Source organism: Oreochromis niloticus, linkage group LG3 (genome assembly GCF_001858045.2).
Source record: "Oreochromis niloticus isolate F11D_XX linkage group LG3, O_niloticus_UMD_NMBU, whole genome shotgun sequence".
Classification (NCBI taxonomy): Eukaryota; Metazoa; Chordata; class Actinopteri; order Cichliformes; family Cichlidae; genus Oreochromis; species Oreochromis niloticus.
Genome location: NC_031967.2, coordinates 68,751,593 through 68,895,771, shown reverse-complemented (window position 1 = coordinate 68,895,771; position 144,179 = coordinate 68,751,593). Strand labels below are relative to the sequence as shown.

The 144,179-nt window shown below is 40.3% G+C and overlaps 7 protein-coding genes, 3 long non-coding RNA genes and 1 pseudogene across 19 annotated transcripts; 7 read left to right on the top strand and 4 right to left on the bottom strand.

Annotated features, from left to right (window-relative positions):
- The first annotated feature begins 6,900 nt into the window (after positions 1–6,900).
- Positions 6,901–9,471, top strand: LOC102075514 (uncharacterized). The gene is made up of 3 exons (XM_025905309.1): positions 6,901–7,146; positions 7,235–7,311; positions 8,600–9,471. The coding sequence occupies exons 1-3, from the start codon at positions 7,021–7,023 to the stop codon at positions 9,366–9,368; spliced, it is 972 nt and encodes a 323-aa protein (XP_025761094.1). The 5' UTR covers positions 6,901–7,020; the 3' UTR covers positions 9,369–9,471.
- A 1,009-nt stretch (positions 9,472–10,480) lies between these two features.
- On the bottom strand, positions 10,481–14,965 carry LOC112846009 (uncharacterized). The gene is made up of 4 exons (XM_025905208.1): positions 14,896–14,965; positions 11,446–11,944; positions 10,994–11,129; positions 10,481–10,708 (listed from the first exon to the last, which is right to left on the bottom strand). The coding sequence occupies exons 1-4, from the start codon at positions 14,963–14,965 to the stop codon at positions 10,481–10,483; spliced, it is 933 nt and encodes a 310-aa protein (XP_025760993.1).
- A 252-nt stretch (positions 14,966–15,217) lies between these two features.
- On the bottom strand, positions 15,218–18,973 carry LOC109201246 (uncharacterized). Its single transcript, XR_002061268.2, has 2 exons — positions 18,881–18,973; positions 15,218–15,347 (listed from the first exon to the last, which is right to left on the bottom strand). It is a non-coding gene; the product is annotated as an uncharacterized LOC109201246 (long non-coding RNA).
- On the top strand, positions 15,998–16,731 carry LOC102075592 (uncharacterized). Its single transcript, XR_003218907.1, has 3 exons — positions 15,998–16,131; positions 16,206–16,291; positions 16,366–16,731. It is a non-coding gene; the product is annotated as an uncharacterized LOC102075592 (long non-coding RNA).
- Positions 18,974–49,751: 30,778 nt separating the features above from the next.
- Positions 49,752–66,023, top strand: LOC102075660 (coxsackievirus and adenovirus receptor). 8 transcript variants are annotated; one of them, XR_003218851.1, is made up of 6 exons: positions 49,752–52,829; positions 57,661–57,770; positions 59,206–59,425; positions 63,892–64,236; positions 64,354–64,404; positions 64,532–66,023. XR_003218851.1 is itself a non-coding variant. In XM_013266570.3 (5 exons), exons 2-5 carry the CDS (start codon positions 59,362–59,364, stop codon positions 64,696–64,698), a joined length of 651 nt encoding a protein of 216 aa, XP_013122024.1. In that variant the 5' UTR covers positions 57,874–59,054; positions 59,206–59,361; the 3' UTR covers positions 64,699–66,023. The 8 variants fall into 8 exon arrangements, 1 of the variants encoding a protein (XP_013122024.1); XR_003218849.1 differs by having other exon boundaries at positions 59,299–59,425; positions 64,354–66,023; XR_003218848.1 differs by having other exon boundaries at positions 59,209–59,425; positions 64,354–66,023.
- Positions 66,024–73,494: 7,471 nt separating this feature from the next.
- Positions 73,495–74,046, top strand: LOC109201244 (uncharacterized). The gene is made up of 4 exons (XR_002061265.2): positions 73,495–73,531; positions 73,616–73,675; positions 73,758–73,889; positions 73,972–74,046. It is a non-coding gene; the product is annotated as an uncharacterized LOC109201244 (long non-coding RNA).
- Positions 73,993–75,720, bottom strand: LOC112846056 (putative nuclease HARBI1; annotated as a pseudogene).
- Positions 75,721–77,660: 1,940 nt separating this feature from the next.
- On the top strand, positions 77,661–136,637 carry LOC109201241 (signal-regulatory protein beta-2). The gene is made up of 4 exons (XM_025905344.1): positions 77,661–77,879; positions 130,668–131,000; positions 135,698–136,030; positions 136,269–136,637. Exons 1-4 carry the CDS (start codon positions 77,747–77,749, stop codon positions 136,409–136,411), a joined length of 942 nt encoding a protein of 313 aa, XP_025761129.1. The 5' UTR covers positions 77,661–77,746; the 3' UTR covers positions 136,412–136,637.
- LOC102075741 (matrix remodeling-associated protein 8) lies at positions 91,379–98,760 on the bottom strand. Its single transcript, XM_019356856.2, has 5 exons — positions 98,500–98,760; positions 96,625–96,963; positions 93,621–93,956; positions 92,621–92,980; positions 91,379–92,382 (listed from the first exon to the last, which is right to left on the bottom strand). Exons 1-5 carry the CDS (start codon positions 98,567–98,569, stop codon positions 92,276–92,278), a joined length of 1,212 nt encoding a protein of 403 aa, XP_019212401.1. The 5' UTR covers positions 98,570–98,760; the 3' UTR covers positions 91,379–92,275.
- Positions 102,228–107,218, top strand: LOC109201242 (programmed cell death 1 ligand 1). Of its 3 annotated transcripts, XM_019356854.2 has the most exons (4): positions 102,228–102,435; positions 104,929–105,270; positions 105,350–105,409; positions 106,740–107,218. In XM_019356854.2, exons 1-4 carry the CDS (start codon positions 102,363–102,365, stop codon positions 106,784–106,786), a joined length of 522 nt encoding a protein of 173 aa, XP_019212399.1. In that variant the 5' UTR covers positions 102,228–102,362; the 3' UTR covers positions 106,787–107,218. The 3 variants fall into 3 exon arrangements, 2 of the variants coding, with proteins under 2 accessions (XP_019212399.1, XP_019212398.1); XR_002061264.2 differs by having other exon boundaries at positions 102,230–102,451; positions 105,350–107,212; XM_019356853.2 differs by having other exon boundaries at positions 102,230–102,435; positions 105,350–107,212.
- LOC102075924 (selection and upkeep of intraepithelial T-cells protein 7) lies at positions 109,336–113,955 on the top strand. Its single transcript, XM_005464095.4, has 3 exons — positions 109,336–109,829; positions 111,723–112,058; positions 112,297–113,955. The coding sequence occupies exons 1-3, from the start codon at positions 109,757–109,759 to the stop codon at positions 112,464–112,466; spliced, it is 579 nt and encodes a 192-aa protein (XP_005464152.1). The 5' UTR covers positions 109,336–109,756; the 3' UTR covers positions 112,467–113,955.
- Positions 136,638–144,179: the final 7,542 nt, after the last annotated feature.

Here is a 144,179-nt window from a genome sequence, read left to right as displayed (position 1 = left end):
GCTGAAGGAGAGAGAAGGAGAAAGAGGTCTGCCGCAGCGGAGCCGGGCCGACAGCTGAGCGAACGGGGCCGAGTGGCAGCGGAGCTGAGCCGACAGCGCGCTGGGTCACGTGGTTAAGCTTGCGTCTCGCTCTCAAGCACCCAAACACACACACAGACATCCCATAAGGCAACCAGAGTCCAGTGGTGCAGCTTGTTTAAGCTACAAATAAGTAACACGTTTATACAAGTTAAATGTGGAGAGTAGATTTCCTTAGCTCATCTTAAAGGGACTCTGTCAAGCAATGGAAGGGCAAGTGTGGTGGTTTTGGAGTAAAAGTTTAAGTTCATGTTATTAGTTGTTTATGCTAAGTAACTGCAATTAAGGTATGTTTAAGTTGATTATAAGGGTTTTGCTTATTTTTAAGACTGCATTAGATATTTAAAGGTCACATTATAGTATTTTGTTTGACATTGAAGGTTATTTTCTGTTTAACTACAAGTGAAGAACAATTTATTATTTTGGTTTAAGTGATGGTGACATATATTTAAGCTGACTCTTTAAAGTAAAGCAATTTAAGTTCCTAGGTGCTTCATAAGGTGACCATTCACGTATTTAAGTGGACCTAGGTGACTTGAGTGTATTATAACACCGCTGACTGTCTGTGACATGGAGCAAGAAGGCTGTGACACTGAAGCTGTGGAGCAGCAAGAAGCTTTTGAAGAGCAAGAAAGTTTGCAAGAACCATGCACAAGTAAAGCTCCTAAAGAAGGAAGTTTGAGGAAAAGTCAAAGAGTTAAGAAGTTCACTGAAAGGGGCCAAGCACTACATGATGAAAAGGTGAACAAGCTTCAAGCTTGCTTTAAAGTCAGTTATGAAAGGTGGAAAGTTGTTGCAAAACAAGGCAAAAAGGCACTTGAAGAACCTGTTAGTGCAAAACTTAAAGAGCTTATTGACCGAGTTGAATATGCCTCGGCAGAAGTGAAACAAGTTTATGATGAACTGCGCAATTATGAAACTCCTGATGCAGACACTCTCCGCAGAGTGGACACCTGTGACGCGGTTTCTCAGAAGATCATAAGGCTAACTCAAGAAAAATTAGCAGCAGAAGAAGACGAAGAACTCTCTGAGAGATTAGTTCACTGGAGTGATATAGGATCAGCATTCAATTCTGCAACCTCTCAAAGATCCAAGAGTTCAAATAGCTGGCAATCAAGATGCTCAAGTAAGTTGTCTGTAAAGAGGCAAGAAGCAGCTGCAGAGCTTGCGGCTACTGAAGCAACTCTGAAGATTATGGAGGAAATGGAAAGTGAAAGAAAGGCACTTGAAATCCTTGAAGCAGAGAATGCTGAGAAACAGAAGGCCTTAGAGCAAAAGCGAAGAGAGCTTGAAAGGCTAGAAACAGTAAAGAAAATGAATGCTGCTAAAGCACGTCTGAAAGTGTACAATGAAGAAGGAAACTCAGATGAAGAAATATCAGACCTTCTGCACGAAAGGAGTAAACGGAGAAATGCCACATCCAAACCGATGAGTCAGTTTGCACATTCGCAACTTAATGCAAATGCAGAGCCGTTTGATATGCCACAAGCCACCTCAAGGTCACAACCAAGAGAAAGCAAACATGAAGATAGTACCACAACATTGGCCCAAGCTCTAGCTGAAGCCATTCACATAAGTCGCCTACCAGTACCAGAACCTACAGTCTTCAACGGTGATCCTCTCAAGTACAAGGATTGGAAATTGTCGTTTCAAATGCTGATAGACAGAAAGAACATCCCAGTGAATGAAAAGATTTACTATCTTCACAAGTATGTTGGAGGACCGGCGAGAAAGGCTGTTGAGAGTTATTTTCTGTTGGGAACAGAGCGTGCTTATTACTCAGCATGGAATATTTTGGAGGAAAGATACAGAAGTTCATTTGTGAGATAAGTTGACATCATGGCCAAGGATTGGTAACAAGGATAGCGTTGAACTTCGAGAATTTTCAGATTTTCTCAGAGGATGTGAAGCAGCCATGCTTCAGGTTAAAGGTCTTGAAGTTTTGAACGACTGCAATGAGAATCAGAGAATGCTAAGCAAGCTACCTGATTGGTTGTCAGCAAGATGGAATCGAAAGGTCATTGACATTGAAGAGCAAGATGGTTCTTTCCCAACATTTAGCCACTTTGTTGACTTCATTGCGAGAGAGGCCAAGATTGCGTGCAATCCAGTAACATCGCGTCATGCACTCAAAGCAGGTGACTCAGAGAAAACGAAATCATCCAAGACAAAAAGTGTTGGAGTAAAGGTGCTAGTGAGTGCTGCACAAGAGACGTCCAACACAAAAAAATGTGTGTTTTGTGAAAACTCAAATCATAGCATTCACACATGTAGGAAGTTTATGGACAAGGTCTTGAGTGAAAGAGTCAAGTTTGTGCAAACCAAGGGACTGTGCTTTGGATGTCTAGGCTTTGGACATCAATCAAAGAAATGTGAGAAGAGAAAGATGTGTGACACATGTAAAGGGAAACACCCGACATGTTTGCATGAAGAACGAGACAAATCCTCAAGGAAAAGGAAAGATAAGGAAAGTGACAAGGAACCACAAATTAAAGAGATGGAAGACAATAAAGAGAGTAGAGAAACCAAACCCAAGGAAGCACCAAGTGAAGCAATATCAAACCGTGTGATTCAAAGTGACAGAAGTAATCTCACATCTACAATCATTCCAGTTTGGTTATCCACAACAAGCAATCCTGAACATGAGATTCTTCTCTATGCTCTTCTTGACAGCCAAAGTGACACGACATTCGTCTTGAAAGAAAAGGCAGATGCTCTGGATGCAGAGAAGAAATGTGTGCAGTTAAAGCTCTCGACAATGTCTTCTAAACATACTTTAGTACCAAGTCAAAGGTTGTCTGGATTACAGGTCAGAGGTTTCTATTCTTCAAGGAGAATTCCTCTTCCTGTGACATGCACAAGAGAGTTTATTCCTGCGAATTTGAGTCATATTCCCACACAAAGGACAGCAAGAGCGTGGCCACACTTAGAGCACCTGGCTGAAGAAATTGCTCCACTGATTGAATGTGAAGTAGGCCTGCTCATTGGTTACAATTGCTCACAAGTGTTGGTACCCAGAGAAGTTGTGACAGGAAAAGATGATGAACCTTTTGCCCAAAGAACAGACCTTGGCTGGACAATAGTTGGAGGAACTAATCCATGTGTTGACTATGGGGATGCCATAGGATGTAGCCACAAAATCATTGTCAAGGAAGTGACACCCAATCAGTCAGCTGAACAGTTGGTCAAAGAAGTGCAATACATCTGTCGCACACAAGTCAAAGAGGTGGTCACATCCGCAGATGTAATTAAAGTGCTCGAGTTCGACTTCAATGAAAGAAAGGTGGAAGACTCACACTTCTCACAAGAAGATTTAAGGTTCATCTCCATAATGGAAGATGGAGTGAGGATGAAAGCAGATGGACACTGTGAGTTACCTTTGCCATTTAAGGAAGACAGACCAAGTCTGGCAAACAACCGGAGCTAGGCAGAACACAGACTCAAATATTTGAAGAGAAGATTTGAGAAGGACAACCAATACCACAAAGACTACACAGAGTTCATGAGAGAGACTATAGAGCGTGGTGATGCAGAAAGAGTCCCCTCTGTAGACCTGGACAAAAGCCCTGCCTGGTACATTCCACACCATGGAGTGTATCATCCACAAAAGCCTGGCAAAATAAGAGTGGTGTTTGATTGTTCAGCGAAGTACGAAGGAGCGTCCTTGAACGACTACTTGCTTACAGGGCCAGAGTAAACCAACTCTCTGGTGGGGATCCTGTGTCGATTTCGGAAAGGTCCAGTTGCAGTGATGTGCGACATTGAGCGCATGTTTCATCAATTCAGAGTCAGAGAAGAAGATCAAGATTACTTTCGCTTCTTGTGGTGGGACAATGGAGACTTCAACTCTACTCCATCTGTCTATCGCATGCGCGTACACCTGTTTGGAGCTGCTTCTTCCCCTGCCTGTGTGAACTTTGGTCTCAAGTATATTGCTGCACAAGGTCAAGGCAAGTTCAGTGAAGCTACCATAAGGTTCATTGAGCGAAATTTTTATGTGGACGATGGTCTTATCAGTTTCCACTCAGAGGAAGAGGCAATTCGTTTGGTGAAGGAAGCAAAGGAACTTTGCAGCACAGGAGGCTTGCGACTTCACAAGTTCGTTTCAAACAGTAAGCAAGTGCTTAATTCGCTGCCAGAAGAAGATTGTGCAGAAACAGTAAGAAAAGACTTGTCACTGGGCGAGCAACAAATTGAAAGAGCCCTAGGTGTCAAATGGTGCATCGACTCGGATCATTTCCAGTTTCGAGTAGTTGTGAACGAGCAGCCACTTTCCAGAAGAGGAGTGTTGTCCACGGTAGCCTCTATTTACGATCCACTTGGCTTTGTGGCACCTTTTGTTCTACTTGGGAAGCAGATACTACAGCAGATGTGTCGTGAGAAAGCAGATTGGGACGAACCACTCACAAGCGATCTGAAGTCACGGTGGGAGTCCTGGTTGTTGGATCTAAAAAATCTAGCAGATGTCAAGATTGACAGATGTTACGTGCCAAGAGATTTTCAACCAGTTCAGAAGTACGAGCTTCACCATTTCTCAGACGCAAGTGTTTCAGGGTATGGTGTTTGTACGTACCTGAGAGCTGTCAGTGAAGCAGGACAAGTCCACTGCTCTCTTGTCTTTTCTAAGTCCAGAGTAACACCCACGAAGGTTACTACGGTGCCAAGATTGGAGCTGTCTGCAGCAGTTGTAGCAGTGCGGATTAGTGACATGCTCAAAGCAGAGTTGGAGCTAGAAGATGACCAAGCATCAAGAAACGCCTGGAAGTTGGCCAAAGTTGTTGCCATACACCCGAGTGAAGATGGATGTATACGCAAAGTACAACTGTTAATGAGTGACTCATTGATAGATGACCATGGAAAGACACTGAGTAAACCAGTTCTACTTGACAGACCTATACACAAGACTGTGACACTATTAGAAGCAGATTAGTTTACATTTCATAAGTTCATGGGTGAAAATCACAAGTGATTTGGTGGGAGTGTAGCTGCCGTCAAAAGCAACTCTCGCATTTAAATTCATTTTATTGGATTTAATGTTGAAACAATTAGTAGTTGAAATATTAAGAAGTAATAAATAAATAGTAATTCGTGTTTTGTTCATTAGATTTATATGTTTAAATGTGTATTTGTGCTAACTGTGCAATTAGATAGGAACCTTTTCTATAGTTCCGTCTGTTGTTGCTAAGAGGGCATTTTTCTTAGTTGGCACACTCAGCAAGCTAATTAAGAGACGAGCCACGAGGTTTGCACGTCTACAGAAAGTTGTAAAAGAGTGCTTTTTTGGACTACCCCACGATGTGAGGATTAAAGTTTTATTCCCTTTGAGTGAGGCCAATGAGGTAAATGTTTTCTTTTGTTTATTATCATTGTATGTAAATACGCTAGTATTGCGTGATATTCTAGTGCAATTACCGCAGTGTGAAGTGTGATATGTATTTTATTGATCGTTTTGTTGGAATGTTTCGTTTTATATAATGCTTAAGGGCTTTATTAAGAATATTCATTTAAGTTTGTATTTCCTTTTAGTTCTGAAGGCATTGTATCGGCTGTGGTTGGACATCATTACATGTTAAGGCATGTCGAGGAATCCTCCTGTCCGAAATAAATGTCAGTTTAAAAGCAAAGAACAAGTTGAGCTTTATTAAGACTCGAGGGGAGTAACACTCGCTGTCTGCTATGGAGCTGGCGTTTGAGTTTTGGACGAAATGCATTCTGGGATATTTAGCTGTACCAAGTCCACACGAGTCACCACCGATGCATGCTCGATAAAATGGGCGGAGCGACAACACATCCGGGACTTTTTCGCGTTCTCGGCTTGATGCGTACTTCGAATGGACTACTTGCACAATCACTTCCGCGTTCTATGTAGTCCTGCCCCAGTGCTTCCGGTATGGTTAAACCATGGCGACGTTCTACACTCGCTGCCTACAAGAGCTCCCAAACTTGAACATCACTGATGTTCATCAGATTTGCAGAGTGACGACTACCCCAGCCAGCAAATTGGATAAAGGATTTAAGTTATATGCTGCATCATATATAAACAACTACGAAGGTAAGAAAACGTAAATTAACCGACAAAGAAACGTTAGCTAACGTCAAATGGACACACTACGTTACTCCGCTATGTCCTTCATTTGATGTCAATTCACTACATTACATGTTTTCTTAAACGGTGTTTTATGTCGTCCGAAACTATAGTTGAGGTTTTCTTAACTAATGTCACTTTTGTTGTTAGACACTGTTATAATAGCGTTAGGTAGTTGGCTAACTAAGAAGGTAGTTAACTACCTAATGCTACTCTTGCTAAGTGTAAAGTATAAATGTTTAAGACGTGCTGACATGAGTAATACAGAAATAATGCTAATGGTACTTGTATCTTTATTCAGTGTCCAATAAAGACAGGTTGTCAGGGGAGGTCGGTGTGAGAGCCCTGTGCTACAGGTCAAGGAGGAAGAGTGAGGCACCACACAGACTAAGTGTAGGCAGGAAGCTGTGTAAAGTTGTTAATCCCCGTTCAGTGGGGTTCAGTTCATTTAAGCATTAGTTAAGTTCATTCCTAAAGGCCCATCAACTTGAATGTTTTCCTTGTCTCTCTGCTTTATCACTCCTAATTTGACTAGTCAGATAGTTTAATCAACGTGTGTTTGGGTGATCAGAAACATTTGACACCAAGTTAATACTGCAAATATACACAATCTAAGTTATTACAGTTATCAAGGATGGATAAGTTGTTTTAATAGGGAGAGAAGAAACATTGAGCATTCAGGAGGGTAAGCCTGTAGGGGTCAGTAACCATAACACTGAACTATGTTCCTGTTCGGCTCTTCCATGAAGATGATGTTACATTTTTTAATTTTCGTTCTTTCTTCCTAGTTTAAGCTTCTGGATTCATCGCCAGTGACACTGACACATAGCCAATGCTCCTGTGTGGCAGGCGCTGTTATGTGCAATCACACAGTGGCACTGCTCTTCCAAACAGCACACTACTCACAACTCAGCGTTCCGGTTGTCCCCCCTGTGCATAGCTGCACGGAATCTGAACAGCAATGGCACAAGCCACGGACAGTGGTAATTTAAATGAGGTTAAAGTTTTTGAATTAGTCAATGTGTACATATGAACAGCAACACCATCCATAGTAAATGTGTCTTCTGTTAGGGTGTGAAGCCAGGACCCATCAACTCCATGATCTTCACTAAGCCGGTACCAAATAGGATGGCCCAGACTGGAGTACGGTAATTAGTAGGGGTGCAACGATACTCGTATCGATATTGAACCGTTCGATACAGTGCTTTCGGTTCGGTCCGCATGTGTATCGAACAATACAACATTTTTAATTTATTTTATCAACTTTTCTTCTGACGACGCTGTCTGTGTTGAGAGCTCAGTGGATCTGCGTTCGACTACTCCGCCTAGGCTGCACTGTCGAGCGCAGATCCACTGAGCGCAGCGCAAGCTAGCAAGACAGAAGTTAAGCTCATTGCAACATGGCAAATTGAACCTCCCCCGCCCGCATTCAGATCTGGCTTTTGGAACTATTTTGGTCTTCATGTGAAGTATGACCCTGAAGGTAAGCGCGTCATGGACAAAAGTAAAACAGTATGTCGGATGTGCCACGCAATGCTCAATTACATGGGTGGGAACTAGTGCGTTAGCGCAGTTTGCTCGTTAATGTGTTGACTGCGTCCAGCCCCAAGCACGGGTCGATCCGCGGTAGCTCGTTAACGGAGATTTGCCGTGTTGTGGTGTTAACGTCATTTCAGATTAATGCTGACAGCACTAGTGGGAACACAATGAATATGACTGCACATTTACGCTGACATCATCCTATTGCAAAGACAAGTGGAAGCAGACAAAAACAACAAGCACGCATGCTACAAACTTTACCCGAGTCATTTAGACAGCCGTTAGCACATGATTCTCCTTATGGGGACCTGATATGTTTAATATGCTGCTGAGAATATAGCCCAGAAGAAGCGTATAGTATAGCTTTTATTTTGGAAAGAGCCATTTCTCTGTAATAAACTCTCTTTTCCAAAGATGAGGGATTTCTCCATCAGATTTATTTTTTTATTACTTTGTTGTTTCAGCAACATTACATTTAAAAACTGTACTTTTGAGTTAAAATATATATTTATAATTTTAATAAATGACAAATTAAAGAAGCATGAACATTTTTTTGTATCGAAAAAATATCGAACCGTGTCACCAAAGTATCGAACCGAACCGAACCGTGAATTTTGTGTATTGTTGCACCCCTAGTAATTAGATTTGTAAAATTTGGTTTCCTGTGTTACAAATGCATGTTGCTATTTGTTCATACATACATGTGTCAGAATAGGTATTAATTTACATACAACATTACACTTTCTGAAGACGGCTAACTCAGTCATGTACATATACCTGTACATCCCAGTCTCTAACTTATGCACTACTGTTTTACACCTTTTAGTTTTTAGTTTAGCTGTTGTTCAGTATAATAACCTTCTTCCTTACATTATTGTCATTGCTGTTTTCCTTTAGGAGTGGCTTCTACAGAGGCATGGTGGGTCCATTACCAGATCCCTGCTTGTTCAGAATAACGGAGGCATATGCAAAATTTAATATTGAGGACAGGCCACTTGTGACCACAATGAACATGAGACCTGACAAGCCCCTTGTGGAAAGTGCTTTTGGGCTGGTGCAGGAGGGCAGTGTTCTGTCATATCAGCAGCCGGTTTTGACAACCCGGTACATCACACTACACCGTGATGCACCACCAACACCGCACTTGCCTCTGGAGGGGTATGAGATCTTGCCATCAGATTGTGTGTTTGTGTGCTCAGAAGAAGAGCTTCTGCATCTGAAAAGCTTGTCTGTAACTCTGGAAATGGCTCACAAAATAGAGGAAGCTACACGTGAGCAAAGCTCTTCATCTGAGTGGCATCAGCTCCGCAGGCCCAGAGTGACTGCCTCTAGGTTTCAGGAGGTGTGTCATGTCAGAGGCCAGAGCTCGGCAGAGTCACTAGCAGAGCGTATATTGAAGGGAACAAGGCAGACAGCAGACATGAGGAGAGGAACTGAGATGGAGCCTGCAATAGCAGCAGAGTATAGTAGGCTAATGAATGTTAACTACTCACCCTGTGGTCTGGTCATTCACCCCATTGCCCCCTGGCTTGCTGCATCTCCTGATGGTGTTGTTTTTGACTCCAATGAGTACCCCCAGTTTGGCCTCGTCGAATTCAATGTCCCAATGTACAAAACTTTATTGACTGCAAATATGTGCAAATGGAATGTGGTACCCCTAAACTAAAAAAGAGCCACGCATATTATTGGCAAGTGCAAGGACAACTGCTCCTCAGTGGGATGCAGTGGTGTGACTTTGTTGTGTGGGCACAAGAGGACTACCTAGTGCAACGAATATACATGGATACAGATGTGCACAATGCAATCAGAGAAAAGGCTGTCTACTTCTTTTTTTACATATATATGCCAAGATACCTGTGTTTGGAAAAATGAACAGTGAAAACATAGCAAAAAGGAAAACAGATTCTTCAGGCTGGCTGGAACAAAATAATGTTTTATTCGCAAAGTATTTCATGAATTTTTTTGTTGTTACATGTTACTTTTATGTGAAATCAATAAACTGTTATTTAAGCAATGGCATCAATTTCATTTTTCAAAAACACACATTAAAACATTGAATTTGTGCAGAACTTATTTACATGGTAAGTATTAAACTAAATCCATGCCTAGCATACTGACATACATTTAGACAGTAACACAACTGAATGAAGAAAATGACAAATGGTATTTGGATGTTACAAAAGCACAATGTCACTTATGATTTTAAAACGATTTAGTGATTTACTTTATAATTTTGATAAACAATTTTGTTGAATACGAATAGTAATATAGTAGTATAATTAAACAGTATTATTAACATTCAACATTTGCAATGAATTAGAATAATCAATAACTGGAACTCAACTATCAGCACTCAAGTAACAGTTCTGTAATCAAGTTTTGTCAAGGAAGAAATGCAACTGTAGTGGCCTCAGCTGCAGGTCATTTTCCAGAAGTTACTGGTACTGGTGTCTTGGGACAAGTCCATCTTGTCTCACTTAACCCATTTTTTAACTAATGCTGTGTTCTGGTAATTTGACAGCATACATGCTACTGCAAACAGTTGGTTGATATTGTAAACATGTGACATGGTAATGATGCTATCAAAAAGTTTGTTCTGTTTTATCCTCCTAATGACTCGCTCCACATGTACCCTGAGTCTGGCTATGGCCTGCGTCTCCTTAACCTGGTATGCTGGCATCTGCTTCTGCTTAGATAGAAAAGGTGGGCGGTACACTTTGCATTTACAACAATCGGTGATTAGGAAGCCCTTATCTACCATCACTGCCATGTCTTCAGTCAACTTCTCAGCAATGCCTGATTGCTTGAACTTTGCACTTCTTCACGTGTAAGCCAGATGCATTGAGACCCCAGTGCAGTGGCAAGAAAATTTGTCCATGTTGCAATAATGCGGCTCACTGTGGACTGGTGTATGTTAAATCGGTGTGCCAGGTCCCTCTCCTTCAAACCAACTGACAGGAAAACCAGGAAAAGAAAGAACTCGTCAATTGGCTGTAGCAGCTGCCTCTGGAAGGTGAAAACAAAAGGGAAAATGTTACTCCTTAAGCTATGAACTAGTAAAATTATGCTTTTCTTGGCTAAATGTTTTGTAATGGTTATGCATACCATACTGTACCATGGGGTAAACAATGAGGTGCTGTAGTACACAGGTGCATGTATGTAAAGGATGCTGAGTCCTTTAGCATATATACACCTGTGTATGTATGCTATTGTACATTATGTAATGTAATTTTACATAAATACATTAACATTACACCTTTAGTTCTAACTACCAACAAACCCATAACCTACCGTTGATGTGCGTGCAGGTGTCAACACTTCTTCGTTCCTATTGGCAGCTGACTTGGCTCTTGACACCCGGATCATTTTATAGATGCAAGGCTCAATCAAAAACCAAAATGCCATCAAATGATCATAGCTTGGAAATCTATTTACGAGAGAGACAAACATTGTGTCAATCATTAATTCACATTACACACTGACATAAAAATAATGTAAACTGCGACAAATATGCTAATCGTATGCTGTATAACATAGTCTGATTAACAGTCTATTTGGTGTTGTATTTTACCTGTAGCATTAGGATATCGTTTAAATACTAAAGCATCTACATGAAACATACATTCAGCAGAGAAAGTAAATATCAATTTTGTTTTCATTAAGATTGGAAACACTTTCGAAATTTAACTGACGTCGACCTTGGTATATTTTAAACAGTTAGCTTGAATAGAACTTAGGTGTACCTGGTATAGAATCGGATGTCAGTGTCGGAGCCAGCAAAACGCTGTAACCCAAATTCTCGCTGGACACGTAACTCCTGCATTTCCTTCCTCAGAGTCTCCACGTCTTTGGACAGGTCTTCTGCAGCTGATGCAGATATGTCTAATGCAGACGGCTCAGGGACTGAGCAGTAGTCATGATCTCTTGTAAGACTGTGCTCTTCTTGATCGTCAACAGGAACTAGTTCAGGGCGACGCTCCGTTCTCTCCCAAACACTACGCCACGGTGGTTCAACTTTATAGCCATTCCACTCAAAAAGTGTTGGTACAGCACCTTTAATAAGCCGCCTTCGACCCTCAAGGGTTGTTGCCTCTATGAGTTGATCACTGGCAAAGTGTCTGCTGCAGACCCTGGTGTGAGAGGTAATCGCGAAATGATCCCGGCGTATGTTTACCAGCCATTGTCTTCTCAAGTCGGAATGGGTCGGAAAGCCATGAAAACTTAGTGTGCCGTTAAATTTGGCTGAAGCCGAACAAAGTGGGACACAGCAATGCTCAGAGTATTTCTTCTCCTGTTTTTGAAAATGTTCTGTTTTAAATACTTTCCTTTTTATACTCATTCTGAAGTGACATTAGCATAGCTACCGATAGATAAACAAACATACCGGAAACGCCCAAGCAGTACTATTTGGAAACGGAAATACGTCACATGCCTTAGTGCAAGTAGTCCATTGGAACAGTACTTGGTCTCCGACTGATGTCGTATCACGAGTACACGAGAACGCAAGTACGCACAAGTACGCATATTGAGAAACGGCAACGATTCGACGCTTCGACGCATACCACTACATATCACTACATATTAGCAGCATTTAACCTTATTAGCAGCGTGTAGTTAGATAGGAGTCATGTTTCTTTTTAGCTGAAAAAAAGAACTGCACTGGGGCGTGCAGCTCTGATCACAGCTGACCCTTCTCAACCTGTACACAGTCTGTTTGACCTGCTCCCCTCAGGCAGGAGTCTCCGGTCCATTCACAGCAGAACCTCTCGCCACAAGAACAGTTTCTTCCCCTCTACTGTTGGACTCATGAACAATAACCATATGACTGTTCCCACCACTAACACATGACCCTACACTGTGTTCACTGCATCATTCCATGTTTGGCACTGATCACCACCTGCACCCATGTATATATCTATCTACTTAGCACTTTTAATTCTTTAATTCTTATTTTTACGTCTATTTAAGCGTTATATGACAGTATGTTTGCACTAAGTACCGTAGCAATTTCCTAATGTTGTAAACCTGCTCAACATTTGGCAATAAAACCCCTTCTGATTCTGATTCTGATTCTGAAAAACCTTACACCCAGGTAACCTGCAGTGTTGAAAACATGTTTTCCAATGATGTTTGCTACCCTAGCATCCGTCCTACACTGTAGTAAATTCAGCGGCATTTGACCGTCCTGTTGCTCCCACTGAAATGTATACAGCCTATTTAAAATCTAAAACTTAAAATTGTCCGTAGCCTGCTGTTGTTACCACTGTCCTGTTTGAAATGGATACTAACTAGCTAACTGACTGAATGCCCATTAACCTTAAAACTCCGGTTGTGTGTTTGTGTACAGAGAGACAGCCAGGTTCATATAAGATCAGATCAAATGATCCATCAATTAAAAATAATGTTGGATCAGTGTTTCAATATTTTATATCTTTTATTAGATGTTCATGTGGTTTGGTTATTTGTCTTTTGGTTGAAAGTACACTGAGAGAGGACTTTTCGTTAGTGATCTTAATAATTTATTTTTCATATTAATGTAATTTTTTCATCTAATTGAATACAATATATTTGTGTATGATTGTCAGGCCAAAGAGGGAGAGAGGAAAGAGGGAACATGAGGAGAAAGTACAAGGTCAGGAAGAACCAGGTAAGGAAACAGACAGGGAACAGTGACAGGCAAAACAGAAACTGTTAAACTGACAAAGATTTTACTCATACAGTCTGGAAGTTGTGTCCTCCCTATATTAAAGCTGCTATACAGAGTCTGCAAAACAAACTGGGTTGAAACATGTTTGACCCTCTTTAACAACATTCCAACATAACATTATCATTGATTGGGGAGATTAAAATTAATTATATATTTTTATGTGGTTCAGCCACAACTCTATTAAAACCTCAGCCAGTAATAGGTAGGTCAACTTTTGGACTGTCCAGTTGTCTGTATGACTGCCGCAGTACGTGCACCACATTTGCACACTATCAGAAAGTGCCAAACAGAGCCCTGGTGGAGTGAGGAGCTGTAAAGAGAAGCAGCGTGCTCTGTTTATATTCTAATACTGTTTTAAGCTAGCTTGTTTCAAAGATTCTGTACTGCAGCTTCAAACGTTTTCTAAAAGCACACATACACTTCTCCAAAAGTTGATTCTGTTCATATGGACGTAGCGTTTTGTGGGAGAAATGTTTCATCACTCATCCAAGTGACTTCTTCAGTCTCAGCTGACTTATAAACAGTACATTTGCATAATGACTGAAACCAGCCCACTGAAGGAACAATGGGCTGGGAGGTCAGTTCCTTAATCATAATCACACATACACTTATCAGTGTTTCTCAAACTTTTTACAGTGTGTACCACCTGAGAAAAATGTCAAGCTCTCCCAAGTACCACTATGAAAGCATGAAACTCATAAATCTTACAACACAAAATTAGTATCTGCAGTAAAGATTTTTTCATACATTGTACACATTCTACCACAGGCAAAGTTGCCTCCATTTTTATAGTTTTTTATGAATATTTTGTAATAATTTATTCTGTTTTGGGAGTGTTTTTTATGTATCTGTATTATATTATACATACTCATTAAAAGTGAATCTCTGTCCAAAACATGCACTCAGTTTACTTCTTACTCACTATGAGCATCATTTAAATAACCTTTATTAGATTTGATGGTTTTGTTACAGACTTCTCAAAAAAGTGTTTTGCTTTTCTTTCACAAATGTGGGGGTTGTGTTAAAATGTACAAAACGGTGATGTCATGTTTTGTGACGAGGACCTAGGCAGAGAGAGACTTGATGAATTTAAGAATCTTATGATTTAATAAAGAAATTTGGAGACTTGCACAGAGATGGTAAAATTATGATGACTGATAATGGTGATGAATACAACAGACGACGAGGACAGGGAGGAACAGGGGTTTAAATGCCTCAAGGAGACAGTCAGAGGGAACTCGGGACATTTAAGGATGCAGGGACTGACAGAGACAGGGAAGAAGTCTCATCGTGATAAGTAAAGTTTATCTTGCCTGGCTGGGCAGCTCTCTGGGTGTTCAGCACCCCCAAAGCTCTGATCCTAGAATCGCCCCTGGTTCCAAGTACGTTGTGTTGCTAAGGCAGCCAAACAAACTATGTCGCTCTCAGTGATGCTATATGGCCACAGTCCAGAAGAATGTGTAGCCAGTGGCATCACAAGCATAACCATTGGTCTCATTCTTTATGTGAGCGGTTGTGTTCTTAAACTGCCACCAGTAGTTTGTTGAAAACCCCATGCGGGTACTAGGTGTGGTTTGCTCTGTCCCAGTGCGCTCATCCCACTCTGGGTCCACAGGCACAAGAAGGCGCACAGCACATTCCCAGCCATTCTGATGAGTACCTGTGGCTCAGTTGGTTTCTTCACCGGATTGAGACGAGGGGCCCTGGAGGCTTCCCCCCCCTTTGTACCTGGTCTTCCTGCCACTTACCCCGAGCTGGCCTGGATGTGTGTCACCTTCTTGCAGTGCGCTTGATGTATCCAAGTAATCCTTCCAGCAATCTTCACTGCTGTGGTCGTCGTCAGCAGCATCCGATATGGACCTTCCCACCGTGGACTGGACCAGCACTTCCTCTCCATGGCCTTGTCAACATCCAATCTCCAGACTTCAGACTCTGCTCCTGTGGAGAAACAGAATCATCTGGCAGATCATTTGTTCTCAAGACTTCTTTATTTTTAAACATTTTAACCATCTAATCTGCTAATGTGCTCTCTCTTCTGCTTTTCTATCATCACTGCAGAAGACTAGAACTCTAAATACTCTAACATATATAATCTCAACGAGTCAGACCATTCTCTGTTGGAGTAATCCTCATGTACATTCATATACATCTTAACTAATTCTATACAGTTTAACCATGTCCTGCGTCTCTTCCGAAGTCTTAACTTTACTGTTCCATTAGTTCTCTCTATCAACCCTGCACTTTGTGGGTGATATAAACAATGATGTTTTTAGTGTTATCCCTAGATGTTGTGCCATTAATCCAATTACTTCATTTACAAAAAGTGAACCATTATCGCTAAACAATACTCTGGACTGTCTGCTGTCTGCTGGACAGCTCTATAGTCCATGTGAATAACTTGAAATGGGTGACTGGGTCTGGGGAATTTCCCTCTCTTATGTCTCAAATTACTCCGAGAATTATGCTTGTGTAGCCGGATGGGCTACTCGCCTTTCTTTTCTCTCTCTCGCTCGCGCGTTCTACTGCTCTCGCTCTCTCCTGCGCTCGCTCTCACTGCAAAACGGGAACCCACCTGCATATTGATTGCAGGCTGGCATCAGGTATAAAGCTAAGCCGGTGCTTCTCTGAACTATTCCTCCCATGCATTCAGCGCAAAGCAGCAGTAAATGCTGGCACTCTGCGACGGACTGATTGGCAAGAGTAGATCATATGACAGCCACAGGTATGCTCTCGCTTATCCTCAGATTCCCTCAGAGTACCTGAATTTGTGTTAATAGTTTTTGCGGCCTGTTGTAGCGCGGCAGTTTGTTTTATTCCGGCGTTGCGGAGAGAGGTGCTCGTGTGATCCCCACCAGTGAGAGTATAGCGCCTCCGGTCCTGGGGTAAGCCATTAAAACCACTTTTATTAGCGTTCACAGCTATAAGAGGCTAAGGTTGCATTTATCTGTTGTTTTAGGGTTTGATTGCTGCATTCACCTCTCCGTGGCAAATCGCCCCAACCTAAATCGGAAGAGTGAAACTCCTTCCCAGCCGCTGTTGTGAGGGCTCCTCCTCAGTGGAGCCTGCTGTCTTGTCTTGTCTGGTTTTGAATTGTTTTATCTTGTCTTATTTGGTTTTATTAAGTAGGCCTACCATTTCCTGGTTCGCCTGGTTTTATTTTATTTTATTTCTGAACTGTGGCGTGTGGCCACGCTTCTGTGATCGGGCTGAAGCAATCCTTTGCCCGAGTGTCATGCCGGGAATTTTAAATTGCCTCCGTTGCTGGTCTTAGCCTGTGGGGAGCCAGACCAGCTGGCGATTGAGGCTGGGACGACTACTACCAGTACGACCCGTGGGGCATAAGCCTTCCAGTGTGTGTGTGTGTGTGTGTGTGTGTGTGTGTGTGTGTGTGTGTGTGGTTTCTTTTATTAAAGTGTGTTTTAGTTTTTTATTATCTGTAGCGAGCCAGACGCTCAGTGTTCCTTTTATTCTGTTAACATATTTCTGTGTTTTATTTCAGTGGACGAAGGACGTGCCAGTGGCCCTGGGACCTCAGGTGGTGGGTCGTTTCCACACTTTCTTTTGTACAGCACCGGGTGGGCTGCAGTGATTTTCGTTTTGTGTGATTTTCTTTTGGGTCCACGGCTGCTGGTAAGTCCAAGTTCCATGATTGTTTTATTTTTCACTTTAGGACACTGTCAACAATGACGCTACATCTTGGTTTCTAAATATTTTATTTATTTTTATTATAAATAAAACTGTTTTAATATTGGAGCTAACCTGCCTCAGTGTGCATCCTTGAATCTGTGAGGCCTCTTTTTATTCCTTTTTTTATCTATCTTTCTTAAACATATTTCCTGGGGGTGAAATTCCCCTAGGTGGCGTTGTCATTTTATTATTTCTTTTATTACCCCGCCAACCACTTGGTCACACTTGCAACGTATCATACATGACCTGCAAAAAAGTTTTTTTTAAGGGTATTTAATCTTAAAGTATAAACTACTCATTATCTCCCTCCTGTTGCGACATTGCAAAGCCCATGGCGCAAAATAGCAGCAGTCTTATACAAATTCTAAGGCAGTAATGGTTTATCACACAGATAACAAACACCATCCTGCAAGCTCGCTCCTTCCGTAAGTCACGACTGTTTTCCTGCAGTAGGTCAGTGGGCCTGCATGTCTACCAGTGCATCCCACATAATAGCCAACGTCTGCTGGCGTTGCATTGCTAAAACGTTAACAACATGTTCTCCTAAAGTTGCCTCTTTCGTGATCTTATCTGCAAAAGCATTCCCTAATGCAACCGGATCTTTCCCTCACATGTGTGCTGCACATTTACAAATGGCAATTCTACTGGGTAAAAACTCTGCCTCCAGCAGATTTTGCAAGAATTTGGCGTGTTCTACAGGTTTCCCTGTAGAGGCTGTCACACCTCGTCTCACCCACTGTACTACAAAGAAATGTAATGTAGCAAATGCATACTGGCTATCAGTGTATATTGTCACATCTTGTTTCTCTGCAGCTTTACACGCTTCCGTTAAAGCTAGCATCTCTGCTGCTCAAGCAAATATGAAACAGGCTAGTTGTCCTGCACAAATAACCTTCTCACTATCTACTACAGTAAAACCTGTTTTGAGTCTGTCCCTCTACCGTTGTAAAACTCAAACCATCAACAAACCAAACTGTAGTGGCGGCACTCCGTCTCTATTTCACTCTTCTGTCCCACCTTTAGGAGTCAGTCCGGCAACATGCATTTGAAACGCGAGCAAGTCCATTTTCTTTTCTTGCAAAAAGGATGTTTATTGAAACTTTGAATTTACATGGCAAGACTCGGTCAAAAAACTGTGTTGCTTCCAGCTTATCCGACTCCCCAACTACGTAATTACAGTGTGCCGGAAGCCCAAAATACTAAAAAGCGCATTAGAATGTCGCACTTCTATATTTTTATACCTTTAACAAACAGTATTTTGAAATTAACTAGAAAATATATTCTTAACAACAAACATGTATATTTCTCCTTTAATCGTTTTACCATTAGCAATAAAATTAACCTTTAATTGGCTCTTACACAAACCTTTCCCTCACCAAGTGGCACATCTATTAGTCATCCCTCGGCTTACACTCCTTCTCTACGTGCTGTTTACACTCATGAGAAGTGCCTTCTTCTTTCGTTGGCAAAAGGTTTGACGGATTCAGAATTGTGCACCACTCATGGTTATGTATGGTTGTGAAAGTAACAGTAACATTCAAGACAAGTGTCTTGTAGGTGACAGAAATGTAATTTTAGTCTGCAGTAGACGACATCTACCTCATGTGGAACTAACAATGTCAAAACGTGAAAAACTATATCCTGAAACATTGTACAGCTTAAGCTGCTGCACATACTGATCTCACGCATGGAGGTAAAGCACAAGCATCTAGAGCTAATCTGTTAGGATAGGAAGTTACTGGCTTCACTTGTGGAAAAAGTGCTGTTAGTTATTTCACAGTCACCTGGCATTTGTGCTGTTCACAGAACCACAAGTCCATCGCTGGACCTCCTCTGCTCTGTCACTTTTTGGAGCCTGGCACGCTCCCTCAGGTTCTCAGCGAAGGAGTTCAAGTATCTCGGGGTCTTGTTCGCGAGTGATGGGAGAAGGGAGCCAGAGATCGACAGACAGATTGGTGCTGCGGCTGCAGTGATGCGGACGCTGCACCAGTCCGTCGTGGTGAAGAGGGGGCTGACTGTAACAGTGAAGCTCTCAAATTACCGGTCAATCTACATCCCTACCCCCACCTATGCCTACGAGCTGTGGGCAGTGACCGAAAGAACGAGATCACAAATACAAGCGGCAGAAATGTGCTTCCTCCGAAGGGTGGCTGGCCTCTCCCTTAAAGATAGGGTGAGAAGTTCGGCCATCCGGGAGGGGCTCAGAGTAGAGCCGCTGCTCCTCCACATCGAAAGGAGCCAGTTGAGGTGGTTCGGGCATCTGACAAGGATGCCTCCTGGGCGCCTCCTGGGTGAGGTGTTCCGGGCATGTCCCACTGGGAGGAGCCCCCGGGGCAGACCCCGGACACACTGGAGAGATTATATCTCTTGGCTGGCCTGGGAACGCCTTGGTGTTCCCCCGGATAAGCTGGAGGATGTTTATCTGTACATGACAATAAAACTTTAAACTTGAACCACTTGTATCTTTACAAAGAGAAAAATAATAGTCCCCCACCTCTGTGATTGAACCAATAGAAAAGCTGGTGCTCAGAGGAAGAGGGCGGGCTTTACTTGGTGTCAGTGACAGAAATGAAAAAAAGCTCAAATGAGTGAGAAGGACGATGAAGGAAACATCTGTGCTGTGTCTGCTCTGTAAGTAGAATCTCTGTGTTTGTTTGAATTCTTGTACTTTGACTGTCTGCTCTCCTGATAACTGATGATGGAGGAGAAGACATGAAAAACAAATCAGGCTGAATTCAAGTTCAAAACACCACGAGGACCAACTGCAGGTCTGAACTGACTCTTTATCTTTGCTCAGAAGTCGAGGAAACACAGCAGGCAGTGAAAAGATCAAATCATTCACTCATTATATCAACACAGCTGCACAGTGGATACATGACTTTACTGTGTTATTTAAATGTAATATCGGCACTTATAACAAAATAACCACCTTCTCTCGTTCCATTTCAAACAGGACGGTGGTAACAACAGCAGGCTCCGGACAATTTTAAGTTTTAGATTTTAAATAGGCTATAAAAATTTCAATGGGAGCAACAGGATGGTCAGATGTCGCTGATTTTACTACAGAGCAGGACAGATTGTAGGGTAGCAAACATCATCGGAAAACATGTTTTCAACACTGCAGGTTACCTGGGTGTAATTTTTTTCAGCTAAAAAGAAACATGGTCCGACTCCTACCTAACTACAGTGGGGCAAAAAAGTATTTAGTCAGCCACTGATTGTGCAAGTGCCCCCACCTAAAATGGTGACAGAGGCCAGTAATTTGCACCACAGGTACACGTCAACTGTGAGACAGAATGTGAAAAAAAAATCCATGAATACACATGGTAGGATTTGTAAAGAATTTATCCGTAAATCAGGGTGGCAAATAAGTATTTGGTCACCTCAAACATGGAAAATCTCTGGCTCTCACAGACCTGTAACGTCTTCTGTAAGACGCTTTTCTGTCCCCCACTCGTTACCTGTATGAACGGCACCTGTTTGAACCCATCATCTGTATAAAAGACACCTGTCCACAGCCTCAAACAGTCAGACTCCAAACTCCGCCATGGCCAAGACCAAAGAGCTCTCGAAGGACACCAGGAAAAGTATTGTAGACCTGCACCAGGCTGGGAAGAGTGAATCTACAATAGGCAAGCAGCTTGGTGTGAAAAAATCAACTGTGGGAGCAATCATCAGAAAATGGAAGACATACAAGACCACTGATAATCTCCCACGATCTGGGGCTCCACGCAAGATCTCATCCCGTGGGGTCAAAATGATCATGAGAACGGTGAGCAAAGATCCCAGAACCACACGGGGGGACCTGGTGAATGACCTGCAGAGAGCTGGGACCAAAGTAACAAAGGTCACCATCAGTAACACACTAAAACGGCAGGGAATCAGATCCCGCAGTGCCAGACGTGTTCCGCTGCTGAAGCCAGTGCATGTCCAGGCCCGTCTGAAGTTTGCCAGAGAGCACATGGATGATACAGCAGAGGATTGGGAGAATGTCATGTGGTCAGATGAAACCAAAGTAGATCTTTTTGGTATAAACTCAACTCGTCGTGTTTGGAGGACGAAGAATACTGAGTTGCATCCCAAGAACACCATACCTACTGTGAAGCATGGGGGTGGAAACATCATGCTATGGGGCTGTTTTTCTGCCAAGGGGACAGGACGACTGATCCGTGTTAAGGACAGAATGAATGGGGCCATGTATCGTGAGATTTTGAGCCAAAACCTCCTTCCATCAGTGAGAACTTTGAAGATGAAACGCGGCTGGGTCTTCCAACATGACAATGATCCAAAACACACCGCCCGGGCAACAAAGGAGTGGCTCCATAAGAAGCATTTGAAAGTCCTGGAGTGGCCTAGCCAGTCTCCAGACCTCAACCCCATAGAAAATCTGTGGCGGGAGTTGAAAGTCCGTGTTGCTCGGCGACAGCCCCAAAACATCACTGCTCTCGAGAAGATCTGCATGGAGGAATGGGCCAAAATACCAGCTACTGTGTGTGCAAACCTGGTAAAGACCTACAGTAAACGTTTGACCTCTGTTATTGCCAACAAAGGTTATGTTACAAAGTATTGAGTTGTATTTTTGTTATTGACCAAATACTTATTTGCCACCCTGATTTACGAATAAATTCTTTACAAATCCTACCATGTGTATTCATGGATTTTTTTTTCACATTCTGTCTCTCACAGTTGACGTGTACCTCTGGTGCAAATTACTGGCCTCTGTCATCATTTTAGGTGGGGGCACTTGCACAATCGGTGGCTGACTAAATACTTTTTTGCCCCACTGTATGTAAAGAGTAACTGAAGGTTAAATGCAGCTAACATGTCCTATTTTAAGCCAGGCACTTACACCTCAGCTCTGCTGCATCTCAGCCACCATCGCTCTGGCAGAGAGGGTGCTAGAGCCAGAGTAGGGCAGAGGTGAGCTGTACTTTTGTTGTTAAAATATTACGTCTCAACCAAGTACTGTTTTTTATATTTTTAGCAGTGCGTCACACAAACAGCAAATATTATTTAAAAAAAAGGTAAGAAATCTTCAGAGGTGCTTTGATTCCGTTGTCCAAAAATTACAGAACTATTAACATGAAATCTAGAAAGGAAGATCATCAGTAAGGAACCACTTTAAAATGCGAGAGCAGCCAGCAATAGCAATTTCAAAGTGAAATTTGTCTGTGTGTTACTCAATGTGAAAATCAATGAACATGCATTAAAACTCAGTTACTGCAAATGAACTTCACTGGTGCTGTGCTGACCAGTAGAGTATGGAGTACAAAAAAATATCTGCTTTTCCTGAAGACTGTGCTTGTTAATTATATTTACTGTACTCTGGTTAATTGTATTTGGAGTATTTCAGTCTGATCAGGAAGTTGTTATGTTCAGCATAATTATATTAGATAAAAAGTTTCATTGAAGCATCACTGATGATCTGCTTGTATCTGCTTGTATCCATGTTAGTATGTAAAATCAAACATCTCCCTCTAGTGGCCATATATAAAGCATCTATATCAAACGCTGACAACAACATCAACAATTATGCTGAGTATGTAACGGACGTTATTCACAAATGCATCAATGATGTCGTACCGCGGGCTATTGTACAAACCTATCCCAACCAGAAGCTGTGAGATAACAGAAAGGTCCGCGCAGCGCTCAGAGTGCGGACTGCAGCCAATAAATTTGAAGACGCAGATGAATACAAAACATCCCTGTATGCACTCAGGAAAAGCAATAAAAACGGCCAAGGGACAGTACAAAGAAAAGGTGGAACTCTTCTACAGCAACTCCAACACCAAGAACATGTGGAGCGGCCTGAAGACCATCATAGACTACAAAGGAAACAGCAGCAGAGTGAGGGAGGTAGCTGCTTCTCTACCGGACGAGCTTAACACCTTCTACGCACGCTTTGATAAACATATGTCTCAGGAGCTTTTGCTGGAAGAGGACAGCTGCCCTCTTCAGATATCTCAGGCAGTCTGTGTAAATACTTCAGAAAAGTAAACACTCGGAAAGCTCCTGGACCAGACAACATTCCAGCTCGTGTTTTCAAAGCATGTGCCCACAAACTGGTCTTCAAAGACATTTTTAACCTTTCTCTGCTCCAGTCTGCTGTCCCAAAATGTTTTAAGAGGACCACCATCATTCCTGTCCCTAAGAAAATTAATGTGAGCTGCCTAAATGACTATCACCCAGTAGCACTCACCTCCATTGCCATGAACTGCTTTGAGCACATAGTCAAAGCTCAAATGGCATCTTCACTGCCTGCTTCACTTGATCCGCTCCAGTTTGTCTACAGACCAACAGATCTACAGACGATACAATAGCACTTCACACTGCCCTCTCTCACCTGGACCAGAAAAACACATATGTACGGATGCTGTTCATAGACTACAGCTCTGCTTTCAACACCATCATACCATCCAGACTTGTCATGAAACTCCGTGACATGAACATCAGCTAGTCCCTGTGCAGCTGGATCCTAGACTTCCTGACAGACAGACCTCAGGTGGTTCGGATCAGCAACATCACCTCATTCACACTCACACTCAGCACAGGTGCCCCCCAGGGATGTCTGCTCAGCCCCCTGCTGTACTCCCTGTTCACCCATGACTGTACAGCAACACACAGCTCCAACACCATCATCAAATTTGCAGACAACACCACCATCATCGGCTGCATTTCTGATGGAGATGAGAGGGCATACAGTGCGGAGGTGAGAGCCCTGACATCATGGTGCCGCAACAACAACCTGGTGCTCAGCATCAGCAAAACCAAGGAGTTCATCGTGGATCACAGGAGACTGCTGAGAGGAGGCCACATCCCCATCCACATCGAAGGGGCAGAGGTGGAGAGAGTCAGCTGCTTCGGATTCCTAGGCATCAACATCAGCGAGGATCTGAGTTGGTCAGCAAGACAGCAGCTCTTCTTCCTGGGGCGCCTGAGAAGATTTGGCATGAACTCCAGAATACTCACAAACCTCTACAGATGCACCATTGAAAGTATTCTGACTGGCTGCATCACCACCTGGTACGGCAGCTGTAATGCTCTGGACCACAAAACTCTGCAGAGGGTGATCAGCACAGCGCATCACCAGGACTGAATTGATAGCCATGCCAGATCTTTACAGACTGCACTTCATGAGGAAGACACAGCGGCTCCTCTCTGATCCCAGCCACAGACTCTTCACACTCCTGCCGTTCGGCAGGCGGTTCAGGAGCATCCAGACCCGCACTGCCAGACAACAGAGACAGTTTTTACCCACAAGCCATCAGGCTTTTGAACTGCTGACATTCTATACACACCATTACACACTCACTACAATTACAGGACTCTGCACACTGTGATTTCAACTAATGCCACTTAAATGCTCATTCCACTAGTTTTTGCACAAACTGTAAATACTACTTGTCTTAAATTCTCTAAATATTTGAAAAGTGAATCTTTTTTTTCACTTTATCATTATTATTACTGCTATTTTCTGCTGTTTTTCTTAATTTAACTGCACACTTCTATATGCTCATGTAAAGTTGAGGAGCACGACCCAAAGAATTTAAATGTGGCTACACTGTTTATCTGTACATGACAATAAAACTTGAAACTTGAACCACTTGTATCTTTACAAAGAGAAAAATAATAGTCCCCCACCTCTGTGCTTGAACCAATAGAAAAGCTGGTCCTCAGAGGAAGAGGGCGGGCTTTACTTGGTGTCAGTGAGAGAAATGAAAAAAGCTGAAATGAGTGAGAAGGACGATGAAGGAAACATCTGTGCTGTGTCTGCTCTGTAAGTAGAATCTCTGTGTTTGTTTGAATTCTTGTACTTTGACTGTCTGCTCTCCTGATAACTGATGATGGAGGAGAAGACATGAAAAACAAATCAGGCTGAATTCAAGTTCAAAACACCACGAGGACCAACTGCAGGTCTGAACTGACTCTTTATCTTTGCTCAGAAGTCGAGGAAACACAGCAGGCAGTGAAAAGATCAAATCATTCACTCATTATATCAACACAGCTGCACAGAGGACACATGACTTTACTGTGTTATTTAAATGTAGTGGATATTTTGTATATACTCACAATGTACTCATTGCTCATAATTATAATGATCACTTTAGGAGTTGTTTTTTTATATTAAAAAACAACATGATGGGTCTGAAATGTCTGAACTCCACTCAGTCAGTCAGTAACAAACATAAAATAAGTCTTCAAGAAATTTTTGAATGCTGTGAAATGATAATAAAAAGCAAAGGTCAGTAAATTATGTTTAACAGTACAGGTGTCACAGAGATGAGGTGGTCAGTGTCTGTAAGTTTCCTCCACAGTCCAAAGACATGTTTGGTTAACTGGTGATTCTAAACTGGCTGTAGGTGTGAATGTTAGTCTGTGATGGACTGATTATCTAATAAGAGCTGGGATAGACTCCAGCTCTCCCTCAACACCAGTGTTGGTCATGTTACTTGAAAAAAGTAATCAGTTACTAATTACTGATTACTTCCCCCCAAAAGTAATCCCGTTACTTTACTGATTACTTATTTTCAAAAGTAATTAATTACTTAGTACAACCGGAATAGGTGATAAAGCGATAGATCTTTCAATTCTACTTTTTCTGCATAATCCATCATACAAAATGTAATCAAATGGAAACATCTCTTTTTAAAACTTTAAACTTTAAATCTTTTAACTTTATGCATCAAGCAAAAACTTAATTATATGCAACATTCTCTGACTGGAAGAAATTTGTTTAACATTTAAACCTATTTTCTGCACATTCCAGCACATAAAATAAAATAGGTTTTTGTGTTTACACTCACTCTTTCAAATAAATGCAAGTAAAACACAGCAAAAAATAAATAAAATCAAAGACTAGCGGTCCTGTTGCTCTATTTTCACCTGTAAAGCAGGGCTACGGTAGGCAGAGGTTTGTCCTGGTGCAGGTGTGCCGCAGCGGTCAGATGAAGACTCTGTGAGTTTCTCTGTGAATTTCACATTACCTCATAGCGCACTCGGTGCTTGGTTGGAAGTTTAGGGGTTTTTTTCGCTGTAAAAAGAAGTTTTCTTCCCACACACAATGGACGCTAATGTTTTTGTCACTTTTTATGGAATCAAAATCAAAGTAAGGTCAGTACTTCCACGCTTTAAACGCTGCACGCTCATACTCTCTCCCACACTCGATATATTATCCATTGTTGATCTGCACACAGCTGTTGTCATGAACGTCGCACTCGCTTACGTCACTGTCATGAGATATTCTCCCAAAAAACTCACGGTTTTAGTAACGCAGCGTTCCTGCGGGAAAGTAACGGTAATGTAATTACCATTTTTGCAATAGTAATCCCTTACATTACTCGTTACTTGAAAAAAGTAATCAGATTACAGTAACAAGTAACATGTTACTGCCCATCTCTGCTCAACACTAAATTAGATACATTATTAGGAAACATGGAGAGATCTTCAACCAAATTATTTTAAACACGTTGCTGTCATCATGTACAAAATGAGCAGATATATCAGAGTGATGAGTTTGTGTGTTTCTCAGCTGTTTGTGTGGAATTGTTCTTTGTGTTCACCTCAAATCAACCTGAGTGTCATTTCTCTTTAGTTCTGATCTCACTGCTGAGCTGCACAACAAACCAAGGTCAGTAACCTTCTTCTGTCACAGTTTAAACCTGAGAAATGCTCACTGATATGACCTGATTGGGTCCATGTTTTAAGAGATCGTCAGGTTTTAATTTTCACCCTCACAGCTCGTCTGACTGTGAGTCCCAGCAGCTCTCAGTTCTTTAAAGAAGATTTTGTGTCTCTGAGCTGTGAGGAGGACGACAGCTCTGCTGGATGGACTCTGAGGAGAAACACAAGCACTGAAAACAGGACGAAGTGTGATCAGTGGGGAAAATCAGCTAATTCTTCCTGTACCATCATTGTTTACCCATCTGACAGTGGAGTTTACTGGTGTGAGTCCAGAGAGGGTCCCATCAGTAACATGGTTAACCTGACAGTCACTGGTAAGCTGAGTGTGTGGAGTTAGTGTTGATGAAGCTGTGTGTAAATGGATGAAATGCTGTAGTTTGTCTCTGTGTTGAGGTGGATCAGTGATCCTGCAGAGTCCTGTCCTCCCTGTGATGGAGGGAGATGACGTCACTCTGCTCTGTAAAACAAAGACCACTCCCTCCAACCTCCCAGCTGCTTTCTATAAAGATGGCTCCCTCATCAGCAATGGGTCTTCAGTTAACATGACCATCCAGCATGTTTCCAGGTCTGATGAAGGCCTCTACAAGTGTGACATCAGCGGTCATGGAGAGTCTAATTCCAGCTGGATCACTGTCACAGGTGACACACTCACCTGTCTGTGTTTCTGCAGGTTTCAACATTCACAATGTGACGACAACTTAATGACTGTGTTTGCTTTATTTTAGACAAACACACCACCACACCTCCACCTACATCCACCTCTCCTCCTGGTTTCTCTATCACACCTGTGATGTCATCTGTTGGATCAGTCTGTTTTGTTATTCTACTGGTGTTACTGGTTTTGCTGATTAGACAACATGTTCACAGGAAATTTGAAGGTGAGACTCAGATTTCCTGAATTTGATTTGTTCAGTAATCTAGTTATCTATTTTGATTAGATGTTTTTTAGATTTATATTCTGTACTAATGTATTCCACTCCATGTTGTTACATATTTAAAAAGCTTAAATAACTTTTTTCAGGGCTTTCACATGAAAGATTAATTTATGTTTTTCTCTCTTATTTCACTCTTTATTTATTTAAGCAGATCAAGCTGTGGAAGATGAGATCACATACAGTGACATTAGATTAAAACATCGTCAACAACAACAGCCAATAAGACAAAACAAAGGTAATACTGAGTGCTTTGATCGATGCTGGCGGTTGGTGGTTGTAAGATTTTTGCATGCAATACAACTTTTGTTTTTTCTGAAATTTGAATACTGTAGAGACATATTGACATTTTCATATTGTGAAAATATGGCGTCAAATACACATAAAAGATGTTGATTACAGTAAATGGTACATCTTAAATGGCTAAAAACAGACACAGAACTTCCTATTTCTATAACACCTTCCATGCATGGCAATAAACATCAAGCCCTAAGGGTCTCGGAGGGCTGATCCTTGAGTCTGGTCATCTGTTACCAAGTAAACTACAATGCAGTTAGAAGCTAAATGAATTTCAGGCCTTGGCCTGGCAGGTTTATGGATTCTATGTGTTTGTAAGCGTGTATGCGGCCTTCTATGCTCTAAGTCTTTTACACATTAGATTGTGAAGTCATAGCGCTTCACAAAGCTTGAGACCTTCTTAAATAGACTCAACATCAACTCTGAGTGAGCACAAACATGCAATGTGTATAAAATACTTCTGGCGGTACCTGTAATAAAAGGTTAACATGGTGGGATTAGCTTTAATAAACATCTTTAATGCAATATCAAATGCTGTAAGGGATAAATGATAAAACTGCAGATTATATGTTAGCAATAAAACAATTTCTGTATTTCCACAGGAGATTTGTAAATGTATAAGGACATCATAAGAAAGAAAGTATTAAAAAAAAATCTCAAAAGCTAAGCATGTTAGCCAATTATGTTGTTGCATTGATGCACGGTGACACCTTTTACTCCTGTACTATCACTGTAAACAGTGTTTGTCATCATATTCATTTATTAAACTGGTGTTAGGGTGTTCATAACTAGCATGGTGTTTATTTAATCACTTTTAATAAAAGATAGAGGCTTTGTGATGTCCATAATAGAAAAGTGACCATAATTAGATGAGAGGATGTGGTGCTGTGTTATCAGCTAATGCTGTCTGTCTTTGGTTAACAAACAACATACACAGACACATATGCCTGTAAATTGCACTAAGTAATGTCTAAATATATTAAAGGTTGGACAATTTCCTGTAAGTTTAAGGGGTCTCTCTGACTTTAAGCCCCAGACTCAAGTAGACATTAGATAAACTGTTATTTATCTGACATTTTGACTTAATTTTCCAGCCTCAGGGTTAGGGTTAGGGTTAGGTCATGATTCATTTGCCCTGTTTTCAGGTGTCAGAAGTCAAAGCTGTTGATCGAGTAATAAAGCAATAATGAAACTGTAATATTATTTACTCTGACACATATGTAGAAGAATTATCCTGAGAGAAAAGGTTTTTAAACCTTATTGCGGAAATTTTCACAAAAGATTTTAAAGTTTTCAAAATATTTTACTGGTGATTCTGGTCTTTCGAGTTAGAAATCACGTTACACTTCTCAACCTCATCTCTTTAGACAGGAGCTTGATCAACTGATGTATCTGCTAGTGGTGTGCGATACTGCATATTTTGGTATCGATCCGATACCAAGTAAATTTGGGCCAGTATCGCCGATACCAATACCGATACCGATACTTTTCAATAAATAAGGTGGATGCCTCATTGAATTGCTAAATCGCAATTAATTTTCATGATCTTAAGTGTTTTTTGTGATGTTTCCTTTGCTATTATTAATTAGTTAAAACCCAGGACATAATTAGGAGAAATAATTTATTTATAATTAAATAAAAAATGTTTTATTATTGTGGCGGCTTGTGGTCTGCGATGTCACTGCAGGTGAGATGGACTCACCTTCGCTGCGCTGCTTGTTCTGTTGTTGTTTTTGGTGTTGATGTGTACAGCTGGCAGCAGGAGGGCTGCAGCCGTTGAATATAGGCTACTGTTACAGCAACCGTGTGATCACTGTAAGGGTGGACAGCGCGCGGCTCGGGGTGAGCCGGAGGCTGGCGCGCCTGCCAAGCTGGAGATGGAGATCGAGGTGCGCGGGGATCCTGCCACGCCTGAGGGCGGCATGCTGTCCACTTCGGCACGCAGGCTGCATGTTCCTGCGTGCCGGCCGTCTGTCCAGCTGCATGTGAGCCCCAGCTCACTTCCACGCCTGCTGCGCCGCCGCTGCTTACCATATGGGTGGCCATCAGGCCAGCTCCAGGCCTTCCACTGGAGGGGCGGGCGACCGCCAGAGTGGACACTTCCCCGTCACTGGGCTGGGGCAGCGGGAGAGCTGAAGCCGTTGAATGTACTGTTACAGCAACCGTGTGATTATTGTAAGAATAAATGATGCTGCGAAGCATGAAAATGCCATCGGGTCTGCTGTGGTGGCGATCTTTTTTTTTTTTTTTTTAATCTTAAGTGCACGCAAACCAGTAAACAAATGAAAACAAATACTGTTGATAAACTATAATACAAAAAATCACAATTAAAATGAAATTAAAAGTGTCTAGGTCACGTGGCGTGTCAGTGCGACACCGAAACATAAGAATGGGGGAGAGGGAGCAAAGTGTGCCTGCTCTCCGCTGTCACAGGAGCGGCGAGTCCAGCGATCTGGTTGTTTCGTTTTTGCCGAAAGCACAGCATAGCAAACAAGCAGAACTCAAAGTAAAGAATCGATCTCACCAGGCTAGTATCGATCCGATACCGATGCCGACTTGGGATCGATACTATTGATATTTGGATCGATCCGCCCACCACTAGTATCTGCAGAATGTTCAGATTTTGATGAAACTTTACATAGAAGATCATGTTTGGAATGAGATATTAATTTTAAAAATCCCATTACCCACACAATTGTTTCATTTGGCCAACTTTATTTCCAACGTATTTACTTTATTTACTTCAGAATTTAAACCAAGGGAAATATTTCAAAGGTTTTAATCTTGATTTGGGTGTTTTTCACTCTGATTAACTAAATTTCTAACCTAAAGAGAGGGACTTTATTTCAAACATTTCAAACCCTGTAATGGCACTGTGACACATTCAGCTACGTTTCACCATCATTAAATAAGCTCACATGCAAATCTTTGGACAGGTTGAAACTTCTCTGTTGTATTGTGACAAATACATAACTTGTCTAATTACATTATCAAATTAGTTGATAATTGTCTTTATCAAATGTGAGTCTTAGTCTTTAAAGTTGCAGTTGTGTGTTGATTGTTATTCTTTGTGTGCTGGACTGTGCGTTTGTGGTTGGTGGTTAACAGACACTAACAGTGCTGCAGTCGTCCAACATCCTGTTTCTCATCATCAAGAAAAAGTTTTAACACAGGTGTGAAGAGAAAGAAGAAATAAATAAACTAACTTCAGTGTTTGCTTGCATCAGCTTGCATTTTAACTTACTTTACATTTATGTGACACCAATATTTGAAATTACATTTACTTTGGTTTTGTCCTTTATGTATGTTTGACTGTGCAGAAGGTGATCCATCTGTAATCTACTCAGGAGTGAGAAATGACGACATCAGTTATGGACAAATCGTCATCACAGACAAGCAAAAAAAATCAAAGACGAGAGGTACAGCAGCTCTTCTTTGTCTCCATCTTCTACAGCCAGACTCTGAGGCCGTGGTTTAGCAGGGTTAGGCTTCACCGTGTTAGTCATGCTAACATCTTCTAATTAGCATAAGGCTGATGAAAATACAATGGATGGATGGAATGTTAAAGTTTATTACAGTGTATCGGCTGCACACACAAAATCACACACATGTCACCCACATTCTGGAAAATACAATCAGTAGGATAACTGCATTATGCACAAAATTATAATTAATTCAAACAAGATCATATTTTCATGCAAAATTATTTGTTCTCATAAGATCATCCATCATTTCTTACTACCTATGTAGGTGCAGATCACAGAGGCAACAGCTTAAACAGAGAAGCTCATAGCTCTGCTCTGAAGCTCTTCTGGGGAAAAGTCACTGCGTTCCCAACCAGCTGAAAAACATTTTCTGTCTGAGAGACTGTATAACCAGCATTTAATGGTACAGTCCCTCAGTAACTGAGGTTGAGAAAATGGTCCAGTCAGACTAACGGGTGACTGTATTTGGACTCAAAATGTACAACCCAGGAATTATGTTTAACAAGTTTATTTACAAAACTTAAACAACAACCTCTTGAGACTGATGACCAAACAGGTTGGTGAGACTAATTCAGAGCATAGTTTAAATAATGCAGTTGTGCTCAGTGTTTACTTGGTATTTCTCCACAGAGTGGTGGAGGGTGGAAGGGTAGGTGAGTTAAGCAGGTGAATCTCAGTCCTCTTTCCAATCTAAATTCCAAGGTGAATCACGCAGAAGGTGATAATTTTATTTTTAAAAATCAGACACTAGTACAATAAAAATAAACAAACAAAGGACCTACTCCCAGAAGTTCTCTAGTAGCGTTTTGTGGGAGAAACGTTTCGTCACTCATCCAAGTCTCTTCTTCAGTCTCAGCTGACTGCAGGTTTCCCCAATCTTATAAACAGTACATTTGCATAATGACTGAAACCAGCCCACTGAGGGAACAATGGGCTGTGAGGTCAGTTCCTTGATCATAATTATGCAAATTCTCATAACCATTGATCAACAAACACTGACCAAAACCCACTGATCAAAGAACACTGATCAATGGCCATGAGTACCATTCACAGAGAGTTGGGGAATGGCTGCAATCACAGCATTGTAAGATGGTGACAGATGTACCCTTAGGCCCCCTCCTCGATTCAGAGATGGTCTTTCCCTTTTCACGTAAATGGCCTCCTTGACTCCGCGCTCAAACCAGCGTTCCTCCCTGTCCAGGATGTGTACATCCTCATCATTGAAAGAGTGTCCACTGGCCTGTAGGTGTAAATAGACTGCAGAGTCCTGGCCTGATGAGGTAGCTCTTCTGTGTTGTGCCATCTGCTAAACCAGAGGTTGTTTTGTTTCCCCGATGTATAAATCCTGACAATCCTCCTGGCACTTAACAGCGTACACTATGTTACTCTGTTTGTGTCGGGGGACCCGATCCTTGGGGTGGACCAGTTTTTGGAGCAGCGTGTTTTGGGGTTTAAAAGCCACAGAGACCCGGTGTTTAGAAAAAATGCGTCTCAGCTCATCCACTCCTGACACATATGTCCTTGCAGCCCGATTCAGAGAGGGAGTGGCAGGAGTGGTGCATTCAATGTCTACACTAATTTCTGTTGGAATTAATAAAGTCTTGCAAAAAGTGTTTTTCTCTGTTTCTGGCAGACCATGGGTAGGTTCACTGGAGGTTGCAGCCAGGCTGCTTGTGGCCCGTTGGCTGCTGTAGATGATGTGGTGCTGTCTTGGTTGACACACCTCTGCAACATAGCCCGGAGGTCTGGATTAGTGGCTCTGGATTGCCAGCCTAGAGTGGTTGTTCCCCTTTTTAAGAGAGGAGTCCATAGGGTAGGCTCCAATCACATTCTTCAGCCTATCTTGGAAGGTCTACACCTGAGTACTCAAGAGGAGTCTTTTAGTTAAACCTTGGATTCAAGACGAACAGTGTGTTTTTTCCCTGGTTTCTAAACACTGGACCAGCTCTTTGTCTCCTTGAGAATATCCCATAGAGCTTCTGTTTAGAGTTTTGTCCCAGTGAGCAACACTTAATAAATGGCAGACTTGTGCTTGTGTTTCAGGAGGACATCTAAAGAGAGACTGACTGAACAGACCAATCAGTCAGTTCCCAATTTCTATTTTTATTTTAAATTCTGTGTGGAAACCACAGAAGTTACTTCCTCTTGCTGATTCCAGATAATGGTAGTCTGATACTGATGACTCTAACCACTTGTCTTCTGCTTTGGGCAGTAACTGTGTTCATGTTGTGAGAACGAGTTTGCTTGTTGCTCTGTGGTAAAATGTATCAGGCTGTCTGATAGAAGACAGCAGCTTTGTGGTCATCTGTCTTCCTTTTTTACAAACATCCCCCCAAAGTTCTTTGTGGTTACTGTGTTTCACAGCAGAGCTGCTAAAAAGCTGTTAGAAAAAAACACAGTCAGAATCTGCTGCTCTTTATAAAATTGATCACTTAATCTCTTCATAATCAAAATAAAAACTCTTTGCCACAGCTGCAGTGCAGTAAAAATGACATAACTGTAGTTTTAACGTCAGTGTTTTACTCTGCAGAGCGCAATCCAGCTACAATCTACTCAGAAGTGACAGCAGGCGACGTCTGCTATGGACCAAAAACCACCAGATCAAAGAGGCCCAAAGGTACAGGTGCACTTTAACTTTGTACAGAGCCGAGCAAACCACGTCTTCACTGAAACTCAGTAAATCTCATCTGTCAGAAAGGAAACTGTAAGTTTGTTTGAACTGTTTGTGTTTGTGTTCAGACTTTAAACCAGAGCCAGATGTCGTCTACTCTTCACTGAAGTAGTCCACCAGTCCAACCACTGACGTCCAGCTGCTGGTCTCTAACTGCTCCCCTCAGCACCTCAGACCAGAGGACATCTATAGATTTTCACTGAGATAACTCAAAAATAACATCCTATTTTAGCTAGCTTTAAATGTTTTTTATGGCAAATGAGAATATAAATATGTTAATATGATTCATAACTCTATTATTATTTAAACTTTATTCGTGTTTGTTGGTTCCTGCAGTGGGAAATTATTTTCTGCATTAACACTCTTCTAGTGTGTTTTTAGTGTTTTTCTCACGTGGTCGTGGGCTTCAAGAATATGTGAAATGGAAAATGTGACTTGTTTGGTTGTGGCTAATCGATGCACACCTCCTTAAATGCAGAGAAGACTGAACAACCGCAGGCTGAAAACTGCACAGAAAAACTTCACCACGTGTTTTGCACATTTGAGGCTGAAGAATTTATTTAATTTTATTTTTTTTATTTCACTGAGAACCAAGCAGCTGCTTTTTACATGGCAAAAATATTAATGTTTAATTATGTTTGAAAATTTACTAAAAAAATATGCTAAAAATTTTCAGGTAGCAGCTTCTCAGCAGAGAGACGTTTTTAAGTCTGATATTTTATGTCTAATAAACTACAAGTAACTCAGACTAACTTCCTGCAGTATCACATTTCCTGTTTAACCTCTCACAGAAGCTTAAAATGACCACAAGTCACTATCAAAATCTATTTCCATCTACTGGTTGATCTGCTTCATTAATGACATCAGTTAAAAGCCACGAGCGAGACAGGACTACTGCTTTAACTGTTTTCAAAGCGGAAGATAAGACAAAGAGTTTGTGTTCAAACTGCAGCACAAAGCAAAGACTGAGCAGGTTTGGTTTGTTTAAGGCGGCTAACAGTCAGAGGCCTGAAATAACAACAGGAAATGAAAGAGACGAGCACCACAAACACCTGAATAAGAAGACCGACTTTCAACCAGTGACTTTGACTGAACGTCAAACAGACTGAGAGTTACAGTCGTTACAGGAGACATTTCTCCTCACAAACAGCAGCAAACATGAAACAGACATGGATCACAAAAAAAAATAAAAATTGAAACGTTTAAAGGTTTAAAAGTAGAAATAAAGGCTGTCAATATTTAAATTTTTAACAGGGATGTTGATGAGTGAATGAATTTAAAATCAGAAAAAAAAGAGGAAATTTCACATTTTCTAAATTTAATTATTGCTAATCATCAAGTCTGGTTCTGCTGCTTCCTGTTAAAAACTAGTTCTTCTTTCCCAGAGTCACAAACTGATGCTTACAAAGCATTTTATGATTGGTGGCTTTTCCCTTAATGTTTATGGACTTTAAAATTTAAGGCACCTGGAGTGTGAACTGGTGTAGATAAAAATAATACAGTTGCATCATCATTAATTCTTCTTCTTTTGGTAAAAACTGGAAAATACAGGAAAATATTTCACAGATGATTTCTCAATAGTCACAGATGGTGTTAGCACACAGCTCACTTCCTCTTTGTCAGGTCCCTCACTGTGGGCTCACTTTTCAGGCTAAATAATAAAAGTTTCGATGACCGGACTGTATGTAGAACATGTAGTGCAGAATTACAAGAATTACAAGAAGAGCAAAACAACACAATTTATTTTAACTCATATCTGACATGAGTTGGAACAAGACATGAGTGACATTTTAGACATTTGCTCAACATCTATTTTATATTTGAAATATTTTGAAAACCATTTAATCACCAGCTGCATTCATGGAAAAGTGTGATTTAAGCAAAATATATGTTTTAATATTTTGTGTGCATTAGTTTCAGTGTTACGGACAGAAAATGTGCTGCAGTTGTGGAGTTGAACAGTTCTTTACAACATTCTTGTGTTTAACAGATTTCAGGCTCAGTCTACCAAAATAAAACAGCAGTAAACTTCCTTTTTCTCTTTGTGGAGGTTTAGATGCACACTTGCTCACCACCTCTCTTCACTCTTTGTCACGGTCGGTGACCCAGTGTTTTTGGTTTTTGCACTTTTACTTTTGATTTTATTATAAATTATGATGGTTTGTGTTTTGGTTTCACTGTGTTTATTCTGTGGTCCCTCTGTTCTGTGTCATCCCTGCCTGTGTATCCCCTCTAGTGTAGTCAGGTCTCTGTGTAAAGCCCGAGTCTCTGAGTCTGCGTCTTCTGTATTTTGAGCTTCCTGTTTTGTTGTGATGCCCCGTCATGTCTGATTACTCGCAGCTGTGCTCTCCCTCTGTGTGTTTAAGCCTTGTGTCTGCCTTTGTTAGTTGCTGGTTCGTCTGCGTTATCTCCCTCTGTCATCCTGTGTGGTTCCTCTGCATCTGTCTACGTCTCCCTGCATCTCCATTTGTGTCTCAAGGTTTCAGGTTAGCTTTATTCTTAGTTTTCTCAATTTAGGTTTTGTCAGTTCTGTTCTCGCACCCTCGCCTTTTGTTGTATGTCATTCTTCTCAATAAAGCTCACTGTCATCAGAAGCCGTGCTTGCATTTTGGGTCCTTAAATAATTGTGACACTCTTATTCACTCTTACAGACTGACTGCAGCATTATTTACTTATAAAAATATTCTCAGAGCAACAAACTCCTGGAAAGCTTGTGTTGTGAAATCACTCATCCAATTGATTTTGTCTCAGCTGACCGCTGGATGATTGAGCATGCATCAAGACAAGACGCAGTAAAAAACAAAAAAACAGAACTCATTAAGTTATAATGGGTGGCCTGCTGAGTTTAAAGCAAGAAAAAGTAACTTTCCTGCCACTGTCTAACCTCATCATCACACTCAGAAAGATTATCACCAGCGAAGCTCCAACACAGTGTCACCGCAGGAACGATTACACACTAACTTTAAACTTAACCTTTTAAAGCCTGAACCATAAAAAAATGCGAAAAATTCTAATCCCTCCCTCCTCAAAAGAAATGAAACTTCTGACAAATTGAAATAAACAAATAAATTAATAAATATGAATTTAAAAATGAGCTTTAATTTGTATCATATTTGTAACTACAATTGACGATGTAGAAGTGTCAAAAACTCATGAATCAGATATGACAAACTGGACGTTCAGAGGTTGAGCACGCACTGTCTCTTTGAGAGTCTTTGCTCTACCACTTTCTGAACCAGCGAGCCTTTAGACATGACCAGTGACGTCACTAACCCTTAAATCGAGCTTGTCGACAGACTTCCTGGACTTCTCGACACGCGCTCGGCGGAGTACGCCCCGCCCCCTCGGGTGGTTAAGGTTGTAGAAACGTCACATTATCATTAAAGTATTATTAAGCACGCGATCCAAACACGAGTGATTTCTGCGAATGAGTCCACTTCCTGTGATGTGAAACCCTTCTTTCATGCTAGAAGACGCTAGCATGTATGCTAAAAACAACCAGCCAACATTATTAGAGACGACCTCATGAAATGCATTCATTAAAAATATTTCAAAATAAAAACCCTATTAAGAAGCAAAGGCTTTCTAGTCATGGGAAACCTTTTAATTTGAAATCCATAGAGGAAGTTTGCAGTTATATGCTTCACTGTGTAACACAACTGTGTCTTTATCTGCATCATCAGTGTTACTTTACATATCCTTGGACCTTTTTAGCTGCTTCATAAAAAAGGCAATAAAATAGGCAATAAAAATAAAGTGAAATAAAATTCAAAATGACTGAACTGTGACACTGAAACCAGCATGAGCAACCTTTAAGGTGGAATATTGAGTTAACATTAACTTTGCTGGTGTCGTGTTGATCAGCAGAGCACAGACTGTAAGCAGAAAGTAGTTTTAACTCCTGACTGTGATTATTAAATATCATCACTGTAGTCTGCTTCACTTTATATTACAAGTATTACATTCCGATCAGGAAGTCCACTGAACCTCACAGTCACAGACTCCACAGACTGTATCACAATTGTTCTGAAAATATATTTGAATGAAAGTAGTGTTTAACCCCAGTAGATTAAAAGAGACATTTTATTAGGAACAGCACGTGCTTAGTATGTTATGATCTGCTTGTACATGTTAGTACTTAAAGTCCAACATCTCCCTCTAGTGGCCATAGATGGTGTTAATGTAAAAATGTGAATCATAGTGTTCCATTTTTCTGACTTTTCTTTTTGAACCAGTGATGTCTGAGGCCTGCAACAGACATACGATGTAATGAGATTACTTGAAAACAGCAGTTACTTTTAATGATTATAGCTTATTGTGTATGCTCATATTTTCCTGGTTTCACGTGTTTGTACAGCAGGATTCAATATCAAACTATAAACAATGTAGAAATCTCAACTAGTTTTATGAAAATAAGGTATTACAGTTTGTTTATAGTTATGTTTTTTAAATAACAAAAAAAGTCAGTTACCCACCACTGTGTTTGAACCAATAGCAAAGCTGGTGCTCAGAGGAAGAGGGCGGGCTTTACTTGGTGTCAGTGAGAGAAATGAAAAAAAGCTCAAATGAGTGAGAAGGACGATGAAGGAAACATCTGTGCTGTGTCTGCTCTGTAAGTAGAATCTCTGTGTTTGTTTGAATTCTTGTACTTTGACTGTCTGCTCTCCTGATAACTGATGATGGAGGAGAAGACATGAAAAACAAATCAGGCAGAATTCAAGTTCAAAACACCACGAGGACCAACTGCAGGTCTGAACTGACTCTTTATCTTTGCTCAGGAGGCAGTGAAAAGCTCAAATCATTCACTCATTATATCAACACAGCTGAAAGTTTAAAACTTGAAATTTTAACATGCTCATTGATTCAGTCACCTGTAACTGTCTTTAAAGTTTTGTGCTGCACATAGTGACCGTTATTCTCTGAGCTGTTTGTGGTTTAAACAGAAACTTAATTTCCTGTTTCTGGGGGAAAAGACAAAAAAAACTTTCAGGTGTTTCATCAGAGGGCTGCTGATGTTAAAAAGAGGAAGTTAAATGTCTAAAACCTCCATAAACAGGCCATGAATTTAAATCTGTTTAATTAAATATGATCTGCTTTAAAATATAATCAATAAATACTCACTGACACCTTCATGCTGCGTTCAGCTGAGCTTGAACCTGAACATCTGACCAATCAGTGACCTGTGGAGATACAAGACTCAGACGTCATCGTCATCACGTCATCATCATCATCATCATAATCATAATTGCAGTCTTTAGTAACAGGAGCGCAGTGATGACAGCCATGTTTGAGGAGTTCATGTAACCAGACACAGGTTCACAGACATGATTCAGCCTTAACTGAGCCATTTTGAAATAATTAAATATAATTTAAAAGGTCTGTATTAGGTCTGTTTGGAAAATCAATAGTTTTGTAGATTTTATAGGACTTCAACAAATTATTTTAATTAAAGTTTTTAATTAAAATAATTTGAAAATATTGTTTGCAATCTCATTAAAAAATCAATATTATAGCAACATTCATGACTTCAAGCTCACCTTCAGGCCTGTGGGACTCAGTCAGGCTCTCAGACTCTTTAAATAGACTTTTATATAGTTTTTTTTAGTGATGGGTAGATGAGGCCTCATGAAGCGTTTCAGCACATTCCCCAAACTGCATCGACACTGTGTCGACACAGTGTTGCTGTTTTGCTCCATACTGACACCTGCTGGACCTTAAATATCATTGTAGGGAACTTACTTGAGACTCGCAACAGACACTGATTCAATGACCTATACTTGTACACTGTAAGGTATTTTACTTTCCATGGAATCATTTTATATCTTTTACATTTCAAATATTGTAGACATTATAAAATATATTGTGAATGACACTAAGTGAAAATTAAAATGAAAGTATTGTGAATGTAATATTACCCATTTGACTCAGAGTTTATTATAAAATTCTATTCAGAAAAATAAGTTTATCCAATGTTTTTGCATTTAGTCTATTGCATTTTTTTGACACCATTTCCCCAGCTTTGGAAAACTCACAGGCACAGATGAAGCTGGGGTACACAAAAACTGTAAAGCCAGGTGGAAAAGGTTCAGATAAGATGTCTTCCTATTCCCCCAGTACGTTAAAGGATCCTCTGATCTTGGAATGTTTCTCTCCGACACTCTCCACAATACTAAGGGTTGGCAGTCCCTTATAATAAAATTCAGGACTGCCTGGCCCAGAACAGTCTTCCTAGATGCTTGATTTCAAAATAATAAAACACATATTAAAAAAAAAAAAAAAAAAAATATGATAAAGCTGTTCAGTGTCTATATAGGCCGAAGTGTGTTCATTCTCGGTGTGTTTGTCTCCTCATTTTCATGTTTGGCTCTGTAATGCCTAAACACTGAGGAGGTGCTTTTGTTTGTGTAAGAAAGCGCCACAGAACAGATGCAACATTTAACCTGCATAAAATGAAATAAATAATTTACACTTCAACTCACATTGTTGTTTTTCCTGTTCTGATAGATTACACTGAAACAAAGACAGACAAACAGTTACCTTATTTGCAGTTAAAAGATCAAAATGATCCCACACAGCAGAAACATTTCTTTTTCTTTCGGGCTCCATTTTGTTATGGAGAGATGTGTATATATTTTTTTTAAATCTTTAGCGACAGTAATTTTGTGTTTTTTTGGTGGCGACTCATTCCGTTGACAGATGCGGATGCGGTACTTTTTAAACACAGCTTGGCGCGTTGGCAATGAGCGATACAGCAGCTGTATCGATCACGTGACTTTTTCTTAAAGCGACGCACGCACCGATACAGGCTTCGCTAGGTGAGCTTGATACATGCGTCGGTGCGTCAGTGTTGCTGGACCCATCACTAGTTTTTTTTTTATTTAATATTCAACACTGAACTGTAAATTATGTCTTTTTTTGAGAATCATTAAGTTCACTTCTGAATTCTCTGTCTATACATGACCCCCAAGTCACTACAAGCTGTTCATTCTTTTTTTCCTGTCCCTCCCTCTTTCATTCACTTCTCATATGTACATGAGGATCTGCCCAGACTGGGAGCAGTCATCAGTCCCCTCTGAGGACTTCCCCACACTGCAACCTTAATTCATGCTCAAGCTCAATCTATCAGAAAGACCTAAAACGAGGATGTGTTCTCAGCAGGTTGAGCAGGTCTTCTTTGTGTGTTCTGTTTATCGAGTAGAGCAGAATGAAGGATGATGACATTTTATACATCACCAAATAAACAAACGAACATTCCTGTTTGTCAGTTTTGGCCGGCGCTCATAGGTTCTGTCCAATAATATGACGCGAGACTGGAGTAAAATACATCCATGGATTGGCACTTTATTAAAGAAGGCACATGTTAACAGCACAAAAAACACTAAACAAAACGTCTTCCTTTTATACTCTACCTTTTCAGGTGAGCATCCGGAATAGCCCAAGTATGGGGGTTAACTAATCAACATGAAAACATAACCCTCCACACAAACAAACATACAATAACATTAAAGCACATCACAACATATACATATTTCCAACACGTACTATAAACAAACCAATAACATAAGCTTCACCCATTACTATATAAATTAAACCCTCTTTAACTATACTCCCTAACCTGGCACACTGGTCTGCTCCAGGAGCTCTTAAGCAGGTGATTGAGCCGCTTTCACTCTTTTGCTCCACATCCTGCAAGAAGCTTTACAAGCTGTCATTTTAATCGTATGTCAAATAAACCTAATAAAGACTCCATAAGAACTAATGTGTTGTTCTTTATTATACTATTTTAAATTCTCCAATCCATCAATTAATCACTAACAATGCCAACAAGGTAATGGAACCCCTGGTCTCCATTACACTGTTACAAAGAGACTCAGTTTGTGTTTCATTATGTGCTTTTAAAGTACAGCTTAGAGAATCTAAACAACACTGAAAACATGCAGTCAATAAAATACTCAGTGAAAACTCTTAAAGACGATTTTAAACCGAATCGCTGAACAGAAGCTGCTCCTGACAGTTTTAGTTTTTATTTCTAAGTTGTGTCTAAGAATCGATTCATTACTGATGCTCAGCAGAGAAACCCAAAGTTAACCAACTCGGCAGTGACGTCACTGGAATGTGGCGTTAAACACCTCGAACTACATCAATAAGTTGGTGGGTCTCCATCAGTTTTCCTCTCTTCATATCTGCACCATAAAGGATCCACGTGTCATGTTACTTCCTGGTATATTTTGGACGTACTGAGTTTAACTAGAATGATTTTGTTAACATCAGTGTGTCTCTGCTGTTTGTCTGTCGTGGATTTGGCCTCTTCAGGTGAGCTCTCCTTCAGGTACTATACTTTCTGTTTTAACTTACTGAACATTGCTCTCATTTCCTGTAAAATGGTCAGATGCCCCCAAGACAGTCTATCAATTATGTCCTTGAAGTGAACAAAAACGGTTAAACTGAAAGATACTGTTTTGTTCTCAGAAGGATAGATTAAAAAAAAAAAACACACCTTTTCTGCAGGTCATATAAGCTGTCTCGGGACTCTTGTGCACGAGGCAGGGGTGCAGTCTGGTAAACAAAAAGCCCCTCTCCTCTCTTTTTACCCGGACCGCCATGGATGACATCACGAGGTAAAGGAAAGGTGTGGAGGAGACTTTATAAAGATAGCTCAGAGAATCTGACAGATTAATAAATCATGTGGGTGTGGCTTGGGGTGTTCAGGCTTGTTTTCCAGTTTGTTTGGTTGGTTTGTGCAGGTGTGAACACAGTAATCACACTCAGGTGTGACCACAACAACCGACGTGTGAAAAAACAAAACAAATCAGTTTACAAACTCTAACCAACTGACTTGCTGACTGCAGGTGCCATTACACTCCGCCCACTATGTCCCACCTTATCCTGATGAAGCTTCAGAGAAACTGTGACCTGAGGTTTGTTCATGCAGCTCAGAGCAGCAGAAACTGTGAAAGTTCTCCTTCAGTATAAAGGCTGTGATTTTAAAGAGAAAGAAACGTACAGCTATGAAATGACATCATCATAAAAACTGCAGCACAGCAACAAACAGGAGCACTGTGAGGTGAAACATGATGTTCAGTCATCTTAATATATTCTGATCTGTGTGCAGAAACAATCATGGCAGCAGCAGCAAGTCAACTTTATTTATGAAGGACTTTAAGCTCTGAACATATAAATACGTCATCAGGTTCTCAGACTCTGTGACTCCGTGGTGCATCTCACTATTCAAAGACACTTTTATTTATTATTTATTTTTATTTTTAAGTTTTTGAAAACAACAGTGCAGCAAAACCAAACAGAAACAAACAAAGAAAAAAACACATACATGGAAAGAGTTACAAAAAGGAAGGAGAACGGAAAAAGATATATATGACATATATGAGTATATCAGGGGTCCAAAAAGGATCTGGGAGAACCTAAATGTACCCCAGATTTAGACAATTGCACTATACAGTTTTCGGCAACGCTGAGATGTCCGACTCCTCCAACACCTGTTTTCCACCTTGCTGATCATTTATTATTATAATAATTTTATTATTATTGTTATTATTATTATCATCAGAAACACAAAGATCCAACTGAAAACCTTTAGATCCTCCTGTTCTCTATTCAGACTGATCTCACCTGGCAAAGCTATTTTCTGGTGATTTGATTGTAAGTGGGAAGTACCTGCGCAGCATAGGTTACCATGGTAATGTACACAGGTAATAAGTCAACCACCTTCATAGTAAATAAAGCTCAGAGTTAACCTGCAAGGTATCTGAATAAGTCAAAATCCTGCCTCAAAGCAAAGACCTGTGACAAGAACTAGAACAAATCCAATTTTTCTCATTTTCTCTGAAATGTGCCAACTTGGCAGTGACGTCACTGAGTTGCGGCGTTAAACAGATCGAAAGTAGATCGATTAGTGGGCGTGTCTCCATCAGTTTTCCTCCGTTTATTCCTGCGCCATAAAGGATCCACAGGTTATGATTTTCACGGTATGTTTGGACCTACTGAGTTAAACTACAATGAATCTGTTAACATCAGCATGTCTCTGCGTGTCTCTGCTGTTTGGCTGTTTCGTGGATTTGGCATCTTCAGGTGAGCTCTCCTTCAGGTACTACTTTCTGTTTCCCAAAAAGTTGATTCTGTTCACCTGGACGAAGTATTTTAAGTGGAGTGAAAATAATTGGCAGATGAATGAGCATACATCAATATACTTTTTATTTTGACTTCATGGACAAGGATCTGAAACACTGCTCTCGTTTACTAGAATACTGTTAAATACCCCCGAGACCCAGTCTGTGTATTATGTCCTTGTAGTGAACAAAAACGGTTAAACTGAAACATACTCTCTTTTCTCTCAGGAGGATAGATAAAATAAATAAATAAAAATACGCAGCTCGTGTACGCGATTTGGCTGGAGTGACGCGCCACTGCTCCTGGAATGGAGTTTTTGTCGAGGTGAATCAGGAGCTGGGTGTTGTGCCAAAAACTGATTTATAATCTTTCCGTGTGTGTGTGTTTTTTAACGTGTAATATCTTTACATATGTTTATAGACTTTAGTGAACAGGGTTTGCAAATGGGATATATGTACATATATGTATATTTGTTGCATGTCCTTGAGGCCAGATTACTCTTAAAAAGACATTTTTAATGTCAACGAGATTTGTTTTTTTTAACTGGATAAAGAAAGGATATATAAAAGTCACTGCCAAAAACTGATTGCGGCTTCTACCGTGTGACAGGAATGTTGTTTTTGGCTCAAGTTGACTTGGTGTCATTCAGGAGGGAAACATTTGACATCTGTTTCACATATTCGAAACCAACAAGGTATTTATAGCAGTTTGAATACAAGCAATCAGCTTTTGGCACAACACCCATTCATAGAGGGAGAGGGTCGAGGAGAGGGAGAAGAGGAAGAGAGGATGGAAGTATGGTAGGAAGGAGCATCAAAGGAAGTTTGGAGTACAAATGTTCTGATGACGGGCGTGTAACTCTGAAAAGGATTGTCATAGAAGAGTTTAAATTTAGGCGAGGGGCAACTTAGTCCTATGGTTTTGTTTGTCGAGAGACATGAAAAGAAGTTTGGAGATGTAACATAAGCTAAAGTATTTAGAGATGGACAATTGTATAGAGCTGTTAAGGAAGAGCAGGAAAATAAAGTGTTAAATACTGATTATCTGCAAAAGACTGTGAGAAAGAGAGAGAGACAAATATTGGGGGAGTTTAAAGTGATGTGGGGAGTAATCACAGAGGAAGATTTAGAAAAAAAATAGCCCAAGTAGGGCTCAGCAAGATTAAGAGACTGATGAAAACAGTCAATAGGGAAAGAGTTGACAGTGTGTCTGTAATGCTGGAATTGCAATAACCGGTTCTTCCAGGGAGAGTTAGGGTGCCTGAGTTTTCCAGTAAGCTCGTATATCCCTCTTCCCCGCAGGTGTAATAAATGCCAGGTTTGGGCACATCACTGTGGTGTGGAAGGGGAAACAGAGGTGCCCAAAGTGTGGGGGGTGAACAAAGGTATGATGAATGTGACAGTGTACAGGATAAATGTTGTAACTGTGATGGGCAGCACAGGGTAACATAAGGGGGATGTGCAGTTAGGAGGGCAGCTGTGGAAATAGAGCAAGTCACAACAGTGCAAAACACAAGTTACGCAGAAGCTGCCTAGATAGTGAAAAAGGCAAAAGATGTGAAGAGATCAATTCAACAATTTTCAACAGCTGAGCGATGACAGATTGAATAAAACCATCCAGCAATCACAGTGGAGAAGATGATTTTGTTCATTGCGTATGCAATAAATTGTACAGACCAGGTAAAACACAAAACAGAGAAGATTATAATTGTGAAGGGGGCAGAGAATTTTTTTGGTATAAAGATTTTATCCTGAGAGCAGTGTGATGCTGCAGTTAAATTCTAAAATAAAGCTTTTAAAATACTAAAAAGAAATCAGAATTAACAGAATCTTGTTCAATATATATATAAAAAAAATCACAAGCTAATGTAAAAAGAACCATTAACAATGCAAAGAGGGACAGTTGTTGGGGATTTTGTAATTCTGTGGGGAGAGAGACAGACATTTTGTAGGAAACTGGTCAATGATCAGAAGGATGAAAGGCATTAGAAGGAAATATAGTCACCAGTGTTAAATGACGGGGAAGTTATAGCAGTTAAAGAAGAAAAGGCAGCTCAAGTAATATTAGTGAAGAAGGTCAAAGGGAAAGAGAAATTACACTAGCAGAGAACAGGCAGCAAGTTGACGACACAAATGATTCATTGAATATGCCGTTTACAAAGACAGAATTGAACCGGTCAGTTAGGAAATTTAACCTTTCAGCACCTGGAAAGGATCAGATTTGTTACACAATAAGTCACTTGAGAGACTCGGCTAAAGATTAGAACTGTTTAATAGAGTTTGGGAGGGATGTTGCCACAAAGCAGGAAGGAGGCAGTGATAATACTGACACGTAAACCAGAGAAGGATGATACAAAGCCAGACAACAACAGACCAATAGCTTTAACACCCAACATCTGCAAAATAGTGGAGAGAATGATAAATCAAACACTAGTCTTCTATGTAGAAAATAAAAGATATGTATCAAAATGGTTTTAGAAGAGGGTACAAGGGATCCAGCTTTATGTTTAGAACATGAGATAAGGAAGGCACAAGTGAACAAATAGAGTGTGCTGGCGGTCTTTTTTGATATACAGAAAGAAATATGATATGCTGTGGAGGGAAGGTCTATTAATCAATATTAGGAATATTGGTATAAAGGATCAAATGTTCCAATAGATTAAGGATTTTTTTGGTAGGAATAATGGTCATGATTGCGAGGAGTTGTTTGGAGAGTTTGCCGATAGGAAATGGAACGCCACAAGGGAGCATAGATTGCTGATAAATGTTGTGTTTAAGAACACAGAGGGTGGGATGGGGTTTTCACTTTTTGCAGACGATGGGGCAATGTGGGTGAGAGAAAGAAGACAAGAAATAGAACAGTGGTCACATAAATGGGGGTTTAAATTCTCCTTTGATAAGACTAAAATAATGGTTTTTACAAGAAAAAGAGTTGGGGGTGAAATCAGGGTCAGGTTATATGGACAAGAATTGGAAAGGGTAAAACAATTTAAATATTTGGGGTTGTGGTTTGATGAAAGGGTGACATGGACTATACATGTTCAGAAGATAATAGACAAATGCAAAAAAGTGTTAAATATAATGAGGTGCTTAGTGGGAACTGACTGGGGGGCTGATAGGAAGTCTTTGAAAGCTATATATACTGGGTTGAGTAGATCAGTATTGGATTATGCATGTATAGTATATAATTCTGCTGCTGGAACAACTCTTCGTAAGGTAGATTGTATCTAATATCAAGCACTAAGACTTTGCACAGGTGCATTTAAAACAACCCCAACAGCTGCAATACATGTAGAAATGTGAGAAATGGCATTAGAAATAAGGAGAGAGCAACTAACACTGAATTAGAGTCTACAAGTACGTGGTCAAGGTCATCCAACAAAAACTATTTTTTAAACCATGTTGGGAAACAGAGACAAGAAAATTGAAGAGCTTTGGGTGGACAGTGGGACAGAAAGCAGCTGACCTTAATCTGGACAAAATCAACATGAGTCAGACAGCACCATTACCTACAATACCACCATTGATTATGAGGTGCCGTAAGGGACATTATTACTGAAATGGCACCTCATAATTGATGCTCCCTGATGCAGTAGTAGATTTCACATAGTTAAACAAAAAGAACAGGGGAAGGGGTTTTATCTTGAATTCACATACAGTGCAGGCATATATTGATCAGTATTACAGTTATGTCACAGATGCATCAAAGAATACAGCCAACCAAAGCAGGATAGTGTTTACTGTTCCTGAGTTTAATATCAAAGTAAGGAAAAGGATCAGTGATGGTTTAGCAGTGTACACAGGAGAAACAGTTTCAATACTGTTATCTGTCCAGTGGACTGAAGAAACGAAACCACTGAGATCTGTGATATGTTCAGACTCGAGCTCGTCATTAGCCAGTCTGCAAGACAGTCACTCAGACTGCAGTTCGGACATTCTGATAGAGATCCAGCAAACATTATTCAGGATTACTATGACGGGGCTTATGGTCACCTTCTTATGGGTACCAGCACATCATGGAGTTAAGGGAAATGAAACGGCAGATAGGACAGCAAAAGACACAACAAGGAGACCGATGGTGGATATGGATATTAGTCTTAGTAGGAAAAATGATGCTGAAAGAAGACAATTGATGGAAAAGCTTGGTGATATGAAAGTGAAGCTGGACTCGAGAACTGAAAGTTATCAGGCCATATTTTGGTTTTTGAGGCAGACTAATTTTTTTGGGGGGATATTTCTGTCCACACTCCACAGCAGTCAGGCATGGTAATGCACCATTTTGCTGTTTGCCAACTGCCAATAAGCAATATAAAGAAGAAGAACAAGAAGCTCGTGTGAGCTGTCTCAGGACTCCTGAGCTACGAGGCAGGGGTGCAGTCAGTTAAACAAAAAGCCCCTCTTTCCTTTTTGTTTACCCTGACCACCATGGATGACATCACGAGGTGAAGGAAGGCTGTGTACGAGACGGTATAAAGAGCAGATCAGAGAATCTGACCGATTAATAATCATGTGGGCGTGAAAAACTTGTTTTCCTGTTTGGTTCGGTTGATTTGTGCAGGTGTGAACACAGTAATCACACTCAGGTGTGGACCACAACAACCATACTGAGACCCTCTGGAGGAGGCAGTCTCGTTCATGGTGAACGTGATCTGAAACAGTTCTCGCATAGTTTGTAGTGACGCATTTTGCTTTTCTTGGCTTTCACTTGGATCTTTCTCTCTATGCAAACAAAACAAAGCAAACCGTGGGGTGTGGGAGGGGACAAGGTTACAAACTCATCAGCTCACCTACTGACTGTAGGCTCCACCACTTTTATATGCTTTATTTTATGTAAATAAAGCTCTCTCTGCTCCTCGTCTCTCTGTGTGTCTGACCTGAACCACTGCTCTCGCTGTCTTTGGAATATCTGCAGGAGCAGGACGAAGATTCAGCTCCCACATACCAACAGGACATCAATAATTAATAAATGCTATCTCGTCTTGCTCTGTATTTCTTCCCTATCCACACTCTACAGTATCCGTATGGCTGCTGCCTAAACCAGCTGGGCGATCCATAACTCTAATTTCAAAGGACACAAGGACATAAAACCACTTAGATATACAAACAGGAGTCAAACCTGATAAACTGCTTCAGAGGTTTGGTGACTATAACAGATGCATGATGGACCGACCACATAGCTCACTTATAACACTTTTATTTTCGGTTCTCGGAACAACAACGACCTCAGGACCCACTTCACTCTGCTTTTAAGTCGCTGAGGCGTGATGAGCTGATGCCGCTCAGGTGTGTCGGCCTCCCTCGCGCCACAGTGACATTGTCCCAAAATAAAGTTCAAGAAGGTCTATTTTCTGTCCTCTGTGTCAGCAGAGCTCACTGGTCTCTGATCCATTCTCTGATTGGTTGCTGTAGAAGTGAACAATTGTACTTTGACCTTTAACCTCTCTGCTCTGTCTTGTTTCCTCTTTCAGAGCAAAAAAACATCACAGCTGAGTCTGGACAGAACGTCACTCTGACATGTCGAGCTCCATCAGGCAAAACCATCAGAGCTGTGAAGTGGAGCAGAAATGACCTGGGAGATAAATATGTGCTTTTGTACAGAGATGAGCAGCTGGATCCAACCAACCAGCATCCATCTTTTAAGAACCGGGTGGATCTGCAGGACAGACAGATGAAGGATGGAGACGTGTCTTTGATTCTGAAGGATGTGATGACTGCTGATGGTGGATCATACAAGTGTGGTGTCCTTGTGGGAGAATCAGCATCATGGGAGATCATGGGGACTGTCAACATGAGTGTGGCTCCTCCAGGTGAGTGAGCAAAGTTCATTATGTGTGTAACACCCGTCCCACATTCTATTGAGAGGGGCCCTGGGTTCCTGTTGTTACTTTCCTACTGATACTCCCTTTTTGATGCTTATGGTATAAAATACGCAATAAAACTACACTATATGGAAATAAATCACACACAAGCAGGTCAATTATAAAGTTAACTCCACTTTAGTGAATGATTAATTAACAACACAAAAGAAAAATAAGTAAAATCAATAAAGTTTGTTAAACAATGGTAAGGTATCTACTTCAACAGAAACAAAATAATCAAATAATATTGTGGGCCCACACGCACTCTCACCAACACACACACACCTCGAGTGCTAGACGACTCACACACGCCTGAGTCGTGGCTTGAGTGCGTTGGGACCCCATAACAATATGGTCGCTTCACTTGTTGCCAAGTAGCAAAATAAAAAGCACGTGCAAACAACAGTACTCACACCTCCAGGCAGTTCAAGGGGATAGCGGGGGAACTGGGTCAAGGCTACCAGCAGGCCGCGGCAGCAGCACTCACAGTCGTCCTCGCCACGTGCTCCCACGTGAACACATAACTTCAGCAAGACCAGCAGAAGGGACCTCTCTGACACGCCAGCAAGACGTCCGTCTCCTCCTACTCACAGTAGGGTACAACAGATTTCCACTCCAGCTAACTATCCGTCAACCTGAAAATACGTCTGTCGCCCTTCTATGAACTCTGCGTTCACTCGACACTGTTCCGCTCTCGTCTCTCTCGCTTCCTGCAGAGTGCACACGGCTCCCCACTTACTCCCAACCCCCTCTACCTGAGACTACTTCAGGGTTCACTGGAGCTGTAGTACATATCACTACCATATCAAAAATAATGACATAAACCTCAAAACACAAATAAAAAGGTTGTGCATTTAACTGACACACATCACATACCTTGCAGGCATTTGTATACATTCTTGAACACATTAAACATTTGCAATTAACCATGAATACAAATGAACTATTTAAATAAATGACCTTTTTATATAGCCAGGGCTACATGTGTGATCAGAGGTGAAGCTGCTTCCTGGTTGTTGGACTCTACCTGAATGCTGACACGTCTCCTTTTTCTCCTGCAGTTCACACAAAGGATGGATCTAAAGGACAGATGAATTATCTATCAGGTTCTGGTTTGTTTCTTCTTCTTTTCCTTTTTCTTCTTGTCACTGCCGCTCCTGTTTGTCGTTGGATTTTCATCTCCAGAAAATTAAAAAAGAAAATATTTCAGGGGTCATACTAGTCTCCTGATGGTTTAAAAACACTATTTAAAAATGATGTTGGTTCAAAAAGATAAAGAAACAGATACTACATAAAATTCTGATGATGGATCAACCAGAAGGAAGGTCGGCATAAAACACAGGAATGTTTCAAAAACAATGAAGGTTTAAACAACTCTTAGGACCTCTAACCCTCGAAATATGAAAGGACTTATTAAATATATTGAAGGTATTAATAAAACCATGACCTCATGCTTATGAGTAAACTTTAACTAAACTCCTGTCTTTTTGTGTTTGTTTATTTTATTTGACAATGCTAAGATCAATATAACACGTGCTGCACACGGTAGATGATTTGTTGCTTTGGGCACTTCTTAAGCTTCTTAAAATCTTAAAATGTCAGACTGTAACTTCACTGCTGAGCCTCGAGTTAAACTCTCTGTGGAGGAAACTTCACAGTGAAACTCTGAGCTGAGGAACAAACTCTCCATCATCCTCATCCTCAGCAAACAGCAGAGTCTCATGGTGTTGAAAACAGACATCACCAGATGATGATAAAAAATAAATAAATAATTTTTTCATCCTGACATCTATCAGCTTCATGTCTATGTTCACTGTTGCCATCCAATAAAGGCAAAATGCCAAAGAAGTAATGTTCAAAAATAATGTTTGATGCTGATACTTCTTCACGCCACTTTACATGAAACAGCTCATCTCATAAAGTAACCAGCAGAGGGCGATGGGGAGCCGTCCATCCAATGCTTTCTCTTCTCTTCAAATAGAAAATAACTTCTCACTACTGTGTAACAACTGTCCATGACTGATAGTTAACTGTGAGCTGTTCTATCCAAATGTGCTTTCACAGCACTAACGGTGTGTTTACAGGAGGTACTGCATGGTGGATCAACATCTGATGGTATTATTCTGTGTTAATGACTCCATCAGTTTTAACAAGATCACCAACAGCACTGACTGAAATGAAGCTCCAACCCACAACAGAGCCTCCGCCCTGTTTTACAGCAGTAGAAGCTCACAGTTGTAACCTCTTCGTCCGTACATACTGATGATGATTTGAACCAAAACTGTAAAATTTGGATTCGTCACATTATAAGATCTGTTCCGATTTTCAGTGTAGTTCTTGTGTAATTTGAAATGCTGCCTTTTCATGCATAGTTTTTCTTTAGACCTGATACTTCTTCTGTCCCCGACTTCTCCTGTTTCCACTATAAAACCAGAGTTTTGAGCTTTTAAGAATCACATTGTTGGTGCAATAACATTTGTTACAGGCATGGCCCTTTAAGGGTGAAGCCTGATGGGAAATGTATTTGGGGATGTGTGTAGCGGGACGGCCCGGTGGGTGTGTGAGTGAAGAGAGTGAGGAGAAGGGAAAAGTAACGGTTAGCGACAGAAGAGACGGGAAAGGAAATAAGGAAAAAGGAATATAATAACTCCCTCGGCAGCCTGAGTTGGGTCGGCGATGTTCACTGTGAGTAAATTGTTTTCAGCTCACTGTACACGGTGTTCGTGCCTTGGAGAAGGAATAAAGTTCGGTGAAGCAGTTTTCCTACGCCTCCTTCGATCTTTTCACTAGCGGAGTTGACCTGTACAGTAAGCTAGTTGCCGGTGTTCCAGATCAACTGGCGTTTAGATCAACTGGCGTTGGTCAAACAGATGTGTGGCAGACTTGCGTTTCAGGAGCTGCTACCGACAAAACAGCAAAAAAACCGCCAAATATGTCATCTGTGACACTTGTGAGGTTATCTCAAACACACTCCGTCAGTCTTGATGCTGTTGAACAACAAAATGTTTAAAAATGACGCGAGTTTACCTGGTGATAGCCTCATGCGCGACACGATCGCGAAAACAGCAAACAATTAACACCACGCCGGTGTTGTTCACAGAACAGCGAGAATAAATGATCGGGAGACTCTTGTCGTCGTTATCGTTCCCCTCGCACGTTTTATTTCTCCGGTTTCAGCGTTTTATGCTCAAAACTAAAGCGTGCAGTTTACTTTGTGTGCACTAACATGGACTCGAATCAACCAGCGCCACCTCTGGCCGAGTGCCACAGCCTACAGTCAGATCAACTTGTGACACACATCTGCAGCACGTTTGAATTCGTTTCATGCACAACACATGTGTACTTTTCAATTGTGTGTTTGTTCGTCATGCAAATAAACCTTTGAAATGAATGAAATCATACCATATATTTATTATTGGCCTACATTTGTACAAAATGCCAAATTATATTCACAAAGTCATAGAAATCACCACTCCAATTGGTCATCATGATTTTAATATTCTCTTTTTCCATAACAATGAAATACACCTTGGACAAATATGACACATCAATAGTTCATTAGTGTTGTCACATCACATCCTGTAAGCATCTTCTGTCTGTGTCTTTTCTCTGGAAATGAATATTTCCAGCCAATATAGGCAATCCATCAACATGGCTGGAGAGTTGGTTGTTATATACAGTCTGTATAAGTGTGGTTAATCTAATGAACATTTGTAAGGTGATGCCAGTTATGGTGAATTTACAGCAGTTACACAGTGATTAGTAACAAACAGAGCCAGTGAGAGTGAGTGGATTGAAGAAAGTCAGTGACTCAGGTGTGTCGATTGGTTTGTCATCTGTTTGTGAGACTGGAGGAGACGTAGAAATCTTTTGTTTTAAATCTTAGTTAGGAAGATTCCTGTTTTAAAACGAGAACATTTTGTGAGAAATGCAAGAAGTACATCTGCAGAAAGCACACAGTTACATTCTGTCCATCATGTGGACAAAATTGAAAATGTTGAACATTGAAAAACTGAGAACATTGGGCAAGTTCAAAAGAAATGTGCTTGTAAGAACGAAAAACCTTTAATAATTGTTCCTAAAAATAGTTATGGAAAGTCTAACTGTTGTATGTCTGTGTTCTACATGTTTATCTAATGGAAAATAAAGTTGCTATTGTTTTATTGCAGTTTCTTGACAGTTCTGAGTGGATTTACATTTACCTGCAACAAAATCAATGTCATTTTTCTGTTTTTCAACATACTATAAGGTTTAATTTCCAAAACGTGCATATGATCTTCAATTTTTAGCAGATCCAATATCACATAGCTGCTATGTCATAGCAGCTGGAGCAGTCTCAAATAGAGGTATGTCCACTGCTGCCACCTGTGGCCAAGTACCATAGCCTACCTACTAGATTAACTTGTGACACATCTGCACCTGCTGCTATGATCACATTGAGTAGAGGCTGAGTGGCTGCACTAACCCCTGGTACATCCAAATCTACCCACAAACATGTTGAAAGATGCAATCCCAACAATGTGCATTGTCAACACTAAAAACAATCAGTAAGCAAAGACAACAGGGATCAATTTTTTCTGTTTATTTAGCACCCACAACATTTGTAGTCGCCTTCTGCACAGGGCAAGTCCACACACACTGTGTGGTACCACTTTCCGCAGAAGGTGCATTAAATCTGCAAGATTGAATGAGATTGTCAGAGTCATTGTCTGACTGTTTATTACTAATCACCTGCTGTACATTCACAGTAACTGCCATCTCCTTACAAATGTTCATTAGATTAACCACACTTATACAGACTATATACAACAACCAACTCTCCAGCCATGTTGATGGATTGCCTATATTGGCTGGAAATATTCATTTCCAGAGAAAGGACACAGACAGAAGATGCTTACAGGATGTGATGTGACAACACTAATGAACTATTGATGTGTCATATTTGTCCAAGGCGTATTTCATTGTTATGGAAAAAGAGAATATTAAAATCATGATGACCAATTGGAGTGGTGATTTCTATGACTTTGTGTATATAATTTGGCATTTTGTACAAATGTAGGCCAATAATAAATACATGATATAATTTCATTCATTTCAAAGGTTTATTTGCATGACGCACAAACACACAATTGAAAAGTACACATGTATTGTGCATGAAACGAATTCAAACGTGCTGCAGATGTGTGTCACAAGTTGATCTGGCTGTAGGCTGTGGCACTCGGCCAGAGGTGGCGCTGGTTGATTCGAGTCCATGTTAGTGCACACAAAGTAAACTGCACGCTTTAGTTTTGAGCATAAAACGCTGAAACCGGAGAAATAAAACGTGCGAGGGGGACGATAACGACGACAAGAGTCTCCCGATCATTTATTCTCGCTGTCCTGTGAACAACACCAGCGTAGTGTTAATTGTTTGCTGTTTTCGCGATCGTGTCGAGCATGAGGCTATCACCAGGTAAACTCGCGACATTTTTAAACATTTTGTTGTTCAATGGCATCAAGACTGACGGAGTGTGTTTGAGATAACCTCACAAGTGTCACAGATGACACATTTGGCGTTTTTTTTGCTGTTTTGTCGGTAGCAGCTCCTGAAACGCAAGACTGCCACACATCTGTTCGACCAACGCCAGTTGATCTAAACGCCAGTTGATCTGGAACACCGGCTACGAGCCAGTCACGAAACCTTCAAGTAACTGCCAGAGGTTTCCTTACTACGGTTCGGGGCCGCGTATCTGGCGCGGTAACACATTGTACCATACCAAATTTATTTATGAAGCACTTTAACATAAAACCAGAGTTGACAAAGTGCTGTATATGCAAATAGCATAAGCAAAGTAAAAATAAAATAAGATAAAATTAAATAACTAAAATAAAATAAAACATGTTAAAAACAAATTGAGTCAGTCCCCTTAAACAGTCCCGAAGGCTTCAGCAAATAAATATGTTTTAAGAAGACTTTTAAACTCAGAAAGAGAAGAGGCCTGTCTAACGTGCAAGGGCAGATCATTCCACTACTTTGGAGCAGCTATCGCAAAAGCACAATCACCAGGCCATTAAGAGATTTAAAATGTTCAGGTAGGCAGTGGAGTGGAATTAAAAAGGGGGTGATGTGCTCAGACTCTTTTGTTCCAGTTAAAAGAGGTGCTGCAGCATTTTGCACAACCTGCAGACGCCTAATGGACGCATCACTAACCCACAATAAAGTGTGTTACAATAATCCAGCCTAGGTGTAACAAATCCATGGATTACTGTCTAAAAAGCTGTTTTGATAAGATGAGCTTTATTTTGACTGATTGCCTCAAATGAAAAAAGCTAGATGTTACAACAGCTCTGACCTGGCTTTCAAGTTTAAGATCTGCCTGCATTTGTACTCCCAGATTAGTGATGACTGGTTTAACATACTGTGCCAGCGAACCAAGATTTATAGTAGTGGCCTCAGAAGTGCCACCAAAAACCATCACTTCTGTTTTCTGCTCATTAAAATGTAAAACGTTCAAAGTCATCCAGGCACTTATTTCATCAAGACATCTGAGCAGAGGGTCTACTGAGAAGCCATTCATCTTTTTAAGTGGGAAATAAATCTGGAAGTTTATGTCTGTCAAACTGTGAAATCTTTGGCAGGTTTCCTAAATTTAACTAAAGAAATGTGAACAAATGTGATGTTGTGACAGGCTTCTGGTAATAAAGTCTCTAAAGTTACAGTTTAACGTTGTTTCTCTGCTTAATTGTAAAATGCGTATAAACAAACTGGTTGATCCCTTGTGTAAGTTCCTTTTAATGCCTGAACGATTCATGGCTCAGCTAATAGGACTGTACTGAAAATGAGAGTAAAAGTAACCAATGTCCAAAGACAAACTTTCATCCTGGAGAACTGTTGCTCAAGATCACGTTTAAAAAATGACAACAATGTGTCACTGACTGGAGGCAAAATAGGGAGAAATTTATGTTAATAGTTATATATTAGAATAGAATTTATCACATGAATCTTAATGAATTTAGCGATCCACCACTGTTTGCATGAATGGAGGAAGAAAGCGTGCTTAAAAGAAGAGGGCGGGCTTTACCTGGTGTCAGTGACAGAAATGAAAAAAAGCTCAAATCATTCACTCATTATATCAACACAGCTGAAAATCTGAAACATGAAATTTTACATTTTCATCATTTCAGTCACCTGTAACTGTCTTTAAAGTTTTGTGCTGCACATAGTGACCGTTGTTCCCTGAGCTGTTTGTGGTTTAAACAGAAACTAAAGAAGCTAAATTTTGTGTTTTGGGAGGAAAAGAAAAGACTTCCAGCTGTTTCATCAGAGGGCTGCTAATCTAAAAAAGAGGAAGTGAAATGTCTGAATCCTCCACAAACAGGCCATGAATCTAAAGCTGTTTAATGAAATATGATCTGTTTTAAATACATTCAGTGAACTCATTCCAGTGTTTTTTTGTAAACTTTTTAATCATATTTATGTGACACCAACATTTCCATCTGTCAGATTGTAACGACTACGTTTACTCTGCTTTTCTAGTATTTCTACTCACTGACACCTTAATGTTACGTTCAGCTGAGCTTGAACCTGAACGTCTGACAAATCAGTGGCCTGTGGAGCCACGAGCCTCGGACCATCATCATCATCAGGTTTGTAGTTTTCAGTTACATGAGCACAGTGATGACGGCGATTAAAATATTAAATAATATAAAATTATTTTATTTCATTAAAATAAAATAATAACAATAATTTGTAGACTTTGTACAGTTTTAACCAAAGTATTCCATTAAGTTTTTAAGCTCATGTGATTAAAAATAGTCCAGCTGCCCACATCTGCTCCTTTATTCTTCCTCTTTTCTCGATGGACATGTTGTCAGACTCCTACGTGTCCTCATAATTATCTTTAACTATCATTAAAAAGAGTAAGGAGCTCATTAAATATATTTTTAACCATTTTTTAAAAAGTAAGGAGCTTATAAAGCTACCTTGAAAAGTTCATCTTCACCTACAAACCAGCTGGAATCACCATTTATCAGGACCCATCACAGATTCAGCTCTTCTTTGCTAAATAGTTCATCTTTGTAGAACAGGAGTGTTAAACGAGGCCAAAACTCAGAACATGTTTTTAGTTGCACCCAATCAGGAAAACAGACCGAAACAGAAACAGCCAGACTACTATCATTGTCCTCAATAATATATATTAACTTTTAAATATTTTCATTTTCCATCAAAATATCTTTAGGATAAAGTTAAAATATTAAAATGCTGATGAAAGCTTTAAAATAAATGTTGTTTCTGATCTTATGAAAACAACAATAATGACTTTAAGCTCACATTCAGACCTTTGGGACTCAGTCAGGATGTCAGACACTGAGCCATGACTCTGTGGTGCATCTCTCCATCCAAATACACGTTTTATATAGTTTATTTCATGAATTATTGAACACTGAACTGTAAATTCAATCTGTAGATGGTATGATCCTAGCCTGTCTTTGTATGTCGAATGTATTCGTCTGACTTCTGGTTCCCTCTCTATATATGACCCCTCGCCACTACATGCTGTTCGTTCTTGTTTTCCTGTCCCTCCCTCTTTCATTCACTTTTCATTGATACATGAGGATCTGCCCGGACTAGTAGCAGCCACCTGTCATCCCCAAACTGCAGCCTCAATTCATCTACTTGAAATGCTGTCAAACCTAAAATGATGATGTGGTCTCAGCAGGTTGAGCAGGTTCTTATTTGCGTGTTGTGTTTCCAGCTGATTCAAAAACTCTTCAGGGTAAAATGAAGGACGATGATTTTTTATATATTTTAAATCAGCAAATGAACACATGAACATTCCTGTTATAAAGCGACTCAGCTTTTGCTTCATTCAGGTGATTGCATGTCTACTGATCTCTAATCACAGCATAGGTTGCCATGGCAATGTACAGGTAAGAAGTGAACCACATTTATAGTACATTAAAACCAAGGTTTACCCTGAAGTTATCTCAGTAAGCCAAAATCCTGCCTCACAGCAAAGATCTGTGACTAAACCAGAACAAATCTAATTTTTCTTATTTTCTCTGGAATGTGCCAACTCAGCAGTGACATGACTGGAATGTGGACTTAAAAAGATCGAAACTACATTGATGAGTGGGCGGGCCTCCATCGGTTTTCCTCTGTTTACACCTGCAGCATAAAGGATCCACAGGTCCTGTTTTATCCCGGTATAATTTGGACGTACTGAATTAACCTACAATGACTCCATTAACATCATTATGTCTCTGTGTGGCTCTGCTGTTGGCTGATTTGGCATCTTCAGGTGAGTTCTTCTTTACTTTCTGTTTCCAGAAAAGTTGATTCTGTTCATCTGGACGGAGTATTTTCAGTTTCTGCACTTTGTCTTTAGACTTCATGAACAAGGCCCTGAAACATTGCTCTCATTTGCTGTAAAACTGCTGAATTTCCTTGAGACCAGCCTGTGACGATGTCCTCCTACTGGATAATGATGGTATAACTGATAGATAGTGTTGTTTCTCATAAGGATAGTTTAAGAGGAATCCTGGGGTCCGTTCTTCGTACCTCGCTTACTACATCCAAGATCAAATGACACATCCAAGATCAAATCATCGCGCTAACTTTGAGCTCGCTAATCCGGTTCTCCGAACACACCTGTTGTTGACGATTAGTACAGCTGGATGAAGTAATGTGAGATCACTGGGTGGCTTAAAAGGGGCTACGCATCGATAGTAGAAACATTGATCGGCAACCCTTTGATTGGTCGGTGAAGATGTCGAAGGAGCGCGCTCAGTATTTTACGGCAGCAGAGCAAGAACTCTTGATTGAGGGATATCAGGAGTTTCAGAGTTTAATTAAAAAGCAGGGGAACACTGCAAAGGCTGCAAAAGCAAGGAGAGAGGGCTGGCAGAAAGTTGCTGACAAATTAAACTCGTAAGTAATTTATTATATTATATTACATTATATCCTCTTTCACATTAGAGCCACAACAGGACCCACTAGAACATGGGAACAAGTAAAAGTGAAATATAAGAATATTCTACAGAATGGTAATATTTATCACTTATATTGCTTTTAGTCTCTTGAAAAGAGACCCTGAAATAATCTGTTTGTTTGTTTATAACAGCAACCAAGAAAAGGGCTGAGCAATAAAGACAGGTGGTGGTCCTGCACCCCCTCGTCACACCCCGGCAGAGGAGCTGGCCCTAGGGTTGAATGCCACCAGACCCATTGTTGAGGGCATCCCTGGGGGCAGCTCTTCCTTAGACCAGCAGCCGGGGTGCAGTAGCAGCACCTTCATAACTGGTGCTATTTGTACAATGTAAAATATTTGGTTGTTGCCTTAATTAAAATGCTTTTTGTACTGTGACATTTATTGACATTGTGGGGTTTTTTTGTGTAGTTTTACATAACACTCTATCACTTCTACCTGTTCCCATGCAAGGGGTGACTGAAGCATGCACAGTAAGTTGAGATATATATATGTATATATATATATCCCGTCTATCCCGCAATATCCGCTGAATTCTGTAAACTCTCCTTATCAATCTTGCACCTTCCGCAATGGGTTGCTCGCGTACAAACGGACAGGACATGGCTGCGACAGACTTCCCAAATCCACCTTCGCTTTTATAGCCGTGGTCTCTCATCTTGATTGCACGTAGTAATTTACTATTACTACTCTAAAATATGAATTACATCTGACATGATCTACTACATGACATAGAATGATTAATAGTACATTTCCCTTTTTTTAGGAAATGACCTGTATGTATCTGTATGAAATCAATAAAAGAATCAAATACTGCATTATCTTTAGTTACATTGATAATATTTATTTATGGAAAAACAGTGGCGAAATATCGCTGTTGCTTTCGTATAAATGCAGCGGACATACCTGAGTGGCCGCGATCTAATCTTGTTTACATAAAGTAAACCTGCTCCCGAGCAGGTTTACGCTTACGGATCTGTTGCTATGACAGCAAGTCCCAGATGAGCTTCGGAGAACCGAACGATCCAAGATCACGCGAAATCGTCAACAATCAAATCCGGCTAACTTACTTAGCGAGGTACGAAGAACGGACCCCAGTTTTCCACATGCGTGAAACAGAAGACGTTTCGACCTGCCTCATTTCTGTCCGCCGTTTATTTACTTTCCGGCTCTTTGAAACATTGCGGCAAAATGTTGAGGAAAACCACCGAGTTTTTTAAATGGACTAACAATGAGGCGGAGTTGCAAAAGCGAGTGAGAATTAAAGAATTTGAAGAAAAGCTATCTGAAGCATGTACAAACTGATATTAATCTTTTTTAGGGCTGTCACAATGGAGAGCAAACAAAACAACTGCTGTATAATGCCCTCTGCTATCTTTTTTTAACTGGTCACATGACTGCATCACATGACTAAAATGCGTCATCGTTTTCGAAAGTCTCCGTTTTCACTTCAACGTAAACGCATTGTCTTCAAATGTATACGTTTTCGAGAGCGTTTTCAAAATGCTGCGTTTCCCATCAGGTAAAACGGCATCTCAGTGTGGACGGGAGGTTAAAACGGACAGAAAACGATTCGTTTTAAAACAATAACGCATTAGTGTGGACGTAGCCTTTATGAGGAGTAGATCAGAGAATCTGATGGATTAATAATTATGTGAGGTGCCTTCGGTTGTTTACGCCACTGAAATCAAACTCGAGTTTTCTTCCCCAAAATTTGATTCTGTTCATCTGGACATTTTCAGTGGGAGAAACATTTCGTCACTCATGGACTGATTCTTATTTAGCGCTTTTCTCCCAGAGTACTGAAAGCGCTCTATACAACATGCCACATTCACCCAATCAAACCCACATTCCCACAAGCACTGTCTTGGTGCTTTCTAACGATTTCACACACATTCAGCCAAGTGATTTCTTCAGTCTCAGCTGACTGCAGGTTTCCCCAATCTTATAAACAGTACATTTGCATAATGACTGAAACCAGCACCACTGAATGAACAATGGGCTGGGAGGTCAGTTCCTTGATTATTAACATGCAAATTCTCATGACCATTGGGGTGGCTGTAGCTCAGGTGGTAGAGCAGGTCAGCTACTAACTGGAAGGTTGGTGGTTTGATCCCATGCTCCTCCAGTCTGCATGCCAAATATCCTTGGGGAAGATACAAACTCCATGTTGGGCATTCTATACATCCATGGGAGTGTGAATGTTATGATGATTGAGCATGAAACTCTTGGTTGGTTTGTGCATGTGTGAACACAGTAATTACACTCAGGTGTGGACCACAGCAACCAGTTTCTCACTGCAGTTTGTTTATGGTGTGAAGTATGTCTGTGAAGGTTATGGTGTGAACGTGATCCAAACTAGCTGCCAAGGGCTCGTTACAAGTTTGGGCTAAAAACGTCCCATAGCCACATGTGCTTTATAGGCGAGATATCATCTGAATTTCTGGAGCGGGACCACTCCTCCTTCATGCCCTTCTGACCTCAGACTATAAATGCCCCCTTCTCCAATACCCACTGTTCTCATTTCCATGCCCTCCCTTTCCCCCTCTCTTCTCCGTCATTCACTTCTCGTTAGTACATGGGGATCTGCCCAGCCCGGGAGCTGTTGCCAGTCCCCTTCAAGGCCTTCCCCAAACCGCATCACCAGTTCATACTTCCTCATCCCTCTTCGCTCATCGGCCGTTTATCAATGCCCAAGTACGCGAGTACGTACTCGCGTTCTCGGCGAGTACGTACTCGCCGAGAACGCACGGGAGTACGTACCCGCCGAGAACGCGAGCACGGACTCGCGATATGTACAATTGGAACACCTGCGTACGTGATGATGTCACAGGTCCGGAGGTTTTACTGCCGTCCCCTCTTAATTTAACTGTGAGTAACATGTTATGAAGCTTAACTGTAATCACAGCCAAACCGGTTTACTCAGGAACAAATAAAACACTTTAATAAACCAAACATTAACATTTAGAAGTGATCTAAGTGACTTATATATCATGTTTAACCTCAGTAGTGAAACCTCTATTAATAAAAATAGTGTACATGTACATACGTGTACATACCTTAATAAAAACAAGCAGGTGAGATGTTAGAACGCTTTTATTTCTATTCTAGTGGACACTCAATACTATAGACAGCTGCTGGGGTTTCTTTAACCTGAGTAGTGAGAAGTCCGCGAGCGGTTTTGGGGGGGGGGTTGGAAACGATGTGCCGGGAGTCCGCTGTTGAGTTTTGGACGAAATGCATTCTGGGACATATAGCTGTCCCAAGTCCACACCGATGCATGCTCGATAAAACGGGCGGATCGAGGACACATCTGGGACTTTTTCGCTTTCTCGGCTTGATGCGTACTTCGAATTGGAACAGTACTTGGTCTCCGACTGATGATGTATCACGAGTACACAAGAACGCAAGTACGCACAAGTACGCATATTGATAAACGCCCATCGTTTCTGAGCCAGTGAATTCTCAATACAAGAAGGAAGTACACGTGTGCAGAGGTCTGTGTGATTCAGCAACGTGCCCCTGCTGACTGTAGACTCCGCCCACCATGTCCCACCTGACCCTGATGGAGCAGAAACAGTGAAAGTTTTTATATGGCTGCTGCTAAATCACAGTAGAGTGAGTGACTTTGCCCCAAAATAAAGTTCAAGGTTTTCTTTTTTCTGTCCTCTGTGTCAGCAGAGCTCACTGGTCTCTGATCCTCACTCTGATTGGCTGCTGTAGAAGTGAACAGTTTCACTTTGACCTTTAACCTCTGCTCTGTGTTGTTTCACTCTCAGAACAGAAAACCATCACAGCTGAGTCTGGACAGAAGAAGGTCACACTGACATGTGGAGCTCTAAACAAAAACATCATAGTTGTAGAGTGGAGCAGAGAAGGCCTGGAGCCGGAATATGTCCTTGTTTACCGGGGTGGGAAGTTTGTTTCAGATGAGCAGCATCCATCTTTTAAGAACCGGGTGGATCTGCAGGACAGACAGATGAAGGGTGGAGACGCGTCTTTAATTCTGAAGGATGTGACAATTAATGACACTGGAACATACAAGTGTCATGTCAAGAGAGAGGGAGACATATATGACAGTATGAAACTGAACAGCATCATTTATCTGAGAGTTGATCCTCCAGGTGAGCAGAGTTCAGTCTGTGTGTGATCAGAGGTGAAGCTGCTTCCTGTCGTTGGATTGGATTCTGTGCTGTTCTTCACTCATGAATGCTGGCACCTCTCCTGTTTCTCTCCTGCAGTTCAGCCAGAACACACAAAGGATGGAGAGAAGAAGGATATCCCAGTTGAACGTAAAACCAGTCTGCCATTTATTGGTGGGATTGTTTCAGATTTAATTTTATGTTCAGTGAAGGTGAAGCTGCTTCCTGGTTGTTGGACTCTACCTGAATACTGACACATCTCCTGTTTCTCCTGCAGGTCACACAGAGGATGGATCTAAAGGACAGATGAATTATGTGTTTGGTTCTGGTTTGTTTCTTCTTCTTCTTCTTCTTCTTCTTTTCACTGCTGCTCCTCTTTGTCATTGGAGTTTAATCTCCAGAAAATTGAGTCGGGGGTCTCCAGATAAAACTCACCAGGTTTAAAAACACTATTTAAAAACTGATGTTGGTTCAAAAATATGAAGAAACATATTGTCTAATTCATGATGGTTTCACACTACATAACATGTTGATGATGGAACAACCAGAACGGAGGTTGGCAGCAAAACCAATGAAGGTTCAAAAAACTCTTAGGACTCTAACACTCAAAAGATGAAAGCAGAAATATGAATGGATTTATTAAATATCTTAAAGGTATTGCACAAAAAATCAGTTTATTCTGAGGGGCTCAGCTGAGACTAACTCAAAATATATTTATCTATTTGCTGCTGTCCTCATGTAGAGACGATACTTTTTAAACTTTCTGCACTTTATATAAGTCTTTGGTGAGCAGGTTTTGCCTTTATTATGTTAGGCCATAAAATCATTGTCTCCATATGAGGACATGGTTTAAAAAAACAAACTTGTGCTTACCAGGTAAATCCAAATAATCAAGGAGGTTAAACTGAGTCAGAACAACTGTGTTGATGAAGAGATGAACTTCTCCTGCAGAACTACAGACACAATGCAGGTTTTCAACAGGATGAAACCAAAAAGTTTTGTGTGAGTTTTATAAATTCGGGATGTTAAATGATGCAAAATATGTTTGAGTTTAAATACTGAATAAACTCAGTATTTAAAAGCAAAATTTTATGTCAATTATGTCAAAAGCAAGATTTTGACAGATGTATATAAACTTGGTTAAAATGATTTTATATAAAGTAGGAGTGTAGGAAGGCTTTATAACACAATTTGTTGATGGATTCATGAGAAGCTGCTGCTGTCTGAGCCACAATCTGATTGTTTTATTGTAAACAAAAACATGTGATTTGTAATAAAGAGATTTGTTATCCAGGGGTTCACTTTCTGTGTGATGTACAGTGCTGTGAAACAGTACATGTCTCCTAAACTGAATAACTGGTTGTGCGAGTGTGTTGGCAGCAACAGCAACAATCACGTCTTTTTGATAACCTGCACTGATCAATGCTAATCTTCGGAGGCCTGTTTCACTACACTTTCCTGACCATGAAGACCATGAAGACCACTGTGCCACGTGTTCTCCATGTGTGGATAACGACTCTCATCATACTTCACTGGAGTCCCAAAGTCTTGGAAATGAATCTGTGACCTTCCCAGTCTGATAGATGTCAGTGACTTTGTTTCTCAGCTCTTCTGTAGATCGTAGCTTGATGTGTTGCTTTTGGACATTTTTATCCTGCTTCACTTTGTCAGACTCATTCTACTTCAGTGACTCTTGATTCAGCAGGTCTGTCAGATTCATGTCTATGTTCACTGTTGGCATCCAATAAAGACAAAATGCCAAAATATAATATCCAAAATTAATGTTTGATGTTATGAGAAAATAAAGTGTGACAAATATGCAAGTAAGTAAGAAATCAGAGAGGAGGTTGATACTTCTTCACAGCACTTTATATGAAACGGCACAGCTCATAAAGTCACCAGCAGAGGGCGATGAGGAGCTGACCTCCTGGTTAAAAGGTCAAGTTGATGCAAGCTCATCCATGCAATGCTTTCCCATCTCTTCAAGTACAAAGTAACTTCTCGCTAATGTGTAACAACTGTCCATGACTGATAGTCAAATATGTGTTTTCCTGTCAAAATATGCTTTTACAGCATTGACAGTGTGTTTACAGGAGTTCATCCTATGAGTAAATTCATTTTTATGTCTTAATAATTCATGGGACTAGTAATGTGTTAAAAATAGGTATAAGAGGAGCCAAAGTCCTAAAAAAATTTAATCAGGAGAAATATTGTTCACTTTAAAATGAAAAGTACGTTTGACTGCTTGGAGGCAACAAAGATAGAAAATAAGGCTGGCTCAAGACTTAAATCAGAGTTTTTCAATAACTGAGTTCAGTGTTATTATTGATGTATCTTAGTGTTGGGCAAGTTACTTTGAAATAGTAATTCAATTATAGTTACTAGTTACTTCTTCAAAAAAGTAACTGAGTTAGTAACTCAGTTACAATATTCTAAAAGTAATTAATTACTTGGAAAAGTAACTATTGCGTTACTTTAAAAAAAAAACAAAGAACGTTTAACCCTCAGGCGTCCAGAGTATAATTGGCCATTTTTTTACTACTCTTGATTTTCCCTCCACATTTTACCTTGAAAAACTATTTACTTTGCCTTGTTTGGTATCATTCTTTTTAGCGCAACCTCACGTATTTACAGTTATGTTCTCATTTTGTCATACTGTATAACCAGAATTGATCTAAAAATCAGACAAAAAACATAAAATCAGAGTAGAAAAAGTTATATTTTTACTGTAACAACCACAAACATGTTTAATGAATCATATTTCATAACTTCAAATGCAAATATTAATTGTCAATTTTAAAATCCTATGCACAAGTTTTGCAAACAACAAAGTTATTTGCATCCACTTACCTTTTACCCTTTTTTTAAAATAACCATTTCAAACTATTTACAGAACAATCAGCTGTTCTGCCTTCAATAAGATGCCACACAAATTATTTGTGCCACTCCAAAAACATAATTTCTGTCCACTACAAAGGAGAACATCACAGCCTGATACCTGCAGGCCTGACAGCAGCAGGTGTATCACTGCTGTTTCTACCTGGAGACAGCAGTCGCCTCATTGTTCTGACACACAACACAAAACTATCCACAACACTACACGCTAACTACACAAGACAACACATTGACTACACACTCTGAACACGCTAAACATCACAAATTTCACATCTCAAAACTCGCTCTCTCTCTTTTCCTGCTCTCTCTCTCTCTCTCTCGCCGTCACTCCTAAAACTTTTTTTTGTTTTGTTTTTTTTGCTCATAAGCAGAGAGTGCTTGCTAGTGCTAACGTGGCGAAACTATTGAGGAAAAAACGCCGCGTATATATTGTTTATCATTGTAGCGAGTAAAAGCCACCGAGTGTTCGCTAAGGGCCTCTATACGACTTGTGCAAACTTTCAGGCCCAAAGCTCTTACAGGAACGAGCCCAGAATAAATGGGACAAGAGGGTCAATATCAGTCAGATATGTTAAAATTTATTATTTTAAAAGAAAACAAAGGGTTTGCAAAAGGCCTAAAACATCAAAATGGAAAAGGTCACTAACGACCACAAGATAGTCTTATTGGTGCAACCTGCCAGCAATGCAACTATCACCTGAGGGCTTGCTCTACCCCGGTGGTCCCAGATGCTCGTTACTTTGAAACAAATCCACCCCAAATAAATACGAGCCCAACAGAACACTTATCGCATGCACTAAGTGTTGTAGTCCAAGCAATGATCGGTGGCACTAAATTCACTCTTAATAAAACTTGTTCACTGCAAATCCACACGGAGCACCTCTAAACCCAGATAGCAAGACGACATTGAATCTATGTTGATTTTTCATCCGAACCGTCGTATATGGTCGGGGTTGAAATGCCAATGTTGTAACAACATTGAAATACTGTGGTAAACCGACGGTCTTACTATAGAGACGTTGTAACGATGTTGATTCACCGTTGTTTTTTTGTCATTGATATTTGATCTATTTATAGTCGACCAGGTGACAACAACAACGTCGAGAAAACGTCTATTTATAGTTGACGATCATTCGGCTCCGGTCACCATCAAAAACCATCGATTTGTAGTTGAGCATTAAATTGCATTGCAACTGATCGGGTATAAAGTACCAGAGAAAGTAGATTTATTGTTCATTTGCTATCAATGACTTGGTCTAGTTCACCAGCTTTAAAAAATCGTGTCTACGTGCAATTTATGTATAGTTGACCGGGAAATTAAAGCAGCGATCACTTGGACTATTCCGCAGCACCCCTCTCACATTGGTACATCCCCCCAGGTATTCATTGTCTTCTACAGTAGAGCGGGACATTTGATTTACTCTCAGCGGAATTGACCGGAGAAGGCATCAGTTCATGCACTGCACATTAGTATAAGGTAAGAATGAATGATTTTTTTTTCCCTACTCGTTATTTCCATGTTTGCATTTGAATAACAGTAAAAAAACTCGTTAATGTTGTACATTAACGAGTTTTTTTTTTACTGTTATTTACATTGCTCCCACAAAATGTGGGAGCCCGAAATTGTGTCTACTTCTTGCAATCCGGCAACAAATAAATTGCACTGCGAACAAAGTATATCAACAAAGAAAACATTTTTGTTTCATAATTTCTTCGTTATATTCCCTTACAAAGCTAGCTTTAACGCTTCGAGGTTTCCTTTGTTCTTGCCGTCGCCTCGGCGCTTGACCCAGACTTTCGCTCTGTAGTTGCTTAGTACTACAAAAAATTCTAAATCTGTGATATATGATTGATAAACGTAAAGTTAACTGTATAAACGTGTTCAATGACTTTGTTACTTTTGATGATTGGAGAGCACTCGCTTCAATTCGCACACGAAAACTTTAGACTCAGTTTGAATGCTCACGCGGCATGCCCACGTGACTGTACGTTGCACGCGTACATGACTTTCCGTTTGTTCCTTGAATAATGAATAAGGCTACGTCCACACGTACCAGCGTATTTTTGAAACCGCTGATTTTTCTATGCGTTTGCACCTTTTGTCCACACGTAATGTATGTCTGGCTGTACATTGTGTTTGTATTTCCAGGCACATTTCACGAAGCAGAACGCAGTCTTCAGAGATATCCACGTGAACGCTGTGATACGTCTGACCTTCAGTCCGAAGAAGAAACCCAGACCAGTCTTAAAAGAAAGCACAAGTAAAACCTTTTTATTCACAAACATATCTTTGATTGTTAAGAATTTATGATCTTGTCTTTTATACATATCTGTGGTGCTTGCATACTGCAATATCACCACATAATATAGTCCAAAAAGTGGAAGTTTGTAAACTTTTTAAAAATGCAAAGCAGTGTACACTTGTGCACTTCAAAAATTCATTGTATACTGTACCTTCTTGCACGTCTCTGTTTCCTGTGTGTGTTGTTAGAAATCAAACTAACTTTAGGAAACAATATGCCAAAAGCATATTTACAATTACTTAAGACTGTTTTTAATTTCTTTTCTTTAGACCAAATCCCCTGTACACATATACGGACTCAGAGGATGAGCAGCCTACAAAAAAACGGTTTCCCCAGGCCCCTCGAGTGAAAATACCAGGTAATAAAATACTGTCTAGTGTCTGTGTACATATCTGTGTCTGACACGAGGAAACTTTTTTGACAAGTTGTCTGTATTCTTAAATACTTAAAAAATTATCTTTTTCTAAACAGCCCTCATCACTCTGCAGTCTGCCCCCCAGCCCACTGATAGCAACCATCATAATGCCCCACCCAGCTTCCGGCACCTTTCGCCACTCCGGCACAAGCCGACACAGCTTTGCGATCTCGCCAGCATGCAGAGTCTGATGTCTTCCCTATAGATGGTATGCTTTTAAAAAAAGCATCACAATGTCATTGTACTCTTATCTAAAAAAAAAAAAACAATTTATACTCCTGAATGTCATCTTGTTGTGATTTTTTTTTTTCTGCAGATTCCAGAGACTCTGTGAGGCCACTATTACAAGGCAAGTTTGAAAATCTTGGAATTTCACAGTTTACATGGTATAACAAATATATGTGACAGGCAAAAACTAGTAAACACTTTTAGCAGTTACAAGAACTAACAAATGAATATCCAACAAAAGGGAATAGAAATACATTGTACTGCCAATACTTTGGTTTATTCTTTGTATGACTTGAAAATCAGGCTTTAGGGAAAACTAAATGACATGTTTCTATCATCAATTACATGAAGTAAACACACAAGCACTTGCATACACATTTAAGACATGAGACACGCTAATTCCATCTCATAAAATGTGTCTATAGGTGAGACGCTTTGTGTTGATTGGTGCTGCTGGACCACACTGGAGGTGCGAGTCCGCCGTGTAATGGTTTATGCCATTACAAAGGAGCTGGCCTCTGTACTCAGCTGGGCAGGGAAAAAAAACCAAGGACCAGACAAAGCAAAAAAGGGCATTTAAAGAGACAGCGCTGTGCAGATGCATATTTGGTAAGTTTTAACATTTATTTTAGTTTTATGAGCCTAAAGTGAACAATAAAGGGATCAATTGATGTGCTGGGTGCGTTTCACATTTCCTATGTCTGGTTTTTGCTATATTACTTTGTCTTTCTTAATAACAAGACTTTCATGTCCGGTTAATCTGGAGATGGAGTCTTTGGTTTTCGGCTTGTTTTGTCCTCGGGTTGTACACTTTGTACAGCCCGAGGACCCCATGTTTTCTTTTTTTTTTTAAAAAGGATACACGGCACACCATGCTAAGACATATCACATTTTCAGCTTATAGCTCTTTGGGAATCAAATGCGGCAGTTTGCTGATTTCCGCCTGGTGACTTTCATGTTTATCAGCCTAGGAGTTTACATACTTTCTCCCTGCTGAAGACAATTAACAAGAGCTTATTCATGTGCTCTAATTCCCTTTTTTTGTCTTTGTTTTTTTTGTGTGTGTGTGTCTATTTTTGTCCTAGATGGCCTGACGCAGCAGGTAGGGGCGAACTCTATGTCTGAGTTGGTCTTTGCTCAAGCAGTCCAGAAATGGCTCAGATATGCTCCAGATCGTACGGGTGGCGCGCAGGACGCACATCATCCGTCCCCATCCCGGAGTAAACAATAAAAAGTGACGTGAAACATAGAAATGTAAATAGGAAACTTTGTCTTTTAATAAAGTATTTTGCAAATGATACATGTCTATTGACCTTTTTTGTTTTTTTGTTTTTTTTCAATAAAAAGCAACTGTGCGAAAGAGGTGGAAAATCAATACCATAGCTCAACAGTGTTTCAATATCAGAATCTGACATTGTTTCAATGTCAACAGTGTTAGAAAATATAACGTAGAATCAATGTCAGGTTTCAACATTGATTCAACATCAAAACCTGACGTTGTTTCAACGTTAAAAATGGGTGCAAGAGTGATGTTGGGTCAACGTCACACTTCAACGTTGCTTCAATGACGTCGCCTGATATTGACTCAACATTGTTTCAATGTTTCCTTGCTATCTGGGAAAGACCTAATTCCCCTAAGGTAAGAGCCCAGCTCAGGGATTGCACGTTGCCCGACTAATATTGCACCAGCCCGTTGAAAATAAAAACAAACCCGGCATAAAAAACAATTTTAAAAGGTGACCCTGCTAAAACCAGAAACGCAACAAAAAGAGGAAAAAACAGTGACAAATTCACATGTGCAGCCTGTCCTGCAGGAGGCAATGCAATATAAATTAGATTATAGTGTATAAATATACTTTTTTTAATGTCAAATATATTAAGTTAACATACCTCCAGCAGACAACTGTGTTTGCTGCACACCTGACTTATCTTGGCTTATCTTCTAAAATCACTACTAAAAACATAAAATACAATAAACATCAAATACATTTCAACAAATTTAAAAAAGCACTAAATGAAAAACAGCCTGTACCTCAAACCTCTGGGGTCTGTTTCAGAAAGCGGGTTTAGAAAACTCAGAGTTAAAAATAATACTCAGGGTTGAGTAACCCCGAGCAGTCCAACTCGGAATATTCGGTTTCAGAAAGGCTGATAACAATTAGTTCAATCAACGCGGAGTTGCTTTAACCCCAAGTTAAGCGCGCGCACTAGGATACATAAAGCCCTGTTTAGTGGAGCACAGATTAAGCGAGTCACCATGGAGACGGAGGGAAAGAAGGCGCGGTTAATGTATTTTACAGCGCTTGAGGCCGAAATTCTGATGGCAGCATATGCCGATAACATGCAAATTTTGCGGAAAAAAAGTAACACAGCCTCAACTGCAAAAGAAAGGGAGCATGCATGGCAAAACATAGCTGACAGAGTCAATGCGTGAGTGTTAATTTAAACATTGATCTAGGGATTTCCACCCATTTAACACGTTATTTTATTATATTTCATTTTATTTTTTAGTTTATACATTTTATTTTGTGATGTGATGTGAGCGCAGGTGCAACCCAACAGGCCCCAAACGTTCCTGGCAGCAAGTAAAAATGAAATATAAAAATATAGTCCAAACAGGTAAGGTGTAATTGTATTATGAGCCATAGTGCTTGGTCTGTTTGTCCTATGTAAATCAATTGCAGTTAGAGGCTACATTAATTTTCTTTCTGTAAGCACTTATTGAAATTATCTGAGCACATTACAACTACATATTTGCTTACTCTGTATGCTCAAATGTGACCCGTTATAGCCAACAGATAAAAAGCGGAGGCCCGAAAAACAGGTGGGGGTCCTCCACCATCACCACTCACAGAGGCTGAGCAGTTGGCCCTCAGCCAAAACAGTGGGCGCCCTGTGGCTGAAGGCATCTCTGCGGGGACATCCTCTGAGTCAATAACCCCGCAAGACACAAGTGCCGACATAAGAGATAAATTCATAATAATACATGATGTGCATACATCCTTTCTTCACAGTCACCTTTGCAGTGCTACTCATTCATTTGATAAACTCTTTACCATGATGAATTATTTTGTAGTGAAGTTATCTTCCTACTGATTTTGCCTTCCCTCAGTCTTGGTTGTCTTTGAGAGCATAATGACAATGAAGTGTAAGGTGATTGGTATATGTTTGTTAATTGCCATTTGGTCCCTTGTAAGTTATAAGTGACCTGTATAAACCTCATATTCTATCAGCTGATGGTGATGGTGATGGTGTACTGCATCTGGTGCAGCCTCCTGTCGAGCCAGACCAACATGCAGTTGTGAGTACTCTTAATGCTCCACAGATCATATGAGTTTACAGTAGAACAGCAATGTTGTTAATTTCTTTACTACAGGAAAATAATGAAGAAACATTGACAGCTGTTACAGAGGAAGCAACAGAGACACTTTATGAGGTTTACATCTTACAATGGAAAATATAACAATTGAATAAAATGTGGTACTATAATAAAACCATGGACTTTCTATGTCTCTAACAGAGTGATGATGGAAATGCAGAGGAAGAGGGTCCAGCCACTTCTCCAACAAACCTTTCCTCAGTAAGATGTTCAGCACTGATTTACAACCAACCTAAGTAGGCATGTACTATGAATGTCAATGCTATTAGCTGTGTTTCCATAGCTCCCTGTAAAGCAGCTGTACAAGACCTATTTGATCAAGAAAATAAAAAAATGCGACTTGGAAATGGAACACTTCAAGCAGCAGATCCAAAAGACCAAGATTGAGATTTTACTGCTGGAACATCAGTTAAGGGTGGATGAAGTGGTCAGAGATGGACGAATTATTTCAGTGTTTGAACAACATAATAATATACTTATTAATACTTTGTGTACAGGAAATACAGGCGACCAATAAAGCCAGTTGAACAAAAAATCTGTTTATTCTTCTTTCAACATGTTGAGGTGATGGGTCAAAGGAAATGATTGTGACATATGGTGTCTCTGACTGCTCTTCCATCTTGTATGTCCGTGGCAGGGTCAGGATGTTCATGGTTTGGATCACTGCTGATGTTTGGTTCAGAAGGACAGTGTTCTCCTCTAATTGTGGCAATGTTGTGAAGAATCACATATGCCACAATAATGTCACATGCCCTTTCTGGGGTGACCCTGAGTCTTTGAAGGCACTGGAACCGGGCCTTAAGCATTCTGATAGTCATTTCAACTCTGGCTCTTGTCCTGCAATGAGCCAGATTATATCGCTGCTGTGGGCCCGGTTCAGGGTCAGGGTAAGGGGTAAGCAAATAGGGGGTATCCATGTTTACCCTATCACCAAGCAAGTAGCCAGTGAACTCTCCTAAGACAGAAGGATACACTTCAGTTCAAATGTCCCTGTAGCAATTGGTCTTTATATATTTTAAAGTATTTTCAACTCACCATGTCCAAATTTTGTGCTCAGTGTACATTCACGAAACATTCGTGAGTCATGAACAGAGCCTGACCACTTGGCTTCCACATTTGTGATAATGTTGGCAGCATCACATATGATCTTCACAGTGCAGAGAACACAAATTAGCATCCATTACTATAATGAAATAATGTGTTAGTTTGAAATGCTACAGGGAACTATGTACCTGTACATTAATGCTGTGTGCTTCCTGTTCACATAGTCTCCCTCATTTACTGAAGGAGCAATGATTGGAATGTGAGTGCCATCTATACAGCCAATCACGCCTGGGAACCCTGAAAATAAATGTAAAATCTAAGTAGTAGTTCAAGTATCACCACATCATGAATTAAGTTTTGTTCATCCTGATACCTGCAATTTTGTGGAATCCCTCTTTGATAAATCTTGTGGGTCTATGACCGGGGAACACCACAAACGAGTACAGGAGACGTTTCAGTGCAACTGTAACATTCCTGACTGCCCGACAGACGGTAGCCTTGGAAACGTGCTCAGCGTCACCAATATTATACAGAAAGCTCCCGTTTGCAAAAAAACGTAGTGCAATACAAATAATATGTACAGAACTGAGAGAATGTCCGCGATGTGTCACATGAGCAATATAAGGCCTGAGGATGTTATTCAAATAAATTATAGATTGTGCTGAAAAACGGTAACGTTCACACAGAAAATCATCAGGAAATGATAAAATGTCCAAACGCGCTCTAATCACTCTCTCCCGGCGGAGAGCTCTGAGGAGAATTTGGGCTTCAACATCTACTGGCTCTTCAAGGAAGGGGCACGCCATGTCTGACACTTCCTACAGTCAGGTTTCCGACCAAGAGGCGGAGAAAGTCAGGGTTAGTTGAAGTAAACCTGCTAGGGGGCAGGTTAGCTTCACGGAGTGTGTCGTCATAGTAACTCACTCAGAATTAAGCTAAACTCGCTTTGTGAAACCGAAAACCCAGAGTTTTCGTTAACTCAGGGTATACTTACTCAGAGTTTGCACTAAACCGGCTTTCTGAAACAGGGCCCTGCTGTAGAGGTTTAAAACAACTGTTTGTGTAGAAGACAAAACTTCTCAGCTCTTCACCTACTCACACAACCATTGTTCACAGCCGCTCATCAGTGCAAATGAAGAGCACCTGCTGCTACTTCCTCTTTTATACCCTCCCTTGGGTCCCCTGGGTCCTAAAGCCTTCCCTCATTACATCATGACTCTGGTTTTACGTGGCCTATCGACACAATTTAAAAACTGGTATATATCACCTTGTTGCTTTGTCTTTAAGTGGTCATGTGATTGACTTACCACGACTACTTTATTCTTCCTCAGTCAAACAGCAGCACTCATGCGATTGTTTTGCCCCCTGAGCTCCAGGTGTTGTGCTAGACAGTGATCGCGATTAGCGTCCGCGGGAGCGCGTGCAGCTGCTTAAAGCTGTAGCGTCCAGAAGATGCGGTAAGCTGAACACAGCTTCAACCGTCTGTTTGTTGAAAAATAGTAACGGACCACGTTTTCTTTTTAGTAACTGTAACGCCGTTGAAACGATAGGAATAGTAATTAGTTAGATTACTCGTTACTGAAAAAAGTAACGCCGTTAGTAACGCAGTTACTTGTAACGTCGTTATTCCTATCACTGATCTTAGAATAGCTTTATCACATGAATCTTAATGAATTTAGCGATCCAACAGGGTACAAAAAGTGGAAGAAGACCTCATCAGAGGAAGAGGGCAGGCTTTACTTGGTGTCAGTGACAGAAATTAAACTCATTGTGTATATATACACACATATATATATATATTATCATCATCATCAGGTTTGAAGTTTTTAGTTAGAGGAGCGTAGTGATGACGGCCATGTTTGAGGAGTAACTCTAAATTTATGTAACCAGACACAGGTTCACACACATGATTCAGCTTTAACTGAGCTGATTTTTTTTTTTTTTTTTAAGGTTCATAAGTGTTCGGAAAATCATACAGTTTTGTAGTTTCCACCCTTTGTCTTTCTCCCCATACAAACAAATAAACAATCCTCCCTCTATTGTTTCTAGTGAATTTTAACAAAGTGATCATCTCCACTGAGAATTGAAACCTCATCCAGCTGCTCACACCTGCTTATTTCTTCCTCTGTTCTAAATGGCTGTGTCATCAGATTCTCCTGTGTCCTCAAAAATATATTTAACCAAGAGTAAGGAGCTCAGTAAGCCACCTTGAAAGTTAATCTTCACACACCAGCTGGATTCCCCATTTATCTCAACCTATCACAGACTCAGCTCTTCTTTAAATTCTTCATCTTAGTAGAACAGGGGTGCCAAACTCCACCATAAAACAGCCCAAAACTCACAATATGTTTTAGCTGCATCCAAACGGGATGAACAGACAAAAAGTAACCGGAACAGCCAGACTTCTAGTGTGATTTCATTATGTCATGTAATGACAATTCTGATATTTGATTCTTTCCTACTGTCATTCATCCCAATAAAATATATAAACATTTTAACAATTTAATTTTCATATAAAATATTTTAGGAGAATTGATATAATTTTCAAACATAAAAAGCTTTAATAATTTTATTCAACACTGAACTGTATTTTTTTTTTTAGAGAGAAAAGACTAAATGGTATGATTGTAGTGTTTGTATTTGAGCCAAAAGAAAAAAGAAAAAGAAAAAAAGTAAAGAAAAAAGAAAAAAGAAAAAGTCATCATTCAGCTCACTTCTGGTTCTCCCTCTATACACAAGCCATTTGTTCTGGTTTCTACATCCCTCCCTCTTTTGATTTATTCACTCCTCAGCCAACAGTCCCCTCTGAGGCCTTCCTCAAACATCAGCCTCAGTTCATGCTTATGCCATCATCTACTGGAAATGCTGTCACACCTAAAATGAGAATGTGCACCCAGCTAGTGAAGCTGCTGTCTAATTCAACAGGGAGATCCATAACTCTAATTTCAAAGGACAAAAGGACATAAACACCACTTATATAACCAGGTGTCAAACCTGATCAACTGCTTTGTGTTGTTTCCTTTTTCAGCCCAGAACACTGTTACAGCGAAGTCTGGACAGGATGTGGTTCTACCATGTCGAGTTCCATCAGACAAAACCATCAGAGCTGTGAAGTGAATCAGAGCTGACCTGGGAGATAATTATGTGCCTTTGTACCGGGATGAGCAGCTGGATCCAGACAACCACCATTCATCTTTTAAGAACCGGGTGGATCTGCAGGACAGACAGATGAAAAATGGAGACGTGTCTCTGGTTCTGAAAAATGTGACGACTGCGGATGATGGATCATACAATTGTAATATCTTCAACAAAGTGACAAAATCATGGGAGAGCATCAACACTGTCAGCCTGACTGTTTCAGGTGAGTGAGTGGAGTTGAGTGTGTGTGTGATCAGAGGTGAAGCTGCTTCCTGGTTGTTGATGTTTGTTTCTAAAGATGTTGTTGATGAGACTTTGTAGAAAGCAGCTGGTCTGAGTGATGTGATCAGAGTGCAGTAGATAATGTCTGACAGCAGTTTGAAGAGGAAATGGATTCTGTTCTGTTCTTCACTCATCACCTACCTGACAGCTGACACCTCACACCTGTTTCTCACCTGCAGGTCAGACAGCAGAACTCACAGTTGCACCTGTTGGACTCATCGCTGGTCTGCGTGTTCCTGCTGTGATTCTTGTTGCTGCTGTTGTTGGTTTTGTGATCTACAGAAAACATAAACAACAGAACCGGGATTTTAACTAGCATCCTCATGAACAGCAGGTTTCAAATGTCTCTACGGTTTAGTATGTGTAAACTAACAAAACACTAAACTTACAAAACAACACTGGTTTAAAAACTATTTAATTTAATCCTGGATCACACTACATGACATCACTACAGAGTTCAGACAAATGATGCATCATTTAACGGAATTGCTATAACGGAGAGAAATCCTGGAAAAAAATATTAGGACATAATAAGTGACAAGTTTCACCTGCTCTATTTGTACTTCAATGACCTCTAACACCTGAAATCTTTTATAGTATGAAGGTAAAATATTGTGTAGCTTCAATATTCATCATCTATCCAGATCTATCACAGTGACATGGAACCGCTCACCGTATTATAAAGCCTTTCCATTTAATGTATTTAAAAGGTGGAGGTGTTGCTCTTCCATCACTGTCACTGGCAGATCTGAGTGAATACTGACCTTAAAAGTGAAGGTGAACCCTGTTTGAATGACAGCATGTTGTTTACCAGTTCATTAATATCAGTGAATGACTGGGTCAGGGATGTCAAACTGGTTTTACATGGTGGGCCACATTAAAATCCCCTCGATATAAAGTAGTTTAAGTTCCACTCATGTTAATAGGAAACAAGGTAAAAGCCATTCCACAACACAATACATGCACTTTAGCAGCTAAATGTAAGAGACATATTTTGGCAAAAAGAGGGACCCAGGGGACGCATGCCTATGACCCTCGGCTGAATTCACCCACCTGGATTGACTCAATAGGAGTGCCCACGGAAGTTCCAAACGAGTATAAATTAGCGGACCAAGTAGCTTCAGGATTTGAAAGTATAATCATATGGGTAACGTTCAATAAGAATGTTGATCGCGTTAACTATGTTCATTATAATGTGCTGAGACTCTAACCTAACCAGGGACGCCATGGAAGGGTTCGAAAAACAATTGGGTCCAAGCTCGTTGATGGGGGTGCAAAATCGAATGGCCCTTGACATGTTGTTGGCAGAGATGGCTCAGATGGCTCAGTAACTCGTGCCCTAGAGGGCCTTAAAACTCTGTCTAAAACCATGCATGAGCACTCGGGAATTGACAACCTGCTGGAGAGCTGGATGGCATCTGTGTTTGGACGATGGAAAGGTTTGGCCATATCTACAATGTTTTCAATTGTCAGATTTTTAGGGATCCTGGTCACCTGTGGTTGTTGTCTCATTCCTTGTGCCAGAGGATTGTTGGTCAAGGTAATGACGAGGGCAGTGGACGCCGGAGCGGTGCGTGTTTCAGTGTCCAGCAGCAGCAACTGAGGGGGCTGAGGAGTGACACAACACGAGGTGTGGTGACTTTTCTTTCAAAATGTCAAAAGAGGGAAAGTGGAGATACAGAAATATTTTACTGCTACAATATAACCTGCATTATTAACAGTGCATTAATAATAACTCTTATAGCATTGATATCGCATTAAATAGGTTTATGAAACTTACTGTTATTAATCTTTTACTTACAGGTCCAGCCATAGTCAGTTTATACACATTGCATGATTGTGCTCATTAACAGAGTTGATGCTCAGTCTCAGTTTCTTGAAGGTTTTAAGCTTCACTGAGCGTGATGTCTCAGTTGATATATTGTGGGTGACTTAGAGCATAGAAGGCCGCATACACGCTTACAAACATATACAATCTAGAAACCGGTCAGGCCATAGGCCTGAAATTCGTTTGGCTTCTAACTGCAGTTTAGTCTACTTGGTAACAGATGACAGGAGAGTAGTTGTGAAAAGATTTTGTTTATTATTCAAATATGCTTTGCTTGTAACTGCGTAAACTCTGAATGACGATTCACCCTGATAAAACATGAAGCCTTGCCTATGCTTATCAAATGCCTGTGAAGACAAGTTCCTGTGCAAAGAGCAACGGAAAATACCACTTAAGCAGACGTTTAGTATAGTACGGACAGAATGTTTAGTAAGATATGCATTTGTCAGTTAAGCAATATATTCTGAGAACAGGCGGAGACTGCCTCCGTCTGCTGTGTAACCTACATGCCTATATAACCTGCAATAAAGAAGAGTACTGTGTGACTCTCTGACTCTTTAGAGAGTTCACCCATGTACATATGATTTTTTATATTGTCTCACTGTGTCTCTGTTTTACTTTGGCAGCTTTCTATTTGGGAAATTTTCCCCTGACATTTCTTGGTCCTTCGAAGCCGGATGAGACAGCCTATTTAAAGCAGCTCTCACAGAAAGCACCTCACCAGGTCCCGTCGGTACGAGAAGCCCACGTTGCAACGTTTTACAAGCGGCCCGCACCGTCGGGGGCTGATCAGGTGCATCTGAAGAAACCAGCGCCAAGGTAGGACAGACTACTTTGAGATAATAAAGGTTTGCGCAAAAACGAAAACGAAACTTAAGACTCGTCCAAGACAGACTGGAAGCATTAAGCCCGTCCTGAGGACTGGTAGTCAGCTCGCCTAAGAAAGGCTGGAAGTCAGAGACTCGCCTGTAAGACGGAATTGGTAGTCCTGCATGGACTCATTCCGCAGTTTAAAAAGGCTGGAAGTCAGGGACTCGCCTGTAAGACGGAATTGGTAGTCCTGCATGGACTCATTCCGCAGTTTAAAAGGCTGGAAGCACTAAGCTGGTAGCGTGAACGCGCGTTAAAACTGTCTGTCTTTTATTGTTTTTTTGGTGGAATAAGTTGATTTCTACAGCACAATAAGGAGGCTGAACTATTCCACTGATTTGTTTACTGTCGGTTGCTGAAGTACTGGTGAATCGAGAAGAAGGTCGTGTTTTATCACATAAAGTTGACACCGCTTTTGAGAATAGCTCAAAAGTAGAAGGGCGTGTCAGCCACCTCTCTCTGTTCTCGTGCCAGCGAAAGCGCCGCAGGTGTGTGTGTGAATATAAGCACTCAAAAACACATTGCGTCTAAAAAAATCGATTCTAGTTTGACACGACTCTCAGTAGACTGGTCCTGTGTGGGCCGAAAGTCGGAGATAAACGAAACTGAAAGTCCTGTGTGGGCTCGTTTCATGAGACTCGCCTGTAAGATGGAATTGGCAGTCCTGTGTGGGCTCATTCCGCAATTTTAAAAGGTCTGAATAAAAACGTCCTGTGTGGACCGGGCCCTGTGTGGACCCGCACGTAAACGCTCGCCTGTGTAAGACGGAATCATTTGTCCTGTGTGGGCCCATTCCGCAGCAAAGAAGAGGTTGGAGCTAGTGGTTTCATTTCACCTTGGGAGTCAGGGATCTCACTCTAAGAGTGAATGGTAAATAAGGAGCGTGTCAACTAAAATAGGATTATAAGTACCGCGTGTGAAGTTTATGTGTTGGTAGTATTAATAACTAAAAAAAATAAACAAAGAACTATCGAATAAAACAAATCAAAATTAAATATGGGAAATAAATCTACAAAACCCGAATTGACTGCAGATGAACAATGGTTAGAGAAAAAATGCCCTGGTGCAGGAAAGATAAGCGCAAATAGGTGGAGAAATCCCAAAAAAACAAACTGCACCGCCTGGGAGGGGAACTGTAGCCCTGGCCAAATACAGCAATTAAGTAAATGCCTACACGCAGAGATAGAAAAGACTAGTGGTAAAAAGAAAGTCCTGCGCATGTACGAATACGTAAGTTTCTTTGTACCATGGCAGGAGGAAAGTAAAAAGCGTGAAGAGAAAAGAAACAAAAAGCAAAATAAACAAAGCGAAAAGCCACCTACCGAAACCACCAATCCTCCTCCTTGTCAACCACCTCCCTCAGCCCCAAGTCCCCCTGATACTGAGCAACCATACCCCCCAAATCCTTATCCCCCTGTTTCAAAAAATCCCTTTGTGAAACCACAAGACCCTTATGTCTCAGCGAGACAACAACTGGACCTAATGACCCGCGAAGACCCACCGCCATGGCCTCCAGGCCCGTTAGGGCAATTTCCGTTAATTCAGGCGCCAAACCCAGATTACGGAAAAATAGGAGAAACAAAACAAAAAGAAAACGAGTCTGCCTCTGACTTCCTAGACAGACTACGACCAGTCTTTAGACAAAACTCAGGTCTAGAATATGATGAGGGCGTGAACACCCCTTTTGAACAACAACTAAAAAACGCGTTTCTAAAAGGCCTCCTCCCAAAGGTCCGCGCCCACGTAGATAAACATTGGGTCACTCAAAATACCGAAAGTCTAGCTGATGCTTTACAGCATGCAGAGCATGCAGTAAAGGTACAGAAAAACAAAACAGCACTGCCAGACTATGAGAAACCATTTCATTTGCATGTGGATGGCAGCTCAGGCTATATGAAAGCAGTATTGACCCAAGCTTTTGGTGACAAACAACGACCGTTAGCCGTTTACTCATGTGAACTAGATTCAGTAGCCTCAGGCCTACCTACATGTGTGCAAGCCTGTGCAGCAGCAGCAGAGGCTGTTAAAAAATCTGCCGACATTGTTTTGGGACACAAGCTGATTATCAAGGTCCCACACGCAGTAACTTCAATACTACTACAGGCTAATCTTTCTTATCTAACACATGCAAGACAGCTCTCCTACGTAGGCATCCTGCTCTCACAGTCACACATCACTGTTGAAAAGTGTGGTCAGCTAAACCAAGGCACCCTGCCCTCAACAAAAGCAGAGTGGATGACAAAACTACTGGAAAACAAAGAAATAGTTTTGAGCAACCAACTGCCGCGTGATTCTCTCCCAGTCTCTTCCAGGTCCTGCTCACAACACCCACAGCATGCAGGATTGCTGAACGACCCTCGTGGATTCATCAAAGCCACACAAAGAAGGTTGAACCAATCCAAGACCCACCAACATCTCCTTAAAGTGAGTGATAAGTTTAGACTCTGGTCCTCCCCAACCTCTAGTGTTCGCTCGGTGGGGGGTAGGGTGATCAGTGGCAACACTCGTGATCCCACTCCTCTGGCTGAGGTCTACTCATTAGAGGCTACGGGTGTGTCTGGTGGTCGAGAAGAGGAGAACACTCACAGGAATGGAGATGCTAGACAAAGAACCCAAGATTCCACTGAGGGAGAAAGGAGAGATGGACATAGACGACGTCAATACTGGACAACAGGATGCCAGCTAACAACAGTCACAACCCTGTGCTTCATGTTTGTGTTCTCAGTGTTCCCGACAATAGCCATCGTATCCATGAACATGGCCAGCACCGATAATCCCTGGTGGTCTAGTGGTTAGGATTCGGCGCTCTCACCGCCGCGGCCCGGGTGTAACCAAACCGCAGCCAACGGAGAGGGCACACCTGTAAACACGTCCGCACCCAGCAACGGCACCTACTGGGTGCAGGGAATGGCCTGGCTGTGTGGACAACGTGCCTACTTCATACTGCCACCCGGATGGACGGGCACCTGTGCCCCAATCTTCATTTCAGACCACACCTTCAGGATGTCAGCTGTAAATAGCTCTCAGACTACAAGACGATGACGAGACGTCTCCACAGTACAACCACATGACCCCATCTATGGCAGTGATGTGCCAGAGGAATTTAAGCTTTGGACCACCGGACAAAAGGTCCTCCACTCACTGTTTCCATGGGTGGGCACCGGAAAGAACATGTTAAAAATTGAAACTTTGGACTGTTCCTGAATGCCTCGTGCAAAATCAACAATCAACAAAATGAAGAGATTGATGCCCTGCGCATAACTGTGATGCAACACCGAGTCACACTGGACATGATTCTGGCTGAAAAAAGAGGACTCTGTATACTCTTTAACAACACATGCTGTACGTACATTCCAGATAATGTTCACTCTTCCAACATGACCAACGCCTTACGCACGCTGAAACAACTCAGGGACGCTCAGCAACAGGACTACGTCACGAACACTGAAGATTGGCTTACCTGGCTGTTGAGTGGTTCCTGGAAATCTCTTTTAATAAAAGGACTGGTTTTTGTAGGAGTTCTTTTACTTTTACTCTGTTGTTTTACTTCTTGTATTTTGCCATGTGCACAATCAATGATTAATAAAGTTGTTGCAGTTCATGTGCAGGCATACCTGACACTGCCCATGGATGAAGATGATGATAAATCCCCCTGACACTGAAATGCTGTGATACACCAATGTATGACGTGCTGATTAAAAATGCGCTGCAAGAAATCATGCACAGATAATAAACCAATGGTGTTTTAACTAGTGTGAAAGTTAAACAACAGGAGGGAAATGTGAAAAGATTTTGTTTATTATTCAAATATGCTTTGCTTGTAACTGCGTAAACTCTGAATGACGATTCACCCTGATAAACATGAAGCCTTGCCTATGCTTATCAAATGCCTGTGAAGACAAGTTCCTGTGCAAAGAGCAACGGAAAATACCACTTAAGCAGACGTTTAGTATAGTACGGACAGAATGTTTAGTAAGATATGCATTTGTCAGTTAAGCAATATATTCTGAGAACAGGCGGAGACTGCCTCCGTCTGCTGTGTAACCTACATGCCTATATAACCTGCAATAAAGAAGAGTACTGTGTGACTCTCTGACTCTTTAGAGAGTTCACCCATGTACATATGATTTTTTATATTGTCTCACTGTGTCTCTGTTTTACTTTGGCAGCTTTCTATTTGGGAAATTTTCCCCTGACAGTAGTTAAGAAAAGTATCAGCCCTCAGAGACCATGTAGGCTTGAAGTTTATTGCCATGTATGGAAGGTGTTATGGAATAAGGAACTTACTTGTCTGTTTTTAGCCATTTAAGATGTATTATTTACTGTAATCGATGTATTAATCTGTAATTGACAGACCAGGGGGCGTAAAACCCTGATGCTATAAAAGTATCCTCAAGTGTATTCTTAGCATGAGACGTTGTGCTGGTGTGAGGTTGTGTACTTCTCCTCCTGTGTGTGCTCAATAAATCATTTTCTGACTGCACTCTTCTGGGCCTCTGTTGGTGTGTTCTATTGCTCAACATTTTCGAATTCGGGACAACGTTCAATCTGACATATCTCTGTGTAAGAAGGAGAAGTCCAACTTTACCAGCACCTCTGAAGTTTCTCTAATATATTTCTGTACTTGATGGTGAAAAAACAGGAACTTTCTGTAACTTAACAGCCTGTTTATTGTTTATTTACTTTGGTGTTGTATGAATCACCTTTGATGAGGTCGTCAGTTGAAAACCAGCAAAGCTGCATTTTCCAAAGCCACCCAGTGGGCCTGTGATGGGCAAATTATGGTCCCCATGCCTTATGTTTGACACCCCTACTCTAAGTCTTGTGGTCTGACCCAGAGAGGTAAACTCTGACGTTGACTTAAAAACAAAACTGAGAAAAAGATATAATAGGACAGGATGGTTGAAATTTTCATCTGTCATGTTTGGAATATATTTTTTCCCCAATAGCAGCTAAGTTTATTATTTATTCATTATCATAGAAACATTATAGCAGGTTATGATATGGATGTGTTACTCAGAGAATTGAATTTGTAACCTCTGACCTTTGTGAAGCTTTTCAGCTTAAAATGTCAGAACGACCAGACACTAAAGACAAACCCACTGCGTAAAGGGAACTTTACTACACTATGTAAGGAGCAGAAGACACTAAAATACTGAATTAAAACTAAAACATTTTCATGCTATAACATGAAAACTGGCGTCATGCATGTCAGCTGATCCTTTTATCATTTTTAGTTTGTCATAGAGACAAAAAGTGACGGAGCATTTAGAGCAGAACATCCTAACAGGACGTTCAACTCTGTGGTTTTACAGTTACGCCGTGTTCAACTGTGAATAGTTCAAAGCAAAGGAGGAGTGATGTCAGTGTAGCTTAGAGGAAGTCTGAAATAGAGTCGACAGCCAGGATCACAAACACTACACAGTTTCTGATTCCATCCTTTTCCTGTAAGTAACTAGTTAATGTAGCTCTTCTTTCTAGGTAACAATTTGATGTCAAACGTGACTCCTGTGTGAGCAAAGTAAAGGCTTTTCAAACTATTTTCTATCCATCTGTACATCTAGTGGCTCTAAGCACTCACTGCAGCTGTTCGTAACTTCAAACATTAAAAAATGCATTTAATACACATCACTACACTAACAGACTAACTAACCGCTTGAAGAGATGAGTGGTGATCCTCTCAGCAGACTGAGGGACGAACACATTAAACCAGGTCAAATTTCCACGTTCATGTTTAAATACTGCAGAACTTTGGTGCAAACAGCAGTAACATCAGTGATGATGGTGAAATGACAGGAAGTAAACAAACCACTAAATGGGACTAAATGGGACCAGTGAGGAAGTGTCAGTACAATAAAAAGATGCAGAAAAGAAACCATGGAGCAAAAAAACTCTTTTAAAAGGAAAAAACACAAGAAGTCTGATGTGTTTTGTTCTTTCAGGTCAGGAGATCACACACGTGGATAGATTTTTTTTAATCTAAGGATATTTACTTTGTACACAGGAACAAGTGAGATATGAAAAATGTTCAAAGCAAATAGTTTTGACTCATATTTGTTGATTGATTTATGACTGGCTGCTGCAGTCTGGAGCATGAATGTGATTTTTGTTTATATGTATACTGGAATGTTCGCTTGTTAATGCTTTTCTGCAATGTGCTGCACTACAGAAATAAAAGTAATATTTGAAAATCATCACTCACTTGTTCTGTTTCTCTTTCTGTGGTGTGTAGTGAAGCCAGCCTTTTAACATGGGCTCAAGGGGAGGACACCTCAAATTGGTTGCTTCAAAAGTATGGCGTTATTTTTGTGCCACTATTCTGAGCACACTTTAAAAAAAAAGTTTGCAGCTGCAAGTGTTGTATTTTGAGGAGAAATTTATTTATTTTGAGATACCAGCTTCATCGGTGAAGGAACCAGGCCATGGGGGACCAACTGGGTGACACCGGGCCCAAGGAAAGGGCTAGCCAAGCTAAGGAATGACAGGGGAGAGGCAGTGCTCAGGGAGGCTTTCAAAACAGGCTCCTGGCGGATGGACGCACAACACAACACAAGTGGAGATCAAACAATCACCGGTGTCACATCTGCACAGCTGTTTTATATGTGAGCTGTGGGGCGTGGCCGGGCGTGCCGGAGTGTCTTAAAGAAGTATCCACGCACCACAACCAAGGGGGGTCGTACCCCGTACATATGGAATGTGTAACGGTGTGGAAAGATAGTCTCGATATGCTAGAGAACTCTGAAGTCTGAGTTTATTTCTGATCCACTCTGTGACACAGTGCACAGGATGTTTGGCTGCTTTGGGTTTTTTGCGTAGAAGAAAATGAAACTGGTGGCTTTTTGAACCAGATCAGTAACCGGAACAATCAGGAAAACAAACTGAATAAACAGGGAGTGTCATATGAATCATCTGCATGTCAAACAAATGGAACCTGTTCTCTCAGTTACTCCCTGTAATTTGGAAAAGAAAAATAGAGGCTGAGCTCGGTCAGAAAACAGGAGTGTTAAAGGAGTGTGCTGGAAAGCAAAGATACAGCCTTGAGCATTCATTTCTGTCAAATTCTGAGGACATATTATTTGAGTTCTTTATGCACATCTCTCGCTCATTTTGTCTCATGTCTGATGACTTTTCCTGAGGGAATTACCCACAGTTCATAGCACTGTGATATTAAACCCAGCTGTGCAGCAGAGGATGTTTTTGATGTTTATTTTGTTTATTTTAAAAGCACTGAAACAAATAGGATACATACTAAGGGAGGACCAACCAGGCCAAAAGGTCAGAGGAATGCAGACCATGGTTTAGTAAACACAGATTTATTCAGAGTTCATTAAAAAGGTGAAGCTTTAACAAGTGGCTCATTTTACTTACAGCTTTGGCACTGACCTCTGCTGGAGCAGATTTATGAATAAAAGCTTCTCTGCTTAGGCTGCTGCCTCTGTGACCTGGCCTCAAATAAGCAGAAGAACATGGATTGATGAAGTTTCTTTCATCAGTATAGATGTTTGCTTCTTCTTTGACGAGACTGAAAGGATAAACAGACTGTTGTCATTGTATGAAACACATGAGGGATACAGCTTTGCTGTATATTTTATGTATTTGCTGCACTTGCACATGCTTTGCAGCAGCTCTTCTTTTTGCTCTTAATGGATCACAATGCACATAACTTTTGGCTGCTTTGGTTTTTGCATAGAAGGAAATAAAACCGGTGGCTTGTTGAACTAGATGCTGCTGCTTTTGTCTGAACTGTAGTCATTCAGGAAACAAACTGCATAAACAGGGTTATGTGAATCACCTGCATGTAAAACAGAGAGAACCTTTTCTTGTGAAATGAAACCCTATCTGAGTCTCTCCCTGTGATGTCTCAATGCATTCTCAATCATCCAGTTGAGTAAATTCCAAAAATTTGATTCTGTTCATCTGGACGTAGAGTTTTCAGTGGGAGAAACGTTTCGTTACTCCTCCAAGTGACTTCTTCAGTCTCAGCTGACTGCAGTTTTCCCCAATCTTATAAACAGTATGTAACCCTGATTAGCTTTATAGCACTCAGAAATACGGGTTTCCACCATATAGTAATTTTCTCATCTGGCAATTAATTTCTGGGCTTGCTCTGAACGCATCACCAGCAGCTCTGGTCTTGCCCTAACAGCACCTGTCCCTCTCCTCCTCTTCAGTTTGCCTCAACATAAACTCGTCATATTCTGTGATATGATTTACTCTGAGGTGTTTGACAAGGTCAGTGGTGTTGGCACAAAAACTTCACTGTCTTGCCACATGTATTGCAAACCGCATCTTGGCTGTTTAAAATACATCCACACATGACTCTGTTTACTTTCAGCCATTGTTGTGAGTACACACACCAAGAGGCTGCAACACATTTATACAGCCACATTTTGCATATGACTATGAAAGGAGGAAGAGGAAGTAGGTCCTTTAAGGTTAGATGATCCGAATTATATAGCTTCTTTCCTGTTAGTGAAAAACTAAAAATTTACCCCAAATATCAATATTTTAGTATGAGTATGGATTGCATTTATATAGTGCTTTTCCAGGCACCCAAAGCGCTTTACAATTCCACTATTTATTCACTCACTGGTGCAGACAAACCACGGTAGCCACAGCTGTCCTGGGGCAGACTGACAGAAGCGAGGCTGCCATATATATTTCTTTTATTTGAGGGCCAATTCTGTCTGTGCTGTGTGAAAAACTGCCCCATCGTGGTCCATCATGCCATTACTCTTGCATGCCTTTTGCATGTGTTAAAATCTCCCAATTCTTTTAATCTTTGGGCTGAAGGAAGGACAATACTCGGTGTATAAATGCTCAATCAACAATCTTTTATTTCCATACAATTCAACACTTATGAGCACAAGGCATCATGATGGGGAGACATGCCTGCAGAGGGTCAAAGCAAATCTCAAAATGGTGACGGGTTACTCAGCTTCTTATAGCCTCTAGTAGCCCCCACCTAGTCGTAAAAGCCTAAACATTCACATTCTTTCTCTCTTACGGCGCCTAAGTTATGACCTCGGCTCCTTGTCTTTCTGCTCTCTGTAAAGGTGGGGGTATGGAATGTGGTCTGTCTCTTCTATTATTGGCACAAGGTCCTCTACACAGAACATTCTCTTCATGATTCAGCAGTATGAAATGTCAAGAAACCATGTAACACATTCAACAGTGTCGAATAATACAGGTCAATCCAATAGATCTAATGATTTTTCACACTCTTTTAAGTCAGAAGTATAATGCAAACTAAAACTACATACTGATCACACACTCTATATTAAGGAGTATAATATGACCTATGGCAGTATCCTAATTCAACTACTTCAATTACAGATATAAGGTAACCTATGATAACAGAATAATCTCACACATGTCAGAATGTCAACATGTGGATGTTTGCCATACCAGGAGTGAATAAAAGAAATAAAATAAAAGGAATAAAAAGCAAACAGAAGTCCACCAGAGAAGCAACTTATTAACTACTGGGGCGATCGTGGCTCAAGAGTTGGGAGTTCGCTTTGTAATCGGAAGATTGCCGGTTCGAGCCCGGGCTTGGACAGTCTCGGTCGTTGTGTCGTTGGGCAAGACACTTCAGCTGTTGCCTACTGTGGTGGTCAGAGGGCCCGGTGGCGCCAGTGTCCGGCAGCCTCGCCTCTGTCAGTGCGCCCCAAGACAGCTGTGGCTACAATGTAGCTTGCCATCACCAGTGTGTGAATGACTGGATGTGTAAAACACTTTGGGGTCCTTAGGGACTGAGTAAAGTGCTATACAAATACAGGCCATTTACTTTTCTCCACCTGAGTCTCAGGTTGTAGTTTGTTTTTGGACCCAGATAAAATGATAACCGAATGAAACTGACATAAAAAAAAAACAAAACTGAAGATTGACAACCAGTAAATAGTGAAGTGGTACCACATTTCACATTTTCCCTTTTTTTTCCTTTTCTTTGGGGTTGTTGAAATATTGTTTTTTACTGCCGATCTCCTTCCCAAATCTAGTAGATCAGCAAGCGTGAATCTCAGAAAATCTGTGATGATTTTGCACTGGAAGGCCCTAGGTCTAAGATTATTGATACAGATAGTGTAGATGTTATACTAGGGGTCAGCAGTATAGTTCACTTTATAAGATAGAGGGACACACGTCCAGGTTACAAGTACATTTGCATAATGTCTGAAAGTAGCACCACTGAATTAACAATGGGCTGGGAGTAATATACATATTTAATATTTTAATTCTGATGACCACTGATCAAAGACCACTGATCAATGGCCATGAGTACCATTCACAGAGAGTTGGGGAATGGCTGCAATCACAGCATTGTAAGATGGTGACAGATGTACCCTTAGGCCCCCTCCTCGATTCAGAGATGGTCTTTCCCTTTTCACGTAAATGGCCTCCTTGACTCCTTGGCTCAAACCAGTGTTCCTCCCTGTCCAGGATGTGTACATCCTCATCAAATATCTGACTGAAGCTTCTCTGTGGTTCAGTCCTCAAATAACAAGCTCCCATCAAGCTCACAAACAGCTGCTTAACATGAACCCACAACAAATCAGTCACTGTAAATTGGTCTTTTTAGCTGCACATTCAAACTGCAGTTCAATAATTACTCCATTTCATTGTCTGTTAATAAAGAACATACAAAGGGTTCAATTTCTGACAACGACAACAATTATTACCAAAACTTTTAGCTCTGAATGTCACAAAACCGCTGAAATAAAAAATGACAAACATTCAGTAGGTTTAGATGTAAAATTTTATTGGCAAAGTAAAGTTGAAAGTAAGAGAGAGTGCACATGGTTAGGAACTTTACATTACATGATTTAGTTTCCCTGTAGAAAGTTTTTGTTTTGCTTTGTTTTTTTAAAAGTTTGTAAACCGAACAGTTTAACATCAGATGAAAAGAAATATCTGCAACCATATCTTTACTTTCATATTATCCCAAAACCATTTATAAATGTAAGACTTGATGAACTAGATTTTCCAAAAGATTATGCAAATATGTTGGCTCAAAAAAGTCAACTAAAGAGAAGTCTTAAGTTCATATTTTATACAAACATAAAAGCTGTGCTTAATTTGAAATGCACTTCATAGACAACCCAAACTTTGTAAACAACCCATATTGAGCCAAAATCATTCAGTTGTTACAGATCCTGGATTCTGAACATGATTTTTGATTGTCTTGAATCCACAGACCTTCATCTACACTCAGATCATCACACAGCGTTTGTGTTGTCACTTCATTCAGTGTGTGTAACAGCTGATCTCAGGTCTGTGTTGTTCATCTCTCACAGAACAAGTAAGTTCTTACAAACAGCTTAAGCTGAAGCTCCAACACAAAAACACTCACTGACTCTGAGATAATATCATATAAATTCATGTATGTTTGTAACACAGTTTGACTTTGTGTCAGTAAATCTCATGAACAGCCTGAAGATGAATAAACTGTAGTTCAGAGTCACTGACAGACAGCACAGACACACACTGTTGGTCTGAGTCTGAACATGATGATCATCAGAGAAATAACATCAGACTCTGAACATCCAGCTTTCTACAGCCGTCTGCTGGATGTTCACCATCATTTATTTATCTTTGTGTTTGTCATCTGAATCAAATTTGTGTTGTGACAATGCTCTGCTTTACCTGGAATGATTCAGTCTTTTTTGGTAGATAAAGAAACCAACAGCAACAGCAAGAAGAAGCAAAGCAGAAACACTCAGACCAGCGATGAGTCCAACAGATCCTCCTGCAGGTGAGAAACAGGTGTGAGGTGTCAGCTGTCAGGTAGGTGATGAGTGAAGAACAGAACAGAATCCATTTCCTCTTCAAACTGCTGTCAGACATTATCTACTGCACTCTGATCACATCACTCAGACCAGCTGCTTTCTACAAAGTCTCATCAACAACATCTTTAGAAACAAACATCAACAACCAGGAAGCAGCTTCACCTCTGATCACACACACACTCAACTCTACTCACTCACCTGGAGGATCAACTTTCAGTGTGACGATGCTGATGGGTTTATCATCTAAAACAGCTCTCATTCTGCGGTTTGTTCCTCTTATAAGAACACGACACTCGTATGTTCCAGTGTCATTAATCGTCACATAGCTCAAAATCAAAGACACGTCTCCATCCTTCATCTGTCTGTTCCACAGATCTACCCGGTTCTTAAAAGATGGATGCTGGTCATCTGAATCAAATTGCCCATCCCGGTACAAAAGCACATATTCTGGCTCGAGGTCAGCTCTGGTCCACTCTACAACATTGTCGTTGCTGTTGTTTGGAGCTTGACATGGCAGAATTGCATTCGTTCCTGACTCAACTGTGATTTTTGCCCGCACTGGAAGACAAAACAACACATAGCTTAAATTAGAATCAGAGATACTTTATTAATTCCTGAGGGTAATTGAGTTGTCACAGCAGCAAATATAAAACAAAAAACAACCACTCATATAAAATGAGGGTAGAAACAGAGTTGTGATAGATAAATATTAAGACAAATAGATAAAAATAGAGATAGAGGTTAAAGGTCAAAGTACAACTGTTCATTTTCAAAGCAGCTAATCAAAGTAAGAATCAGAAAGAGCGTTCCTGTTGTAAAATAACAGCATTTATTAATTTATAATCCAACACAGGGTTATTTATTTTGTTAAGCATATTGTTGGTTTCTTTCAGGTTTGAGTTTTATTTAGTTATTTTGAATTTGATGTGTTAACTTGTTAATATTGACCCAGTCACTGAATTACTTACAGTTTGACCACATTGTACACAAATGAATGTTCAGAAACTAGAATATGTTAGCTTTTAAATAAACTGAGTTTATGCATGCATTACTTCTAGGATGGACTACTGTAATTCATTACTATCAGGACGTCCTAAAAACTCCCTCCACCAATCCATCCATTCTCTTCCGCTTATCCAATTCAGGGTCTTAGAGGACTGGAACACACACACGTGCACGCACACAGGCACATGCTCACCTGGAGGATCAACAACACTCAGGCTGATGATGCTAAGATCCCATGAGTGATTTTCTGCCATGAAGACACGACACTCGTATGTTCCAGTGTCATTAATCGTCACATCCTTCAGAATCAAAGACACGTCTCCATCCTTCATCTGTCTGTCCTGCAGATCCACCCGGTTCTTAAAAGATGGATGCTGCTCATCTGTTACACACTCACTGTCCTGGTAACAAATGTTATATTCTGGCCCCAAGTCAGCTCTGCTCCAGTGTAGATCTGCAATTTTCTTCTTTGGAGCTCGGCATGTCAGAGTGATGTTCTGTCCAGATTCAGCTGTGATGGTTTTCTGATCTGAAAAGAGAAAACAACACAGAGCAGAGAGGTTAAAAGAAACAACTGTTCAATTCTACAGCAGCCAGAGTGAGGAAGGTAGAGTACACATATCATAGTTATGATATAATTCACGATAATGTTTCAGTTTTAACTAACAGCCATGGAGGTGGGTGACTACTCCCAGAAATGTTATTATTGAAGCTAGTTTAATATGCATTTACTAATAAACTAAACTAAATAATCGACTTGAAAGTTAAGTATTGTATCAGTATTGTAATATTAGTTAACACAGTTGGTATTTAATGATGAGATAAAAAAATATTTTATTTCTTCCATGTTTAGGAATTTTTGGCATTACAGATAAAACACATACAGACACTGAGGAGCTCTTTCGCCTTCAGTCTGTATAATATCTTTAAGGTATTCAAAATTTTCTATATAATAATAAATAATAAATCTATATTTATGTTTGTGGAGATGCTGCCAACACCCACTGAATTCACATGAATGTGTAGCTAGATTGGTAAACCTTAGGTTAACGTAACCAACTGATAACCAGCTTCATGTGACTGATACCCAGATTGCTGACATTAGGGTTCGTAAATCCAGATAACACAAAGAATTATATCCCCAGAAGAGTATACTATAAAAATAGTTCAACAAAGCCAAACTTTCTTTGTCTTAGCTGGCTGTGTTCAACATACAACCTATCATTCACCAGTGTGTGAATGTGTGTGTGAATGGATGTGTAAAGCACTTTGGGGTCCTTAGGGACTAGTAAAGTGCTATATAAATACATATATAAATACTGGCCATTTACCATTTCTATACTGTAGGACATACTTTGACTTATGGCTGACTTACCTGAATCATAAGTTATATCTTTACTGAAAAGTCAAGTTTGCATGTGGTACATTATTGACTGTTATGTCTGAGATTTCTTCTATTTTAACATTTCATCTTCCACCGATGTTAATGTTGAGCTCCTGCCTTGAGACTCTTTTTGACTAGAATATAATAACTTCCTGTTAATCCATACTGTTTTTTACTGTTTCCTTTTGCTATTAACAATATTTTATTTTCATTATGCTGTATTGAGATTATTGCTAGATTATATTTTATTCTTCAGCGGTTTGTGACCTGACGTCTGTGAAGAACATTTGTTACGTCCCTCTGCAGCCTCTAATCTGCTCAGTGTGTTCAGCTGGTGCTAATTGGCCACACCTAGTCAGGTGTGGATAAAAGCATACCTGAGGCAAGCTTCCAGGGAGCTCACTTGTCTTTACCTTGGTGGCACCAGCCATTGTAGCCAACCTGGTAGTCCATTTTTTAAGATAAAACCTCTTCTCACCTACACTCTGGTATTCGTCTCCTTTTTTATGTTGCGGCTTTTGAGCCGGGTCGTAACACATTTCACAACTAAACTATATTTAATCATTTAACTAATGGATATCACAACAGGGGTTATCAATTTCCTGACCTCTGGGCAAGCTCACATAAATAAAAAAAGAAAAAACCAAAGCAAAACAAAAAGCCATATTGTGATTACAAATCTATAAAGAACATTAAAAAAATATAACAGTAAAAAGCAACACTCTTCCAAATAAGAGATCAATGCAACAGAAAATCAACAAATCAGGTGATTTAGCACACAGAGTGTTAACCTTTTATAGTTGCCCGCGCAGGCCATTATGGGGTGTGTGGTTTTTTTTTTTTTGGTTTTTTTCACACACTGTATTTTGACACATCTTTAAAATATCAACTTAACAATAAATCTGGAATAAAAAGTGGATATGTAGAAAATATTTTGATTTTTTTTTTTTTCAAATATAAATGGTTAGGAGTTTTAGCGCTTTGGGTGCCTTGAAAAGCACTATATAAATCCAATCCATTATTATTATTAGGACAGAGCCAAAGTTTAGGACTGTGACAACAACTTTGAGCAGTCAATACAAAGTGACAATTCGGCACTTATTCTGGTAATCTCTGTTCATCTCTGTTCCTAAAATAAATTCTTGTAATAGCAACTAACGCAACCATAACAGACATAAGACAAGATATTTTTTATCATTATATTTGTCCAATGTTGTGCCACGGAGTTTTTATTTTACATTTGCATGACTTATTCAAATATTCTCCTCCTGAAAGCAATATTTTCTCTCACAAATACATATGTCATACATATGTATGGCATAGGTTTAAAATAAGCATTTATATTCCAGTTAATTACTTCACTTTGATTAGTTTTTGTTTTTTGCTTTTTAATGGGGTATGATGGTGCCTTTTCCCACTCATCAAACTGTTTAACTCCTCGCTGGGGGAGGGGAAAAAGGACAACAAAAAGGGTGGGGACAACTAAGCTGTAGTGTTTGTCACTGTGCAATAGACTGTGCAATAATAACTGGGCAACAGACTGACAAAGCTTCTATTCCTTTTAATTCCTATTTACATATTCTATATTTATATGTGTGTATAGTGCTAAATTTATGCTCATGTTGATATTCTCTAATTCCCCTTATATTATATTCTAACTCTGTAATATGCAATTTCTGTCAGTGTTCTGCTACTGGAAACGTAATTTCCGAGAGGAACCTACCTAAGGGATTAATAAAGTTCTATCTAATCTAATCATTTTGTGTTATACTGGGTTCATACTAAACAGACACAGTGAACTATATTAACTCACGTGGAAAAACATTAAGGTAGATAATGCTGATGGTTTTCCATGAGCTTGTTCCCTCTATGAAGACATGGCACTCATATGCTCCAGCATCAGATGTCATCACATCCTTCAGAATCAAAGACACGTCTCCATCCTTCATCTGTCTGTCCTGCAGATCCACCCGGTTCTTAAAAAATGGGTGCTGGTTATCTGGCTTAATAGTCCCATCCTGGTAGAAAAAGACATATTTATCTCTCAGGTCAGTTCTGCTCCAGTTTACAACAACGATGGGTTTGTTGTTGTTTGGATCTCGACATGGCAAAGTGACATCTTGTCCAGACTTAGCTGTGATGATTTTCTCATCTGAAACAAAAAACAACACAGAGCAGAGAGGTTAAAGGTCAAAGTACAATTATCCCCATTTAATGTAAAGAACACACAGCATACAGCTTTCCAACAGTTGAATTTATTTCTATTTTCACGTCATAGGTTGTGAAGCACATAGCTCCTCTGCCAGGTCCCGGCATCCTGGTCATCCTAGTACACTACACACTAACTAAACTGGACAACACAACACTAACTGTACACTCCAAGCAAGCTAAATGTCACAAATCTCTCACATCTCAGAATGACTATCGATATTGGTCTCTCTCTCTCTCTCTCTCTCTCTCTCTCTCTGTCTTGCTCTCTCGCCACCATCACTCCCTGTGTTACATTTTGGGGTGAATTTGTATTTTTTTTAATTTTTTTTTAATCTGTTTTACCACTTCTTCCTGCATTGACCCAAAGAATGCTTTCAAAGGCAAAGGGTGGTCACACCAAATAGCCTATTGATTTAATTTAGATTTCTCTCTTGTTCATTCACTGCATTTTGTTGATTGATGAAAATAAGTGATTAACACTTCCATTTTTGAAAGCATTTTTTTTTCTCATTTGCCTTCAACTTTTTCACAGTGCCCCATCAATAAAATTTGAAAAAGAGAGCGTAGCTGCTGTTTGTTGCTATGGCATGATAAATCGGTCATGCAATTTGGAGGTGCGGTGACCACCGAGGGTTATGTTGCACACTCAACTCCCTGTGTTGAAATCTGAAATGTCGTTGTTGATTCAAAATGTGCTCTGGCACAATTACAGGCATCGGTTGCTACTGAGAAAAAGAAATAAAGAAATAATGCCTGTTATAACCTAGGCTATAGCACAAGAGAAGCTGAGCTAAAGTAATTTAAAGAAAGGCACATTTAAATTCCAGATCTCTAAAAAACAAAAAAACAACAACAAAAAAACAACGAAAAATAAGAACGCTATTAAATCATTACTGTGTGCAACACTGTTGTGTTGGTGTTCATTAAAATGTGTTCACAGTTTTGAAAATGTATGATGATTCAGCTCATAAATCATGACACGTTGCTTTCTCTCCCTACATAATTAAGAGCAGTATCAAATCATGAGCAGTATACCGAGTATACTGCTGTATATGTCCGATCAACATCGAGGTTCAATGTCGTGGTTCCGCGGGGTTTTTCTTTTTCACCTATGGGCATTTTTTCTAACATTTTCATTATCTATAAATAAGAATTTATGCCTAAAAATTTACCGCCGAACACCACATCACCGATCAGCCGATGAGTGTTTGTTCTTTATACTCTTTATACAAGAAACGCTCTGATTATAAATGTTCACTAAATACGTAAGGATGTGTCTCGACAGTGTATTTAAGAGTCTACAAAGGGTTTCCAAGAGCGTGGATTATTATGGCTTAAAATATATGTATATAAAAAAATATTAGTGAACACATCACACCTTTTTTTCCTCAAATTGAATGAGTATTAACTAATCATATTATCATCGTTTTCCTATATTGCCAGTGTAATATATTTCACTTTTAAATTTCATTTTTACCTGCAGAGACAAACACGAAGACACCAACAAACATCAAAATGGAGCAGAGTGACGCAGTTACAGCAGACATTTCCGTGTTCTCTGTTTCTGCTGATCTGACTCTTAGTTTGTCCTAAATATCCGAGTCTGTTGGTATTTTCATTGAATAACAGAACCTGAGTTTAAAATCTCATAATATCAAATTTAATATCTTTAGAAAGTTACTGTCTTTCTTTAAAGAGCTGTCCCTCAGCTGTGTAGTACTGACGGGACAATACGTGACTGACTGGCTTCTGAAAAGCAGGCGACACACCCATATCACGTGATCATATTGATAATAATAATAATCGACTACCTGCTCCTTCAAAGCAGGCCAGACCCGTTCTGAGTACTTACTCGTCAAATGTGCGACGCACGGTCAGGGTCCCTCTGATCTCCTAATGGATGCGCCGGGTACCCCCCTTGCGTCAATAAGTGACGTGCTTAAGTACTTAAGAAAACCTTTGTTGGGGGGTCGCGTAGGGGCACAGATTTGGAGAAGGATGGCAGATGTAATTGGCAGATAATGTTAAAAAAAATTCTACCAACCGTTAATAACCCTATACACCTAACAACCGAATGCGCTTTTAAGTCTTATTAGAATGAGTTTTCAGTGCAAAGTTTTTAGATACTGTGTTGATGAAGTACAAGAGATACAATCAGTGCTTTGTCAGTGTTTATTCAGCATTCCAGGACAGCAATATTTGCATAGTATTTTTACTGACATATAGTGCTCCCTAAACGTTGTTTATTAACGACAAGAGATTGTCGTTAATAAACGACAATCTCTTGAAAAAAAAAAGAAAATTGAAGTTTGACTGTATATAACTACCAACTCTCCAGCCATGTTGATGGATTGCCTATATTGGCTGGAAATATTCATTTCCAGAGAAAAGACACAGGCAGACTCTGCTTACAGGATGTGATGTGACAACACTAATGAACTATTGATGTGTCATATTTGTCCAAGGCTTATTTGATTGTTATGGGAAAAGAAAATATTAAAATCACGATGACCAATTGGAGTGGTGATTCCTATGCCTTTGTGTATATAATTTGGAATTTTGTACAAATCTAGGCCAATAATGCTGACTGGCTTTTCATCTCCTCGGTGAGTGGAATCTACGAGCGTGAAGGCTCAAACTCCGAGTATTTACGTTCATTAACTCGAGCCTCTGCTAAAAATGATGCTTCTACCCCGCAGAACATGGCGCTTTTTAATGCCCGATCATTGACTAATGAATCGTTCGTTCTTAACAATTTTATATCTTCTAAAAAACTGGACTTCTTATTTCTGACTGAGACCTGGCAGTGGGACTTGGACTATTCGTCTCTCATTGAACTGTGTCCGAACGGCTATTACGTCATCAGCCAGCCTCGGGGATCTGGTCGTGAGGAGGTCTCGCTGTGGCATTTCAAGGCCGTTTCATCTGCCGCTCAGTGAAAGTTGGACACTTTCTTTCGTTTGAACTACAGCTGATTAAAGTCGGAAGTAAGGATCATTTTTATTGAACTGTGGTGTATCGTCCACCTGGCCCAAATAGCTTGTTTATTTGTGGTTGTCCAGACTGCTTTTAGATTTTAACATACATGTTGATGATGACTCCGACCTCTTTGCCAGAGGTTTTATCAAGATTATGGATTCTTTTCATTTTACCCAGCATGTGTCAGGCCCCACACATAACAAAGGACACACACTGGACCCTGTTTTTACTTTGGGTTTGAATATTAATTCAGATTTATGAAGAACTGAATTAATAATTTTTTAATTAAAATTTCTTCATAAATCTGAATTTTTTAAAAAAAACTGAGTTTTTTCATCATCAATGCTGATCTTTGGAGGCCTGTTTCACTACACTTTCCTGACCATGAAGACCACTGTGCCACTTTGTCAGACACATTCTACTTCAGTGATTTTTGATTCAGCACGTCTGTCAGATTCATGTTTTTTTTTTTACTGTTGGCATCCAATAAAGGCAGTTAAAATAATAATAATAATAATAATAATAACAACAACAACAACAACAACAACAACAACAACAACAACAACAATAATAATAATAATAATAATAATATCCGAAATTAATGTTTGATGTTATGAGAAGATGAAGTGTGACAAATATGCAAGTAAGTAAGAAATCAGAGAGGAGGCTGATACTTCTTCACAGCACTTTCTATGAAACGGCATATCTCATAAAGTAACCAGCAGAGGGCGATGATGAGCTGTGCTCCTGGTTAAAAGGTCAAGCTGGTGCAAACTCATCTATGCAATGCTTTGCCATTTCTTCAAATACAAAGTAACTTCTCACTACTGTGTAACAACTGTCCATGACTGATAGTCAAATATGTGTTTCCCTGTCAAAATATGCTTTTACAGCACTGACAGTGTGTTTACAGAATGAAGCTCCAAAACATGACACTTTCGACTGTGACCATTTCTGATGAGACTTCAGTGAACAGTAGATGAATCGACTGAAGGCCCAGATGCATCTCTCAGGTCCTGTGTGAGCTCTGTGCTGGATGTTTTCCTGTTTATTCAGGCCTGATACTTCTTCTTTTGTTTTGCACTTGTGCAGTTTAATCAGATTTGTAAGGACCCATTATTGCCGCAATAATATTATGCTATGTCGGACAATTTTAAGTTTTAGATTCTAAATAGGCTGTATACATTTCAGTGGGAGCAACAGGACGGTCAAATGTCATTGATTTTACTACAGAGCAGGACGGATTGTAGGGTAGCAAACAGTGTTTCCCACACTGCAGGTTACCTGTAATGTTTTTCAACTAAAAAAGAAACATGGTCTGATTCCTACCTAACTATATAAAGAGTAACTGAATTAAGGTTAAATGCAGCTAACATGTCCTGTTTTTAGCCAGGCACCCACACCTGCGCTCTGTTGCGTCTCAGCCACCATCGCTGTGGCAGACACGGCACTAGAGCCAGAGTAGGGGAGCTGGAACAAACCATTTTGGGAGGGGGAGGGATCTATACTTTTATTGTTAAAATGTTACGTCTCAACCTATGTACTGTATGCTTTTTATATTTTAGTAGTGTGTCACACAAACAGCAAATATTTTCAAAAAAACCAAGAAATATTTGGGGGTGCTTTAATTCATTTTTTAGGCGATTTTAGGTTAAAATATCAATACTACAGTCTAAATGTCAGGAGAGCAAATCAAAAATGGCCTAAAATCGCCCTGGGTATGATGTCTGTCTTCGTATCTGACTGCTTGCATGGTGTGCCCATTATTCGGCTCACTCCCTCTCTATATACGACCCCCGCCACTACACGCTGTTTCTTCTTGTTTTCGTGCCCCTCCCTTAATTCATTCACTCCTCATATGAACACGAGGATCTGCCCGGCCAGGGGGCAGCCACCCTCTGAGGCCTTCCCCGAACTGCAGCCTCAGTTCATGCTGAAGTCATCATCGAGTAGAAATGCTGTCAAACCTAAAACGAGGGCGTGCTCTCAGCAGGCTGAGCAGGTTTTCTCTGTGTGTTGTGTTTCCAGCAGATTTAAAGACTCAGAGTAGACGATATTTTATATTTTTTCTAAATTACCGAATGAACACATGAACACTCCTGTTATAAAGACACTCAGTTTGTGCTTCATTCAGATGGATTTTAAGCTGCCGTTTTAAAAGTTCAAGAATCTAATTCGCGCTGAAAACATTTCCTCGCGCCTCGGCAGTGACGTCACTGTGATGCGGCGTTAAACAGCTCAAAAGCACACAGATTAGTGGGTGGGCGTTAATTAGTTTCCCTCTGTTTATACCTGCACCAAAAAGGATCCACAGGTCGTGTTTTCCCGGTATATTTTAGACGTATACCGAGTTAAACTAGAATGACTCTGTTAACATCAGCGTGTCTCTGCGTGGCTCTGCTGTTCGTCTGTGTCGTGGATTTGGCTTCCTCAGGTGAGCGCTAATTCAGGTACTACTTCCTTTTTCTTCATGAACATCGCTCTCCTTTACTGTGAAACTGTCAGATCCCCCCGAGACCCAGCCTGTGTATTATGTCCTCGTGGTGGACTAAAACGGTTAGACCGAAATATACTGTTTTATTTTTAGAAGGATAGATTTATTTTAAAAAGAGTATACGCAGCTTGTGGAAGCTGTCTCAGGACACCTGAGCTACGAGGGAGGGGTTCGGTCTGGTAAACAAAAAGCCCCTCTGCCCTCCTTTCCTGTCACTTCATCCAGACCACCATAAATGACGTCACAAGGTAAAGGAAAGGTGTGCAGGGGATCTTGCACATTAATGATGAAGGAACTGACCTCACAGCCCATTGTTCCTTCAGTGGGCTGGTTTCAGGCACTATGCAAACGTCCTGTTTATAAGATTGGGGAAACCTGCAGCCAGTCGAGACTGAAGAAGTCACTTGGATGAGTGACGAAATGTTTCTCCCACTGAAAACGCTACATCCAGGTGAACAGAATCAACCTTTGGGGATGTGCAGGAGACTTTATGAGGAGCAGATCAGAGAATGTGACAGATTTATAAATCATGTGGGTGTGGCTTGGGGTGTTCAGGCTTGTTTTCCTGTTTGGTTCGGTTGGTTTGTGCAGGTGTGAACACAGTAATCACACTCGTGTGTGGACCGCAACAACCCCACCGAGACCCTCTGCAGGCGGCGGTCTCGGTGCGGTTTGTTTATGGTGTGAACGTGATCCCAACCAGCTGCCAGGGGCGCGTTACAAGTTTGGGTTAAAAACGTCCCGTAGTTATGTGTGCTTTATATTCTCAATACAGGAAGGAAGTACAGATGTGCAAATGTCTGTGTGGGTCAGCAACCAGCCCTGAAACGACTTGCGGTTTTCTCACACGGCACTCTTTACTACTTCTGTGAGTCTGACCAATGAGCGGACTGAGCGTTCTCACGTGGTTTGTAGCGACGCCTTTTCTCTGTATGAAAACAAATCAAACCAGTTTACAAACTCAACAGCTGACCTGCTGACTGTAGACTCCGCCCACCGTGTTCCACCTGATCCTGATGGAGCAGAAACAGTGAAAGTTTCCCTTCATTGTAAAGGTCGTGATTTTAAAGAGGAAGAAACGTATGACATCATCGTAAAAACTGCAGCACAGCAACAAACAGGAGGAATGTGATGGGAAATATGATGTTCAGTCATCATGAACCCAACTTTATTTACGAAGGACTTAAACATCTCACAGAAGTGCTGAACACAGGATCAAATACATCAGAGTAAAATATAAATAAATAAAAGAAACACCTCAATTAAAATAATAACACATAATTAAAACTTTGTCTTCTCTGCTAAAGGACATAATAAAGCTCGAAGCTCCTTTTTTACTATTTAGAGAATTCAGACAGTTCTGATTATGGCTGGAGAGACTTAAAGGTCACCTCACTCATGTAGACAAACTCACCAAGTACAGATGTTTGTGTCCAAACAGGATCAACAAACTGAAAGTAAAATAAACTTTTGGATATTTTTGGCTTCCATTTAAACATCTTTGGGACAAATGATAAAAATTCAAATATAAAAATCCTGCTGAAGTAAATATTGTTTGTGATCTGATGAAAACATTATAACAACAATAATGGCTTCAAGCTCACATTCAGGCCTGTGGGACACAGTTAGCCTCTCAGACTCTGTGGTGCATCTCACCATTCAAATACACTTTTATATACTATATTTTATTTAATATTCAACACTGAACTATAAATTTTATTTTTAGTTAAACGTTTTATTCAGTATTTTTTTTTTATACATTTAGTACAACCTGTGAGAACACAGGCCTGTGTGTTTGTCCTCCACAGTGGAAAAGGCTGAAAATAATCATTTTAGCAGATCCTCATTTTATAAATTCTGCACTCAGCTTTCTAATGTCCTGTATCTTTGAAATTCAGCACAGCTTGTTTTTCCAGTTTTTTCTTGTTTCTTCTTTCCCAACACACTCAGTTTTAAATCTCGCTCCTCTTTGCTCTCTGTGTGTCTGACCTGAATCACTGCTCTCGCTGTCTTTGGAGTATCTGCAGGAGCAGGATGAAGATTCAGCTTCCACATACCAACAGGAAATTAATAATTGATAAATGATATCTCACCTTAGTCTTGCTCTGTATTTTCCCTTCTCCACACCTTCACTACCTATATGCTTGCTGTCTTATTCAGCTGGGAGATCCATGACTCTTTCGGTACTTTCATAAGACACAAGGACATAAACAGTGATTACATACAAACAGGAGTCAAACCTGATAAACTGCATCAAAGGTTTGGTGACTTTTGCCCAAAATAACTTCCAAGAAGTTTTTGTTTTTTGTTTTTTTTTTCTCTGTCCTCTGTGTCAGCAGAGCTCACTGGTGTCTGATCCTCTCTCTGATTGGCTGCTGTAGAAGTGAACAGTTGTACTTTAACCTTTTTGCTGTGTGTTGTTTCCTCTTTCAGACCAGAAAACCATCACACCTGAGTCTGGACAGAAGAACGTCACTCTGACATGTCGAGCTCCACAAGGCAAAACCATCAGAGCTGTGAAGTGGAGCAGAGCTGACCTGGGAGATAAATATGTGCTTTTGTACCGAGATGAGCTGTTTGATCAAACAAGCCAGCATCCATCTTTTAAGAACCGGGTGGATCTGCAGGACAGACAGATGAAGGATGGAGACGTGTCTTTGATTCTGAAGGATGTGACGATTAATGATGCTGGAACATACGAGTGTCGTGTCATTGTGGGAGAATCAGCATCATTGGAGATCATGGGAACCGTCAACATGAGTGTTCTTCCTCCAGGTGAGTGAGCAGAGGTGAAGCTGCTCTTCTGTTCTTCACTCATCATGAATGCTGACACCCTCCTGTTTCTCTCCTGCAGGTCACCAGGGAGACACGGAGGATGGAGGGATAAAGGATATCCCTGTTGGACTTAAAATCGGTCTGTCATTTATTGGTGGGATTGTTTCAGGTTTTCTTTTGTGTTGTTTTGGGATCTTTCTTTGCATTTACTGCACTAATGATGCTGAGATTCAGACTTAGGCACTATAAGTCTCCTGACGACCATCACAAGGTTTAAAAAACCCTAAAATGAAAACGCAGTTTAAAAACTGATGTTTGTTGAAAACGCCTACAGTAACACATTAAATATTTTTCAATAACAACGATGGTTTAAAAACCCTTGGGGCCTGTAACCTTAAAAATATTCATAGTACGAAGGAAAAAATATCCCTCCCTAATTTTTGTCTACTGGCTTTAAACATATTAAAGCCAGTAGACAAAAATTCTGAGGAGGAGAGCTGAGAGGCACTGCCTTATTTAAAAAAAAAAAGACCTCATACTTACTATGTCATTTGATCAAAATTTAACCAAGCTACTGCTTAATTTATACGTCTGCTGTAAACTTGTATATAGAAGCTACGATGTGGCCTCTCGAAGTGTTGGGAGGTGTTATTAATGCCTGTGATACTGAAAGTTCACAGTTGCTGCCTGAGTTTCTCTCTTTAAATTGATCAAATTTCTTTAAGTCAAAAACTGTTACCAGAGGAACACATAGTCACATATGCATAGGAGGAAAAATGGGAATTCCTCACGTCTCAAAACAAGCACCGACATGTTTTTGTTCTTTTATTATTATTATTGTACTTGTTTTTTTTTATTATGCTTCCCTCAGTCATGTGCAGTTGACCAATGGGAGCACAGAGCAGTGATTGTCTCAGTTTTTCTGCAGAGTGCAGCTGTTACATGAGACCTGCAGACTGAGAATATTCTGCTTCCTGTGCCAGATTGTTGTGCACCAACATGCTGTATATAAATGTAGTGCTGGGAAACAGTAAATACCTCCTGAACTGAGTAACTGGTTGTGCCAGTTTGTTGGCAGCAAGAACAACCGTCAAGTATTTGTGATAACCTGCACTGATCAATGTCATGCTGATCTTTGAAGAACTGAGTTCAGTCACACTGGAAGATTCTCAAGCATCAACGGCTTGTTTCACTACACTTTCCTAACCACAAAGCTTCACCACTGTTCCACGTTTTCTCCATGTGTGGATAACAACTCTCATCGTGCTTTACTGGAGAGTCACACTTCTTTGCATCACTTTATATGAAACGGCTCAACTCATAAAGTAACCAGCAGAGGGCGATGAGGAGCTGATCCAATGCTTTTCCATCTCTTTAAATACAAAGTAGCTTCTTACTGTAACAACTGTCCATGACTGATAGTCAACTGTGTGCTGTTCCATCCAAATATGCTTTAACAACATTAATAGTGTGTTTACAGGAGGTACTGCATGGGGGACTCATCAGTTTTAACTAGATCATCAACAGCGACTGAAATGAAACTCCACAACATGAAACTGTTCACTGATGAGACTTCAGTGAACAGTAGATGAATCAACTGAAGGCCCAGATGCATCTCTCAGGTCCTGTTTCTTCAGGACATGACTTTCACAGACTGTTTATCTGCTGCAGATAGTTGTTTTGTTTTGTTTTTTAGCCCTGATACTTCTTCTTTCCTCATTCACGTGTCCAGTTTAATCAGATTTTTAAGGACCCACTGCACACTGTACTGAGATACTCCAACTTTTAAGATATCCGTTAAAGAATCAGATAGTTGGGGCAGTTCTGTTATTCTGTCTGTCACACTGTGTTATCTTTGGCAGGTTTCCCAAATCTAACTAAAGAAATGGAAACAAATGTGTTGTTGGGACAGATTTCTTGTAATAAAGTCTCTAAAGTTACAGTTTAACGTTGGTCATTTGCTTAATTGAAAAATTGTTTTCAATTTGAATTTTTATGCCTGAATGATTCATGGATCAGGTACTAGGACTGTGTTAAAATGTGTGGGAAGGAGCCAAAGTCCAGAGACAAACCTTCATCCTGGAGAACCGTTGCTCAAGATCACATTTTAAAGAATATGTAACTGATTGGAGGCAAAATAGGGAGAAAATAGTGTCGGTGTGCTCATAGCTATTCTAATATTCTAACCCATATTAGAATAGCTTCATCACATGAATCTTAATGAAGTTAGTGATCAGCCACTGTTTGTATGAATGGAGAAAGAATATGTGCTCAGAGGAAGAGGGCGGGCTTTACTTGGTGTCAGTGACAGAAATGAAAAAAAGCTCAAATGAGTGAGAAGGACGATGAAGGAAACATCTGTGCTGTGTCTGCTCTGTAAGTAGAATCTCTGTGTTTGTTTGAATTCTTGTACTTTGACTGTCTGCTCTCCTGATAACTGATGATGGAGGAGAAGACATGAAAAACAAATCAGGCTGAATTCAAGTACAAGAGCAGTAAAAACAATAGAAACAAACTATAAAATAGATTAGGATAAACAGAATAACATACTATGCAGAATAGAATACTATAGACAATAGAATAAGTACTATACAAATACTTTGTTACATTGGGAAAATTGCACTTGCTGTCATACATATATGTGAGTTTGAAACATGAAATGTGTCTCTTTAAAGCTTCACTCTGCACATAATGACCGTTACTCTGAGCTGTTTGTGGTTTAAACAGAAACTAAAGAAACTCCATTTTTCTGTGTCTGGGGGAAGAAAGTTGCAGGTGTTTCATCAGAGGGCTGCTAAAAAAAAAAGAGGAAGTTAAATGTCTAAAACCTCCATAAACAGGCCATGAATCTAAAGCTGTTTAACCCTTTAAAGCCGGTCGGAGTGGGCACGCTCCATTTTGCGTAACTATTTTTAAATCCCCGTAGAACTGGAACCACGTAAGCTAGCTATAAAGTAAGCTCTGGTGGACTTGGTTCTATGGTCGGTCTTAAAGGGTTAATTAAATATGATTAATAAATACATTCAGTGAACTCACTCCAGTGTTTTTTGTTTTTTTTTAACTTTATAATCATATTTATGTGACACCAACATTTCCATCTGTCAGATTGTAACTGTCTATGTTTACTCTGCTTTTGTAGTATTTCTACTCACTGACACCTTAATGCTATATTTAGCTGAGCTTGAACCTGAACATCTGACAAATCAGTGGCCTGTGGAGACACGAGCCTCGGACCATCATCACTATCAGGTTTGTAGTTTTTAGTTACATGAGCGCAGTGATGACGGCCATGTTTGAGGAATAGCTCTGTTCTGAGTTTATGTAACCAGACACAGGTTCACACACATGATTCAGCTTTAAAAGAATAAAAATAATTTTGTTGTTTTTGTAGCTTTATAACAAAAGTATTTGATTAAGCCCAGTTTGAAATGTGAAAATCTTTCATTCTGTGTATTTGCTGCACCCACTTGAATCAAAGAGCACCCCCACTCATTCGGCTCACTTGTGGTTCCCTGTCTCTATATATGAACCCTGCCACTACAAGCTGTTCGTTCTTGTTTACGTGTCCCTTCCTCAGTTCATCCACTTCTCCTTAGTACATGAGGATCTGCCCTGCCTGGGAGCAGCCAGCAGCCCACTTCTAAGGCCTTCCCCGATCTGCAGCCTTATTTCATGCTCAAACCATCATCTACCAGAAATGCTGTCAAACCTAAAACATGAGTTTGCAGTCTCACCAGGTTGAGCACGTTTTTTTTGTGTTTCCAGGAGATTCAAAGACTCATCATAGTAGAATGAAGGACGATGATATTTTATATTTTTTCTAAATCACCAAATGAACACATGAACATTCCTGTTACAAACGGGCTCAGTTTGTGCTTCATTCAGTGTTTTTATTCATTAGAAAATCAGAAAATCTAAACCACACTGAAAACATGCTGTGAATCAAACAGTCAGTGAAAACGCTTAAAGACGATTTTAACCTGAAACACTGAACAGAAACTGCTCCTGACAGTTTTAGTTTTTATTTTAAGTTGTGTCTCGATTCATTACTGATGCTCAGCAGAGAAACACAGAGACATTAGATCCTCCTGTTCTCTCTGCAGAGGAGTCTTACCTGGTAATGCTATTTTCTGGTGATCTCATCGTCAGTGGGAGGTGACTGCATACCTCCATAGCATGAGTTACCATGGTAATGTACCCAGGTAAGAAGTGAAACACATTTGTAGTACATAAAACCCAATGTTAACCCCGAAGTTATGTGAATACCTCAAAATGCTGCCTCACAGCACAGACCTGTGACAAGAACCAGAAGAAATTTAATTTTTCTCTGCAACGCGCCAACGAGTGACGTGGAGTGACGTCATGGATTAAACAGAAAGTAGATCGATGAGTGTCAGTCAGTTTTCCGCCGTTTGTACCTGCGCTATAGAGGATCAAACAGGTCGTGTTTTCCCGGGATATTTTGGACGTACCGAGTGACACTACAATGACTCCGTTAACATCAGCCGGTCTCTGCGTGGCTCTGCTGTTTGTCTGTGTCGTGGATTTGGCCTCTTCAGGTGAGCTCTCCTTCAGGTACTACTTCCTGTTTCAACTTCACGAACAAGGCCCTGAAACATCACGCTCTCTTTTAATGTAAAAATGTTGAATCTCCCCTAGGCTGTGCCTTATGTCCGTGTAGTGACCGAAAAATGCTTTTTAATTATCAGAAGGATAGATTAAAAAACGTATACGCAGGTTGTGTAAGCTGTCTCAGGACACCTGAGCTACGAGGCAGGGGTGAGGTCAGGTAAACGAAAAGCCCCTGTTACCCTGCCTGCTAACGGCACTAAGGCAAGGTGTGTACCTGAATTAGAGTTTTTACTCTTTACTGAAATCAAACTCTTCTTTTCCTGTTTGGTTCGGTTGGTTTGTGCAGGTGTGAACACAGTATCACACTCAGGTGTGGACCGCAACAACCGCACCGAGACCCTCAGGAGGAGGCGGTCTCGATGTGGTTCGTTTATGGTGTGAACGTGATCCCAAACACCTGCACGGGCGCGTTACAGGTTTGGGTTCAAAACGTCCCGTAGCTATGTGTGCTTTATATTCTCAATACAGGAAGGAAGTGCAGATATGCAAAGGTCTGTGAGGGTCAGTAACCTGCCCTGAAACGACTTTCTGTTTTCACTAACAGCACACTTTACCTTCCGTGACATCTGACCAATGAGCGGGCTCAGCGTTCTCACGTGGTTTGTAGTGACGTATTTTCTCTGTGTGGAAACAAATCAAACCAGTTTACAAACTCAACAGTTGACATGCTGACTGTAAACTCCGCCCACTATGTCGCACCTGATCCCGAATCCCGATGGAGCCAAAACGGTAAAAGTTTCCTTTAAAGAGGAAGAAACGTACAGCTCTGAAATGACATCATCATAAAACCGCAGCACAGCAACAAACAGGAGCAAAGTGAGGAGAAATATGATGTTCAATTATCTTCATATATTCTGATCTTCATTTAGATGGATTCTGTGTGCAGAAACAATCATGTCAGAGATCTTTAACCTCTGACAGAAGTGCTGAGCATCCGAATAAAATACAAATAAATAAAACAAATAAATTTAATAAAAAATAATAACACAGAATAACCACCTCCACTGGAGCCACAGGTGCAGTTCTCTCTGCCCCACAGCAGAGACTCAGTCTTCAGCTCCCAGCCTGTCAAACTTGGCTGACTAAGAGTCAGCTCTCACGTGTGTTTGCTGCTCTATTTGAGTGAGATTTGATCTTATTGAGATGTATTAAGGAAATTACAATGGGAATAATTTTAGCCAGGTTCGTATTAGATAAATTATCAATCAATCAATCAAAACTTTATTTATATAGCACATTTAAAGACCAGAAGTACACAAAAGTGCTTCTCAATAGTAAAATTATTCACTCAGCTTTGCAGTCTTGTTGAAATTCAATATGCTGGTTATTTTTCCAGTTTTGCTCATATTTTCACTTTCCCTCAACACGCTCACTTTTAAATCCGCCTCCTCTTTGCTCTCTGTGTGTGACCTGAACCACTGCTCTCGCTGTCTTTGGAGTATCTGCGGGAGCAGGCTGAAGATTCAGATAATTGATAAATGATATCTCGCCTTAGTCTTGCTCTGTATTTTATCCTTTTCCACACCTTCACTATCTATATGCTTGCTGTCTTATTCAGCAGGGAGACCCAGAACTCTTTCGGTACTTTCATAAGACACAAGGACATAAACACTGATTACATACAAACAGGAGTCAAACCTGATAAACTGCATCAAAGGTTTGGTGACTTTGTCCAAAATAAAGTTCAAGAAGGTTTTTTTTTTTTTTCTGTCCTCTGTGTCAGCAGAGCTCTCTGGTCTCTGATCCTCTCTCTGATTGGCTGCTGTAGAAGTGAACAGTTGTACTTTAACCTCTTTGCTGTGTGTTGTTTCCTCTTTCAGAACAGACAACCATCACAGCTGAGTCTGGACAGAAGAACGTCACTCTGACTTGTCGAGTTCCATCAGACAAAACCATCAGAGCTGTGAAGTGGAGCAGAACTGACCTGGGAGATAATTATGTGCTTTTGTACCGGGACGAGCAGCTGGATCCAGAAAACCAGCATCCATCTTTTAAGAACCGGGTGGACCTGCAGGACAGACAGATGAAGGATGGAGAAGTGTCTTTGATTCTGAAAAATGTGACGACTGCTGATGATGGATCATACAATTGTAAAATATTCAACGGAGTGACAAAATTATGGGAGAGCATCAACACTGTCATCTTGATTGTTCCAGGTGAGTGAGTAGAGTTGAGTGTGTGTGTGATCAGAGGTGAAGCTGCTTCCTGGTTGTTGATGTTTGTTTCTAAAGATGTTGTTGATGAGACTTTGTAGAAAGCAGCTGGTCTGAGTGATGTGATCAGAGTGCAGTAGATAATGTCTGACAGCAGTTTGAAGAGGAAATGGATTCTGTTCTGTTCTTCACTCATCACCTACCTGACAGCTGACACCTCACACCTGTTTCTCACTTGCAGGTCAGACAGGAGGAGACACAGAGGATGGATCTGTTGGACTGATTGTTGGTCTGTCAGTTTCTTCTGTTCTTCTTGTTGCTGCTGTTGTTGGATTTTTGATCTACAGAAAACGTGAGAAAACAAAGAGTCGGGATCCGTACCAGCCTCCTGCTGAACTGCAGCCTGTTTGAAACGTCTCAGAGTTTGTTTGTTTTTTACAGCTGAACTGTTGATCCAGACTGTCAGTAGTGTTATTGTTACATGTGGAACATTCAAGACTTCATAATTCAAACAAAGAAAAGTTACAAATCTCAGAATAAGAACAGTGATATTCAACAACAAAAACCATTTTATGTCACAAACATCTTCTTTGTCTCTGATGTCAACAGAAATAAGTTTGTTCACAGTGATGAGTTCAGCGTCGTCTCTGTCTCAATATCAGAATCAGTGAGTTTGTTCCATCTTCAGGTTCAGCTGTTTGTAAGGTCAGACTCACAGACTGATCCTCATGTTTAGATGTTACACAATAATTACAGACACTGACTGACAACACAAACACAACACAAAGTGCTCAGGGTCCATTTATCAGCTAGAACTGAGTGACTGAATAATCTGATATTATTATGAAACCAAAGAGAAATGTGTTACATGGAGCTGCAGAGTCACATGTTTCCTCCTCTGATCTATGAAGCCTTAACTTGTTCCTCCATGAAGGAAACTCTTCAGTTTAAACACGTCAAGATTATTTGTTATTTACTTTTTATATCAGTTTGTTTATTAATAGTTTTACACGTGTTACTCTTGAATGTTTGTCTTTGCTTCCTGTGGCTGTAATTTTTTTCTGATCTGCTGTTTGAGTGTGTGCAGATTTGATCTCACCTTGAATGTAACAATGTGAACATTTATACATTTAACTTGACATTATTACAACCTGTGATCTGTGGAAGCTCAGTAGCTCCTCTCAGAGGTAGGAGATAAATGACAGAGTTGAAACCCTGGCAGTTCATGGAATATCAGTATGAGGTGTGTTACTGAGCACAACACTGTACACAGTTTTTCTGTGTTAACATCTTTGTGCCTACCATGTGAAACAAGCATGTTAAATAAGAACATTGTGAAATTATTGGAATGTTAAAGAGTTACAAGTTGAAGCTGTTCTTTTGTACTGTGAAGTGATAAACCATGTATTTCATGATAGACTTTCTAGGCTTTAGTGCTACTAAAACATGCTGTTCTCCTGTAAAGTGCAAGAACAGATTCTGTTCATATCCACAGCATAAACATAATCTCTGAAAGGTCGGTGGGTCTGTCTGTCAGTCAGTCACAGATGGACAGTTTGATCATTTTAAACACACTCAAATAACATATTCATGAAAAAAGAAAGTTTTTTAAAGAGTCCTCCTCCTTCTGTATATTTCAGTGTTGGCTAGTCTTATTTTGCATGCTGAAGGTTGTTAATTCTTTTTCAGCTTCCAATTGTAATCCAACCTGTGGATTCAGTATAGTGTGTTACATTATTAGGATCAATGATTTTGTTTTAGCTGCCAAGTTCACATTCATGTCAGTGTCGAAATGTATTTTCTTTACATTTGTTGTACTTCTGGAACATCCAGGTTTTTGTTGTTTCAAACAAAGAAAAGTTAGCAAATCTTGACATTAAAAAAATTGTACAATTATTAATTAATTATGTATTTTTGTATGATTGGGTAAATGCTTTACCAGAAGGGGCAGTATAGACATACAGGTGTAGGCAAGAGCCTGTTATTATAATTTACCAAGTACTCAAATCATTTGAGGAGAGCTGCCATTAACAGATGTGGCTGGTGGATATAAAGCTTGGATATAAAACTACGTGTGTTTGCCCACCTCCGGCTTAAACAAGTCTCTAGCTATTTCTGCTAGGTAAATAATTATTAGCAGTAGAGTCTCTGACCTATAAGGCAATGAATCACTCATGAGTTCCTGTATAGGAGTAGCTGGGATCTAATTGATTTATTTAAAAAACAAAAAACAAACTACAGAAGCTTCATTGATGATCTGTGTATCTGTGTTGGTATTCAAAGTCCAACATCTCCCTCTAGTGGTCATATATAAACCATGTGTGAGGATGGTGTTAATGTAAAATGTGAATCATAGTGTTCCAGTCAGTCATCAGTGTGTCTCTGCACAGCTGTAATTAAAATGTGTTCAGAGGGCCTCAGTGTCTGAATGGTTCCAGTTCAGCTCCATAACAGCAGCGTCCCTGGTTTGATTCCTGTGTTTCAGCTCATATCTGCCTCTCTCACTGAGGGGGACGTAACTACATGGACATGGATTTGTTCATCAACCAAACTACAGATCACTGAGAGCAGAGGACATTTGATTGTTTTGATTATGGTTTTATTTATTATACTTGGAGCGGATTTTTTTAATTTTTTTAATGCAGAGATCACTTGCATTTTTACACAAATAAAAAAGTAACTTCCCATATCGGTGTTTGAACCAATAGAAAGCTGGTGCTCAGAGGAAGAGGGCGGGCTTTACTTGGTGTGAGTGACAGAAATGAAAAAAGCTCAAATGAGTGAGAAGGACGATGAAGGAAACATCTGTGCTGTGTCTGCTCTGTAAGTAGAATCTCTGTGTTTGTTTGAATTCTTGTACTTTGACTGTCTGCTCTCCTGATAACTGATGATGGAGGAGAAGACATGAAAAACAAATCAGGCTGAATTCAAGTTCAAAACACCACGAGGACCAACTGCAGGTCTGAACTGACTCTTTATCTTTGCTCAGGAGTCGAGGAAACACAGCAGGCAGTGAAAAGATCAAATCATTCACTCATTATATCAACACAGCTGAGAGTTTGAAACATGGAATTTAACATTTTCATTAATTTAGTCAACTATAACTGCCTTTAAACTCTTGTGCCGCACAAAGTGACCGTTAGTGTTTGTGGTTTAGCCGTTTGTGGTTTAAACAGAAACTAAAGGAGCCCCTTTTTTCTTTTTCTGGGGGACAGAAAAGAAGAAGTTGCAGGCGTTTCCTCACAGGGTTGCCAATCTTATAAGGGGAAGTAACATGTCTGTGACCACAGGGCATAAATCTAAAGCAATTTGATTAAATTCCATCTTTTAAACACCATTAATAAATACATGAAGTTAATTTAGACCAGTGTTCACTGCTCCTTTTAACTGTCTTCACTCATTTTTATGAATGGATTTGACTTCAGTGACACTGGATCCCATCAGGAAATATTAGAAACTAAACTAAACATTTAATTTTTGTTTACAGGTTGTTTATTCCTCTTTAAATAAAACTCCAGTCTTTGTAATGAAATCACGTTTTTCTCTTTTATTTTATTAGGAGAAAAATATTTCACTGATCTTAAATGTCATATTGTAATTATATTCAGTGATTGTAACTGAGTACTTTTACTCTGCTTTTCTAGTACATCTTTTCATTGACATCTTAATCCTGGGTTCTCCTGAGCTTGAATCTGAACGTCAGACAAACCATTGACAGCTGGAGACATGAGCCTCAGACCATCTCACCATCATCATCATCATCATCATCACCATCGCCATCACCATGAGGTATGTAGTTTTTATTTACAGGAGCGCAGACAGCAGCTTCATGACCAGGTGAGGATTGTTCCCTCAGCATTTACGAAGCATAATATCTGAAGCTGATTCAGTGTGTTTGCATTTTATAAAGATTGACCGTAATTTTTAAATGTAAGGCCCTCAGAGACGTCATCAGAAAAAACAAAACAAAGTGATAATGAAACTGCTGTCAGTCAGTCGTCCATTTACTTTATCCACTCTGAGGACAGAGGACAAGCTGAAAGTCTGAGCTTCAATCCCAGCATCTCTGTATGTTTAAAATCCACTGCGGTGCTGTACAGAGACATTTTACAAAAACATATGGACCTAACTGCATTTATATTTCTTCTCTTCTTCACAAGTTAACTGCAGACTAGATTTAAAATTAAATAAATATAACAAAGGTCCTGGGTTTGAGTCCTCCATCTGGCCAGTGTCTGTGTTGGTTCTCTTCAGGTACGCAGACTTCCTCCCACAGCCCAAAGCCTGAATCACTCAACCAATCAAGTGTGAATGGTAGCCCATGTTAGCTCTGTGACTCACTGGGGTACCTCATCTTTTGCCCGATGGCAACACCTCTGAATTAGGATCCTTGGGATGTTATTTATTTATTTTAATTTAAAATGTGAATTATAGTGTTCTATCAGTCATCAGAACCAAACAGAAGGATTTAATTTTTCAGGGTCATAAAAATAATTATGATAATTTCAGCCTACAAATAATGTATCTTTTCCTATAAACGTGTCCTCTGAGATCAAACTCTAATTAGAAGCAAGCATTCTGTTATATATATAATTATTATTATTATTACATCTCTCTCTGTAGCCCACCTTTCAGACAATCACTGGCATGAGAATCACGGATTCATATGTCCTCAGCTACTTTGTCATGTTACCTCTGTCTATGTTGTGCCTGATTATGGAGATAGCTTGATTAGTTTTTGTCTTGGTAAGGCTAATAGATGCAGGAGTGTTCACACATAGCTGTAAGCCATATATCTTTAAGGATGATGTTGTACGATGACTTGACATGATATTAAAGTGTTTAGGATGATAGTTTAGGGTATATTTGGTGTTTTAAAATAGGCAGTATAAACGTTTTAACTATTTGTGGATTTAGAAGGAATGGCTACAGAGAAATCCTGGTGTAGGCCTACTAATGGATAAAGGACTTAAGTGGATCGGACCAATCAAGCTCCTCTTTTTGTCAGCATAAAGATATTATAACTAATCCCTGAGATATTTTAGTGTAAGTAAACAGAGAGCAGTTTCAACAATACCTCCTATTTTTTGCCCACCGGGACTTCTGTCTGTCACTCCTACTCTTATGCTGGAATTTTTCCAAGACAAGTATTCTGGAACAGGAATCGTAGTGGATCCTGTCAAAATAAAAGCACACGCACAGCTTCGCTTTCCGTCCCAGTGGAAATTTGTCAAAGCAAACGTCTCGTTGACATCGAAACTGTGTTTTCTGACAGAGAACTGGGCAAGAGGGCAGCAGAAGTGACAACAAATACAGCACATAGCAATAGAACAAACACACCTGACACTCAGCCCAGGTACGTCAACGCCTGCGCATATGGATGCACACTCACTGATGAACCGTACATGACAATACAGATTATTTTACATAGAAATCCATTTTGGCTGCCGAATATTCATATTTATAAACGTTTTTAGACTTACAAAAAAAAAAACATAGGAACACCGGGACGCAGGCTGCTGGAGAACAACTGTTGGACAGATTATGCCAATCCACCGGCCCGCACAATCTGGATTGTGATGGGGTCAGAATGGCAAGTAGTAGTGGAGGGTTTTCTGATGAGAGGAAATGGATGTTGATTGGCATAAAGTTGGACATGGTAGGAAGGCAGGGGTTAGGAAGGATAAGTTGAAATCTGTGCCGACAGGGAAGCGGGCACTTGAAGAGGAAGATGCTTGGCATGATGACAGGAAGAAAGTACTGATGGAAGAAATTAAATTAATATTGAAATTTAAACCTGGGAATGACATAGCAGGAGTGAGTCCAGTTGCTCTGACAAATGGATTAAAGAAAGGGATCGGTGATGTTGAGCTAAGGTGCTCAGAGACGGGTGTTTGTTTGTTAAATGTAAAAAGAATAAAGAACAAAAGAATAAAGTGCTCAAGTTGCAAACACTTTGTAAGAAGGAGATTATGGACAGGAAGGTGGCTGGTGAGAGAAGAGGATGTAGAGGAGTGATTTCAGGTATTCCCGTTGGGGAAAATCTAGAGGAGTTGAGGAAGTTGATGAAAGGAGAAAAGTGGATAGTCCGTCAGTACTGCTTGAGCCAGAGAAAATCATGGTGGGGTACATGAGTTTTACTGTCCGTGTTTATGTTCCTCCTCCATTCAGTAGCTATAAATGTCAGAGGTTTGGTCACATAGCTAGTGTGTGTAAAGGAAGAGTGCTGTGTGGAAGATGCGGGGGAGAACATCTGTATGGTGAATGCGCCAGTAGTCAGGTTAAGTGTTGCAACTGTGGGGGACCACATGCAGCAGCGTATGGTGGTGCACAGTAAGGAAGCAGGCAGCAGAAGTTCAACACATTTAAACAGAGGAGAGGATATCTTATGCAGAAGCTTTGAAGAGAGTTAATAACAAGGGCAGAAGTCCTGATGAGGAATAAGGAATTGGTGATGGCAGAGGGATGGAGGAGAAAGGCAGGAACCCTCCTGAAGTCCAAATGGATAAATGTGTCTTGTTCTTGGTGTATGTCATTAATTGTTCCGAACAAGCCAAAAAAAAAAAAAAAGACAGGATTTGTCTTGGGATAAAATACATTCAGATCTTAGTCATGGAGAAGGTACATCAGACCCACAAGTTATAACTTAATGCTTATTCTTCAATGGAACGCTAGGAGCCTTATTGCAAATGGGCAAGAACTGAAGGGCTTTATTTGTGCACTAAATTTGAAGCCGGATATCATATGTGTACAAGAAACATGGCTTAAACCAAGTTTAGATTTTGTTATTCAAGGATATTAAAGTATTCACTAGGACAGGGTGGGTAAAAATGGAGGAAGATGTGCAATGGTTATTAGGATTAAGTATAGTCAGCTAGATACTGCAGTGGAGCTAGAGGTGATAGTTGTAGATGTATGGACTAGGACAGGAAGTATCAAAGTAATTAATTTTTTATAATCTGTTTAAAAAGTTGGAGAGGAGAGAACTGGAAATACTTCTAGGGGGTTGGAGGGGGAAAATAGTTTGGTGTGGGGATTTTAACGCACACAGCACGGGGGCAACAGAATGACACTAATGGGAAAGTGGTAGAGGATGTAGTTGAGGAGAAGGATTTGGTGGTTTTGAATACTGGCTCTACCACAAGGGTGGATTTGGTAAGAGGTACGGAGTCGTGTCCTGACGTTACAGGTTTCACAATGTTTGCCAGGTAGGAGCACATGGAAAGTGGTAAAAGAGAGTAAAAATAGTACAATTGGTAGTGATCATTATCCAATAGTTATTGATATTTGTGTAGACACTTATGTGACACGAGAAGAAAGACAGAGGAAATGGAGGTTTGAGGAAGCAAACTGGTGTTTGTTTAAAACATTAAGCGAATGGAAATTGAAAGACGTTAATTTTGGACCACCCATTGATCAGTTAACGTCTACTATCAGATTGTGATTGATGCAGCAACAGCATCCATCCCAAAGAAAAGTGGCAGTAAAAGGATAAAGGTAGTGCCATGGTGGACGCAAGAGTGTACAACTGTGATCCAAGCATTTAAAACGCTGAAAAGAGCACTGTGTGTTGAGAATCTGATACACTAGAAAAGGAAACAGGCAGAAGTAAGAAAGGTAGTTAAATCAGCTAAGAGGGAATATTGGAGGAAGTATTGTGATACTTTGGGGAGATCAACACCTTTGGAGAGAGTATGGACAAAAACGTCTGGGAAGAGGAAAGAGTATGGTTATCCAGTAATGAAAGATAATGAATGAATATTAGTTGATAATAAGAGTAAAGCTGAATTATTGGCAAGAGCATTTGCAAAAGTTCACAGCAAAGAGAATTTAAGTACTGCAGAAATCAGGGGAAGAGAAGAAACACAAAGGAAACATTTGGAGGCCCTACAAGATATGAGGAATATGAAGGTCTGATAAATATAATGTAGCATCATGATGCTAACGGAGTCGTGGCTAACACCGCTAACTCCGGACACGAGCGTGACACTACCGGGATTCCAGATGCTGCGAGCGGACAGGACGAGAGAGAGCGGTAAGAGGAAAGGAGGGGGACTGGCAGTGTTTGTGAATGACAGATGGTGTAACCCTGGGCACATCACTGTAAAAGAACAACTCTGCAGCAGAGACATTGAGCTGTTAGCCGTTAGCATGCGTCCGTACTACCTGCCCCGGGAATTCTCGCATGTTATCGCGATAACAGCGTATGTCCCCCCCTCGGCCAACGCGGATGCAGCCTGTGACTCTCTCCACTCTGTGGTCAGCAGACTGCAAACACAATCTCCGAGAGCCCTTCTCATAATATCAGGGGACTTCAATCATGCCTCACTGGACTCCACACTGCCCACCTTCACCCAGTATGTGACCTGCCCAACCAGAGACAATAAAACACTGGACTTACTGTATGCCAATGCTGAAGAGGCATACAGTTCATCACCTCTCCCTCCCCTAGGCAGATCTGATCACAACCTGGTGCACCTTGTCCCTGTGTATGAGCCCTTAGTGCGCAGGGAGCCACCAGCCACCCGCACAGTGCAGAGATGGTCGGAGGAGAGCGAGGAGGCTCTTAAGGATTGTTTTGAGTCGACTGTGTGGGAGGTGATCTGTGACGACCACGGAGAGGACATCGACAGCCTTACTACATGCATTACTGACTATATTAATTTCTGTGTGGATAACACCGTACCTACCAGGACTGTACGGTGTTTCTCCAACAACAAACCCTGGATTACTTCAGAAATTAAAGCTGTCCTCAAGCAGAAGAGGAGGGCCTTCAAATCCAGAGACAAAGAGGAGTTGAAAAGGGTGCAGAGAGAGCTGAGGGGACTGATAAGGAATGGGAAGGACAGCTACAGGCAGAAGATGGAGAACCAGCTTCAGCAAAACAATGTTGGTGAAGTCTGGAGAGGCCTCAGAACCATCTCAGGCCACAAACATCAGAACTCTCTGCCTGGGAGGGATGTGAGGTGGGCAAATGAACTGAATCATTTCTTCAACAGATTTGATTCAGCCATGAGGCAGTCTGACACCTCAGACACTTCACACCTCCTCTACTCACCCTGCTCACTCCTCCCCACCCCCAACAACAGCATCCAATACACACTCAACACAAGGCTCCAGCCTGTCTCTCTCAACCACCCAGGTTAGGAGGGAACTGAGGAGGATTAAAGCCAAGAAGGCAGCGGGTCCAGATGGCATCAGCTCGAGGGTCGTCAGGTCCTGCGCGGACCAACTGTGTGGTGTGATGGAGCACCTCTTCAACCTGAGCCTGAGGCTGGGAAGAGTCCCACAGCTCTGGAAAACTTCCTGTGTTGTTCCAGTGCCAAAGACTTCACGCCCCAAGGACCTCAACAGCTACAGGCCGGTGGCTCTGACATCCCACCTGATGAAGACCCTGGAGCGGCTGGTCCTGGCTCAGCTTCGGCGCCTTGTGAGCTCATCACTGGACCCACTTCAGTTTGCCTACCAGCCTGGCATTGGAGCGGATGATGCCATCATTCACCTTCTACATCGTTCCCTCGCTCACCTGGAAACCGCTGGGAGCACTGTGAGAATCATGTTCTTTGATTTCTCCAGTGCCTTTAACACTATTCTTCCCACGGTTCTGAAGGACAAGCTGGAGAACTCTGGAGGGGACCATCACCTCACTACCTGGATTTTGGACTACCTCACCGACCGACCACAGTATGTGAGGACTCAGGGCTGTGTGTCGGACAGGGTCGTCTGCAGTACGGGGGCCCCACAGGGAACGGTTCTGGCTCCGTTCCTCTTCACCATCTACACTGCAGACTTCTCCCACAACTCCACCCAGTGCTTCCTGCAGAAGTTCTCTGATGACTCTGCAATAGTCGGCCTCATCACTGATGGGGACGACAAGAAGTACAGAGGACTGACTCAGGACTTTGTGGACTGGTGCCAGCTGAACTACCTCCAGATCAACGCTAGTAAAACCAAGGAGCTGGTGGTAGACTTCTGCAGGCACAAGCATCCTCCACTGCAACCACTGAACATCCAAGGTATGGACATCGAGGCTGTGGACAGCTACAGGTACCTTGGTGTTCATCTGAACAACAAACTGGACTGGACTCATAACTCAGACGCCCTCTACAGGAAAGGGCAGAGCAGGCTGTACCTGCTTCGGAGACTCAGGTCGTTTGGAGTGGAGGGCCCACTCCTGAAGACCTTCTATGACTCTGTGGTGGCCTCAGCCATCTTTTATGGTGTGGTCTGCTGGGGCGGCAGCATCTCTGCTGGGGACAGGAAGAGACTGAACAGGCTGATCCGAAGGGCCAGCTCTGTTCTAGGATGCCCTCTGGACCCAGTGGAGGTGGTGAGTGAGAGGAGAATGGTGGCTAAGCTGTCATCCCTGATGGACAACATCTCCCACCCCATGCATGAGACTGTGACAGCACTGAGCAGCTCCTTCAGTGGGAGACTGCGGCACCCACGGTGTGGGACGGAGAGATTTCGCAGGTCTTTCCTCCCCACTGCTGTCAGACTCTACAATAAAGACTTTTGCAGCTGATCAAACACACAAACCCACACATGTGCAATAAGACTGCTATACGTGCAATTCTTCTTCTGACGAAGTTGTGTTTTTGTATTTTCCTACTCAGTTGTATATAGTATTTGTATTTCTATTTTATTCTATTGTATATATTATTCTATTCTATTTTATTCTATTGTATATAGTATTTTATTTTATTGTATTTTATTGCTTTCCAGTGTTTTCTAATTTCTGCTACATAACTTTGCACTTTTGCTGTAACAAAACAAATTTCCCACCTGTGGGACTAATAAAGGCCATCTTATCTTATCTTATATCATGTTTTCAGTAACAAAGTTAAATAATGCTTTAATGAAAGTAAGCGATACAACTCCAGGTAGAGATCAGATATGATGTACAGAATGGCACTCCAGAAGGCAGTATAGTTAGTCCGGTATTGTTTTCCATAATGATTAATGAGGTGTTTGGTGATATAGATCACACAATGGGGGTTGCAGTGTTTGCTGATGATGGAGTAATTTGGAAGAGAGGAAGAAACTTTGTGTTGTGTTAAGACTACTCCAGTGGCCACTTTGCAAGTGGAAATGGGGGAACAACCATTAGAACTAAGGAGAAGTCAAATTGCTTTGACTTACTGGGGAAATTTAAAGGGACATAGTGACAGTCATATAGCGCAGATTGTACTTAAGCCTTGCCAAGAACAAGAAAAATAGAGTGGACAAAGGAGAAGTTGCCGTTGTGAAAGAAGTCAACGAGATGGGCTTTAGTGGCACAGACCTTAGTCCAGCAGTAGCCTTGTCAGTGTTGCCAACTTGGTTATATGACCAAATAATTCCTGACTTCTATTTGCTACAAAAGGGAGGAGGGGTGACTAAAAGCCAGGTACAAGACCATATAGTGGGAAAGTACTCCGGTCATGTGACGATATTTATTGATGCATCTAAACTGTTGGATAACAGAATGGGTGTTGCATTTGTTCTCCCAGACATAAGTTTTGTGGCGAGTAAACGAATTACAGATGATTTGGCAGTTTATACTGGGGAGCTTGTAGCGATTTTAATGGCTTTGACCTGGGTGGAGGACGCACCAATAGGGAGGTATTTGGTTTGCTCGGACTCTAGCAGCACGCTAGTGAGTATAGGTAATGTGTCTTCAGACTCTAGGCAAGATATTGTTTTTGCGATACTTCATTTATTGTATAGAATAAAACACAGAGGGATGGGAGTGGATTTCTTATGGATTCCTGCGCATATCAGTGTTGATGGCAATGAACACGCCGATAAGTTTGCAAAAGGTGCAGCAAGAAGGAGTCATGTAGGTATGACCATAAAATACAGTAAATGTGAGGTGAAAAGTATAATCAAGGTAAAGTTAAAAGGAGAAGTGGCAGACACAATGGGACAGAGAAGGGAAAGGCAGATATTATTATAGCATACAGAAAACAGTCGGACAGTGTAGAAGAAGCCTTAGAAAAATAATAAAAAAATAGAAAAAATAATTTCCCCTAGGGATCAATAAAGTATTCTGATTCTGATTCTGATTAGAAGAAGAAGAGAAGAGGATATAATCTCGAGAGTGAGATTTGGTCACACAGGCTTGAATAGCACACTTAAAAAGATGGGCAAACATAACACAGGGAACTGTGACTTCTGTGGACAAGAGGAGACGTTTGAGCATGTAGTGTTGGAGTGCGATAAGTACAAGCGAGAAAGGGAAATATTGAAGTCTGAATTGCAGGAAAATAGAGTTCACCTAAGGGTAAGAGACATATTTCAAAGGGATGCGGGGGATTTAATTTATAGGGCAGTGTTTGGCTTTTTAAGATCGACAGGTGTGTATCCGAGACTGTAGATTGAAAAGCCGCTCCGACTCACACTCCAATCCAGAGGGTGGCGGTAAATGCAGCTAAAAGTTGTTTGCCATCCTCCAGTAAAATGTAGGAAGATAAAAGCCGTCCTCCATATGGTTCCGTATCCCTAAAAATATTTTTTAAAAGGTGGGAGGGTTGGATTTTCTCCTGAAATGTGATTTTGATATATTGAAGTTGTCTGTGAAACTGTCAGAATATCATAAGCAGGTCTTGTCTTATTGAAGATGGTTTTTGCCCATAACTTCACGCCCCATTGCTCCACCTTGTGGAATAACAGGACCATTACCCTACGGTGGCCCCTAGAGACAAAGCATGTACAAACCCCAAAACATTTACAAATTCCAAATACCATGCACAAACTCCAAAACACGTACAAAATCCAAAACACATGCAAAATCCAAAACACTTACAAAATGCAAAACACTTACAAAATACAAAACACATACAAAATACAAAACACATGCAAAATACAAAACACATGCAAAATACAAAACACATGCAAACTCCAAAACACTTACAAAATACAAAACACATGCAAACTCCAAAACACTTACAAAACACAAAACACATGCAAACCTCAAAACACTTACAAAATACAAAACACATGCAAACTCCAAAACACTTACAAAACACAAAACACATGCAAACTCCAAAACTTACAAACTCCAAAACACATGCAAAATCCAAAACACATGCAAACCTCAAAACACGTACAAAATCCAAAACACATGCAAACTCCAAAACACTTACAAAATACAAAACACATGCAAAATACAAAACACATGCAAAATACAAAACACATGCAAACCCCAAAACACTTACAAAATACAAAACACATGCAAACTCCAAAACACTTACAAAATACAAAACACATGCAAACCTCAAAACACTTACAAAATACAAAACACATGCAAACTCCAAAACACTTACAAAACACAAAACACATGCAAACCTCAAAACACTTACAAAATACAAAACACATGCAAAATACAAAACACATGCAAAATACAAAACACATGCAAAATACAAAACACATGCAAACTCCAAAACACTTACAAAATACAAAACACATGCAAACTCCAAAACACTTACAAAATACAAAACACATGCAAACCTCAAAACACTTACAAAATACAAAACACATGCAAACTCCAAAACACTTACAAAACACAAAACACATGCAAACTCCAAAACTTACAAACTCCAAAACACATGCAAAATCCAAAACACATGCAAACCTCAAAACACGTACAAAATCCAAAACACATGCAAACTCCAAAACACTTACAAAATACAAAACACATGCAAAATACAAAACACATGCAAAATACAAAACACATGCAAACCCCAAAACACTTACAAAATACAAAACACATGCAAACTCCAAAACACATGCAAAATACAAAACACATGCAAACCCCAAAACACATGCAAAATACAAAATACGTACAAAATACAAAACACATGCAAACCCCAAAACACATGCAAAATACAAAACACTTACAAAATACAAAACACATGCAAACCCCAAAACACATGCAAAATACAAAACACATGCAAACTCCAAAACACAACGGAAGTGCTCCAGGACGCTAGGGGCAGTGTTGAGCTTTTGTTACCTAGGCCGTTTCTCTTTCTCAAGTACGCGAGTACGTACTCGCGTTCTCGTACAATATAATATTTATATTGTACGAACGTGATAATTATGCATATTGTAATAACGTCATATTATATTGTTCAAACGTCAAAAGTTTATTGTACAAACATGATAGTATATTGTACAAACATGAAAAGTATCTTGTTAGAACAATAAACTTTTCACGTTATAACGTGATATACTTCTATTTTTCTTTAGCCTGGGTGGCAGCTCTACGCTTCCGTATGTTTTGGAGTTTGTGCGTGCTATTTGGAATTTGTAAGTGTTTTGGAGTTTGTACATGCTTTGTCTCTAGGGGGCCACTGTACATTACAATTAATAGAAAGTCATTATTCATTATAGAGTGGAATGAAAAAAACATCATCTTTATAACAGATTTGCTTGATGAGAAGGGGCAGTTTCTCCCAATGGGTGTTTTCAATGCCAAGTTTAACATTCAGTGTCCCCTTAGAGAATATAACAAGGGCTGTAATGTGATCTCCTTACCTCTGTTAAGTTTGATACAAGGCTATTTATATTACTCTAAGGGACAAATTAGTTTACCTTCTTTATAGCTAAATCACATTCCTTTAACTAATAAAAAGTGTAATAATAAAATCATAAACAAAATATTTAAAAATTTATTATTTCAGGATTTTAACAGTAACACAAAATTAAAAGGGAGTAATGTTAAAATAACATTTTTTGAAATGGCCTTTCCCACGACAAAGTCAAAGAAATGCAATTTAAAATAATTAATGGATATTACCCAGCAGCAGAAATGCTTAGAAAAAGGTTTGGGTTTGAGGTGGAGTCATGTGGACTTTGTTTACAAAATGAAAGTATTGATCATTTGTTTTTTTCCTGCTCAGTAACGACTGACTTCTGGCAGGATTTGGTAAACTGGTCGAGTGTAAGAATAGATGGGATGACCATACTGACTCTAACACAGGTTTTATACAATAATGATGTTCCATCTAAGGAACTTGCCATGCTTCACAATATGGTAATAATTATGGGCAAATACCACATCCATAAGTGTAAATGGAAAAATAAAAGACCTTCCCTAAGTGCGTTGAAGATTGAATTAAAGTATTTTTTCTCATCTTTAGAATTACTGAAGGATTCATGTAAAGATGCTGCTTTGATATGTGAAAATGTGACCCAGTTTCTATCCTTTTAATGAATGTGTTTCTTTTGTTGTACCAAGTAATCCGCATTTATGTTAAAGTGTTCACAGAAAGAAAATTGTTAAATGTCATAAGAATGGCCTTCACATATTTATATTGTTTTTTAGGGGTTTTTTGTTAGTTTTTTTCCTATTCATTTTGTTTTCTTACTCTTTCAAGATGTTGTTGCACCAATGTTGTCTTCCAATGAGAGTTTGTAAATTTGTGCAAAGAATGAAAAAAAAAAAAATGTAGGAGGAGAAGAAGAAGAAAACCGGAAACACTGTTGGTACGTACCAACAGTGTTTCCGGTGTTTCCGGTCAGTCAGTGGACGCGCCTACGGGTTTACTCCATTGTTAAAGTGAAAAATCATCGAATTCCATAGAGTGTGTTAGTGTTTGGGATGTTCCGGGATAAACGGGAATGGCTTTACTAACACTCCCGTCTCTCTGCTGGGCTCTGCTGTTCCTCTTCGTCGTGGTTTTGGCCGCTGAAGGTGAGCTCTCCTCCAGCTTCCACTTTCTCGTCGGGCTACGCCATAACGACAGGCCGCGAACGTTCCTGTTGTTTACTATAAACAACTTTCACGTATTTAAAAAATTAAATACATTAGTAACGTACAAGCTGCCTCAGGACTCCGAGGCCCGAGCTTCGTTCCCATAAACGACACAAACAAACAGAAAGCCGCCTCCTGTCATAATCACCCTGCCCGCCATGACACACGTCACGAGGCGAAGGACGGGTGTGCAGGAGATTTGGAGTAGCTCAGCGAATCAGACTGATTAATAATTATAATGTGGGGGTGGGTGAAACTACAAAGTCCTGAAGATGCCATTTGATGTGGTGGTTTGTTTTCAGGAATCATGTAGCTTCATTTCCCCCTCTCCTTTCATTAAGGATGCTCCCAGTGTCTCCTCTGCTAAAGGAGCCAATGAAGGAAGCAATATTCGCGAGCTCAGCAGAGTCTCAGGTGGTGTAGCTGGTAGACTGTTGTGCACCGAGGTCCAGTCTCACTGCTGTATTCTCACCTTTTCACCCACCTCTGCTTGCTCTCTTTGTCTCCCAGTTACCCGGTAAAATGTCCCCTGTGGAAACCCATGACTCTTTCATTGAGGGCAAATAAGGTTGGACAATTGGACAAATGTATCCAGGCCATTCCAGTGTTTATCTGTCTTACACACTCAACTAAACAACAAATAAGAAATTAGACAAAAAGTAGGTTCAAAATCTAAATGTCTGTTCCAGCAAACATTTAAAAAAATCTCAGATGTAAAGTTAAATCTTTAGTGCGATTTGGCGCAGCTCAAATAAATATATGAATGAATGAATAATCCAACAAGCAGCCATATTAATACTGAAACAAACAAGAACAGAAGGTAAAATATTCCCTCCAAACAAAATATATAAATTCTAGATGTGCAAATCAGTCTGTGCATGATTACGTTGCTCCACCTATAAAAAAAAGTCACCTATTGTCATTTACTGGACTGATGATTGTTGGTTGGAAAAATTTCACATAGTGCCCAACTGTAAGGTCAACTGGCTTCTGTTCTACTGTCACCTCCACAGCAGCCACACGTGACCTTATCAATACCCACTCCTTTCTGTTTTTCCCCATACAAACAAATAAACCAATCCCATCCTTTATGCTTTTGTAGTGAGTGTTACCGCAATGATCTTCTCCACTGAGAACTGAAACTTCGCCCAGCTGCCCACATCTGCTTATTTCTTCCTCTTTCCCAAAGAGCCAGATCATCAGATTCTCCTGTGTCTTAAAAATGTCTTTAATATATATGATTTAATACTTATTATGCAACTAACTAGTGCTGGGCGATATGGAAAAAATATTTATCACGATATGAATTATTTTATATCACGATAACGATATATATCACGATATACCACCTGACCTGTGGCCATCTGGAAAGTATGCAGTCTGTAAACAGCGAGTGGAGAGGGTGCAGTCTTTGTTTTGAGTTACCGTAAAGCATGTCGCAAATCCGGGTGCACGTAAAGCAGTGTCAAAAACACAAGACGGAGTTTCTTTGCAAAAAATATCATTTTTTTTATACTTTATTTTCTCTTGCATGAAGTTAAGAGTATGTATAGTGAGAAGACAACACTAATATATTTGCCACCGGCTATTTAACCCTGTAAGACCTACCATAGAACCAAGTCCGCCAGAGCTTATCTTTACATTTTACATGCTGTAGTGCCATTTGTGGGAGCATTTCAAGTTGCTATACATCAATACAACCGTTATAGCCCAAATTTTAATAATATGTATGCATTAAGTCCATAGTAACTACATAAATTGCAAAAAAGTGCAATAAACTACAAAAAAATTGAAAATCGTTTTTGTTTTGTTTTTTACATATGTTTCTAGTTAGAGAAATTTAAGAGGCTTATCCCTCAAAACTGTAAATACAAAAAAGTTGCACAAAATAGTTTCCAACCACGAGAAATTTATTTTGAGTGTCTTCATAGTTTTATTTTTGAGATACTACAGGAAAAATGAAAATAAATAAATGCAAATTTGCAAAAACACAGCATGTGCATCAAAATAAACTATTTCCAACAGTGTAATTTGACTTCTAAGCATCCCAGAAACTATACAGAAAAGCATAAAGTCAAACATGACTTTTAAAAACACCAACATAGGCTTTGAAGCTAGAAAACTACATTTTCTGCGAAAATGACGTCACTTCCGGTTTCGGACAGGCATGCGATAGTTCGGCTGAGTTATTCCAACGTAGGAAGTGTTATGAACAGCTGATCGGATCGGCAAAGCGTGTTTCTGGAATATTATGTTTTTGTTGCTGGAAGTGCTTTTTAATTTTTGCAAAGTGGAAGGAAACCGTGACCTAGGGCAAGCTAATGGAATAAGATGTAAGTACAACTCCTACGGTTTCATATGCAAGAAAAAATTATTGCGCTACCTTGCGTGGTTCCAGTTCTACAGGGATTTAAAAATAGTTAGGCAAAACGCAATGTGCCTGCTCCGAACGGTTGCATAGGGTTATTTATATATTTTATGTAAGAATTTATAAAATTAGGGTTAGAAACGATAGAAACAATAGAAGACAAATGGCACGATAGACACTTTTCTATCGTCCACACGATATATATCGTCATATCGCCCACCACTACAACTAACTGCATGTCTCTGGACTGTGGGAGGAAGCCAGACTACCATGAGAAAACTGAAAACTGCTTGTATATAACAGGAGTCTGATCTGACTTACAGCTTCAAAGGTTTGGCGACTTTCTTCTAAAATAAAGTACAAGAAGTTTGGGGGGGTTTTTTTCCTCTTCTTTGGTTCAGTGGGGTTCACTGGTCACTGATCCTCACTCTGATTGGCTGCTGTAGAAGTGAACAGCTGTACTTTGACCTTTAACCTCTCTGCTCTGTGTTGTTTCCTTTTTCAGCCCAGAACACTGTTACAGCGAAGTCTGGACAGGACGTAGTTCTACCATGTCGAGTTCCATCCGACAAAACCATCAGAGCTGTGAAGTGGATCAGAGCTGACCTGGGAGATAATTATGTGCTTTTGTACCGGGATGAGCGGCTGGATCCAGAAAACCAGCATCCATCTTTTAAGAACCGGGTGGATCTGCAGGACAGGAATATGAATAATGGAGACGTGTCTCTGGTTCTGAAAAATGTGACGACTGCTGATGATGGATCATACAATTGTAAAATATTCAGCGGAGGGACAACTTCATGGGAGAGCATCAACACTGTCAGCCTGACTGTTTCAGGTGAGTGAGTAGAGTTGAGTGTGTGTGTGATCAGAGGTGAAGCTGCTTCCTGGTTGTTGATGTTTGTTTCTAAAGATGTTATGGACATACGAGCGACCGTACATGCGTCAACAAAGCTGAACCGGGGTAAGCTAACAACATAAATTAGCATATGAAATGAGGGTGAACTCACGCGTTGCATGCGTGGCCTACCGCTCCAACTATGGACTACATTAGCTCCTAAATGGTAAAGATACTACAGTACTGACACAAACAAAGGCAAAATACAACACCGGTCAATACTTACTTGTCATTTACGCACACATAACATTCCCCAGGAATCAGTGCACCACCTCCAGACCAACACTGCTCATCCGACATTAAACTGCCCACCTTACTAACCGGATGATGTCACTAGAAGGTGGGATGGCCCAAACTGACAGAAGAGTGAATATTAAATGAACTTATATAAACTTATAAACACCAATAAAACTATTCTAATAATTATGGGCAAATACCACATCCATAAGTGTAAATGGCAAAATAAAAGACCTTCCCTAAGTGCGTTGAAGATTGAATTAAAGTATTTTTTCTCATCTTTAGAATTACTGAAGGATTCATGTAAAGATGCTGCTTTGATATGTGAAAATGTGACCCAGTTTCTATCCTTTTAATGAATGTGTTTCTTTTGTTGTACCAAGTAATCCGCATTTATGTTAAAGTGTTCACAGAAAGAAAATTGTTAAATGTCATAAGAATGGCCTTCACATATTTATATTGTTTTTTTAGGGGGGGTTTTGTTAGTTTTTTCCTATTTCTTTTGTTTTCTTACTCTTTCAAGATGTTGTTGCACCAATGTTGTCTCCCAATGAGAGTTTGTAAATTTGTGCAAAGAATGAAAAAAAAAAAAAAAAAAATGTAGGAGGAGAAGAAGAAGAAGACCGGAAACACTGTTGGTACGTACCAACAGTGTTTCCGGTGTTTCCGGTCAGTCAGTGGACGCGCCTACGGGTTTACTCCATTGTTAAAGTGAAAAATCATCGAATTCCATAGAGTGTGTTAGTGTTTGGGATGTACCGGGATAAACGGGAATGGCTTTACTAACACTCCCGTCTCTCTGCTGGGCTCTGCTGTTCCTCTTCGTCGTGGTTTTGGCCGCTGAAGGTGAGCTCTCCTCCAGCTTCCACTTTCTCGTCGGGCTACGCCATAACGACAGGCCGCGAACATTCCTGTTGTTTACTATAAACAACTTTCACGTATTTAAAAAATTAAATACATTAGTAACATACAAGCTGCCTCAGGACTCCGAGGCCCGAGCTTCGTTCCCATAAACGACACAAACAACCATAAAGCCTCCTGTCATAATCACCCTGCCCGCCATGACACACGTCACGAGGCGAAGGACGGGTGTGCAGGAGACTTGGAGTAGCTCAGCGAATCAGACTGATTAATAATCATAATGTGGGGGTGGGTGAAACTACAAAGTCCTGAAGATGCCATTTGATGTGGTGGTTTGTCTTCAGGGATCATGTGGCTGCATTTCTCCCTCTCCTTTCATTAAGGATGCTCCCAGTGTCTCCTCTGCTAAAGGAGCCAATAAAGGAAGCAATATTCGCGAGCTCAGCAGAGTCTCAGGTGGTGTAGCTGGTAGACTGTTGTGCACCGAGGTCCAGTCTCACTGCTGTATTCTCACCCAGAACAACCTCTCCTTGCTCTCTTTGTCTCCCAGTTACCAGGTAAAATGTCCCCTGTGGAAACCCATGACTCCTTTCCTTGAAGTCAAATATGTTTGGGCAATTGGACAAATGTATCCAGGCCATTCCAGTGTTTATCTGTCTTACACACTCAACTAAACAACAAATAAGAAATTAGACAAAAAGTAGGTTCAAAATCTAAATGTCTGTTCCAGCAAATATTTAAAAAAATCTCAGATGTAAAGTTAAATCTTTAGTGCGATTTGGCGCAGCTCAAATAAATAAATGAATGAATAATCCAACAAGCAGCCATATTAATACTGAAACAAACAAGAACAGAAGGTAAAATATTCCCTCCAAACAAAATATATAAATTCTAGATGTGCAAATCAGTCTGTGCATGATTACGTTGCTCCGCCCATCAAAAAGTCACCTATTGTCATTTACTGGACTGACGATTGTTGGTTGGAAAAATTTCACATAGTGCCCAACTGTAAGGTCAACTGGCTTCTGTTCTACTGTCACCTCCACAGCAGCCACAGGTGACGTTATCAATACCCACTCCTTTCTGTTTTTCCCCATACAAACAAATAAACCAGTCCCATCCTCTATGCTTTTGTAGTGAGTGTTACCGCAATGATCTTCTCCACTGAGAACTGAAACTTCGCCCAGCTGCCCACATCTGCTTATTTCTTCCTCTTTCCCAAAGAGCCAGATCATCAGATTCTCCTGTGTCTTAAAAATGTCTTTAATATATATGATTTAATACTTATTATGCAACTAACCAGTGCTGGGTGATATGGAAAAAATATTTATCACGATATATATCACGATATACCACCTGACCTGTGGTCATCTGGAAAGTATGCAGTCTGTAAACAGCGAGTGGAGAGGGTGCAGTCTTCGTTTTGAGTTACCGTAAAGCATGTCGCAAATCCGGGTGCACGTAAAGCAGTGTCAAAAACACAGGACGGAGTTTCTTTGCGGAAAATATCATTTTTTATACTTTATTTTCTCTTGCATGAAGTTAAGAGTATGTATAGTGAGAAGACAACACTAATATATTTGCCACCGGCTATTTAACCCTGTAAGACCTACCATAGAACCAAGTCCGCCAGAGCTTATCTTTACATTTTACATGCTGTAGTGCCATTTGTGGGAGCATTTCAAGTTGCTATACATCAATACAACCGTTATAGCCCAAATTTTAATAATATGTATGCATTAAGTCCATAGTAACTACATAAATTGCAAAAAAGTGCAATAAACTACAAAAAAAAAAAAATAATTGAAAATCGTTTTTGTTTTGTTTTTTTACATATATTTCTAGTTAGAGGAATTTAAGAGGCTTATCCCTCAAAACTGTAAATACAAAAAAGTTGCACAAAATAGTTTCCAACCACGAGAAATTTATTTTGAGTGTCTTCATAGTTTTATTTTTGAGATACTACAGGAAAAATGAAAATAAATAAATGCAAATTTGCAAAAACACAGCATGTGCATCAAAATAAACTATTTCCAACAGTGTAATTTGACTTCTAAGCATCCCAGAAACGATACAGAAAAGCATAAAGTCAACCATGACTTTTAAAAACACCAACATAGGCTTTGAAGCTAGAAAACTACATTTTCTGCGAAAATGACGTCACTTCCGGTTTCGGACAGGCATGCGATAGTTCGCGCTGAGTTATTCCAGCGTAGGAAGTGTTATGAACAGCTGATCGGATCAGCAAAGCGTGTTTCTGGAATATTATGTTTTTGTTGCTGGAAGTGCTTTTTAATTTTTGCAAAGTGGAAGGAAACCGTGACCTAGGGCAAGCTAATGGAATAAGATGTAAGTACAACTCCTACGGTTTCATATGCAAAAAAAAAAATTACGCTACCTTACGTGGTTCCAGTTCTACAGGGATTTAAAAATAGTTAGGGAAAACGCAATGTGCCTGCTCCGAACGGTTGTATATGTCACAGTCTGGCGGGGCAGACTGTATGAATTGAAAAAAAGGACCCAAAATGCAGACTCCAAGGAACAGGGAGCAAAACGTGAATGTTAACAAAAAGCGAGCCGTTTAATAAGGCTGGTAAAAAGGTACAAAGACAAAGCAAGGCAAAACTGAAGTAAACTAACATCAACCTAAACTGTGAGAACTAAATAAACAACATGAAAAACCTGGACATGAAACCTAGAAACATGGAGTGAAGAACATGGCATGGACAACAGACGACCTGACCAGGAATGAACAGAAACACACAGACTAAATACACACAAGGGTGATTAGGGAAAGTGGAAACACATGGGGAAACAGCTGACACTGGTCTGACATAACGAGACAAAGGAAGCAAAGCTGACTACACTGACATAGAACATAAACCTTCAAAATAAAACAGGAAACATGAGACACAGACAAGACAATATAACCTTGACAACATAAGACACGCAGCGTGAAACACATAAAGGGCAAAAGGAGACTAAAACACAGGGGTAGAAGACACAAGGGGAATCTAAATAAACAAATGAGCTTAGATAACCTAATGAAGTAGAAATAAACCATAAACATCAAAATAAACTAAAACTCAAAACGCTGGGTCAACAGACCCAGGAACATGACAGTATAGGATTATTTATATATTTTATGTAAGAATTTATAAAATTAGGGTTAGAAACGATAGAAACAATGGAAGACAAATGGCACGATAGACACTTTTCTATCGTCCAGACGATATATATCGTCATATCGCCCACCACTACAACTAACTGCATGTCTCTGGACTGTGGGAGGAAGCCAGACTACCATGAGAAAACTGAAAACTGCTTGTATATAACAGGAGTCTGATCTGACTTACAGCTTCAAAGGTTTGGCGACTTTCTTCTAAAATAAAGTACAAGAAGTTTGGGGGTTTTTTTTCCTCTTCTTTGGTTCAGTGGGGTTCACTGGTCACTGATCCTCACTCAGATTGGCTGCTGTAGAAGTGAACAGCTGTACTTTGACCTTTAACCTCTCTGCTCTGTGTTGTTTCCTTTTTCAGCCCAGAACACTGTTACAGCGAAGTCTGGACAGGACGTAGTTCTACCATGTCGAGTTCCATCCGACAAAACCATCAGAGCTGTGAAGTGGAACAGAGCTGACCTGGGGAAGGAATATGTGCTTCTGTTCCGGGATGAGCAGCTGGATCCAGAAGAGCAGCATGTGTCTTTTAAGAACCGGGTGGATCTGCAGGACAGGAAGATGAATAATGGAGACGTGTCTCTGGTTCTGAAAAATGTGACGACTGCTGATGATGGATCATACAATTGTAATATCTTCAATGGAGGGACAACTTCATGGGAGAGCATCAACACTGTCAGCCTGACTGTTTCAGGTGAGTGAGTAGAGTTGAGTGTGTGTGTGATCAGAGGTGAAGCTGCTTCCTGGTTGTTGATGTTTGTTTCTAAAGATGTTGTTGATGAGACTTTGTAGAAAGCAGCTGGTCTGAGTGATGTGATCAGAGTGCAGTAGATAATGTCTGACAGCAGTTTGAAGAGGAAATGGATTCTGTTCTGTTCTTCACTCATCACCTACCTGACAGCTGACACCTCACACCTGTTTCTCACCTGCAGGTCAGACAGGAGGAGGCACAGAGGATGGATCTGTTGGACTGATCGTCGGTCTTTCAGTTTCTGCTTTGCTTCTTGTTGCTGCTGTTGTTGGATTTTTGATCTACAGAAAACATAAACAACCACAGAGTCAGGATTCATACTAGCCTCCTGTTGAACTGCAGCCTGTTCTGTTCTTCACTCATCACCCACCTGACAGCTGACACCTCACACCTGTTTCTCACCTGCAGGTCAGACAGCACAACTCACAGTTGCACCTGTTGGACTCATCGTTGGTCTGAGTGTTCCTGCTGTGCTTCTTGTTGCTGCTGTTGTTGGTTTTGTGTGCTACAGAAAACATAAACAACAGAACCGGGATTTTAACTAGCATCCTCATGAACAGCAGGTTTCAAATGTCTCTATGGTTTAGTATGTGTAAATTAACAAAACACTAAACTTACAAAACAACACTGGTTTAAAAACTAATTGTTTAATTTAATCCTGGATCACACTACATGACATCACTACAGAGTTCAGACAAATGATGCATCATTTACCTAAATCACTATAATTGAGAGAAATCCTGGAAAAAAATATTAGGACATAATATGTGACAAGTTTCACCTGCTCTATTTGTACTTCAATGACCTCTAACACCTGAAATCCTTTGTTGTATGAAGGTAAAATATTGCATAGCTTCAATGTTTATCATCTATCCAGATCTATCACAGTTACATGGAACCGCCCACCGTATTATTAAGCCTTTCCATTTAATGTATTTAAAAGGTGGAGGTGTTGCTCTTCCATCACTGTCACTGGCAGATCTGAATGAATACGGACCTTAAAAGTGAAGATGAACCCTGTTTGAATGACAGCATGTTATTTACCAGTTCATTAATATTAGTGAATAATAACTGGGTCAGGGATGTCAAACTGGTTTTACATCGTTGGCCACATTAAACTCCCCTCGATGTAAAGTAGTTTAAGTGCACGTTCAATCTGACATATCTCTGTGTAAGAAGGAGAAGTGCAACTTTACCAGCACCTCTGAGTTTTCTCTAATATACTTCTGTACTAGATGGTGAAAAAACAGGAACTTTCTGTAACTTAACAGCCTGTTTATTGTTTATTTACTTTGGTGTCGTATGAATCACCGTTGATGAGGTCGTCAGCTGTAAAGCAGCAAAGCTGCATTTTCCAAAGCCACCCAGTGGGCCTGTGATGGGCAGATTATGGCCCCCGTGCCTTATGTTTGACACCCCTACTCTAAGTCTTGTGGTCTGACCCAGAGAGGTAAACTCTGACGTTGACTTAAAAACAAAACTGAGAAAAAGATATAATAGGACAGGATGGTTGAAATTTTCATCTGTCATGTTTGGAACATGTTTTTTCCCCAATAGCAGCTAAGTTTATTATTTATTCATTATCATAGAAGCATTATAGCAGGTTATGATATGGATGTGTTACTCAGAGAATTGAATTTGTAACCTCTGACCTTTGTGAAGCTTTTCAGCTTAAAATGCCAGAACGACCAGACACTAAAGACAAACCCACTGCGTAAAGGAAACTTTACTACACTATGTAAGGAGCAGAAGACACTAAAATACTAAATTAAAACTAAAACATTTTCATGCTATAACATAAAAACTAATGTCAGCTGATCCTTTTATCATTTTTAGTTTGTCATAGAGACAAAACAAGACGGAGCATTTAGAGCAGAACATCCTAACAGGAAGTTCAACTCTGTGGTTTTACAGTTACGCTGTGTTCAACTGTAAATTGTTCAAAGCAAAGGAGGAGTGATGTCAGTGTAGCTTAGAGGAAGTCTGAAATAGTCGACAGCCAGGATCACAAACACTACACAGTTTCTGATTCCATCCTTTTCCTGTAAGTAACTAGTTAATGTAACTCTTCTTTGTAGGTAACAATTTGATGTCAAATGTGACTCGTGTGAGCAAAGTAAAGGCTTTTCAAACTATTTTCTATCCATCCGTCCATCTAGTGGCTCTAAGTGCTCACTGCAGTTGTTCGTAACTTCAAACATTAAAAAATGCATTTAATACACATCACTACACTAACAGACTAACTAACCGCTTGAAGAGATGAGTGGTGATCCTCTCAGCAGACTGGGGGATTAATACATTAAACCAGGTCAAATAACCACGTTCATGTTTAAATACTGCAGAACTTTGGTGCAAACAGCAGTAACATCAGTGATGATGGTGAAACAACAGGGAGTAAACAAACCACTAAATGGGACCAGTGAGGAAGTGTCAGTACAATAAAAAGGATGCAGAAAAGAAACGATGGAGTAAAAAAGCTATTTTAAAAGGAAAACACAAGAAGTCTGATGTGTTTTGTTCTTTCAGGTCTGGAGATCATACACGTGGATAGATTTTTTTTAATCTAAACATATTTACTTTGCACACAGGAACATGTGAGATATGAAAAATGTTCAAAGCAAATAGTTTTGACTCATATTTATTGATTGATTTATGACTGGCTGCTGCAGTCTGGAGCATGAATGTGATTTTTGTTTATATGTATGATATACTTGAATGTTCGCTTGTTAATGCTTTTCTGCAATGTGCTGCACTACAGAAATAAAAGTAATATTTGAAAATCATCACTCACTTGTTCTGTTTCTCTTTCTGTGGTGTGTAGTGAAGCCAGCCTTTTAACATGGGCTCAAGGGGAGAACACCTCAAATCGGTTGCTTCAAAAGTGTTACAAGCAGAAACAAAGTGACACATGGCAACTTTGCTGACACAATAGGCTACAATGAAAGTGAAACTTCGTTTCCAGGTTAGAACAAGCCCTCAAATATCTTCGAGTGGCTCAATCCATGGCTCTAATGAACCTAACACAGAAGACGATGCTGCAACAAACTGTTAAATTATGTAGGCATTTAGTTACAAAGAACAAACACAAATAAGAGAAATGGGAGCCCCAGCAAAAGCAATCAAGAGGAATAAGGCCATATACATGCCACACAATGGGCCGTCGGATAATAATAAGCTGAATTAATAGAACCCAAATTGAAAACAGGACTGCTGGTAACTCCCAACTTATTAAAAAAACTGCAAAAACACAGGAATAATGCTGGTGCTGATGGTGACGAGAGGATAGGGACGCCATGCTCCACCTTCTCTGGCTGTGAGTGCGTGCTGATCATTCTACAGCCAATCAACACTAGGAGTAAATCACAGGAGAGAGCAGGTTAAGTAGGATGTCAAAATGACGGCCAAAAAGATGATGGATGTACCGGTACACAGAGTGTTTGTAACACAATCAGGCAATAATAAAGCAGATGCATTAAGAAAGCGTGATCTACAATGTGTAAAGCTTCTCTTCCGCTTCAGAGTCTGTTAACAACTTGTCAAACGTGTGTTCTGCTGAGATTTAGCTTTCTAATCTTTACTGAGGGCTACAATTTCACACCATGTTTACTTTTAGTTTACATATCTGAAAAGAAGTTGGTAAAAAAGTTGTTTAATCCCATCCCTTCTCCATAAGTCAACAGTTGTTATTTATCCAGCTTCCTTCTGAATGTATATTAAAAAATTTAATCTAAACAATATATTTATAGTTATTTATTTAATCTGCCGTTTACAATATAATTAATTTCATTTTAGTCCAGTTCAAGGGAAATTTGATTTTTATGAAGCAAAATATAAAATAACTGCTCAGTCAAATTAAATCTGCCCCTGTGATATCATAACATCACATTTTTTTATTAATACAACATGAGTGTATTGTATCAATGACTGATTTAAGTCTAAATAATTCAACCACATTTTATTTTATATATTTAATTACATTTTTCTATAGAGTTTGAGATGTATTCTGTGTATTCTGATCTGTTTGAACCAATAGGTTCAAACAGATCAGAATACACAGAATTTGCTCACAAAAAGAATACATCTTTTTGTGAGCATAAGCTTAGATACATTTAAGCAGTGTAGAAAACTGGTTTTACAAACAAGACGTTCTAGCTCATGTATATCCCTGCACCCTGTTGCAATGTTATTTTGCTAAAAGTCAAGCAACACAAACATGTAATTATAATCTCATGGTGATTTATGGTTTTCTAAATCAATTTCAAAACTTATTTAGACTTTATAATAGCACTATAATAAATAGTATGGAGAATGAAGTGCAATAATTGCATACCTATTTACATTGTAGATTGCATCAAAACTATGAACAAACACATATGGAATTATGTAGTAAAGAAAAAAGTGTCAAATAACTCAAAACATATTTCATATTTTAGGTTCTTCAAAACAGACACCCTTTGCTTTGATTACTGCTTTGCACACTCTTGACATTCTCTTGATGAGCTTCATGAGGTCGTCACCTGAAATAGTTTTCCAACAGTCTTGAAGGAGTTTCCAGAGATGCTGAGCATTTGTTGGCTCTTTTGCCTTCACTCTGCGGTCCATCTCACCCTAAACGATCTTGTTGGGTTTAGGTCAAGTGAATGTGGAGGCCAGGCCATCTGGTGCAGCACTCCATCACTATCCTTCTTGGTTAAATAGCCGTTACACAGCCTGGAGGTGTGTTTGGGGTCATTTTCCTGTTGAAAAATAAATGATGGTCGAACTGCAAACCAGATGGGATGACATGTCGCTGCAGGATGCTGTAGTAGCCACGCTTCAGTGTGCCTTCAGTTCTGAATAAATCCCCAAAAGTGTCACCAGCAAAGCACCCCCACACCATCACACCTCCTCCCCGATGCTTCATGGTGGGAACCATGCATGTAGAGACCATCTGTTCACCTTTTCTGCATCACACAAAGACACGACAGGTGGAACCAAAGCTCATCATCAGACCAAAGCACAGATTTCTGCTGCCATTACTTGTGTTTCTTGGCCCAAACTAATCTCTTCTGCTTGTTGCGTTTCTTTAGTTGTGGTTTCTTAGCAGCTATTTGACCATAAAGGCCTGATTCACACAGTCTCCTTTGAACAGTTGAAGTAGAGATGTGACTACTACTGGAACTCCGTGTGGCATTTATCTGGGCTCTGATCTAAGGTGCTGTTAACTTGTGATTTCTGAAGCTGGTGACTTGGATGAGTTGATCCTCAGCAGCAGAGGTGACTCTTGATCTTCCTTTCCTGGGGCGGTCCTCGTGTGACCGGTTTCGTCGTAGCGCTTGATGGTTTTTCAGACTGCACTTGGGGACACATTCAACGTTTTAGCAACTGTCTGGACTGACTGACCTTCAGTAATGATGGACTGTGTTTTCTCTTTACGTAGCTGATTGGTTCTTGCCATAATATGAATACAAACAGTTGTCAAATAGAGCTGTCAGCTGTGTACCAACCTGACTTATGCACAACACAACTGATGGTCCCAACCCCATTAAGAAGACAAGAAATTCCACAAATGAACGCCTCGTCAGGGTTCCTCCTGTTCCTCCCACAATCCAAAGACCAGCAAGAGGTTTTAACTCAGCTGCAGCGACAGAAGCACAACACAAACTGGAAATGGGAATTTCTGAGTTTCCAGTCAGAATAATAACAGCAATCCAAAGTTAACAATCCAAGATGGCACAGAATGAACACAGTAGTAAAACTGTGAAACCTCTAATCGCGACTGCCACTGTTGTGTATTTGTGACTTGTCAAAGTGTAATGACCAGGCTCTATAACAACAGTATAATGCTGTATTGTTAGTGATACCAGGGTCATATACTATGAAGTGAGTTCAACATACTAGGATATCTTTCTGGTATCTGGATTCGCATACCCTAACATTGTCAATCAGGATAAATGGTCACAAAAAGCAGGTAACTAACTTGCTAAGTTAACCCCGGGTTTAACCAGTGCGTTCACATGAAAGGGGTGGTGTTGGCAGCATTTAAACATTATAAATGGGGCGTTTCATGGATCATTCCACAGAAAATTATCCCTATGAGTGACACTTACACCAGAAATGTTATCAAATTGTGATTAAACATCTATAAAGAACATAGAAAATATAACAGTAAAATGCAATACTGTCGTAAAAATGACAATCATAACTGTTAATCTGGTAATTTATCGTGATTTTATCACTAATATTTGCTCGTGTTGCTGTTTATTTCTAACATGATGCCTGCATCTTAGAGCTTTGAATCTTTAAACCGAATCCATTTAAGCATTGAAACTTCCTGTCCCACAGCCTGATACAGGAAACCCAGAAATCACTTTAGTTTGACACCAGCATAAAGTGAAATTAATTTGGAACGTGGTGTGAATAAAATACTCAGTGGAAAAGCTTCCAGCTGATTTTAAAAGAAAATAACCTTTTAAAATAATAATTACTCAGAAAATAACCTGCTCCTGACATTTTTAGCTTTTATTTTTAAGTTGTGTCTAAGAATCTATCAATCAGGGAAACACACACAGACACTAGGCGCAAGTGAGATCCTGTTCTCTCTGCAAAAGTCTGCAGGCGGATTTTACCTAGTAACACTATTCTCTGGAGATTTGATTGGTCAGTGGGAGGCGTCTAATCGGGTATGAGCAACCATGGCAATGTACCCCGGTGGAAGGTAAACCACTTTTGTAGTACATAAAACCCAAGGTTAACCCTGCAGTTATCCGGATAGGCCAAATCCTGCCTCACAAAACAGACCTTGACAAGAACCAGAACAAATCCGTTTTTTTTTTCTAATTTTCTCTGGAAGGCGCCATCTCGGCAGTGATGTCACTGGAAGGCGGGGTTAAAAAAATCGAAAGTACGCGGATGGATGGGTGTGTGTTAGTTAGTTTTCCGCCGTTTATACCTACACACACAAAGGATCCAAAGGTCGTATTTTTCCCGGTATCTTTTGGACGTACTGAGTTAAACTAGAATGAGTCCGTTAACATCAGCGTGCCTCTGCGTGGTTCTGTTGTCCGTTTGTGCCGTGGATTTGGCCTTTTCAGGTGAGCTCTTTTCTACTACTTCTTCTTCTTCTACTTTTTATTTTGGCTTCACGAACAAGCCCCTGAAGCATTGCTCTCGCTTACTGTAAAACTGTTGAATCCCCCCGAGAACCACGATGTGCATTGTGTCCTTTGTATTGGACAACACGGTTAAACTTAGGAGGATGGATTTAACAAAATAAATAAATACGCAGGTCGTGTACGCTGACTGGACTCCTGAGCTACGAGGGTGCAGTCTGGTAAACAAAAAGCCCCTCTCCCCTCGTTTCCTAATAACTTTACCCTGACCACCATGGATGACCTCACGAGTGAAGGAAAGGTGTGCAGGAATCTTTAGGTGTAGATCAGAGAATCTGACCGATTAATAATAATGTGGGCGTGGCTTAGAGTGTTAACTCCGCGTAAGTCAAACTCTTGTTTTCCTGTTTGTTTGGTTGGTTTGTGCAGGTGAGCACAGTAATCACACTCAGGTTTGGACCACAACAACCGCACCGAGACCCGCTGAAGGAGGTGGTCCCGGTGCAGTTCGTTTATAGTGTGAACGTGACGCACTTCGTTTCGCTTGGAGTTCACTCGGATTTTTATCTTTATAAAAACAAAAGAAACCAAGTTACGGGGGAAAAACTTTAAGTTTACAAATTTATTAGCTTATTATGACCACAGGAAATGAACTGTGGATGTGAAAACTACTCCTGCCAGGTCCTGATCCTGATGAAGCTTCACGGAGAAACTGTTACCTGAAGATGATTCATGCGGCTCAAAAAAGGAAATGACGTCATCATAAAAACTGCAGTGAATTCTGATGTACATTTCAATCATCTTAATATAATCTGATCTTAATTTAGAGACTTTCTATGTACAGCAACAATCATGATAGAAGTAGCAAGCCAGCTTTATTTATGAAGGACTTTAACCGCTGGACATAGAGATACATCAGAGTAAAATATATATAAATAAATAAAACAAATACAATTACAACAACATTAAGTTAAACATGAGTAAAAAAAAAAAAGAATAAA

Bases quoted from the DNA above. Each gene is read 5' to 3' on its own strand.
- LOC102075924 (XM_005464095.4), top strand. From the start codon at position 109,757: ATGACTCCGTTAACATCAGCCGGTCTCTGCGTGGCTCTGCTGTTTGTC. The intron at 109,830-111,722 runs GTGAGCTCTCCT...TTCCTCTTTCAG, and splicing joins CGTGGATTTGGCCTCTTCAG to AACAGACAACCATCACAGCT. The intron at 112,059-112,296 runs GTGAGTGAGTAG...TCTCACTTGCAG, and splicing joins TGTCATCTTGATTGTTCCAG to GTCAGACAGGAGGAGACACA.
- LOC102075514 (XM_025905309.1), top strand. From the start codon at position 7,021: ATGTGCAATCACACAGTGGCACTGCTCTTCCAAACAGCACACTACTCA. The intron at 7,147-7,234 runs GTAATTTAAATG...GTCTTCTGTTAG, and splicing joins GGCACAAGCCACGGACAGTG to GGTGTGAAGCCAGGACCCAT. The intron at 7,312-8,599 runs GTAATTAGTAGG...GTTTTCCTTTAG, and splicing joins ATGGCCCAGACTGGAGTACG to GAGTGGCTTCTACAGAGGCA.
- LOC109201241 (XM_025905344.1), top strand. From the start codon at position 77,747: ATGAAAAATGGAGACGTGTCTCTGGTTCTGAAAAATGTGACGACTGCG. The intron at 77,880-130,667 runs GTGAGTGAGTGG...TTCCTTTTTCAG, and splicing joins TGTCAGCCTGACTGTTTCAG to CCCAGAACACTGTTACAGCG. The intron at 131,001-135,697 runs GTGAGTGAGTAG...TTCCTTTTTCAG, and splicing joins TGTCAGCCTGACTGTTTCAG to CCCAGAACACTGTTACAGCG.
- LOC109201242 (XM_019356853.2), top strand. From the start codon at position 102,363: ATGACTCTGTTAACATCAGCGTGTCTCTGCGTGGCTCTGCTGTTCGTC. The intron at 102,436-104,928 runs GTGAGCGCTAAT...TTCCTCTTTCAG, and splicing joins CGTGGATTTGGCTTCCTCAG to ACCAGAAAACCATCACACCT. The intron at 105,271-105,349 runs GTGAGTGAGCAG...TCTCTCCTGCAG, and splicing joins CATGAGTGTTCTTCCTCCAG to GTCACCAGGGAGACACGGAG.
- LOC102075660 (XM_013266570.3), top strand. From the start codon at position 59,362: ATGACTCCATTAACATCATTATGTCTCTGTGTGGCTCTGCTGTTGGCT. The intron at 64,237-64,353 runs GTGAGCAGAGTT...TCTCTCCTGCAG, and splicing joins TCTGAGAGTTGATCCTCCAG to TTCAGCCAGAACACACAAAG. The intron at 64,429-64,531 runs GTGGGATTGTTT...TTTCTCCTGCAG, and splicing joins AACCAGTCTGCCATTTATTG to GTCACACAGAGGATGGATCT.
- LOC112846009 (XM_025905208.1), bottom strand. From the start codon at position 14,965: ATGGGGTTTTCAACAAACTACTGGTGGCAGTTTAAGAACACAACCGCT. The intron at 11,130-11,445 runs GTACACCTAAGT...TCTCGTAAATAG, and splicing joins GACATCCGATTCTATACCAG to ATTTCCAAGCTATGATCATT. The intron at 10,709-10,993 runs GTAGGTTATGGG...TTCACCTTCCAG, and splicing joins CACCTGCACGCACATCAACG to AGGCAGCTGCTACAGCCAAT.
- LOC102075741 (XM_019356856.2), bottom strand. From the start codon at position 98,569: ATGTCTGCTGTAACTGCGTCACTCTGCTCCATTTTGATGTTTGTTGGT. The intron at 96,964-98,499 runs GTAAAAATGAAA...TTTTTGTTTCAG, and splicing joins CTTCGTGTTTGTCTCTGCAG to ATGAGAAAATCATCACAGCT. The intron at 92,981-93,620 runs GTGAGCATGTGC...TTTGTCTTCCAG, and splicing joins GAGTGTTGTTGATCCTCCAG to TGCGGGCAAAAATCACAGTT.